At 31.4% G+C, this 144179-nt stretch overlaps 8 protein-coding genes and 1 long non-coding RNA gene across 11 annotated transcripts in view; 4 read left to right on the top strand and 5 right to left on the bottom strand.

Moving 5' to 3' along the window:
- Acadvl (Acyl-CoA dehydrogenase very long chain) overlaps positions 1-707 on the bottom strand; it is a 4337-nt gene extending 3630 nt beyond the window's left edge. Inside the window, exons 1-2 of one of the 2 annotated variants that reach the window (XM_040717321.2) lie at positions 430-707; positions 1-364 (exon numbers count right to left, since the gene is read on the bottom strand). The exon at positions 1-364 is cut by the window's left edge and continues 14 nt beyond it. In XM_040717321.2, the coding sequence (XP_040573255.1) occupies positions 1-316 (316 nt within the window). In that variant the 5' untranslated portion in view covers positions 317-364; positions 430-707. Of the gene's footprint in view, positions 368-429 lie in introns of both variants that reach the window. The other variant, XM_040717322.2, reaches the window with a different exon arrangement.
- Positions 708-5605: 4898 nt separating this feature from the next.
- LOC121122353 (uncharacterized) lies at positions 5606-20449 on the top strand. Its single transcript, XM_040717323.2, has 5 exons — positions 5606-6124; positions 15620-15892; positions 16704-17021; positions 18662-19065; positions 19621-20449. Exons 1-5 carry the CDS (start codon positions 5762-5764, stop codon positions 20153-20155), a joined length of 1893 nt encoding a protein of 630 aa, XP_040573257.1. The 5' UTR covers positions 5606-5761; the 3' UTR covers positions 20156-20449.
- A 544-nt stretch (positions 20450-20993) lies between these two features.
- LOC121123250 (15-hydroxyprostaglandin dehydrogenase [NAD(+)]) lies at positions 20994-22170 on the bottom strand. The gene is made up of 3 exons (XM_040718378.2): positions 21978-22170; positions 21677-21916; positions 20994-21625 (listed from the first exon to the last, which is right to left on the bottom strand). Exons 1-3 carry the CDS (start codon positions 22050-22052, stop codon positions 21047-21049), a joined length of 894 nt encoding a protein of 297 aa, XP_040574312.1. The 5' UTR covers positions 22053-22170; the 3' UTR covers positions 20994-21046.
- Positions 22171-33456: 11286 nt separating this feature from the next.
- On the bottom strand, positions 33457-60318 carry LOC121123027 (uncharacterized). The gene is made up of 4 exons (XM_040718103.2): positions 60166-60318; positions 49542-49767; positions 46255-46375; positions 33457-34193 (listed from the first exon to the last, which is right to left on the bottom strand). The coding sequence occupies exons 2-4, from the start codon at positions 49757-49759 to the stop codon at positions 34149-34151; spliced, it is 384 nt and encodes a 127-aa protein (XP_040574037.1). The 5' UTR covers positions 49760-49767; positions 60166-60318; the 3' UTR covers positions 33457-34148.
- A 13032-nt stretch (positions 60319-73350) lies between these two features.
- Fer2LCH (Ferritin 2 light chain homologue) lies at positions 73351-74658 on the bottom strand. The gene is made up of 4 exons (XM_040718341.2): positions 74389-74658; positions 74164-74307; positions 73720-73884; positions 73351-73665 (listed from the first exon to the last, which is right to left on the bottom strand). The coding sequence occupies exons 1-4, from the start codon at positions 74641-74643 to the stop codon at positions 73519-73521; spliced, it is 711 nt and encodes a 236-aa protein (XP_040574275.1). The 5' UTR covers positions 74644-74658; the 3' UTR covers positions 73351-73518.
- Positions 74659-88660: 14002 nt separating this feature from the next.
- LOC121123122 (cadherin-related tumor suppressor-like) lies at positions 88661-103529 on the top strand. Its single transcript, XM_040718234.2, is given in 9 exon segments — positions 88661-88945; positions 89016-93801; positions 93804-94021; positions 94083-94518; positions 94588-95700; positions 95781-101034; positions 101106-101899; positions 101965-102230; positions 102232-103529. Coding segments are annotated over 9 exon segments (14103 nt in total). The 5' UTR covers positions 88661-88855; the 3' UTR covers positions 103378-103529.
- A 925-nt stretch (positions 103530-104454) lies between these two features.
- Positions 104455-106521, bottom strand: LOC121123124 (vesicular integral-membrane protein VIP36). The gene is given in 7 exon segments (XM_040718235.2): positions 104455-105303; positions 105366-105467; positions 105523-105601; positions 105603-105686; positions 105758-105955; positions 106032-106147; positions 106204-106521. Coding segments are annotated over 7 exon segments (981 nt in total). The 5' UTR covers positions 106328-106521; the 3' UTR covers positions 104455-105025.
- Positions 106522-107685: 1164 nt separating this feature from the next.
- Positions 107686-109136, top strand: DCTN6-p27 (dynactin subunit 6). 2 transcript variants are annotated; one of them, XM_071890541.1, is made up of 3 exons: positions 107686-108061; positions 108527-108804; positions 108994-109136. In XM_071890541.1, exons 1-3 carry the CDS (start codon positions 107807-107809, stop codon positions 109013-109015), a joined length of 555 nt encoding a protein of 184 aa, XP_071746642.1. In that variant the 5' UTR covers positions 107686-107806; the 3' UTR covers positions 109016-109136. The 2 variants fall into 2 exon arrangements, with proteins under 2 accessions (XP_071746642.1, XP_071746643.1); XM_071890542.1 differs by having other exon boundaries at positions 108966-109136.
- A 2656-nt stretch (positions 109137-111792) lies between these two features.
- LOC139906206 (uncharacterized) lies at positions 111793-115411 on the top strand. Its single transcript, XR_011781569.1, has 2 exons — positions 111793-111872; positions 113226-115411. It is a non-coding gene; the product is annotated as an uncharacterized lncRNA (long non-coding RNA).
- The last annotated feature ends 28768 nt before the right edge of the window (positions 115412-144179 follow it).

Below are 144179 nucleotides of genomic sequence, written 5' to 3'. Positions count from 1 at the left end.
CAGGAACTGTTTCCAACTTATCATTGAGAAGGGGATCATTGGACTCTGTCACGAACTTTTCTGTAATAGGAACAAGCATTTCCAAATTTTCCTTTTGCTCAGCAGTGAGTGCATCCGGATAAGGAAAGACCTGAGTGGGTTGAATCATGCCTCGGAAAACATTCTGAACAAAAGACTCTGAGTTCACGACCTTCTTGGAAGGCTTCTTTTTCTTGGATACAGCGCTGGCTGCTGGAGCTGCCTTAGCTGAAAGACCCCGAGTTAGGCACTGGAGGGTTGTGGTTTTACGAATCATAAGTGCACCATTCATCATCATGAACACAAGCAAGGATAATGTCAACTTATCAGGCAAGATAAGTACGTTCTACTAATTTGTGGAACAATAAAAAAAATTATCTGTGTTATTATGAAAGGTTTTGTTGACGTCACTTTTATTTCGTATGTAGTAGAAAGTGTAGCAAAGCGACCTCTTCTAACGACTATCCCATAGAAAAAGTATAAATTATAATTTATACAATCCAGCCCTTATGTAAAATGTAGCATTGATTCTAAAAGACAAAACCCATCTAAAGTATAAATACTACAAATTAAAATAAATCCACACAAAATAAGTACGCTTCAAAAATGCTACTTAAAAAAACAGCAAAGATGGAGCAACTACCTCTTATGTACTTGCTGTTTTAGACACATGTAGGAAGGATTGAATTGAAAATCTTATGTAATTTTGACATATTGTATTTTGACAAGACACCTTATAATGATCTATTTACGCTATTTATTGGCCGTTGTTTTTTTAAAGAAAAGGATGTTTTTATAAATATTTGAATGCATTTAGTGCTCTAACAAATGAAGTGTGCATTTTTTATGGTCATGTATGAAGACAGGTTCTCAAGTTCTTACATAATCATTACAATATATGTTAATAAGTTATAAAATTAGAAAAATAGTATGTAGTGCGTCATCTGAATGGAAAATGTACGCAGAACAATGGCATCTATCTGCTGTAGTTATTCTCTAACTTCATTTGTATAATAATTTATAACTATGTTACTAATGGAATATAGATAAATTATGAAAGATTTTATATTAAAACAGTGAAATAAAAGTATTTACAAGGTCATATAAAAAGTCAGGCTAAGGACATTCCTTAAAATATAAATCTGATTATACTCTTCCCGTGTTTATGAAACATATGATTACAAGACACTTCATAAATACAAGTCTGTATCAAATAACTTTTTTTATGATATAAAAATATAATTAAATTATGGAAATGCTGAGGTATTGTTTCGTTTGTTCACGGGAACCTTTTTATTAATTTAAACTTATTTTAGTATGTGGACTATTAATGACTGATTGACCTTTGGCATAAAAATTATAGATTTTGAGGAAATTCAAGGCAAAGTCCATTTATAAATAGTAACTACATATTATGTGTGCAGATTTTATAAATTAGAAATAAAATCGAATAATTAATAGATTTCTAATATCTTCAAAAATATATAGAGAAAAGTTTAATTGGTCTTCCTTTAGTTTCGTCTATGCTTATGAATTGAATATAGAATACTGAAATGAATAGAGCATATTAACTCACATCATAATTGATGGAGACGCTATTTTGGGGGCTCAAAGTTGATACTTTTACTACATAAAAATTGACAAATTTCCAATAAATCTTGATAATACTCCATCAAATGGCTTTATGAATAAAAAAGACTAAACTCCATCATGAAATACTACTTGATACCAATTAAAGAAAAACACTGAATCAAAGTAATATGTACTCATAATCCCTAAAAATGGCTAGATTTGTACAATTTTTTTTTGGGGATCAATTAAGGGAGAGAAAAGTATGATAATTAGAGAAAATATATTATATTCCTTCCATTGATGATAGTTATTGTTATAAAACTTGGCTGTTTAGGGACCCAAAATGGATGGCATAAAAATAGTGACGTCACGTGAAAAGACTCTATATGGAACGCGCTCTTTTTAGTACTTGACGGGAGTGCAAAATAATTACCTCATATTTATAGGATAAATACCGTAAATTAAAACTGTAACAACCTATATCTCATCCACTTGAAAAAATAACAATTTCCTTAAATACAATGTTTAACTATTACAAAAGTATCATTTCAATTTTATATAATATGTATTATATAAATTTTTAATTTAGCCCAATTTTTATAGTGAAACATTATATTAATACAATATACGTATTACACAACAATAGTCAATACTCAATATATATCCATATCAATTTCTGCAAATGAGCGAGAGTTAATCAATTTCCTATCAAAATATCATACTTGTCAAACAATAATAAGTTATTTATTACTAATAACTTAATAACCACTTATTCAGAACTTCTTTCCTGGGGTTCACTGTAAAATTATTGTTGTAAAAAAGTTGCGGACAAAATCCTTGTGATAATATCGTTGCATGATAAAATCGTGTTGTAACATGTACATGCTCATTGTGAGACAAAATTATTTTGAGCAATATTATTGCGAAGTAAAATCTTTATAATTAATATGATTGTAAGTACTTTCATTGGAAGACAATAATATCGTGTACAACTTCGTTGCATTTATATTATATTTGGACAATAAAACTATTGAATGACGAAGAAACATGCCTTGAAAGACTCAATTTAATATCTCATAACATACCCCGGCTCACTGGTTGTGCAAGGGAACTCCTAAGTCGCTAGGTAGGTCAAATTCTACCGCTGAGGCTTCTCTGAGCATGAAACATCCCTTTTAATAGCCTATAATACACCCCGGCCCACGGATATTACAAGGGGATCCTTGATGCTCAGAGAAGCGGAGGTGGAAGAATTGAACCTGCTTAATTCACCTATACTACCCGTGAGCCTACCTGTATTTTGAGATGTTAAAAAGGGTTCATTGATGCACATGAAAGAGGCCTAGTAGTTTTTATTTGCACAACCTGTTGGCCGAAGCGTATTGAATGAGTCCTTGATACTTAGCAACGCGGCCGCACTGGATTTAAAACTACCTTGGGCACCGAACTTTACCTTAACTAAAAATTTGTTTCTCGAGCAGTTTTAATAGTCAAGTTCTTGCACATAAGAAGAGGAAAAGTATTTCTTCAACGGCAATTTTTTTTACAAAAGATTGAATTAATTGTGAGTAAGTTCCATTTTATATTCAGTGTTAAAGTGTATATTCTGCATTATATATGTGTTATATTAAAAATATGTAATAGATACACATTCTGTGTGTCGGAGGAAAGAATAGGTTTGGCTACTAATAATGATTAAGATATATTTTCTAATAATAAATATGTAACAACATTGACTATTTACAACCGACTGGACAAAACACCATGACTCGAGTAGTATACACAGTACACACACATAGTGACATATTTGCATATTAATGTTTCCACACTTTCTATTTCAAAAATTAATTATTTTTTGAAATGGGTAATATATGTTGTGTTAAAGAACATTTACTTTATTAATATAAGAAAATTATATTGCACTTTTGCCAAAATTAGCCAAAAATATCTTCAAGAAATGCTATTTTTGCATCCTAATTTTTTAAGCATATATCATTACATAATGTTGTTACATAATTTATTTAAAAAGTTTTTATGTTTCCTACAATGATTACTTTTTACCCTTTGTTTTCTATGAATGGTTTGAGTTAAGAGTTTTACGTTTCATAGAACTTGTATTCATCTTGCTTCAAATACATATTCAACGATAGTTTCTACATATTTTATACCTTATTTAGCCAAAATTTTAAGGGTTTCTTCAACATCTGGAAAGGTTCATTAAACAACCCTCTGTTCCTTTATTGTAGGAAACTTAAATCTCCCTTTTCACTTCGCGTCATTCCTTATACGTGCGTCATTGCCCATTTCATTTGTGTGGATAGTATATCAGTACAACTATAGTCTACACAAACTATAGGTATACGTAAAATATATAGGGTACAAAGACGCGTATTCATCGTACATCGATATCATCAGTGTTCTCTGTCATTATAATAATAATAATAATAGCTGTCAGAGCTAGTTGAATGTGAAGGGAAATAAAAGAAGCGTAAAGAGAAAAGAAGAGTCTCAGAGAGAGTTGAGCCAGTACCACAAGGAGTCCAGGAACTTACAAAAGACTCCCGTGAGGATGTCATAATGGAGAATTTTCTATATGGAATCAATAATTATGTGTATTCGACCTTCACTTCTCTCATAGCCTTCAATTATTATATTGGAGACACTTTAGTAAGCTCCTTACTCTATTGTGTTCAAGTTGTGACATCCGTGTTTACTGCCATTGCTGACGCATGTGTCGTCTTGATTCAAGATCTAGATGTCTTCCTATCAGAGCTATTTGAATATGTTCTCACCATTAAGCAATCCCTCGCGGAACTAGGCGATAACTTAGAGTTCAAATCTCCAATTTCTCCCATTATTGATCATAACGTTGTATTATTCAATGCCATCACTTCCATTGTATCTGACTTTTTCTATGGTATTGGACATAATATTCTCGACTCATTGTCCCTCATACCCAATACATTTCACTTTATGACAGTCTTTATCCAATCGCTATATAGTATATGTTGCCGAAAAGAAGTTCTTCTGGGTGCTCTGATTTCATTTCTCATTGGATATGTTCTATTGAAATCCCTGTTTCAAATAAGGAGACGCGTTCCATCTCAAGTACTGGAACAATTTACATCCTTTCTCTCATTGGCCATCTATTCTATAATTCTTCGTGGAGGCTCTTGCACACTGAGTATTATTCGTTGCATTCTCAGAGCGGCTGTACTTACTCTACACCATATCCATCTCCCAAGTTTTCATTATGCAGCTACGGATCCCATTGAACTTGAAGAGAGTTCGAAAAGGCAGCAGTTGAGGAGTATGCTTGATGATATAACAGGTAGGGAGGATGTTCAAGTTCTCCTGGAACAGTTGGAACGAGAGGATAAACTATGTGTTGTATGCCAAGATCAGGAAAAATGTATGGTTATTATGCCTTGTAGGCATCTATGTATTTGCCAAAGGTGTAAGGAACTCTTACTCCAAGGAACGAGGTCTTGTCCCATTTGTAGAAAAAAAATTGGACACACCATTAAAGCCTATTTCTAAGTCAATCAAATTATGCCAGTCATTTTATATTATTTATAGACTTTTCTTGAAGCTTCATAGCCTCAAACCATTGCTATTAGGTTATCAAATTTTTGTTTATTTTTGTATATCTTTTTCATAAAAAATTTTCGTGTTGAACATTTTCCAGAAACTAAGTATTATGTAGTCGTATTAATGAATCTAAAATTTCATAAAGTTCAATTTACAGTTCATAGCATAATATATTGAAAAACTAAATTTATTATTAAAAGATTGCATAAGCATCTAACATTTAGAGTCTTTTATTATAGTTTGAATGGTGGGAGAGGACAGAGGGGCGATTAGTTGTTGCTTTGGTTACCAATTAATAATATAAACGAATACATTCATGTGGACGTATACAATTAATATTTAATGAGCATAAAGGTTGCTTTCATACCTGTCATGTTACAGAATAGTAGGGTTCACAAGAGACTCTCCTTGAAAAAAAAAACATAGTTGCATTTAAAAATAGTTATGGAATGGGTTTCTAAATCAATTGTTCCTTGCTTCTATAGCTTAATTCTAATTTATCCTGTTAGAGAATTTATTATTAAATTATAATTAAATATTGATATCTCATAACTTAGTGAAGATAATTACAGATACGTAAATGAAGTTCACAACCCACTTGTGCATAATCCTGTCTTTACCATCCTCATGGAACTTTGCCAAAATTACAAAAATTATAGTACAATTTATTACTCTAGAAAATGGAACAGTGGTCCCTAAAATAACAAAACGATTGGTTGAAGTACAAGATGAGCATAGTCAAGGCTTTAAATCCTCACATATTGCTGGACTATTTCTGGCAATTTTCTTTGTACTCGGTATATTTAGCAATTTCATTCTAATTTCAGCAATTGCATCTAGTGTAATACTAAAAAGACTACCGTTTAATGTGATCATAATGAATTTGGGAATCATAGGTCTAATTGAAATTGTAGTAAATTTTACTTCATCATTCGTGTATCAGGTAATATTTTGTTAATTATGATGAATAATTTGAAATGTATTCCTATTTGAATAATTATTTGACATAAAATTATAAAAATCAAAAAATGAATTCCAAAAGATATTAAATACCCTATAAACCTGCGTTAGATCAAATAATTATATGAAGAATTGTTGCGTGATCAGTTAATAATAAACTTACGAACACTGTTGTAACCATAGAAATTATGAACTGTTTTATTTAAAAGAGAGTATCTTATGGAATATTTTATTCAATACTTGACAAGATCTCAAATTTTAAACAAAAAGAGGAAGTCCAATTTTTGTCGAAAAATTAAAATTACTCAGTGGCATCATTTTCTTGAGATATAAACTTTGAGCTTGTACTTTTCCCATTTCATTATGTTTTTCGTTATAATTATCGTTTAAAATTCTATTGAGTTTGGCCGGGGTACTTATGCTGTACATCAGCAGAGAAGACGTCAAAATGACTCTTCTGCTGACAAAGTTTTTATTGCGAAGATTGTTAAATATCTACTCGAGATGGGACTAGCTATTGTTGGGATATTTATGCTATAATAATCAAATTAAAGAAAAATCATCTTTCTATTTTGCTTGATTTAAAAAATATATATAAGTATAAGTGGTTCATACAGCGGTACACAACAGTTGACGCAATCTTGCGCAACATCAGCGTTTTTAAACAATTTATACTTAGCGATGTAATTACTGTTTTTTTTAGCTTCGCCCGTTTTTTTTGGAATTGCAAATTTGAAGAATGATTTTTTTTTCCCTTAGCAGTTGTCATTGTTATTTAATTCCTGAGTTGTGAACCTCCTTCGTAAATAGATTCAATTATATTCCAAACCTAATTGAACATTCATGTGCGCTCATAAAAGACGAAGCGTAACCCTGAGGATTTGCTGTGAAGTTATAATTGTAAGTCCTTGTTGGACTCAGAGTAAAATTCGGGATCAACATTGGAGTTATTCTTCCCAATGTCCTTGTTTTTTTCCTTCTCCCCCTCCTCCCTTGTCACGGATGATTATAGATGATCTCCTCTAAAACATTCACCAAATTGTCAGGGGTTTGATGTTCGTTTTTTTAACATACTCATTATAAACAAGATTTTCCTCTTTATCTAATAGTGCTGGATTGGTCTAAACAACCCAAAAAAAAAAAAAAAACTGTAGTCCAATCAGTCTGGCCCTAATAATATTTGTCAGTCCTAGGACCGGTCCTTATTGTTCTTTTATGGAAATTACAACAGCTGAAATATTAGTCACTACTAACTACATCATTTGAGTTGCTGAAGTTTCATCTTAATCGATAACCTCTATCAAAGAGACAATATACCTGAAATTATAAGTTGGAAGTGTGTGACTAGAACGGATCTAACAATCATTGATTATTTTCTTAGTTCTAATCAAGGTTAATAGAAATACAAGGTCAGATCTTCATGTAATCGGGGTTGCTGGAATTTTCAATCTGATATATTGCACTGACTACTAGGTAAAACAGGCAGATTTTAACAAAACACACAACCACTAATAAGCTTATGACGTCAGTATTACTAGAATTTTCAATTTAATGTATCGTAACGACTCCTGGGAAGAAACACAGATTTTGGCAATACATACCACTCATCTACTATGACGTCAATATTAAAAGCGTAGTGCTAGTGAAACATCAGTCGCACACGCGTTATTTAGTTAACTTAGTATTTCTAATTACAAAAATCGCACTGATAAAAAAAAGAATAAAAAGGGGGGGGGCAGGGGAAGACTGATTATGTAATCATTCCTAGGACTGAAGTAACACCGCTATCCAAGGTTGTACTTCTTGAACTGCTAGTACCGGAACCGATAAAGTCGAACAGACACCTGAACTGAGACGCAATATATTGCTTATCAATATATTCTTCTGTTCCTATATAGAATATTTAAGGAAAAAATAATATATATATAACAAAAGAAAATTAGCTTTAATAAATAAGTAAATTTTCTGAGTTTTTTATAATTCAATTTCAGCGTTTTCCAATGATTTTTTACTTGGTAAATTGGTAAAAACAAGTAGGTAAGGGATTCCAAGCCCCCCTACAGGCCCCCACTTTGAAAAATGAAAACCATTGTCTTCAGCAACCTTAGTTTTCGGGCCCCTGCTGGAACTTGGGGGACTACGTATAAGGTAGCTGCGGTCCTGTTTGTATCTAATCATTTCCTGGGCCCAAATTTCCTAACGACGCCCCTTGTTTTAAGTGTCTGTATAAAAAAAACCCGAGACCGAAGACAAGAACTGAGACTGATAATGATTAACCGAGACCAAGACGAAAACGTTGAGATGAAAGAACCGAGTCTGGGACCAACCGAACGGCTGAACCCGAACCGGGCACAACCTTGCTACTACTTATATGTATCTGTTGTTGCTACTAGTGATGCTTATCCGGTGTATATTTTAGCTCATTCCTTGTTCATTTCCGTCTCCTCCTCTGGCATGCCCAAAATTGCTTGTAGCTGATTTAATGAAACGTTATGGGATCTAAGCTCCTGTCCTCCAAAACATTCTTCAAATTTTCAAGTTTACCATGATGATTTTTGGTTTCTTTTTTAACATGCGGAAAATATACGCGATTTTCATCACAAGTTGTAACTTACAACATGGGGGGGGAGGGTGCAATTGGGGCCGTGTCCCTCCCCCAAAACGATGATTGTGCCCCATAAACTGAGATATAAACAAAACCAAATTTAAATTTTATTATTTAAACTGCAGAATTTTGCCCACATTCGAAATTATTGTATTTAAGTATGTCTGCCTTTGTTATTGTGAGACTTATGCGAAACGGATCCACAGAGGCAAAATTCCAATTAGGTTAGGGATAATGATAATGATTAATAACAAAGGTTAGGGCTGGTTTTAGCATGAACAGGGCTGGAGAAAAAATTTGGGGGCTCTTTTCCTTCTCCCCTTATTTAAAATTTAATATCGTTGTTTTTTTAAATAAAAAAATATCACTTGACCTTTCTCTCAGGACCTTATTTAAGAGAAGAAATTTCAAATTTATTTTTCAATCAGGTACGGTGCCTAATGGAATTACATGATCCACAGGAGCTGCAGTACCCTAAAGCCGCCCCTGTGCTCATTAATCTTTTATTTGCAAATGTGCCTCATCCAGATTTACGACTTCTGGCTGTAATAATAACATAAATGTTAACTTAACAAAAATGAAGTTGGATTAAGACTAACCCGATTTAAAAAAAATCCTTTCTTTACATGCAAAATCTGGTCTCGAATCTACTCTTTAGTCTTGTGTTAAAAATTTATTGAAAATATGGAATAATTTTAATGACTTTCATAAATCTATTTATTAATACAACAAGATTGAAAACTGTCGTGTCTTGACGTGGATAGTTATCCGAAGGTTGTTTGAAAAGTCCAGGCAAAGTCTGAGAGATAGCACTAATGGCGCGTATCGAGATTATGTTTAGTAAAAGTATCTCTTGGAACACACACCAGCTTTCAACCAGACCGGTCTATTTCTGTCTGTTTGGCAAAACGCCTCCGGAGACTAAAAAGAAACTTGATAAACATTATAAGGACTCTGCACCTTCTATTAGTACTAATAAGTACTTTCAAAATTTTCGGAGTGTCCATATGGGCACGAGTTAACGTTCTGGAACCCTCTTTCTCGAACTTTGCACGTACTTTCGAAAAATCCATTCAGCTATTCAGGAAAAATTAATTCTGAAAAAAAATTTCAAAAAATAAAAATTCTAATATGAAATTATTTGGAAAAAAAATTTCAAAATTTATAGCAATTCACAAACAATTAAATTTTTGCAACGACATTTAAAAAAATATAGTTTTTGCTCTGCTGCATAATTTGCCTTAATGCCCTTTTTTTAAAAAAGAAAGTGGAATCTTTAAAAAAAATAATTTACCGCTATTCTCGCGAATTTTTTTCCCATCCTGCCAAAAGTAATAATAATAAAAAGTAGTCATTCCTTTTTTTTTGGGGGGGGGGGCTACAGCCCCTTAGGCCCACCCCCTGTAGACGCCCTTGATTACTGATCTACATGATAGCTTTTCCTGTCTCTTGATTTGAAATTCGATCTCGAGGTTTCGATTCCAGCCTAGTATGGTAGAAAAAATATCGATCTTACATTGTTTTGGAATTTTATTCGTTGTATGGACAGCTAAACTTATAAAACATTCTATTCAGAAAATAACATCATAGGGATAATCAGGACAGATTGTTACACTTGTTATATTTGAAATGGCTGTTCATAATGATTTATATATTATCAATAACAGGTAAGGTGTTTGAATGAGTAAAATAAACCACACAATTTGAAGGCATATTCTACGTCTAGGAAGAATAATCACATTCTAAGTAAAATAATATTTATTTATAACTAATTGACGATAGAAAGATTCATTTATATAATTTATTGAATCAAAACAGTAATGAGGAAAAGGTAGAAAATTAAATAATTGTTGATGAATGAGAAGAATACACTTAGATACGTATTACTTTTGCACTTATGGAGCAATGCAAATGAAAACAATCTTAGTTACGATTTTAAGAGAAGTATCCATCTTATTCATTAAGACTCTTACAGCAACAATTTTAAGCTCTGTGTCTCCGGCTAGTGATAATTTACTAACTCCGACTAGGTGGAGTTAAACATCCTCCATCAAAAATATTCGAATCCAACTCCACACCACGGACTAAGTCATCTTGCATTTTTGACTCTTTTTTAGAGCGAGTTCTATCTCAACGATTTTATAACTGGATTGTACAAACTTATAAAAAAAAATTTGAATTATGGACCCAAGTCCAACTCGAGTCGCAGGTGTTGAGTCCAATTGGTTCAACTTCCGATATCATTTAAACACCATTGAGTTTGGTTGAGTATAGGAAGATAGTATAGGAATTCATATGTTATTCCCTGTTATTTATGAATAAATTCATTAACATAATTAATAATAAATTACTCGTCATTGAATCTATTGACAAACGTTATAATTATCGTGACGCAAACACCTCAAAAAGACAAAATAAGTATAGTCTTGAATTAATAATGAAATAATCTAAGTATTTTAATTTAACTTATTTATTATTTATAAATAATATTATTATTTAGATGATAAATCAAATCAAAAAACAAATCGAAAACAAATGATTATTTAAAAATATTATTTTCAGAATGATCGAATTTAGATTTATATACTCGTATAATGGGCATGAGAGTTTGTTTACAAAACGATAGGGAATGCTGCAAAATAGTACCTACATATGAATAATGATTATAAAAAAGATAGATAAAAAAAATTGATATTGTCTTTTCGTAAGTTGCTACCCGAAAATGATGTTTTTTTATTTTCCAAAGCTCTGATCATTAATTTTATATCTTGAAGATAGAAAAAATTAAGTATAAAGTACTCAGTAGGGTGTGAAAGGCAAATATCACTGTTGATTTGCTGTGGAGTTATAAGTTTATATCTTTGGACATCTGAGTAACTTCTGCATTTATCATTGCTGGTTATAGAGTGGGGTTTGTGTTGCAGGGGCGTCCGTGGGATTGTATATATATATATGTATCTTCTTATTTTTATTTTTTTTTGGTTTTTTGGTTTCTTGGTTTTTTGATTTAAAAAAAAATCAAAATATTAAATTTCTTTAAAAAAAAATTTATAAATTTCAAAAAACAACAAATACTCATAAAACATTAAATATTTTGGAAGAAATTTCAAAAATCCGCAGCTGTTCCAAATTTTTTAAATTTTTTGGGAAAAAATTTAAAAAATTAATTTCAAATATTCAATTTTCTCGAGATCAAATTCAAAAAATCCATAACTACCTGGGGGTCTACGGCTAGGTGGATGGGACACATAAAATTAAAATTTTTGGAGAAAAATGGGAAAATTCAACTAAAGTTTTGAAAAAACAATTTCGAATATTAAATTTTCTAGTGAAAAGCAAAAAAAAAATTTAATTTGAGGGGAAGGTACGGCCCCTCCATCCCACCCCCTGTGGACACCCCTGTATTGCTTGCCTTCATTTCATACTCATAGCAGCTACTCGCAGCTAATTCAATGAAACGTCGTGAAAGCTAAGCTGCTCTTTCCCCAAACATTTTCAAATTGTTAGGATGACCTCGTAAATTTTCTGTTTCTTTTATTGTTTGTATGCTGGCATTATTTTGAACTATGATTATTTAATGTTAGCGGTTAAACCCGTCATGGCTTGGAGTTCTTAGGCGTCTACGTAATAAAGTACAAATTATTTAAACAATATTGTTAATATTTACGTGTTGACAATTAAATGTTTACAAAACATTCATTCCACTTGGTGATCAATAATTCCATCTATTTCTTAGCACTTAGTTAGGACCATCTTTTTGGATTGATCATATTCATCATACTAAAGACTTTCTCTGCATTAAAATTGACAATTGGAGTATTTTTGTATACAAGGTTTTCCCTTGTCGAGAGTTCCTTTAGTTTCATGCAAGCAAGGTTCTTTTGAAATATTTCTTTTAACTTGGTATTGAACGGCTCTTCCTTCAAATCTTGCGGCAGATTTCCTAGAATGGTACGGCAGTTAAGGAGAGGCAATCTTCCCTCAAGTATATTTATTGGCAAAGATATTTGTCGAACATTTTTTTGAATAATTAAGATTTCTTCTTGTATTTAATCATCATTAATTCTTTCTTGTGCTCTTTTGGTTGCCGTCAAATCTTCATTAGGGATGTTTAAATATTCCCTGAAGATGTCGAAGTGATCGTAGTAGTACTCCACTGCTTTTAACAAAGTTCCCTATCTTGTTATGATTGGTTATGGAGAGAGAGGAATTTCGTCCAGAATTCAAAAACATCTTTTCACATTAGAAATTAGTTCGTTCGTTGGAGGAAACTTTTGTTGAACCATATCTGCAACCCTGTGTAATCCATGAGCAATACATGTAATGTGAATAAATTCTGGGAAATTTGTTCAAAGATCTTCTCCAGCTTTGAGAAAATATGAGTCGGCATCAGTGGTGAAAACATTAAATCTGCTCGGCACAAAACATTCTCCAATAATTTATAAACTGAGGTAAAGAAGATGTTCTTTACATTTTTCGCATTTCCAATCTCAATATCAATCAAGTTGATAGGTCTCCCACATAAATGTCCTTCCAAAGGACGAATCCAAAATGTCATTATTGACCTCAACTAATGATCTCTTGTCTCATATAATGCAACGAAAATATCATTTTCTTCCACCTCTTCTTTTATTCTATTCTAAACTCCTTAAAATACTTCTCTAACCAAGTTGTTAACGCTACATCGACTTGGAGTAGTTTTTCCACTATATTTTTTAATAAACTTGGAGAAATTGGGATGATCTAAAATGTTTAAAGGGATCTTACCCGGCCGATATGCCGTTAAATTCTCCTTTGTCTCCTTGAATCGTGTGTTTCTTGAAGACTTTTAAGTTGTTGATGTGATGGGAGGTTTCGGAGTGGCGGATTACTTGACATAAGTAGCGAGATTGTCAGAAGAAACTTTAAAAAACTGCAAAACATAATCTATTTTCCAAGTCATAGTCTCACACATTTTGTATAATCTCTTTCAACCAATCAAATTCTCTCTTTAAACACGATTCCAACAACACTAATTATATGCAAGGATGGGCATACGAGTGAGTGCGAGACATATGGACTACGAATTAAAGTTTATTTAAAAAAATCAGATAGCTATGATGTTATGGTCTTGGAGTATAGAATATAACGTTATTCCGCTATCGAAATGAAAATCTTCTATATTTCAAATAACACTAGAAGAGTTAATATAAAAAGTAGTTGAAATTAGCAAATTCAGAAAAACTGGATTTACTTCGTGAAACTCATAAAAAAGCTTTTATATTTCTATATCATATGCATATCAACTAGCAAAGGAGCACCCGGCATTGCTCGGATAAATGAGTGAGAGGAACATCACATCGACAATGGTCAATGTTACTTCCTCTTAATATTTGAACCATAGAGATTAAAATACACAAGGTTAATTGAAAAACAAGGCTAGAACATCGTGTAATCGGGCTTTTTAGAATTTTCAATCTGATGTATAGTATCGACTGCTGGGCAAAACAGGGGAATTTGACAAAACCCGCAACCAATCATAGTCTATGACGTCACTATGACTATTGTATCGTAGCGACATAAAGAAAGAAATATATTTCTTTCTCTATGCGTACCGACTGCTGGGCAAGAAAAACAGATTTTGACAAAGCACGCAACCACTCATCTACTATGACTTCAATATTAAAAGCGTGGTGGAAATCAAACATCAGTCGTACAAGCGCTGTAGTATAACCTTGTAACATACATAGAGTGATGATGTGAAAAATTAGTTGACGCCGTCAAAAAACACTAAATAGTTGACAAAATCATACGAATTGTAATAGTTAGACATGCTAAAAACATCGAAGGCGCTTCAAATACACTAGTTTTGTTAAATGTTTATTGTAACAATTATAATCTATTACAATAATTATATAAAATTAAAGATATCAATAGGTTAATAAAGTATTATTGAACAGAGTATTTATGAAGTGTATTGATATTTTATGGTATGTAACTTTGCACACTTTCTACAAAATGAGATTATAAGGTTTAGAGAAGATAAAAAAGAAGAGAGAATAAGACAAAGGATTTTTGACAATAATATTAAGTTGAGTGAACGACAGTTCAACTTGAATATATTTTCTTCTCTAAATGGTCACTCTGAAAATATTGAAACCACTTATAAACTGTTCTAATCGAAGTTGCAGAGTCCTTATAATGTTTATCAAGCTGTTTTTTAGTCTCTTGAGGCGTTTTCTCTTTCATAAAGTAATGTTTAGTCAACACACAAAATTATTTTCCTCCAATTTTTTTGAAAATCACTCCACTTCCTCGCTTCCAACGAATGCCAAACAGAAAGAAATTGACCGATCTTATCCGTGTGTTCTTTCAAGTGATGCTACTAACTAAACATAACCTTGATACGCAACAGTAGTGCCATCTCTCGGGCTTTGCACGGACTTTTCAAACGACCCTCTTTCAATAAATTAACAAAAAATGAATATTTTTAGAAGTCTAATAAATTCCTGATTTTTGATCACATTGATAAAAGTCATAGTTTGTTGTAAACTGCATAATGATAAAAAAGAGTTTCTTAAAAAGTTAATATTTTAAAAATTATTGAAAAATAGAATTGTATATTGATTTAGTTATCAAAGATATTTGATGATAGTATATTAAATTTTGCTTGGGTTATAAATGTCCTTTTGATGTGTCTTGGGGTAAAATTAATTAGAAGCACACAATCTCAGTCCTAAGGCAAACATTTGTTTTATAGTGGTATTATAGTTATTTTTTTGTGCCAAACAAGACATGCTTTGGAAATTGAGACAAATCCATGTGGAACTGAATGTCTCTACTCTAATGTGTACATGACCCATTAATTATTATTTATGTAATTGTATATTCCAGCTCACTGAACCATGGCATTTTGGAATCACCCCCTGCTGGATCAACACTGCCTTTATGGAATTTACTCCGATAATATATACCATTTTTCTTGTTATTTTGATATTGGATAGAATGATTGCTCTACGCAGTCCATCATCCTACAAGAAAAATGTAAATGCTCGAAAATATCGAGTGCTCATTTTATTTGTTTGGATCTTAGCCATTGGAATTGTATCTCCAGTAGCTTCGGGATTGATTACATCTTTACCTTTTCCATTTCGATACAGTTGTCAGGTAAGCAAAAACAATGAAACATATCCCAAGGGCAGCCATATGTTTTAGGACAGCAACACTCGCGCTTTCATTCTGCTTTCATATGATTGTAATCTCTAAAGTGAATTACAAATTCACAAAATTGTATGTCATTATCAAAATACTTTTGTCTACAAAAAAATAAAAACAACCAATATGACATTAAAAGGTCTTCAGAGTGACCAAAAAGGCACTCAATGACACCATACAGAAGTTCAAGAAGACCAACATTATAGAGAATAGGCCAGAATTTGCAAAAGGCTAACGGTTGGGTTCCATATGAATCGGCTGCATGGGACGATCTCGAAAAGGAAAATTGTCTATCATGCCAATGTGGGTTGCAGCCGTTGGAGACTATCGGTTTTTGCTAGTAGTATTGTATCAGTCCTTCATTATTCGGTCCAATCCAGTCTTAGGAATGGTCCTATCATCCCTTGGGGTCAGCCTTAAGACCGTCGACCCTTTGGACTGTCAGTACTAGAATTGATTTAAAAAATAACAATAAATATAGTTTAGTGACGTCATGAACGACCAACCTTTATAAATTTTTGACTTTTATCAGGTCTGAACTTGACGGGACTGTAGTCTACAGTCCTAAATTAGAATCGACACAAGACTAATTGTGAGTGAAGATCTGGATTTATATTAATCTTATATTGTTCTTTCAATTGATAATTAATACAATTTTTGGTCCCAACCCAACAGAGCGCATTGTTTGTGACTGGAAGTGCCCTACTAAAACAAATGTCGGACCCTGAAATTTAAATGTTCTTATTAAAAATTCTCTTTACAGATTGTAGATAAAAATTCGATGATTTTTGGTTTAAGCGTTGGAATATCCATATACCTCCTCTCATGGATATCTATTGGGATTTTTTCCTTACTTATATGTATTTACATAAATCATGAAAGGAAATTAGATCGAAAGTTTCAACAAAGGGATCGCTTTGGTGGAAACAAAAAATATTCTTCCCACACGGCGTTTTTATTTGCGAACGCACATCTTTGGAATGAGATCCGTTACATTTTCATCATTATGGCCATACTAGGAATTTACATCCTGTTTCTTTGTCCATACATCATACTTACAAAGTTTGATCAAATTTTAAAAGTAAATCCCTCTCTTATAACTTATGGAGCAAGAAATATTCTTTGTTCAATTCTGTCTTTTATTTCAATACCATTCCACCAATAAAACCCTCGAGTATGTAAAAAAATCGAAATGAAAAAACAAAAGAAATTGTGTAATGAATATCTTAAAGAATTAAAATAACTTTATTTATTAAGTATTATTCTAATGACATTAAATTTATAGGTCAACCCATAAAATATTATAGTTATTTGAGACATTCATTACACAATTGTTTTAATTCGATTTTTTCTTTCATTTAATAACTATTCTACTCTAAAATATTGCCCTTAGTTGGTCCAAAAAAAGGAAGATCAAAAAATTAATTCATGTTCCATGTATAAAAATGGCTGGCTTTTAATGTGAGCAGAGCCTAGGAAAGCATTAATGTGCGAGTCCCTATTCTTTTCTTTCAATTTTTAAATTTGAAGTTAATTTCGATTTTTTTTAATTTAAAATAAATTTCGATTTTGTTTATATAAATAATAGGTGTAGTTAAATGAAGTCAATTATTTTTAATGGATTCTTTTTTTGTTTATTATTTTTAATGTTTATCTCCTTGACATTCAAAACAGTGTTTATAAGACGGTTAAACACGACCATTTCCATTATTCAATCCACATTTTCGACAATTGGCCTTCCTGAGCGTGGTGAATATTTGACATCAAAAGTAACAAAACAGACTGAACGAAATCAAAATACCGCATAATTGTCTGTTATAGTATCAGAACCTTAAATAATATTAACATATTTAGCAACCTGACTTCCTCTCACCCTTTTCAAAGAAAAGCTGTAAAATATGGAGTAATTTATCTTTGCTTGTGTCTATCTTTGGCCTTTGCTCAAACAATACTTAGTCAAACAATCAGAAAACTGGTTAAAAAAAAATTATAACGAAATCTTATCTTTCATTACCCGATTTCACTTATACAACGTAAGATACACATTTTCTTTCGAAAAAAAAAAAAAAAAAAATTCTTCTTACAACACATATTAATTTCAAATCCTCGTTTTATGTCTTAGTTATTTTTAGATGACCTTTTTTTTAAATACATTTTAAATTTTAATGGCCTCTATTTGTTATATTAAAGTGCTAGGCTTAAGGCATATAATACTATAAACCTGTAAGCCAAGGCTCATTAAATCCCCCTATAAATGAGGTAGAATAACTGAGAAATTATTATAATGACAAAACTTAAGTTCAAAAGGCTATATCTCAATTATTTGTCATATTTTTATGGAAAAAGCAAAATATCCCTAATAAAGAGGCATGTCATAAGCTTTATATTAGAATTAAATAATTTCATAAAAATTCTGATTTATGAAATTAACAGACCTGATTTTTTATATAAGTATAAGTTTGACTACATATTTAAATGTAATAAATACTTTTTTTTTCTTTAAAAATATGAAAATTGGCCTTTAGAACTTATGTTTTGTCATTATAGTAATTTCTCAGTTCTTCTATCTCATTTGTAGCGGGCGTGATTGAGCCTTCATTTACAGGTTTCTAGTATTATTATATACTTAAGGCAAGTGTCACTAATGCCCCCTAAAACTATATCTCTGTCTAAAGCACTACTTTATCTTAGTCTACTAATGTCAAACTATCATGATTTTAGGGCTATGGTTCTGGCTATAACTTCGAATTCTATAAAAATATAACCCTTCCTCAATATAAAACCACTTTTGACACAGATGACGATGGAAAGAATATTTCTGAAAGGGTGTCTATAAAAAGGGATCCATTGTATATACCCGAGGCGAATGATGACTTTCTAGGACCTCATGACACGGTTTTGGTTTGGATGCGATACTTTCATTTTAGTTTCCTACCGTTTGTTATTTTCGTATTACATAGAGAATTGAAGAACAAGACATTTTCTCTTTTTCGATGTTGTTTATTTTGCCGCCCAAATTCAGTAGAGAACAAGGATTCACCCAGACCTGTTTCGGCATACATCCGACAAAGACGAAAAGAATTAATCAAGAAACAAAAGCGATTTAAGAATTCGACTAATTATAGGTAATAGATTTAATATAAATTTAATTTAATTATCTGTCAAATGGATTTACTTCATAATTAGACGCAAACATATATGAATAGTATTAATTAATCCTTCAGAATAAATAATATGGGGCGCGTTAACACAGAGAAAATCTTCCACAAAAATCAAAAAATGGAAAACTTATCATATTTTTTTAGGGCCCAGTAATATGTATTGGTCCATTTAAATTTATGGAATAAATTAATAAGCTCAAGATTATTAATTATACTTTAAAACCCTCATTTCATTTATAAGACTTACTTGGACCCCGATATGATCTTTCAAATGATAATATATCAATTTCACGTTTTTTAATTCTGACAATGAGTTTTTGCTACTCTAAACGCAATTTGCAAAGTCTCAAAATGATTAATTAGAATATTTGTTGATAGAAATGAAAAATAATTAGCTGAAGAATACAAAGGTAAACTAGACATAATTTTGAAAAAAATCATTGTTTGTGTGTTGATTTACATCGTTTTATCTTAATGTTAATAAACTTTCACTATTACTCATTTAAACTATTATTTCAGTGTTCCTGTTCTATTTGTAACATCCGAAGGACTCTATCTCCGGATTCTCGACGAAAACTACTCTGGATTCTCAGAACATAAAAGCGTATTAGAACGAAGTCTAGAATCTAAATCTCAATGGACCGTCGATCCAGAATTTATAACTGACCTATGTGATCTATATCCTAACTTTCCACAAACCTTATGTGTTGAAAAAAAAAATGCTATTGTTGCAGAAGATATCTTGGAATTGGAAGAAAGGGTGGCCGATCATATCCCTCTTATCAGCATCCGTGAAGATACGCCTTCACCTTCACCTCCACCACAAGAGAGGAAAGTGCAGTTTCAGTCTAAAATCGAAGAATTTTCTGATATAGAGATCATCAAGGGTACAGAAGAGGAGGACAACATGTATCCCTATGAGGGTGTCAGTGATTTTGAAGTCACCCCAAAAGTTCTTAAGAAAGTTAAGAAGAAACGTAAAAAAACAAGCAAGAAAGTTAAGGTTGAATTAAAGCCAATTAATTCATCTTCGAAAAAGAAATGGAATTATTGATAATGGCAGTGGCGTTACTAGAAAAAATAGCATTTTGTATGAACAACTGTAAATTTTTGAAATTTTTGTTTCTAAAAAAATCAATTTTTCGTTAACAACTATAGAATTTTGTGTATTTTTTTTCTCAAAAATTAAAAAATATGCAGATAATTGAATATTTGAAAATATTTTTCATTTTTTTGTGAACAGCTGTGGATTTTTGATATTTTTTTCCAAAAATTTAATTTTTGAAATGGTTTGTGAATTTTAGAATTTTTTTCCTCAAAAAATTCAACACCCCAAAAAAAAAAAAAATATATATGTACGGTATATATAATCTAATCCTGCGGGGACACCCCTGGATTTTTGAACATTTTTTATATTAAAAGAATAATTTTTTATCCACTAGGGGGCAGTAAGGGTATAATAAATTAATCTATAACTATGTTCTTAACCTCCATGAATTGACCCTTTTTATTGAATTCACAAATTCTGCTAATTGAAGAACATATTACATACGTCACGAGGAAAAATGATAAAGTGACGCTATAGATGACATTTCAAAAGGAACATCTGAAGTACAAAATATCTTTTATAACCCTCAAAAGATGGACTAAAATTGATAACGTGGTAGGAGTTTCTTTTATAAAAATTGAACAGAAAGACATTAACGAATGAACCCCTGAATTTTTTCGAAAATGAACGGATAAAGTGTGAACGGGTTCCATTTTGATCATACAATATGAAATATTTTTGTGAATATTATTAAAATAAATTGTTTATCCTTGATGAGAAAATGAATGATGAATTTGTGAAAAAAGCTACTAAATGGAACTGCCAAATGTGAAGTTTTAGGCTATTTTCAGTTGTTACCTACTTTATTTCTATAATTATATATAAAACATTTGATTATTATAATAAAAAACATTTTATAAGGAATATAATTATTTCAAAGAAAAATGCAAATATACCAAAGTTCATAAGAATAAAAAATGCTTGATAGCCAGGACTATATACTTCCATTTTGGGAACTAATTTTTTCATAAAATTAGCTCCAAGGACCAACCAAACAATGAAATTCCAGTTATAGATGGGCATGGTAAAAAAAGGAGAATCTGTTGTCACAACAAGGGCTTTACCATTATACACATCCGCATTTTCATATAATAGGTCAAATGCCTCAACGACACGTTCAACAGACAGTATTTGACCTCCAAGTCGACTTACTTCCTTTTTGATATCCGGAGTATTTGCCAAGTCCGTGTCAACAAAAAAGGGACAAAGAACACTGGATTTGATCCCTGAATTCTTTGATGCAACTCCCAAGGCACGAGTCAAGGTGACAACGCCACGTTTGGATACAAAGTAATTGTTTCCCATTATTTTGTCATTTGGAACGAGGCCAGCCATGGATCCAATATTGATTATGAGCCCACTATCCGCAGATTGCATTTCTTTATGGGCAATCTCCACTCCATTCATCACTCCATACTAAAATAAATGAAGACATAATCCCTTCTATAATATATACTGCTATATTACAAGATTAATGTCTAGGCAACTAGCATGATTTCCATTGACTCCAGCATTATTCACCAAAACATTCACATTCTTGCCAAAAATCCTTTGGGTTTCCTTCCATAATCTCTCAAAATCATCCTTGGATCGAACATCACATTGAACAAAAATTACCTTATCTTTACCAAAGACTTCTTGAAACTCCTTCAAGGTTTGGTGACCATCCTCTTCCGACACATCCGATAATGCCACAAAACAACCTCTCTAAATAAACGGTAACGAATTCATACTATATTAAAAAAAGGGAGCTTGTTTTTATACAGACCTTCAATAATGTTTGAGCAAATCCTTTCCCCAATCCTTTGGCAGAGCCAGTGATGATGACAACAGACTCGCTCATGGCAAAATATATTTAATCAACATTGTTTTTATCGAATTGTTTTTTATCATCTTTTCCTTATCAGCAATTGAATATGAAATCTTATTTGACTTTTTCTCAAGAGAAGTACCTAATCTCTGATAACATTTCAAATATATGCATAAGTGTGTGTAAGATGTGTTTAAAGGGCAGCGATTTAAATCGTGTGCCCTGGGTTTTTTTGTGTTAAACTTCGTAATCAGTAACTGTGAGTTATGCATGGATATCAAAACAATAATATTTCAGTCTTTAACAAAAAGAAATTAGTTATAAGAAAAAATAGACATTCTAAAAATGTAAATGTATTGGAGAACCACTGAAACACAGTCTCTCAAGCTCATATTTTGCACAAATTAATTATATATCAGAGGAAAGCTTTCCTCTATACTCTGTTTTCACAATTCGAAAAATAAATATCATACCCCCTAAAAATAAGCAACCCTATTAATTAATTTCTACAGTCCAGTTTGTACTGCATATATAGAGCCCTAAAGTCTGCATAGACTAATGAAATAAGATGGGGTATTTCGTTATGTATGCACAATATTTTTTCAATGTCTTACTTAGTCCATAACAAAGTATTTTTTTGAGCTGGTATGTAACAAAAAAAAAAAAAAAATCTTAGATCCAAAGGGATATGTATAATTTAGAAATATATTGAAAATATTTATAAAAAGGAGGAAGTTGAGCATTAAATAAGCTTTAAAATTTACTTATAGTTCTAATACCCACAAAAAAGGATGTCAAAATCAGGCTCTATACTGATAAACTTAATTTAAGGGATTCAAAGTTAATTTTATTGTAAATATTGCCACAAAAAGGCTTTAACTTAAAAAAAAAAAAAGCCACACTCATGCTTTTAAAAACGTGTCATTATTTTTTTTTTTTTTGTTGAAATCATTGATAAAACTTTTTAAAATGTTTTATATTCCTTGATCTCTATATTTATCGATTTTTAGAGTTTCTAGAAAATTTATTTGGCCATTTTCTAGGAAATTGACATTGAATTTTGTAATATTTAATGTTGTGTCCGTTTTATTTTATGACTCCAGTCCTGTCCAGTTCAGTCTCGGTACGGTCCAGTTAAGATCTGCATATCGGTTAAAGACTTATAAAGTTTGGTCTTTGATGACGTCACTCAACTTTATTCCCTCGTTTTTCGTCAGTTCTAGTACAGACAGCTGGAAGGACAGACGGTCCGAAGGACAGATATAAGCAGTCCTAAGACTGGAAAGACCGAAGAAATAAGGAGTGACTCAACCCTAAAAATATTCCGCATAAAATACACTCTCCTTGCTTGACTCTATGAATTGTGTATCCACCTTCAAGATATCTAGTAAGTTTTTTAATATGAAGTCAATAAATAAATAAAATATTTTGAGGTGTCTATTTAGTACATTGAAAACGAATCCTTCTGGAATTGTTTACTCAAGATATGAAATATCCTAGGAATTTAATTGTAAATAGAATACAAGTTATTTTTCAATGAGTTATTTATGAACATTTTTGAAAAATGAAAAAAAAAAAAACTTGGAGTATATTGAGTTAAAAGTTTCTTATCTCAAGAGGATCCAAAATGTAAATACTAAATATCGAAGTATTTTATTTATGTAGCATACTAAAATGGGTATTTTTTATTAATTTAAAACTAATTTATTTTAGTTTTGGGTAGAAACAATTATGATAAAAGTTTGTAATTTATTGTGAATTGAGCATCGAGAGATCCAAGGCGTCCGTAGGATTATGTTTTGAGGAAGGCATGGTTTTTGGAATTTTTTTAAAAAGAAATTTCAAAGAATTTTTTTTGTTCAAAAAAAAATTGAAAATCCATAGTTACTCACAAAAAATTAAGTTTTTAGTCAAAAAATTTCAAAAATCTGCAGCAATTCACAAATAATTAATTATTTTGCAGAATAAATTCAAAAATTAAATTTTTAATTTTTGAAAATAAAATGTTATTCACAAAAAATTAAATTGTTCTAAAAAATATTTTAAATATTAATTTTTTTGCTTTGCTACTTAATTTGCCCGAAGGACGAAAATATTTTGTAATAAAAACAGTAATTTATTTATTTGGGGGGTACAGCCCCTCCAGCCCATATATATTGTATATGAAGGAACTAAGATGTCTAGATATTAATGTTGTTCGGTATAGTGGTACTTCAGTGGTACCTAGTCAAGTACACATTTAAAACGGTACTATAATAACCAGATAATATATTTGAACCGTACTTGTAGCTCCATTACTTCATCAAAAATAGGGCCGTAACCCTACAAATTTCTGACCCATCCTCCACCACCCAAAACAGAATTGTTTCCCTATGGCCCTGAATTATATTTTTGTTATATACAGTACGGTATAAAAAGACCAAAATCATTGATAGCGAAATAACACTTGTATTTATACAAAGGGGGGAACTAAAAACTTGCAATAGCAGTTAATTACAATTTCATACCCCTTATTTTATTTTTAATTACGAGGTTTCAAACGACAGGTGAAACAAAAATATACAAGTTTTACTTTTATCCAATGTCTCTAAGTCTAAAAATGTCGAAACAACAAAAAATAAAACGTGTGTGCGATCTCCTCCGCGCCAGTGTTAGTGACGAGAAGGCTGTACGGACCTTTGGCATCTCCATCCGTACTGCCTACAACATCAAGAAAATCCAAAGCTTATACAATAACAATATGACTTACTTCTGGTCTGTCTCCATGTGGCCCTCCTCCAGATCTGACCTCAAACCCCTGGACTTTGCAGTTTGGAGTGTATTGAAGGAGAATATCAGCCGCAAATCTAATCCAAATTTGGATCCGCTCTGAGCTGCCATCATGACTGCAAAGTATGTCATGGACACGAACATATTATAATGAACCATTTCTAAACATAGTATTTAGACATCTCATAGGTTAGGAGTAGTTTTTCGTAATTTAGTTATACTATTACAAGTTTCGGCTTCCCACTCAGTATCTATACCTATTTTCAAGAATATTACTCTAGCATAAATGGAAGCTTTTGATAATTACTGTAGATTTGATCTTAGTTGTATACAAATTATCATGTATGTATAGTAATTGATTTCTTTATTTCCACTATACAATCAAAACCTTCATATGCGAGTTTAATTCGTTACTGGACCAAGATAGTCATTAAAAAAAAAAAAAAAACTCGAAAGTCAAACTATTTACACCGTTGCGTTTGAAGCAGCTCTCGTCTCCCAGCCACTTGATACGTCATGGCTGTTCCATAATATAGATATTTTGATAAGTAAACTAAGTAATAAGTTGTACCATACTTATATGTACTTCGTTTTCAAAAGGACAGAAACACAATTTCATGTTGATCCCTCGTCGTATATATACCTATAAATTTGGAGTTTTATTTTTTAGAAATGCAAACAAATAGTTACGCTTTTAATAAATACTAATAAGCAATGTCAGTAACGAATAAAACACTATGTAGGATTTTAATACCTGAGAAAATATATATAAGAGTATATGACAATTATAGTCTGGGAGTACTTAAAAGGTAAATAGCAGTTGGTATGATTAACTTATTTGGCTAGCCACCATATGATTTCGTGCCTTTTTTCTGTTTTTTTTTGACAGAAAGGTTTGCGTTGTGATCCAATGAAGGTAAACACGTGATCTATATTGATACTTTTAATAGAAGCCCAATAGAAAATAAATCTCAATTTCTTGGCCAAAAAATCAGAAATATTGATTTAAAACTCAGACGAAAACTTTTCACAGATGATGTTACTTTATCTTTTACTCTCATATCTAATTTTCCCCTTCCTTTGCAGAATTGCTAATTCAATAATAATAGTGAATTTCATGGAGACTGTGTAATTAGTTCTAATGTAATATTCAACACCCCTAGCAGAATAAAAAAAGGCGGACAAAGAATGATTCACTACTTTTGTCTATAGTTTTGATTCTAAGAATTGAATGCAGGCCATACAAGAAACAATACTAAAAAAGAGAGTCAACTAATAATAAAATGGGGTCGGTGTAAAGCTGTAAAAACACTGACAAACTAAACTTGGGTTTCGGTCTGGAAATCCTACACCGGTCTCAGACCGTTATATCTTTTGTTGGAGCGAACTAATTCGGTCCAACAAAAAAGCTCGGTCTGGAACGGTCTCATATACAAATTCGGTCTAAAGGGAAAATTATGTATAGTTCGGTCCCAAAAAAAATTGGTTTATACCAATTTTATGGATAAATTGTTTATAACCTGACATCATATGTTTTTTCAAGTATAATGACGTGATACGAAGTCTAAATAGAGATAGCTCGAATAAATCTTGATTCCCCCATCTCTTATATGTATACAGTATTTGTTCTAGAACTTATCGTGTACTTGAGAGATGGAAAAAAAAATGAATCACAATCGATGTAAAACAACAAAACAATTGGTCTCTCATAATATATGAGACCGAATCCAAATTGGTCTACAAAGTGAAATAGACCGCGGTTTGGACCAAAAAATGGGTCTAGAAAAAAAAATCGATGCTGGACCGAGTCTCAACACTAGTATAATATGTTGGCTTAAGCCGATATTGTACTGCGTTTTATTTGCTTATAATTCGTAATATGTAACTGAAACGATTTCCGGGACTACATTTACTTCCGAGATAGGATAAGATGAAAATCAAAGCACGCATTGAGTTTATTAACGAGGTAATGTTTAATTTTATGTCCTTAGAAAAATCAAGAGATTAACTCCTTGATAAGGGGAAAAACGTTTATGTAGGATAGCAAAGAAACTGTAAAATGTTAGGATGATTTATATTGTTTTACAAGATGTGAAATAAAAAGAAATCTCTACTTTTTGTGTCCTAAAAACCAAAATAAATACATTATTGCTTCCATTAGACTATCTAGGTCACGCTGTATTTGTAATGGGAGTTGCATTCCTTATTACCCAAGCATACATCATATGTATATGCTAATTGTAATTATTGCAGGTATAATAATATAATTATACATAAATATACATTATTTCTGAATGCATTTTTAACAGCATTTATAGCATAAAATATAGAGGTAAGAATTTTTATTTTAAAGGAAGACGAGCACAACGATCTATCAAAGAACGAACATAATTTCAGAAAAGAAGAGCAGTTATCAACCGTTTATATTTTTCTAATAATTAAAATGATTTTTATTTTTATCGACAAAATGGCTATCCTTATCACAGTACCTTTTTAACACCCAGTCCTTAACACCCTCTTCCTAGTCTGTCAATCGTAATACACGAGGAAAACCAGGTAATAGGGAGACAGTTTTGTAATACTTAATGGACAAGTAAGTATACATATATCCAAGGTGAGACCAGTGTTGATTTTGTTTCGAGATTGGCTACAGGGACGGTTATGAGGGGACACTTGGTCAATTGCCCCTAGCCCTGCCTTCGATAGGTGCAAAGCATATCATTGAATCAAAACATGTAGATTGGAAGTAAATAAATCATTTGGTCATTTCTTATTTTCTTAACTTTGCAAGATTGTTTTTATGTTGGCATATTACATATATATGTATAAAAGTACTTTGCATTAGATCAATTTTAATTTATTCAAAAAGTAAAACTTAAACGGACGCCCATCCCCCCCCTTCCCAAAGAAACATTTTGGTCACGCCCCTGCCTATTTATTTATTATCTGTTAGGAGGAAAAAGGAGGGGTTCTTTTTTTGCTCAAATCCCAATGTGAGTACCTCTCTGGGGAGTTTAGTTAACCCAACGTTAGATTAAAACAAGCATTTGAGGAATTTTATTTGTCTTTAGTAAAGGATAAATGACACTACTATAAGCATCAGTGACATAATTTAATAAATTGTACTATTATATTTTATATCTGAGAACTCAGCCATAACCTAAAATAGTAGCTGTGAAAAGAACATTCAATTTTGGAAGATAGATTATTCCTAAATAATACAAAAAAAAAAAAAAATCAAACTAAACGCCTCACTCCCTTTCCCATCCCGTTACCTTTATTATAACACGCCATTCCGCCTTCCGCCAATAAAAAAAACATAAAAAAGTCCCCAAATCAGTTTGTAGTTAGCCATAATTGTTGAGCTGTGTTCACAGCTTAACTTGATCTAAATTTAACACTGATTAAAGGAAGAGAAGAAGAAAAATTGACTGATGACAACAAAAAACGCTGTATATTTTTCTGTGAGAGAGGTTCCATTTCCTTTTTTCATAGGCATTATAGTAGTAGATCAAACGTTTAAAAAAACACGAAACGAACTTTTTAGCTTGAATAAATTAATGGTCTTACTGATATCTAATTCCCCACGTAAGATGTCGTTTTTATGATATTACAGATGACGTTACCTTACTATTTTTGCCACTTTACGCCGTATACAACTTTTTCTTCCTTTAATTCAGTTAAAAGGTTGCAAGGAGGCTTCCGAATTACCGGGCCGTGCAAAATTATTTACCGATGATGTAAATATACTTTTTAAGAGGTTTTGTGGCAACCAATCTGATTGTTTCGTATTTTTACTGTAAAAATAAACAAAAATCCTTCCTGTGAGAGCGTAACAACTTCCACACGTGAGACCATGTCCAATCAGGAAACAAAGAGGATCGAAATTGCAGCCCTCCTCCGAGTGGGAGTGCCTCATAACAACATTAAGGAACAGGTTGGGGCCTCGTTGAAGACAATTTACAACGTTTCCAAGCACTTGGAGGCTGGAGGTGATCTCAAGCATTCCCCTGGGTCTGGCAGGAAGCCCACTGCCTCAACAAGGCAAGTAAAGGCAGTGTTCAAGAGGACTCCCAACAGGTCCATTGCCGACATGGCCAGAAAGATGGGAACGTCGACATCAACTGTTTCAAGGGAGGAAAGTCCCTGAGGCGTACTGAACGCCCTCTGCTAACTGAACGTCAGCGAGAAGTCAGACTTGAGCGTGCCAAGAAAATCTTGAATGATATCAAGAGCTCATCTGGACGCATCATCATTTTTTCAGATGAGAAAACTTTTACGGTCGATCCTGTTTTCAACAGGCAAAATGACCGTGTTGTGAGCTTTGGAGATGTTTGGAGATCCAACGGGAAGGCCATGAAGCCGGTATGGTTTCCCACTGGCTCAGATTAACAGCGGAGGATTATGTGAAGATTCTGGCGTCCAAGGTCCTTCCGTGGATCAAATCCATAGTCGGCAACTCTCCTTGGGTATTTCAACAAGATGGAGCACCCGCTTACGCTTCCAAAAAAGCTCAGGAGTGGCTCAAGGACAACATGAACTTTTGGCCAAGGACTACTGGCCCCCTCAGAGCCCAGATCTGAACCCACTAGACTTCCCTATCTAGGCGCACGTGGAGACCAAGGCCTGCAAAAAACGACAAAAGAACATAAATACCTTAAAGGCTGCTGTCAACAAGGCCTGGGCCTCCATGGACGCCGATTAAATCCAGCAAGTCTGTGGCAGCTTTAGACGTCGCCTGACTAATATCATTGAGTCAAATGGTGGCTTCATTGATTAAATTTGATCACAGACTATTTTATTATTCTAAAAATGTATGAATAACTTGTTTCTCAAGTCATTCAAATGTCATTATTGTCCACGATATATTCTGAACAAAAATCGGTAAATAATTCTGCACGGCCCGGTAGTTATGATCCCAAAGTTGATAACTCTGTAGAGAAAAGCGCGTGCAAGGATAAGGGGGAGGGGGGGGGGAGAAAGACTTATGGTATCATTGTTTAAAATACTGATGTGATTATCATGTGCCTGCTTTATTATGATTTTTGAGGGTATAACGAAAGGATTTATTACCAAAATGTTTAATGAAGATATATTACGTTTAATTGACTTAAACGTTTTTTATCCGTTACAGTAGATTTGAAAACGTCACATTCCATGAAATTGTAATTCATTATTAACTATATTCTCAGAATAATAACTAATGAAATGACAATGTAGAGTATTATGAAATATATTTGAAGTTCCAAGTTTAAAAAGAAGGCTTAAATTAAATATAATCTACAAACTAAAAAATAAACCATCATACATTTATGTTAAATATACAAAATTAAACAATTAGAATCATATAACTAATAACAATAAATTATAAATACAGAATATTGAAATAATAGATTAATCCAAATAATATTTTCTTGTTCTGACATGAATTCAGTTAAATATGTCATAACTTTAAGTTGCTAAACAAAAGCCAGACGTGGAGTTTAATAAGAAAGATCGTCACCCCTTTTTTCCTAATGTGGAAGTTGCAATATACAATTGTGCACATGATAGATATATCTCAACGGATGAGATTGTTTTTGCCTTTTATGAGTTTTTTGAACACCTTTTCTTGGGGCTTATCAACCATAGCTAATCAGTAAGTGATAAAAAAGTAATATTTATTGACTATGTAATATTGGAAAACCTAATGATCATACCCAAGTCTTTAAGTGAAGAAATTAATGTCAGAAAAACTAGTTGCGAACCATCCAAAGCTACTACTCCCGTTGTTGTGACCATTTAAGCACTTGTTTTTTCTATTTAATGAGTTGTGTATCATAATTCTTCATAATTTTAACTAAAATAGAATCATATTTTATGATTAGATTTAAAAAAAAATGAATACTTACTCTTAGATGGTACAAAATTCAGAGTTCCATTTCGTAATTTGGTGTGGATGACTCTAAACAGGCTGTTTATCTTAACTTCACAATTTACAATGGAGGTATTTCTATAAATGACATCATTAACAACATCCCCCCATTAATTAATGATGGCTTCTCGAGAAGGGAAGAATTTACCCGTGTATTTCTCCATAAATTTTTTGAACGTAGGATGATGAACAATGGATAAGGTTATATTACATACAATAAGCATACTTGTGAGATCAAAGTTAAAGTCTGACTTGATGTATTCATCGTTAATTTGATTTTGTAGATGAATATCCATACTCTTGTTATGGGATGAGGATGAGTGGCGTGTAATTCTAGACAGGGGACTAAAGGTACATTTATATCGATAAATCCGACAAACCATCTGTTTTCATCCGGTAAGTATTTTTCAAATTCCTAGGCCTCCATTTTCAGAAACCCAGGCAGAAGGCGACGTTATTTTAGGCATTTTATTCAGTTCTCTATCGACTATCAGCATCTAATATTATATTAATTTTGAATAACAAAGGCAAGAATGATAACGTTCTTGATAGAAGAAGATGTATATTATTTAACTAATGATGCCATAAGTATTTCTTCTCTTCTCCTCGCACGCTTTTGTATTCTTACCAAAATTATCACCCTTAGACTTATGGTCCTATGGAGTAATATATAACGCTCCTAGCGGACAAGAAACGTGTTACTACCTTGTACAATTATTGATCACGTGTTCTTCGTTTTCTCCACTTCGTTTATAGTTTTGGGATTGATAAATAATAAATACAAATAAAAAGCACTCTTTAAAACTTTGATCATAATTAATTCCAGAATTAATTTTTCAATAACTCAGAAATTAATGAAATATACAGAAAGTATATGATAACCTAATGATAGAAAGTGGAGTAAAAAAATTATATGGTTATTTCAGTCTCTGGAACTAACCAAGTGGGAATATTACATTCATGTTGTCATACAACATATATCTTATTAGAATCCGGGATTCCATTTTGAAAAAAACAACAACAACAATTATCCTAATTATGTACATACATTGTTATCCAATCCTGGAACCTCGAGAACCCATGAAAAAATCCCTAGTCCATTTTTAAACCATTTAATTTGTAGTTATTTATTAGCTTTACATGATATAAGTATATATATTAATCCTCTTAATTTGATATATGATCTATATAAAACTAAAATATCCTTAGAAACTAATTGTGACAATATACATTTCCTACCAATGACTTTCTCAATATTGTTGTTCCCATATTGCTTTAGGAAAACAATTATTATTCTGGATGTTATAATTAATTTACCTTTCAAAAACTATCGTAATACCGTTTGCTAAAAATATATTACTTTATGTTTTTGGATAAAATAACGCTCGAGTCTGAGCAATGATCAACAATTCCTATTACAGATCTTTTGGAACTAAACATAGGAATATTCTAGAAGCACTTTATTTTTAGGTGACTGTATTATGTAGCCTTTAATATTTAACAGCAATGGAGTGGTTAGCCTAGCCGGGTATTTTTTTTATGATAAAAGTTGTTTGTATATTTAAAAAACAGGAAAAATCAACATAGTAGCCCTGATAAATAGAATAATGTTTTTAAGGAGAGGAAATAGGTTTTAATGAAATTTGATTATAGATCAGCTACGAGGAACTGTGACGTGGCAGAAGGGAGAAGGAAATAAACAAGGACATGGGAAAGAATTACTCCGATGCAGATCCTCAATTCTACTCTGAATCCAACAAGTACTTATGATTATAACTCTCCGTTTTTACGGAGCACATATGAATGATTATGAATTTGAATGTAGTAGAAAATGAGGTTCACCATTCAGGAGTTAAATAATAATGACAACATCTTAGGAAAAGAAAATTAATTCCTCATATTGAATGGCTAAATATTTCATTTATTTCGGTCCACAGTTTTAGATTGCAGTCTGGACAGCTTCAGGGAAATAATTTGAATTCAACCAATCAACATTCAGAGAACTAAAAATGGACAAGAGTAAAAAATCAATAGCTCATAAAAAATATCTAGAGTGTTAATTTCATGTTAGTGATTTTTAAAAAATCCTACATTTTTATCAAAAATGCTGTTTTGATATATTTTGAAAAGTTTTTGGATCTCAAGCACCTATACGGAAATTTTCATCACGATACTTATATTCGGTTCTAAATAAACCCCAGTTTCTCTCTTCACGACAGTTTTACTTAAAAATAAAAATAAAACAATTCTTTATAAGAAAGGAAAATGTCTCACATCTCGTAATATGGAATTTGAATTTGTACGTAAAGATTTAATTGAGTACGAAATCGTAGAAATATTCAATAAATAATATAAACTGTTCAGTTTATTATACTCCGTTTACATTTTGTAAGTCTGTGGAGGTGATTCAATATACACCTATACAATTCCCTCGATCTATGGCCCTGGCACATACTAGTGTTGAGACTCGGTCCAAGACCGAAGTTTTTTTATGTTTGGTCGAGTGTCATTTTAAACTGTGGTGCCTTGATATTTTACGCACTGGCTCAAAAAAGTTTGGGAAACGTTGATCTGAATTAAAAGTTCTAAACTTTTTTATAACTAAATGAGATATTTTTTTAAAGTACTCGCCCCGTCCCAAATTCCCAGAGGCTTGTATAACTCGTGTCCCAGAGACTTTGAAAAGCCGATATATAACTACGTATCTATATAATAAAATAGCATATAAAAGGCAACACATAAAAACTCAGCACATCCAAATAAACAAGCCTTTATTAAGTCATATTAATTCAAACAAACAAACAAGCAAACAGAAGATGTGAAAAAACCTAAGAAAGATTTTCATTTCTATCAATATTTATTTTCTACAATGGCAAACAATGTAAGGACTACAATAAAATAAGGTGGGTATTTAGGGCCGTAATTAAAAAAAAATATACATAATTGCGGATTTTTTAATTTTGAATGATAATCATTTTCTTTTTTTGTTTTTCACTTGCCAGCTTTTTAATTAATTATAATTTGTATTCCTTAATCTTTCAAAAAAAAAAAAAAAAAAAAAATGAAGAAAAAAAAGAGCAAAAAAAAAAAACAATTGGTTAAAGAACATTTAAAAAACACTTGGGTTCAGACAGTTTTTACTTTTTTTCTGAGTCCTTGACAAGCTCTCTAAGGGTACCATAAAACATGTATGTATTTTAGAAAGTCAAGAAAGAGAGAATTAAAACAGAAACATAGAGATAAATGATCTATGATTACACTAAAAACTCCATTGTAAATTGCAGTTTAGGTTAGAGATATAAAATTAAAAAGAAAAACGTTAAGAAATATGACAAATAAACCAAAAATATATAATATAAATATAACTATAAAAAGGTAGCCTCTTAGATATTTCTTACTTTATCTTCTTTTTTCTTAATTCTTGCAGCCTATATCTTTTTCTTAAATCAATATAATTTTGAAGTACATCTGTGATATGCTCCAGCTTCCATCTGCAAATAAAATTTATAACAACATCAGTCATTTTAATTATCTATAATTCATTTTGATCTATTAAAATTACTTTTTTATTACGTATTGACAATGGGGGGTTTTAGGAGGGGTAAGTTCGGGTACATTGACCGAACGTCATACTTTCTCTGTCTATCTCGAAATTGGAGACATCAACAGCAGATAGTTGAAGTTTAATTATTGCAACTTTTTAATATTAAGGAGATAAATTTACAAAGCAAATAATATATTTTTGGAGTAGGTGGAGAGTGATATCGACTCAATCGAGCAAAATTGCTCGAATATTTTATGCATATTTGCTCTTGTTTTGGTTTTTGTTAAATGTTTGTATGTGCGTTACGAATTTTGTATGTTGAGGGATTTTATTTAGTTGTTTTTGATCTGTAATATATGTATAATGATGAGGTAGGTTTTTTTTGGAGAGGGATAATTATAAGCTAAAATGTTTATCTATGTTATTTTTTATACGTGATCCTTCTTTCTTTCTTTATTTTTTATGTAATTAATGCCTATAAAATGAAAACTTCAATTAAAGAAAAGAAAAAAACAACTTAGGAGTGGCTAGCTGGGACCACTCAAAACAATGTATTGACAGAAAAGAAAAGAAAAAAAAAACCTACTACTGGCAATATTGAAGGCCAACAAATTTGAAGTGGTGGTTGGAATCAAGTCGCTTCCAACAAGGGGGGAGTAAGAACTTTGAACATTGAGATACCCCATATGTCAGTCGAACCAAATAGGATATCAGTCGTAAAATTTGATGTAATTTAAATAAAACTTTTATTACTTTGCACAAACGACAGCAGTTGGTGTCAAACATTGTGTATATTTAATTAAATAAGTGTCTTTCCCACAAAAATTATGTTTTTTTATAAATAAAAAAAAAGGTTATCCAAAAGTTTAAAAGTTTCCTGTCCGACTCTCGATGACACCCTCTCCTCTTGTTATTAATAAATTATATACAGATATTCAGATAGTGTCAGCTTAATATAAAAGACGGTCTTGTACCGGTTTCGTACCATTTAAGAATTCTAATTTAAACTTGCATCAATATATCACGATCTTACGTCACTAACACATAAATTTACAATGTATTTTGTTATTAGCAAACTCGGTGAGTTTGCTTCACTTCCCCCTAATCAAAGTTCTGAACGTGGATTGGGCGAATTCCAATTTATTTCAGGTAAAGGTTTCGAGATACAATACAGGTAATGATGTGATATATAATGTTTTTGTAATGAGTGATAAGGATCTTCTTATACATCAAAACAACACATGTAAAATGATATGTTTTTCTATCAAACATGCATGCAATAGGTAATGACTAAATTATTCGACAAATAGTTAAATGCTCTGTTTTTACATACTTACTTAATATGCAGGAAATATAAATACATTATTTACTAAAGACTTAATTAAAAACCGCATCCCAGTGTGTGTAAAATAATATTCATAATTTTAGTTGGAGGCCTTTCTAATTATAGAAGGATGTTATTATTTACTTTTCATATTCGCTATTAATTTCATATCACTGCTCAACTTACAATTAATATGCTAATGGATCATTTTTACGTAACGTCAACATTATTGATGTCCACCATTCCACGATCAAGTTTTTTTCTTCGTAGACATTAAGAAAATAGTAAAGTATTGAATGCCAAATAGGATCAACACATACTCGTAAAAGGACTTATACCTTACTGTTTATAAACTTTGTATCTCCCTATTACCTAATTTTATTTTATATATGACCCTAATATCTATTTAAAACATTGTTACCTGCCATTCTTTAATTACACATTTCAAAAAAAAAATCTGTGTTAATTTTTTTCTTATAAATAGACATTGTCCAATTTAGTTATTCTATTTGGCCGCCATTGGCCTCATTGATGGCGATGTACATCTTGCAAAAAGAGTTGCAAGTATGGAAAATGAAATTTGGGTCCATGGCAGCCCACTCCTTGTCAACAGAGACCTTCATGGCTTCAAAGTTCGATGTGCATTGATATCCGGACAGTACGGTGCCCACATTCTCTTGTTTAAGAAAATCATTGTTGCCTCCAACGGAATTGTTACTACCATGTTTGGTTACTGGAGGGTTAAAGGCTCATAGTAGCCATTAGATCTACGTTTTTAAGGCCAACCTGCTCCCCTGGGTCCAAGCAATTTCCCCGATGGCAACATCATCTTTCAGCAAGATGGTGCCCATGGCTCACGCAGCGAAAATTACTCAGACCTTCTATGCTAAGGACTTTCACACAACTTTTGAAATTTTTTAACACGACTGTGTATTTAAGTTGCAAATTTCCTACCCGGTATATGCACTTGGAGCTATAACATAGGATAGTACATTTTGATATTCCTGCATACTATCTTCCTATTTATGTTGGTCATATTAAGAGCTTTAATTTGATACCAAACATGACTAGGTTCAAGGAAAAAATGGAATAATCAGTCATTCAAATGATTTCAGTTAAGGGAAAAACAATGAAAAACTGACTCCGTTATTAAAGGAATATTGCTTCCCAAAGAACTAATTTACACAGAAAAATAGTTTTTATGGAATAACTCTTGCTTAATATAAAGTATAATATTTTACTAGTAAACAAATTTAGCAAAAAAATAGGTATCCAACACACTTATATTTATTTTGGTATTATTTTTCCATACTTGTTCGACTAAAGCTATAAACAAAAAGTGCATACCCCCATGGGGCCAGTTTACTGAACAACACAAGTCTTAATATAACAGAAGAAAAACTCAGTGTTGCTCATAAATTTTCCTAAAAAGGGGCAATTGTAACTACGGGTACATATATAGTGTGGTTCGGTCCATATCTAGGAATTGGGGAATTTTTTTTCTTTATTTTTGCTCGAGATTATTTTGTTCATGTATACAGTCAATTCTGGTCTACCAATTACCTGATGTAAGAGTGACTTAAAAAACTTCAAAGGACTGTTGAGTACAAAAAAAAAAAAAAAAAAATTGGAGTAACCGTCTATAGCCTTATAGACAGAGATTAAAATAATATGAAACACCGGTTTGTTTAAAAAAGAAACCAAAAATTAGTTAGGTCACCAAAACAATTCGAAGAATATTTGAGAGAAAAGCAGCTTAGCTGTTATGACGTTTAATTAAATTAGCCTCAATTAGCTACAAGATTAAGAAAATAAGAACAACCCCCACACAGTATTTTGCAATGATATAGAAAGGAGTTAGAGCGATGTCGATCCTCAATTCTAACTTCTAATCCGAGTCTATCATGGACTTAAACTTATAACTCCTCAACCATATACTATTGAAAACCTGTAAGCAAAGGCTCAAGCGAGCCGCAATAAATGGGATAGAAGAACTGGTAATTTGCCAGAATTGTATAACATTTGTTCAAAAGGCCATTTGTCATATTTTTATGGAAAAAAAGTATGTATTACTTTTAAATAGAAAAAAACATATACCTATATTAAAAAAATCAAGCTTTGAAATTCATAGATTAAAGTCTTAATGCAATTACTTAATTCCAATATCATGGCTATCACAGGCCTCTTTTTAGATATAGGTATACATTTAAATAATTGAATTTAATAAATGTGTTTTTTTGACAAATAGTTGACAAATGACTTATGAACTTATGTTATGTAATTTTTCCGTTCTTCTACACGATTTGTAGTGGGTGTGCTGGAGCCTTCATTTACAGATTTCTAGTATTATATGCCTCAACAAATCCCCAAAATTACTTTTCGTTTTTCATGCGCAGTAATTATTTTTATTTCTTCAAAGATCTGTCTTTAAAAAAAAAAAAGTTTGCAATTACAAATGAGCGCGATTGTCAAATTTTATATTCTGTCAACCTCTACTTATTGACCAGTGAATTATAAAACATGAGTGTATAGACAGAGTCAATACAGCTTCTCCCAAAGATTCTTCAAATTGTCAGTGTAAGCACATGAATTTTCGTTTTTTTTAACATACATGATTTTCATATTATGTAAATCTATATGTTGCACATAAATGTATGTTTTCCCCCGTATTCTATATCTGAGAAAGAATGAAATCCTATGACTAGAGATGGTTTTTTCTCTAAACGTGCAAGGAGAAGGCAGGAGAAAGGCATATGATCCTACTGAATTAAGAACCTTGTTAATATTAGCTACATTATTAATGATTTTGAAGGAATAAAATGAATTACATCTATAAAGAGGAGAACCTTTTACATTAAAAAAAAAATGGTATATTTAGTTTTAAATTAATATGTTATATATTTTAGAAAGAGACAATAATTCTTCTTTTAGTGTGAGATGTTAATACACACACAACTTATTAAATTATATATATATATATATATAAAAGAGCACACGTATCAACCTTTTTTTCTTTCATATCAATATACGTAATTTTTTCTTTACACAAATCCCTTCCTTTCCTATGTCATAATTTTTTCATAACAAAAATGTCAACTTTAGTGTATAAATTAGAAAAAGAAAAATGGTTGTCGCAGTTGTTCACTCTTCTTTTTTGTTGATTTTGAATGGGTAGTCGTGTTGTTAACTTCTCCCTCTAAAACTAGAATTATCGCATATCTTTTGTGTAAATTGATTTAAAAATGCATAATAAATTACATAAATATAGTTTTATAATTATATTTTATAACCATGGTACAAAATATATTACCATATTTTTGCTCCCCCTTTCCACAAGCTCTTTTTCCCTAAAAAAAATGTCAACTCTACCAATGACTGATGTTAATTATTTTATTAATATTTTTAATTTTTCTAAAATACCAAACCTGGTTTAAGAGGTCACCTGCACTAAGTAAGCTGCTTGATAGTAACTTGAATGTATTATAACAAGTTAAAGACTCAAAAATTAGAAAAATTTTAAAGCCGTTTTCACTCCCACATATTTTTATTTTCTGCCATTTTTATGGCAAACTTTTGAAGCAAAAGTTGGTAATTTAACAATTTTATACACTTTTAATTCATTATGTACCCTTCCATTCTGAATGATGGCTTCAATACGAGGACGGAAAGAAGGACAGCTGGCCTTGATGAAGTCCGAAGACAAGTTGTTCCACTTCTCCGTGATCACTGCCTTCAGGACATCCACATTCGGGTGAAAAGTTTTATTTGTGTTGTCCTCCAAGACACACCAAATATCAAAATCCAGGGGGTTCATGTCGGGTGAGGATGGATGCAAGAAGTCTACCGGCCAGAGGGCATCCATGTTCTCCCTGCAGAAATACTGCACCTTCTTGGACGTGTGTGCTATGGCGCCGTCTTGGGTAAACACATAGTTGTGCTCGGGAACATGTTCTTCAACCATGGCAAGAGTACCTGAAGACCATTTATTAGGCGTCTGTGTTGACTTTGTCGTTGGTCTTGAAGATTTAGGGAGGAATCTTGCTGCTATCGGACGCCACGATGCCAAGAACCATGACCTGAACTGGATGTTTGGTCATGAAGGCTCCCTTAACCTGAGTTCTTGATTCAGCCAAGAGCTATCATTTTTCCTGATCAGAAGAGCGTCCACTGTGAAGATCTTTTTGCAAGGAGGAGATCACAAGACAATCATCAAATTTTAGTTATTATATTTTCTTTTGAATGGCGCCAAATACAAAATTGTCAGACTTTTAGAACTGAGGCTAAAAGGCCCCGAGAGGATTCTAATTTTTGAGCCCTCGCCCTGTACATAAGTACATCTACATATTTTATAACCCGGTATTAGAATAATATAATGAAGAATTATTGTAAATAGGGTTTAGGTAGATGGAGAAATCAAGTCCCTAATATGAATAACGACCTTCTTAAGAAGAATGTTAAAAATATGATCATAAATCTTATTGTACTCGAATTTTGCTTTGTGTCTTGTTGGATTCATATCTTGTAGGGTTTTATTGTTCTTATAGTTATTTCAAACATAATTAAGAATTTATGTATGTAAGTTGAATGGGGAAGCAGTTTATTTCTTCTTTGGGGATCACTTTATTAAGGATAACTTAATAATAGCACCAGTATTTAAAGTGGAAAAGTCTAAAAAATATGTGAGTTGTAAAAATACATATTATAGCAAGGAAAAAAGAAAAAAAAATTCTTAAAATAAATTAAGAAACGTAATTTAGGTAATTGACTAAGATAATTCAAATTACACACAAAAATACATATGAATTTTATCTAAAAAAGTTTGTTTTTTCATGAGTTTGCATTATTAACAAACATTATGGAATAATATAAAAAAATTAAGAGGGAATGCAAAATTAAATATCATAAATAAGTTTTTTTATGGCTATACGTAAAACAATTGTTAAAATTAATAAAACTTTAACCCTCTCAAAAAAAAAAACAAAAAAACACACAATGCCCCTAAAAAACGAACCAACTACTCAACCTATATTATGAGTGAGTAACTAAGTCTAATTTTTTCCCTGTTAAGTCTGACGTGATCTTTTCTGGACCAGAATTCAGCGAAATTTTCACTGACAGAATTTCAGATCTTAAATCAGAAATTTTCTTTATTAAACAAAAGTTAACTTTTTATTGCTAAAAAAATGACGTAGGACCTGATAAAGACTGATTTTTACTGCAAGACCGGTCCAAACCAAAGTTAGACCGAATTAATCAAAATTACAACTGTTTTAGACTGGTTTTATATTACCAAATCGAAATCTTACGCAGACCTGAGCTTAATTAAATCCTGTAGCGCTATGTATTGTTCTTGGTAAATTCATCAATCATCTCTTTGTACAAGTGAGTTTTTGTCTTTTTCAAATATCAGCAATAAAAAGTATTATAAATTTTATTTTTCTCACTTAAAAGCAGTCATAAATAGACCATTTGTACATAGACTTAAAAAAAAGAAAAAGATGGTTTAATGAAATTTGCATATATTATGACATAGTCCAGAAAATGATTCCTTTTCGGAACACAGCAATAGCCAACTAATATAAATTTACATCATATTTTTTTGTCAGTTGTCTACTTTCTACATATTTTTTGTAGTTGCCTACTTTCTACGTATTTTCCTTTTAATTGTGTTTTAATGATTGATTAGTTTGAACTCGAATTATCTCTTGTTAAGCTAGGAGTAATGCTCTACTATTAAATGATTGATAATTTCACATGTGGGAATAATTGGTCTGGACTGTGACTATTATGTGTGTGTGTGGAGAGGGGATGCTAACTCCCTATATGACCAAAATATTGTTGTCAAATTTGTCAAAAGGACAACGTTTTTTATCTGTTTTGAAATTAACAATTTACATTAAAAAAAAGGTTATTCGTTAAATTTGTCTTTTCTAAAAATTATTCGTCAAATTTGGCTTTTCTAAAAAAATAGGCATACAAAAATAAAGATTTATCAAGCTTCCTTAATAGAATTGAATTGTCTAATTACAACTGAACTGGTAATTTTTCTTCTTTTTTTTTAGTAGAAAGGCTGTAAGATAAAATAAAGATACTGCAGTATCGGACCATCTAATTCAATGAAATTGAATAATAACTTTTACTTAAATCCATCTAAAGAAGCTTGGTACCCAAAATGAATCTCAAATATATGAATAGATTAGATGTCCGTAAGGAAATTTTCTTACGGAAACACTATATTTTGCAAAAATAATCATTTTAAAATCTTTCCAAAAATATCAAAGTTAATATTTTTTCCCCTTTCTAATAATATAAAAATTCATATATTCATGTCATATTTTACTTCAAAAACCATCTGTATCCTAATAGTTTTTGTTAATTCTCAAGAAATTTATCGAGAATATTTTGTCTTTACTCTCGTGCATAAAATGATTTTAATCAAATAACGGTATTATCTGAAGAAAATAATGATTAAAGAAAAGAAGTATGATGATCAAAGGGTAAAGGAAGTGAAAGTTTTTAAATAATTGTGCTTAATTTAAAAAAAAAATCTAACAAGTTCAAGAAAGTCTTCAAAAATAGAAATCTGAAAAATAATGAGACATAATTTCGTATGATTTACAAGAAGTTAAAGCCCCCTGTACTTTTGAAATAGGCTCCATTGCGACTGTAAAACGTGAACATATAGTAAACAAATAAATTGGGTGAATTTTTTGTGCAGCGAAAATAATCTTTCGCCAAATTTACAACTAGTTCTTTATAATAAATAACATTAATAAAATACCATGTTATGTGATAGGTTATTTTGTCAGGCTGTAAAAATTTGAGAAACCTTTCGATCCAAAGCAATACACCAACTGGGGAAAACCGTTTGTTAACTTAAAGATATTTCCTGGGCTGTGCATATACTTTTTTCCCTGCAAGATGTCACGTTTGAGAAACAACAGATGACATCATTTAATCATTTTCTTTCGTGACGGTCTATACAATTTTTTCTTCTTTTTGTAGAATTTCTCTTGTTAATTCCATTAAAAGGATTAATTCAAGGAGATTGGGTAGTATTAGAGTAAGATTCAAGTATACTCCACTGCCCTAGCGGACAAAAAATTATCTACTTTGACAAATTTATTTAAACAAATATTGCTCATCATATATTTGGGTTGCCCCTTGACTTATGGAATACATTTTAGAAGAGGAAATACACAATTTTATGATTAAAAAAGAAAAAAAATTTGTTTTTTGTTCATTCTTCAATAGATCGGTGTAGGGTTAACATCTTGCTCTGAAAGAAGAATTCTCGCCTATCTCTGGTGTAATATAAAAACAAAAAAAACATACTAAAATAAATATTTACGAGTATGATTATACATATGAATATAATTATAAATTTTTCTCCACTACTGTTATTTTAAATATAGAAAGTTAATTCCTTAATGGGACACAGTAATTCATATTCTTTCCTCCCACTATATATCTGGAATAAAGACGGCATTTTTCCTTTTCCCAAATGAATCCTTTTTCTTACTATATGTCAAAGTAAAAAAGGGGCCTTAATATATTGTGTCTAACATTTTTAAACTACAAAACTGCAAAATTCTGAAATATGGGTTTTCCTCACATTGTTTTAATTACAAATTTTAGACAAAAATTATGCTTAAAAAACTCGATAATTACCACAAAAATGTATATAAATAATAATTAAACATTAACAACTGTAAGTGTATATAAGAAAAGGAAAATAAATTGAGTCGTGGTTACACTTTATACTTAGATGTTATCTCCCTAATAATGTAAGAATAATGATCAGAGGATTTAGAAAATAATATAAAAAAGGCTGTTCAGGTATCCAGCAACAACTATTAGAAAAAATCTTGTAATCTAATACATGTTTAGGATTTCAAGCCTAACTATAAGTATGACTTCCACCGTCTACCAAAATGCCATCCCAACATAAAGTTTTGTTGCAATTCATCAGGATTTTGTACTGTTTGTGTTCAAAGATGCAAAAATAAAGAGTTTTACTATAATTTAACTTAAAACATTTAGCAACACCAATACAAATCAATTTAATGCAGTGTATTTATGTATGGGATAATCCGGAATTGATGAAGCTATGAAAACATTTTCTACCTATTGATGAATAAAGATGATTCATCATGGATATAAATCCCTAATTGAGTACTTAAAAAAAAACAATTACTGAAAAACTGATGAGGGAACTCTCTTTCTACCTACAATTTATAATAATCTATGAAAAGGCTTGTTGCTATTTATAAGCTATGAAAGCTTTGAACATGGATTTGAAAGTAAATTTTTACTCATATTTATGCAATTCATAAGCTATTATTTAAAATATAAGAAAGACTGCACATTTTAAATGCTTAGAACGTAGGTATATAAATGTGTTACTTTAATGTTCGTTTGAAGGAAATTAAATTATGGTTGCATAAAATATACAAAATAATTTTGTGCCTAAAACGTTCTTTGGGATGTGTTTGTGCATGTACAAAATTAATTTGTTTTGTCAAGGACTCGAGGGATTTAGTCTATCCTTGCTATTGATATGTAGATAGTTTTGTAATAATATGATTAATTCCATAAAGTGCATATCATTGAGAATGAAATATATATACTTTGCATAACTGAGCCATTGACTTTACCTGACAAAAAGAGTATGTTCAAGGAATGACGTCACATTTCTTTTTGAACAGATATCTAGAAGACCTGTTGCAACAAATTTCAGAGTGGAGAGGAAGATTCATTATTCCTGCAACCTATATTCATTCAGTGCTGCTTCAACGTATTGGAGCGAGAAAATGTTGCTTAATCCGCAAGTTAATAGTGGGGATACATTTTATCCTCCCTCATGGTTGCAACAGCCCTGTTTAGTAAACAATTATCATTCTCTCCACTCAAAACCTCTACCTTCAAAAAGAAACTGAAAAAATATTACTAAAAAATTACATTACAGGGTTGTTCTAAAATAGTGAAACACTTAGTTTTTAATGCACTCTAAATCTATTACGAGTAATTTTTTGATGTTGCAAGAATAAAAAAATAAACATTTTTGCAGCAATTTTGTTTCAATACATAAAATTTCATTCAATCAAACCTATAACAATAACATCGAAATGTTAGAAAATGGCTCCTCTAGCAAGAGCATCATCAAGTCCTTCAATGTGAGGCGGGCCTTAATTTGGCAGACTAATACAATTTTTGAGGAGACTGGAAAAACTTCATGAAGTCCTGGCCAAGGAAGAAAACCAAAACGTCTGACCCAAAGGCTGACTAAGGCTATAGTGGCCAAGATCATGGGGAATTCCGCTCGATTCCCGAATCAAATGGCTCAATAGTACCAGATGTTCAAAAGTACGGTCATAACAGTAATCAAAGAGAGCCTTGATATAAAGCCTTAGAAGTACTTCCCTCTGAGGCCATTAAGGTCAAGAGAAAGGTCAGACCGGAACACTTCCTTGATTGATATGCAACATATCCTGATGTTATTGTGATATTCGCTAATGAGAACTTTTTTGAAACAGAAAAAAACAACAACTCCTAAAATGAAATAATCTTGGCAAGGAATCTCTCCAGTATCTCTATTGGGATTATGAACCCAAAAATTAGCCTCAATCATGGCGTAGGATGTAGTTGCATCAATTGGGAAGAAATTAACCTTTTTTCCGTATACCCGATGGTGTAAAAAACAATAAGGACAAAAAAATCGGCACTTAAAGAGCAAAGTACTTTTAAGGATCCAAGAAGAATACATATACCTATAAGGACACCTATATCTGCTTCCAACAAGATGGGGTGCCCACCCATTATTCCAAAATATTTCAGGAATTATGTCTCTCCAATTTTGCCCCTTTTGGTCAATATACTTCTCTGGATTTTGTAATGTAGGGGATGATTGATCCAATGCTGCATCAAGGGCGGGCTAATGGTTTTTCCCATTTTTGTGTAGAAGAAGGAAAAGCTCAATGTTCCCATCAAACTTCTGTATAAGAAAATTTCGGAACCCCTTTTTTTCACTCTAGACGGATCTCCGTGCCATTGCACCCCTAAGATTCAGGCCGTCCGGAGAGACAACTTTTCAAACTTTAAAGACCTCAACATCTCTATAAGCGAACTCCTTGGACTACTCTATCTGGGCACGTCTGGAGGAGAGGGTGAGTGCTATTCCTCACAGGAGTGCCCAGTCTCTAGAGGCATCTATCAAATGAAAGGGACAATGATCGAGTTTGACTACATAGTCAAGGTCAGCAAGGGACTTAGGCCTCGTATTGAGACAATTATTAAAACTGAGGGATCACATATTGATTAAACGTTTTGCCGAACACTATTTTCAGAGGATTTTGTGATATAAATAACCTCACAAAACATCTTGTTTAAATTTTAATCTTAAAAAATAGAAAAAATAGTAATTTGTACCATTAGATAAGATCACCCCTGTATATACGGGTATACATTTATTGTATACATGTTTGGATCTTTTCGATCCACTCACGTCTACTTTGAGTCTAACAAATACTACCAGTTATAAATCCCGAGTTAATTATCATTGTTACGCCCGGTCTTTCATGCGTAGACGTACAAGTAATTACTTTATACTATAATGTTGTCAACTAGAAAAAGCCGCTCCCGCTGTCTAGGGCATATTTTATACACGTTTAAGAATATATCTCACCTTCATCATTTGTAAAAGATTCTCCAGTTGGTAGATGTGCTTCTCTTCACACGAAATTTCATCTCTTCCCCGATTACTATCCTGAGTATCCAATTGTGCATTCAAAAAATCCTCAAAGGATCTGAAGAGAGTAATAAAATGAGAAAAAGGTAAACAAAAAAAAAAAAAAAAAAAAAGAGAGGGGGGATTGCATGCTAATTGTATCTTAGATCTTAATTAACTTTTCTCAAAATATACTTAAAGTTAGATATGTATGTATATTTGGACAAAGACGTACAAATGAAAATGAAATTAATTTGCCATAATATTGACGCTCACACGAAGGTGTAAATTATATTATGTCACACTAATGACGTATTCTTCATAACTTTTATATGTATATCGATTCATATAAATATATTTTTTTTGAGGTGTATGAAACATGATTTCTGGAAGTTATAAAGGGATCTGTTTTTTTCTTCTCTACTCAGATCATTATTGATCATGTAATAGTATACATATAGAGTGATACATTTGTTACAAATAATTACTTAGAGATTAATGAAGCTTACATATAAATACACACTTTTGTATTGCTTGTGTAAATAGCTATTAACAAACTAATGCAAAATATTGATTAAAAATTAAGATAAATATTTTTAATTGATACTATATAGTTCAATTTAAAATTTCCAAAAGTTGAGTTTCCACATCTATCGGACGTGTATAAGAAAAAAACATGTTTGTGAATAAAAACTTGATTTCAAAGTACTCTGCATGGACTATAACCATCCTTAAAGATGAGCCAAAATAAATTAAATTGTAGAAATGACCATTTTTTAGTTGATATTTTATACTTGAATTCTTAAAATTGGTTAAATAACAACATATCCATAACTCAAGACCTATCATATTTGATACACGAGTTTTAGAATTCTTGATTTGAACGGTGTAATAATATTTTGGCTCAAAAACTTCATGAATTTAGTCACACATATATACAATCACTAGATCATAAAAAATAAAAAAAGATTGGTTTTCCTCACATTTTTTTCTTCCAAATTTTAACAATTATTTTTGATAAAAATTTTAATTTTAAAAACTTTACAGAAAAAACTCATTACTTAATGGGGATATCGTTTATTATGTAATAAGAACTGTAAGTGTATAATGTATGTATATAGAGGTGTGCGCGTCTAAAACTGAACACTCCTTTAAATTTTACACCATGCACATATTCGTGACTTTATTGAGTTGAAACCAGTTTATACTTCGAGGCAAGGGTCTTGACTATTTATAAACAAAATTCCAGCAAAATCCGGGGAAAAACTCCCACTAAAATTGCCAAGGTTCTGAACTGCAGCCGTACCACTGTTTACAGCGTGGTAGCCAAAGGGACTCCTTAGGTGACCACAAGATCTAAATCAAGGCCTCGAAGGTCGGGCGAAATGGTTGCTGCCTTAAAAAAGTCTGTCGAGGACAAGAGAGGCAAGATCGCCGTCAGCAGAAAGACCATGGACCGGCTAGTTAAGAAAGATCTTGGCCTTAAGGTCTACAAGAGAACCCCTCGTCAAGCCCTCAAGCCATAAAATTTAAATGAGTGTTCAGTTTTAGCTGCGCACACCTGTATAAGAAAAAGGATATATGACTCAATTAGGGGGAAAATAGGGAAACAAAATGACGTCAATAGACTTCAATATACTGAGATTTGAATACTTTGAATTTGAAACTTCAACAAGATGTAATTTATTAATTAACAATTGAATTTCAACAAAATTAATAACGTATGCCTGAGCTCTCTTAATAATTAATGTAGCCACCCATAGGAGCAATGATGGTCTTCCATGTAGCCTTCCAGGCGAGAGTGGAAGACCTCTTCACCCACTGCAGATGTAGTTCTCTGTCATGACGTCCCAGTGCTGGCTGACAGTGGCTTTGCGGACCTCGGTGTTTGGATGACAGACACTGCAGGCCTTCCGCTCGACATGCACCCAAAAGGTGTAGTCGAGGAGATTGACATCAGTGCTGTAGGGGTGTCGAAAGTGTCAAAAAAATGTTCAAAATAACTTATAAAGACTCATTCAAAAGAGTCTTGTAATCGAGGAGATGGGTTTCTTTCAACGCTGATCTCAAAAGAAGTCTCTCCACTCTCACAAGGCTCTTTTCACCCACTTTTTTGATAACTCTCTGTACAGGCTGGTCTGAAACCCAAAATCTCTTGCATGAACCCTCGAGGACTTGAAGGGATTGACCTAGGGGGTTTTCTTTAAGTCCTCCGGGTCCAGTTTGGAATTTTTCTTTCCGAAGAGAGAAAATTTCGTTATTTAAAATTAACTAATAATAAATCAAATTCTTGACAAATTGTTAATTTCATGAGACTCTTTTTAAATTAATTTCTCTCAATATGTATTTTCATTTATGTTTTTTTTTTATAATTGTAAGATTAAATTACTGTTACCATTTGCGTCGGTTTTATGGGCAGACATTGGGTAAATTTAGATTGATTTTACAAAATGGAAGTACGCTTTGTTGATATTTGTAAGAAAATTAACGTTATTTAATTTTATTTAAGAAATTTTATTCACATAATTTTTTTTCTTCAAAAAAAAAAAATTAAAATCTCTTTAAAAAAATTTCTTCAAAATGTATTTTATATCAAAAACCCAAAGTATTCTGTTAAAATATTAAAACCAAAAAGAAAAAGAGCCTCGCATTTCATGAATCCGTGAGTGCTGTAGGGAGGCGAACGGGAGAAAACTTGCCCCCTGAGATTTGTTGTAAGGCCCAAAATGTCCCTCTCCCAAATTTAACAAATTGAATAAAGCAAAAAAAAATAAAAAAAATAAAAAAAGGAAAGAATTGTAGTGTAAAAATTATAACTGAAAATATTTTCTTTAAAAAAAAAAAGAGTCGAAATTAAATTCAAATTTAATAGCCTTGCGATAGATCCCTCTCACGGTAAACCAGTTTTTATTAATTAATTGATATTATAAATGTGATAGTTAAAAAAACAAACTTTTCAGTGGTTGAATAAGAATTAAAAAAGAATATACGTAAAGCATATAATTATTTTTAGTTTAATTAAGCCTAAGAACTCAAATAGTTTTTCTCCTATTATATTTTAAGCTTAGAAACGTCAACACTTTTTGTTTTGAAAATATATTTTGAATGTCTTCACTTGTCGAAACAAAATATAAACAAAAAAAAACTTTACTTCTTTCAATTCTCAAGAGTCCAACCCTTTATAATTTCATTCAGTAATTAATTACAAAAAAAAAAAAAAGAAGAAGATATTTATGTAAATATACCCGGCGGTTTTGAGACTCGGGCTCAATAACTGTCGTTTCTCATTAGGATCACTTCTTTTACCCCAGGAAGGTGTAAAATTGACAGATCTTTTCAATAGGATTTTCGATAAATCTGATTCAACCCCTGGTGTTGAAATGACACCACCAATGATGCATAAACTGAAGAGACAAAATAGTGTGAGACGAGGAAGCATTTGAATGTTCTTGAATAAGTCCATGGCTTTGTCTAAAAAGATAAAGGAAATATAAGATATACATGATCCATGTGACCTTTCAATAAATAACACTGTGCAACAGGATTTGTGCCTGCCGGCTAACATCCACATTTAGCATTTTTAATTAAGCCACAAAACGAGATAATGACCATTGAAATTTACAATTGCTGTAGGTTTTGGACTTCAATGTCTTTTTTTTTAAAATTACATTTTTAGAGTATAATTTCACCTAGAAAGTCATCTTTCTAGGTGAAATAACGTTACATATAGATAAAAATTGAAGGAAATACTAATAACAATTGATAAAAAACATTTCAGCATTCAAAAAATAAAGTAAGTGTGAATTATGTTATCTGGAATACATATACTTCCTATAAAATATCTCTAATTATACTAAAATTGAGTAAAATGAATAAGCATATTTTTTCACATTTTATTCAATTCCTTTATATTATATAGCTTAAAATAAAGAAAAAAACCTTTTCTCGTTAATTAAGTCGATTTCTTTAGAAGCCACAAGAAGATCAATCACAATTTACATATGTTTCAAATGCAACGTATTTGATAAGTATTGATTGATTAGATGTAAGTATTCTAGTCAACTTATTTATATTTAATTTCTGAACTTTTCAAAAACCCTTCTTTTTTTCTTATTTATTAAATATTCCATAGAAAAATTAAAGTTAATCTAAAAAAACAATCAAAATCGAACTTTTTTGATGGGTTGTCTTTTTAAGTTGTCAAATGAGGTTTAGTCTTTGGTTTAAAAGATTATTTAAAGGCCAAACCTACTTCTGTTGAATAATTTAATGGTCATTTTTGTGTTTTACAGCTTAAATGTGAATTTTAGCTGGTGGGTATTCCATTACATAAATTTTGCTGAATAATATAATAATTTCAATTTATTCTAGTAAATGCAGATGTTATCATCGAATAAGTTAATAGTTATTTACTTATTTTAAAATCTTAATTAGAATTAATGGACCTTAATATACAAGGGGAACCCTAAATATTGAAAAATGAATAGGCATATATCACTTTTTTATTTTATATAATTTAAAATTCCAATTTTTGTATCAATACTACTAAGTATCTTATCAATCAGTGACAAAAAGATAATCGAAAATGTGTGTTTTTTTGGGTCTATTTTTGCAGAAATTACAGCCTTGAGTCTGTTAAAGAAGGCATCGCAGGAGGAACAGGTCACTTCAATGGAAATGTTTCTCCATTTCTTCATTAAGAAGGTTTTCAGTGCATCCAAATTTGGATGCCTTATTGTAGTTCCTGTCATACAAAATGGATCGGATTAAAAATCCAGACTAGATATAATCCGAAAATTGCATCTCCAAAAGCTAGAGAGGTGAGTCTTGCAATATTTGTCATATTAAATGTGTGAGAGGCAAAACCATCTTGTTGATAGGTATAAGTATTTTACCCGAAATGGGAATTGGACCATAACTACAAACTTTTTCTGGGACAGTGTTCAAGTACTAAATGCTTTTAATTTTGATCATCAAGGTCATAAAAATAAGTTTGAGTGACTTATTGTATCTGAAGATGGCACTCCAAGCAATCCATGACTCTGGTTTTGGTTTATGTTGAATGATATCAGGCTTGGATATTGAACGGAAAAACGAACAGTGTTCACTCTTTCCGTTCATTTTTTGAACGAATGAACGACGAACGGAAAACAAAAAAAATGAACGGGGAAAAAATATGAACCGCGTTCATTTTGACGTTTATTTTCTTCGAACAAATAGCAGATTATAATTTTTAGCCAATAAAAATTGAAAAAACCCCCAGCATTCGGGGTACAATTGTGGGTTTGTGAGGGGCTCTTAGTAGTTACATAAGTATCGGCGATGGGTTGCATCTCGTTTTGGGGACCTGTCGATAACCAAAACACACCCAACATTTGGGTTGTTTCTTCAAGTGGTGGTAAAATGCATCCTATTTTGGGACCAGGTGATACTTGAAAACAGGCCCAACATTCGGGGTACAAAATGACAATTCAAAAAGTCTATGATGCCCCGTTTCCTCATAAATCTATACGAAATGGTTTTATAGGAAATTGTTTTTATACGAAAATGTTATATACGAATTGTGCATATACGAATATGTTTAATACGAGTTAGTTAGATTAAGTTACTCATTTGTGGGACTCAGGCAAAGCCAGTTGAAAAATCAAAAAAGGGCGAATGGATAACGTTTGACGCTTCTCCCTATTCCTGCTTCTTGTATTTAAATTTAATTTATATGGTATTGTGATCAATCATGGAATTGAATAGGGTCAATCCGAATCTATTTGGCGCCCTATGCAAAATATTAGCCAATAATGTGTATATTTAATATTATACTGTTACACAAAGCTGAATATATTAATTGCCTTGGACATTATTGTATTCTGAGATATATAAATACCTTTAATAATGTAATAAATAATTTAAAAAAATAACATCCATAGCCAATGCAAAATTGAACTATATACAAAACGAAAACTGTAGACAAGTGTTACAAAATAAAAATATTACAACTGCACGAATATATGGATAGTGTAACCTGTTGATACGGTCAACCTTTCCAGTAAATAAGGTAACTCAGAAAAAAATAGGTCGGTTCAGCTATTTTTTAAAGTAGGGAGGTTGTTGAACATAAATTGAAGGTTGTCTTGAATTAAAGTAATTAAATTTTAAAATCGAAATTCGCGAAAAAAATCACTAAAAACTATTTTGCACTAATTTTGAAACAAAAAAAAAAGAAGTTAATAGCCTTTATTGGAATTGTAGAAGTTACAAAGACAATGGAATATGTAGTTCCATTAATATTTGTTCCCAAAACATACTTCTTAATCTTGCTAAAGGTGAAATACGAATTGGGCATCTTCTGAAGCAAACACAGTACATCATTGGAATTATTCAATGAAGTAATAGACGCGTTTCACTCCTCCAATCAACTCAATAATTTGTCACATATCCAATTAAGGTTGTTTTTAGATCAAGAAGATACTTTTTACCCTTATTTAAATCATAAGAAGGTTCCAATTTCACTGCTTATGTATATTGAGAGGTCAAATAAAGTTAAGATTGTTGATGGAAATCATAGCGTCATAGCTTATTTAAAAGGTAGAAAGACGATAATGTAGACAACAAAAGAAAATTGAGGAATTGATTCATTCTAATGTCTTTTATACCAATAAGTTAAAATTTGCGAATTTTGCTCTTCACCATGAATATATACAATGGACATTGTTTTCAAGTGCTATGTGTGAAGTAAAATTATACGAGGATTTTTAAACTGATTGAATCAGAAAACGTCTAATTTCATGATTAAAAAGTCCTTCTTTTAATGTGCAAGAAATTAGAAAACGATAAAGACATAGTGATCCTGGAGCAAATAGAAGAGTAAATAAATTGTCAAATGTATCTTGAATTCATTGCATGTGTCTAAATCCAAAAATTCTTAAATTTAATACTATAATTGTATTTATAATATTGATGCAAATAAATGTGCATTTCATTTCTGTATTCAGGGTGAAATATTATTTTTACTGAACTAAATTATTGAATTGATTATTTAATCTGATGAATTTGTCCTTCCAAAATAAAGTATCAACTTCAGTTTGTGTTTGTACAAAATAATTATGTAATAAGTTTCTTTCAAATAACTAATTAATATGAAATGTTATTCTTCAATTGATATTTCAATACTAATTTGATTAATTCATTAAGTCAAATTAGTCAGATGGATTTGGAGTCGCATAACTCAAATGTAGGGATTCAATGCCAAGATCAAAAAATATTATTACAAACAATAAATAAAGAATAACAGATTATTAGATGTTTTTTTTTATTTTTAATAAGACTGTTTATGTTGATTAATTATCTTAGGGACTGAAAATTTGTATTTAATTTCTAGCGTATGGTCTAAATAGTTTCTTGAGGTTGGATTTATAATATTTAGAGATAGCGGCTCTAAATCTGGAGGTATTTTAATATTTGCAACTCCAAATCATAGATAAAGATACATATTTTTTGTGTTCTAAACCGACTCCGAGAGTAAATAACTCATCAGTCCTAATTATTACTTCGTGGGAATTAGATGTAACGAAATGGAATAATTGCTTAAAGTACCATGTGGTGTTGAGAAAAAAATTACAACTACGACAAACATCGATTCCTAGATCCACGTATAAATACCCTACTGAAACTCAATTTCTGCCAATTTGTTTGTCATGAGATTAAGGAAATTAGATTAGGAATTATTCGAAATATTTATTGTATCATATGTCATGCCTATGGCGAAACAATCAGGCTAAGTATTTATATTTTAGTATCAAAATTTTGATGATTTATAGAACCCATTATTGTCCGATTCGAACTGGAAAGTTTCATTCCTCTACAATCGCTCCAAACAACCATAACATTCATTTATAACTTTGGCCCTCTATCATTTATTTTATAAATTATGGGGAGTAGTTTGTCCGGGGGTAGGAACCCTATTCCAGAACAAAGGAGCACTCTCATGAATAGGTTAATGAATATGAAAATTATGTTTAAAAAACAAAACGACTCAAAAAGTGGATGAACAAATAATTTTTTTATATTATTAAACTAAAAATAATTTAATACTAAGTCCCTAAAAAAATTTAAAAACAAGTATTCAAATAAAATGAGTATTTGCCAAACTTACACCTACTTTTTTTTGACCTTTTAAAGTATGGAAAGTATATGAAGATATTTTGATGAAACACTCACACTTATCTTATGAGTAAAGCAAAGTTTATCTGTATGTCTGAAAAACAGTCAAAGGCTGCAATGCCAGAAGTATATCATAAACATATTTTTATCTAAGAAATAAGAAGTTGCATTAATGTTTTTGTTTGCTTTTGTTAGTGAGCGCTGTAGAGGCTAAAGTACAAATCAGTCATCACATCAAAAAAAAAAATTCCCCTCAAACTCTTCTTTTTCTTTCATTCTTGACGAGAAAATACGTCATTTAAATTCATATAAGTATTGAGTAGTTACGTGCGAGTGTACTCATGAAAAAAGGAAAGTAACACTAAGTATTTCTTTAGGGGTTATCTTTTGTATTATTAAATCAAAATGAACCTATGAATTTTTTTTTAAATTTTAAATTTTTTGAATAGAAATCCAAAAGTTAATATTTTTTGAATAGAAAAAATATTTTTTTGAATAGAAATCCAAAAGTTAATATTTTTTGGAAAAAAACTATAAAATATTAAATTTTTTCGAATATTTTTTTCTAAAATCTACAGCTATTATAAAAAAATTAAATTTTTAGGAAATAATTTCAAAATTCTTTAGCTATTCACAAAAAATTTCAAAAATCTTTAGCTAATCACAAGAAAATTAAAAATCTGTAGCTATTCACAAAAAATTTCAAAAATCTTCAGCTATTCACAAAAAATTTCAAAAATCTTTAGCTATTTTCAAAAAATTAAGTTATTTATTTATTATGTCTAGTAAAAAACAAAAATTCCTTAATGGAGGGGTGGGGGTGGGCTATAGCCATTCCATTCTACCTTCTACAGACACCCCTAAGTTATGAACCACTTTTTAAATATTATTTCAAAATCTCAAGTACCCCAAGGGGCAAACCTACTCCCATTAGAGAACCACTGTATTAGCCGACTCTGAGCAATGTAAGGAACTGACTCTAGTTTATAAATAGGATCCAATTGAAACAAGCACAAACTGATTCAAATTCCTAACATAATTCGAAACGAAGCTTACATGAACAGGAATGTACACAAATCAACTTGTAAATTGATAATGAATTTATCAATAAAAATGTTGTAGATGATATTAAACAATGTTCGTTCCTACCTATTATATAACCAGGAATTTAAAAAAAAATAGTATGTTTGAAAAGTGAATTTGCCATGGCCTCAATCCCTGTAAAAAAAAAAGCAATGTGTTTCTAATGAGTGATCAAAATACAATCGAATTTTGTTAAGTTGACTTTTTTTCAAGGAGCCCAGGGTATTAATAAATGTATTATAATTTGGAATTCATTAAGCAGACATACGGTTAATATTAAATCAACTTTAATTCGTTTCAGGTTATTAGACCTAAAAAGTATCAAAAACAAAATAGTTGCTATGAGTTATCAAAATTAGTGTTCTAACAGTCTTATTTAGGACCAAGGACTGCATTGTAGTACGGTCCATCTTGTTGCTCCTTAAAGAAGGTAAAATCGATTCTCGTGACGTCCTAAAGGGTGTTTTTCGGTTCTTTTTTATTATTATTCCGTTTTATAATAAATACGTATTATATAACTAAGTAAAAAAAAATATTATGATCCGATTAAATGGCATTATACCTAATGAAAAGAGCGGGGTTTTTTTTGCAGAATATGTAAAATGCTCTTAATTCATATCTCAAATGATATATAACTAAATGTACCATCAACATATTTTGAAAAAAAATCAAAGGGCCGACATTTAAGGATCGGTAACAAGGACTGAGAGTCCTGGGACCATTCCAAAGAACTAACACTCCTAAGGACCGATAAGACCTGTTCTAAGACTGGAATGGACTGACACAACACTAATTAAAATACAATCGATTTTTTAAGGATGTTTAAAAAGTACATACTTTTTTTTTTTTTCATCCAAGAGCCAGTTAATTAATCCTCATTCCAAAATTACTCTTAAAAATATAATCCAAATAATTTTTACATGTTTACTATTTCCCCTCAATGTAAAATTTGCATATTTACAAAAAAGAGAAGGCTTGGATCATCATAGATTTAATAACAATTTCAAGTTACCCATACATTTTCCGTAACCAGTGAACCCTATCTAATGGAATGATATCCAAGGATCTATTTTCGTCTTACATAATATGCAAGAAAGGTTATTTAAGCCACCTCTTTCATTCATTAGTAATGAGTAGAGTAAATAAATACCCTTGTCATGATCCAAAATAGAACTGGCAATAAATTAGAAATATTTTGTATTTAAAACAAGGGAGTTGTATGTAGATGTAAGCCTTTCATTTATCAAAATCATCATCGGATTAGAGAGACAAGATTAATTGCTGATATGCATGGGCTACATATGTACAATATAAGACACTCTATGAAATTTATAGATCAAAAAAGTATCATAAATTATCTTAATTTAAGAAAAATTGTATTAATATTTATGAGATAGAAATGCTTTTAATAAATACACTTTTTTGATCACATCAATAATATAATTATTGAAGGTGCTGTGTTGAGTGATTTATGTAGCTGGATGTTGCTTTTTTGATAATAATTAAAGTAAGGGGTTATAGATTGCTCAAGAAGAAAACAAAACAATATTAAGTACTGATGGATTTTAATAAAAATGAAAAAGAATTTCTCCGTTTTTTCATCCCCATATGATACTTTTACAAAATGGTTACATATACCTAGAATATATCCAAAGAAAAATTATAGAGGCTTTTACACAACAGAAGCAAGCAAATTGATCTAAAATATAGGGGAAAAATTGGTATATTACCCAAAGGAACACTTTTCAAAAATGCCGAGTTCCATTACTTGATTATTAATAAAAGATATAATAAAACGAGTAATGGTTTAAAGGTTTATCGTGGTTGTATCGTGAAATATCTATTGACTTATCAATATTTGAAATAAACAAAATGAGAAATAACATCGTTTGATGAATTTTTAATAAATTACAAGAACATTTCAATAATGTTCTACATAACATATGGCTATAGATATAATCCATTTTGCGCAAGACTAGTGAGTTAATCAAGTAAAGATTGTTTGAATACTGCCATTTCTAAATATATTCGATGCAATCCCCAGATATATATAAAAAATATTTTTCCAAAATAATAAAAGATCATCAAAATATAATGTTTTCTAAAAAAGTCAACTCGACAATATTAAAAACTGATTGATTCAAAATTATTCGATTATCGTTAGTGACCTTTATAGGATTTTTGGTTGTGGAGGGAATACTTTTGGAGCACTTTTGACAAAATATTTTTTCAGAACCATATTTTTTGAATGATTTTCTTTTATAAACCTTTTTTTTTTGAGAAAATATTTCTTTTATTGATTCCCCGAAGTTCATGGACATCGTGCTTAGAAGAAATTATTCTCTTAAACTCATTGTGCGTAAGTTCACGCCCAGGTGATTTCTAGAAAAAGAAATAAGCTTTATCTAAATGGACTTCACACAAGATTTCTATGTTAGTTGGAGTAATTGTTATACTATGATGTTTATTTATACTTAATAAGTGCAACTCCATCTAACCAATTAAAGGAAAATTTAAAAAAATATATACATTTTTTTTCTTAAATGACCGAAAAGACATGACAATTTGTTATTTCTAGTGTAAAAAAAATACAGTAGAAATTTTTTTGGATAAAAAACGCCTTCTTTTACACAATTTTGGAGACAAAACTTTTGTCAGGGGGAAGGGTGTAACACGAAACTAGGACGCTTAAAATATTTGATTTTTTATTAAGATAATGTAACATTGCTAAAAAAAAAACAATTGAATCTTTTAAAACAGCCACTTCTTGTAATTTATAGCCACTGATTTGTACAATTAATCAAAGTAATAAGAATATTAAAGGATCTATAAGAAACTTTCACTACTAATAAAGATTCAATAGCTTTACAAATCTTTTGGAATTCAGTCTTAAGGGAATTTTCTAAATCGAATTGCCCGATATTTTGGTCAAGATTGAAATTTTTTGTTATAATATTTTTTTTTATCCTGCATAAAGTTAGTTAGATATAATTTTTTCCCCTTCAAATTTGATTTCTAAAAAAAAGTCGAGAGGAATATAAACTTAAAATTATAGCGGTCTTGGATTTCCATACCAAAGAACAACATTATACGTATGTCACAATAGTGGCTTTCGTTCTGAGACTGTTATTTTTATAACCAGTGGCGTCACTATCTTCTTGGAGGTAACTTGGCCCCTAAAAGTTTCTGAAGCCTTCCCCCCCCTCACTTTTTCTTATCATTTGTTAGGTTAAGTAAAAAGTCCTGACTATTTTTTTTGCTGGATGTCTCACGATTAATACATTGTATAAAATAACAACTCACTAAATTTATGCTTAAATTTAGCGTAAACTTTAAAAAAATACATTTAGAGTTTTGTGTTTGGTGAAGCCAATTATGTGGTACAGCGTTCCAAAATGGAAGTAAAAAAAAGATACATTCTACAGTATTACTACAACCAAGGTGAAAAGGCGGAGTTTGACGGATAAAAAAAAGCGTTTTATTTACACAATATAGCATCGAAGGCAGCAGCAAAGCGGTGGTTCCAACGATTCCATTCTGGTAATATGGATGTCATAAATGTTGACAAAATAATAGAAATTGTAGAATTAGATGTGAGCACTTATTCAATTGCCCAGGAACTGAAGATTTACCAGACACCCGTTCGGAACCACCTAAATCGGATAATCCTAACTGTGTTAATTTTCATGTCAAAATAAAGCGAAAAAATTCTCATAACTTTTTACTTCACCCATTATTTATAAAACATTTAAATTAATGGTGATTATCATTTTGTAAATGTGTTAAATGATGAAAGCCAGCGACGACGCCTTTGATTATGACTATAACTAATTCGGTCCAATTATGATCTGGACCAGTTTCATATAATGTTTAGGAGAGAAGCAGCTGAGCTGTCATGGCGTTTTATTAAATTAGTTGGGAGCAGCTATGAAATGAACGAAATAAAAACGAATCCCACTCCGAATCTACTATTGACGTAGACAAGAAGGAATCCGATGTTGTTCCTCACTTTTACTCAATTAGATCACGTCATGTTCTTTTAAAAAAATTACTCTGAAAAACTGACGTTTTTATATCAAATCTTTTTTTTTTTTTTTTGTATATAGAAAAGGAAAATCCGATCTCGGACCGAGTCTCAACACTGATATATATATATGTTGATTTGGTCGTATATCGATGCAAAAGGAAAAGAGGAAAAGCTACTATGGATACAGCAATAATTCAAATATGATTCTACTAATATATGTACATATTCAAATTCCATGAGAAAATATTACTTTTTGTAGGAAAATGGTTTGAAATGCAAATGATTGTGAGGATTTTCATTTTTATGTCCCCCTCTTTTGTCTATGTTTTTAGCGAGAATTTGTTATTTTAAAAAATAATCAAAAAGTATGGCAAAGGATGTATTATTCTTTAAATAGATTGAAAGGATCAAAAATTAGTCATCTATTCATTCTTACTATGCTTGAAACAAAGTTTTATCTCTTTAAAAGTAAATACATATTTTTATTTATAAAAACACATTGACAAACAATAATTAATTATTATTAAAATATAAAGGGATTTTGTGTCAATATAATGAAGGAGTACTCCAAGGAATATTCTAATATAAAAGTTTATAATTACCCTATATGATATGCGATGTGAAGGATTTCTCGAATCGTTATGAAGTATTATATTGTCTAAATAATTATATATATAGAGAGAGAGTATCTTTCGGGTGAAATGGTTCTAGTATGTAGATCGGTGTCTCCGAGGGCGAGCATCCCTCACACATTTACTTTTCATGAAAGTTTTTTTCTTCCTTTTTCTTAAACCCATAGATACGCACACATCATAAGAGAAGACGGAGAGAAAAAAATTATAAGTAAAAGAACAATCGAATAAAATATTACGTTTATGGGTACAATGCAGAATTAGAGTGTTCTTGGTATTTCATTACGTCATTCATAATGAATTATATGTTATATAGTACAAATGCCGCAAATTAATTTATCACCTTCCATTTATATTAATATACACAGGGTGGGGATTTTAAATCCGGAATTTTTTTTAAGGCTAACGTATATTGCAATTTATTTCCCAAAACTAATTAAGTAGTTCAGGATTTTTTTGCTCTTACATAACAGGGTCCAAGGTGAGGTCAATCACTCAAACCAACAACCTCCAGCTTCAACCAGAGCCTCCAACCTAGCTCTGAACCTGGCAAAGGCCTCGATGGGGAACTCATTGTCCATATTGGCCACAAGTAATTTGCCCAAAAGATAAAAATATTGGTTTTTCCGGAATGAATCAAGTTCCAATTACGAGATTTCAACAAATTTCACATATTTTAAAAGTATAGCAGGACACTGGATCAGTTAACATCCATTTAAGTTTTCTTCGTAGCATATTTATCTAGGGAGTTATTTGTGTCCTTGGGTAAGCGCCCGACACGGAGGCACACAATAATGGGCGCACAGCGTTCTTATTTGTGAGCATCTGAATGATTTTGTAATTTTTCTTAGATCAATTTTATCAGCTGAATCTGATGAGCACGCTTTCATAAACATAGACCTCAGGTTGCCAAGATATTTAGGTCTAAAACTTGTTCCAGATATAAATTCCCCTATACAAATGATTAAATAGGCAAAATAAAGGAAATAGGTGGGTTATAAAAAGCATATATATCTACATTTTAGCTTTAAATGTTTTCTTATTATATTTATTCAGTCGACTAGTGGCGATGGTTGAAGCCCATAACCATGGATGAAAAAATATGATAATATAAGAATGACTAAGGAGTAATGTAGTTACAATCTAAAAATGATTTTTTTTATTTTAAAAAGCTTCATGATTTAGTATTTTAAGTATAAATTAATTAATAATACGTGAAAGTCGAAGAGTACCACTGATGATTCTTTAGTAGTTATAAGTATAAACGAAAATAATACTATAATTGAAGAGCAACTTACAAAAAGCCGTAGTTGCTGCCTGAATAAATTGTTGTTGTTTTTTCTAAAGCTGTTATCTGTATTCTTTCATTCTTGAGGAGAGAACATATACAATAAAGTGTTACCTTGAATGACGGCGAGACACGCTTAGGAGTTATAAGTGTAAGTCCTTGTTGGACTCGATTGAGGATCAACCTCAATCAGGGTAACCACGTTCTGCTTCGTTGATCTTGTGAACGTACGAAAGACGAATACTTGATCTGTCCAGAGTGCAGCAACAATCCATAAAAGCCAAGCTCTTAATAGTAGTGATATTGGGAACCCGAAAACGAGATTTCTTTTCAAGACAAAGTCTTGAAGGTGCCCCATGCACACACTCCAAAGAATCTAGCCCTGGAGGGAAATCTGACAGGAAATCTTTGTTTTTTCAAAGTGAAAAGAGAGAAAATGACACTACCGGACAACAGAGATTTCAAGGAGAAATTTCAGCCCATTCTTATAAAAAAAAAAAATTACTGAATTCTTACAAGGCTCTCAAGTTGCTGTACAGTCACTACAGGACTTAGTCATCAAAACATAAAATATTTGGAACAAAGAATAAAAAATCTAAACGATAGAGAAATAATTATAATCATTATTATGAATGAAGTATGCTGCAAGAAATTCAAGTTTCTTTTATACAAAATTTATATATTTTTCATCTCAAAGAACAGTTTGTGGGTATACAGGAGGGGAATTTTACGGCATAGAACATGAAAAGGATACACTAACCAAGACTTTACTCTATGTAATGATCAAGAACTTAATTAACAAATATGACGACACACCTGTTGGTTTTGAGCCAGTTGCATCACTCCTTGATGGATATTCAGCAAACAGAAAATTCTACACTCAAGAGCTATACAAAAGCACTTTGGATACGGATATAGTCCATTGTTGTGATAGTATGAAAAAGTTATTTCTGTTATTTGATTCAGTGCATAGTCAACAACTTCTTGGTAAAAAAGTTTTTGAAATATCGTTCGTTTGATGGTGAAGATATTATTTCTGAATTTATCAATGTAAAAAAATCATATCATCTCTTGCAAACAAAGCCTGTGAAGTATGCATACAAATTGAATGACAAAGTTCTTAACCTTTACCTGATTGAAAAAAAAAACACGTCTAGCTATCAAGTGTCTTGTTCAATAAAAGTACCATTTATGGTCTTTTTGAAGCTTATTAGGACCCAATGGAATTTATTCTAAGTTAAATCTTCCACTACAGGCCTAAGAAAGAAATCTCCTAGTCGTGAACCCATAACACCGTTTAATTTTGAACAAAAAAATGTTTTTGCAAAAAAAGTATCAATTGGTTGGAAAATTTCGGATAAGGTAAAAAAATTGAAATCTGAGAAGAAATGAGCACTATGATATTAATTAGGCCTTGAAATATATAGGTATTTATTTAATAATAACTCATGGTATTATTTATAATTTCTTAATATGTGGTGAATTTAAGTCCGTAGCTAGAGGTCCATTGATCAATAATTTTTCATACTTGTAACTAATTTAAATTTGATTTAATAAAAATTAAGATAAAATGAGTGATATTTGGACGTATTTATACTAATCAGTTGCTTTAGTAGTGTTCCCCCTAAATGTACAGATTATATTTTGGTTTAAGTCCATATATATACAGGACTCATAGGTTTATCCTAGTTGTATAAGAATACAACTATCCTTGCACATATACTCATTTTACTTCCATAACTATATGCCCTTATAGATACGACTGTAAAACAAAAAACATTATTTCGATTGAGAACCTGTTTATTCTTGGGGGAATACCGTAACTTCAGGGGGATAATTAGGGGACTTTACTCTCCCAGTACGATGCTTACCCTCCCCCCCCAAATGGAAGTATAAATATCTAAATTTTATTCTACAAAAAATTCAGAGTTTTGACTACATTCTAAATTATTGTCCTTAACCATAGTTTTGGTAAAATGTTATATACAGATCATTATAATAATAATGGAAACGTTTACTAAGTATTTTTTTTTTTATGTAAAAAACCACAGCTGTTGAAAAAAATTTAGTTTTTTTCTAAAAACATTTCAAAATAAAATTTCAAATATTACTCTTTATGGAGAAAATTTTCAAAAATCCATAGCTATTCACAAAAACTTATATTTTTGGAAACAAAATACATTAAATTTCAAATATTAAATTTTCTAATAAAATGATTTTACCCCTACAGCACACCCCCTCCGGACTCATCCACATCTCAAGCCGACGAACATACACACTTTGCTTTAACAATATAGATATTTACTATCCTTTTCTTTTTTTATAATGATGTGTTAAGTTTTAGATACACATGGACCTCTTGGGGGCTATGGGTCTGGCGCCACTGGTGCAAAGTTGACTAACTGTATCAAAGAAATTAATTTTTTCCCCTCCCAATGATATAAAAAGCAGCTGATGTTAACAAGGGCCTTAATTCAGTTATACCTTGAGTTTACTTACTTTTTCTCGTGCTCTACAAAAATCCCATCCTTAACTATACCATAATAGAACTCCAATTTCAAAAAATGATATAGCGTGTATGTTTTTACATTAAAGACTTTATTTTTATGGGAAGCATTTACCATTAAATTAACATACAATCTCTTAAACCAACTATAACATGGTGAACTCTAATTTTAACATCCTTTTTGTGGATGTAATAAAAAGGGTTAATGTCACAATCTATTAACTTGTCTTTATATTCAAAACTATGGCTTTTTTTCAATGAATGTATAATTTTTGCATTCCCTTTAGATTCTATAGTAACTTTTTTTTGTTTTTTCGTACTTAGAAGGCAATTTATCTCATTTAACAAGATTTAGAGAAGTAATTAAATATTTTTTGAATCTTGTAGTATGTTCATAGAATCTGTTTGTTTTTTAGATTTTTTTTTATTTAGATCTTTCAAAGCGACATTTTTTACTATATTATGTATATGTTGTACTTTCTTACTTTGTTAATCTCTTTTTATGTCATCTAAAGCAAAAGTAGACAAAATGTGGATCTACTTCAATTTACTATACATAGGGATGTAATTTTTGTAGAGAAAAATAACAGTTAAGTTTTAAACGGTTGTTGTTATCGCTCCTTTTGCTTTTTTGCCCATTCATTAATATATTGTCGTGATATAACTTTTCGCTCCCTATTTTTGATGCTAATTGTTTTGAAATAATATGTATGTATTTGTAGTAACCGTATTTAGACATAGAAGGTGACACCCCTGATCGGAAGAGGGGGCAGAGGGAGTGAGGTATTTAATAGAAGAAGATATATAATAACTAAGTGTGTTTACTTTAATTTCATTTACTAAGTCTCGTAAAGGCCCGAGCACAACATATTTAACTATAATATTTTTCCTACATAAATGCAATTTTTTTAAATATTCTTTATATATATAAATAAACCGGAGCAATTGCTTAACAAGTACACAAATAAATATTATAGTTTTCCGGGCTAGAATTTCAACTAATATTCTAAAAATCAATCTTAAAAAACAAAACAAAGCAAACATGCAAATTAACAATTAAGATAAATATTTTTTTTAAATTTCTTAACGCCCTTTTTAAAATATTTATACGATTACGTGAAGTCGATGAAAGGTACTATCAATTTTATTTAGTCAATTTTTTACTTAAGATGTTGATTGAATATCCCAAATAATTATTTTCCTCAGATGTCGACTGAATATTTAAAATAATATTATCTTCAGATGTCGACTGAATATCTAAAGTAATTTTGTTTTGTAAAAATCGACTCATCCATAAAGTTAATTTGAGATCAAACAGGGCATTTAAAAAAAGTAAAAAAATAAATTAATGAATACCTACTTTCCAAGAGTACAAAAGCATTTGTCTCTACTATTGGGAAGAAACTTTTATATATTCATTGTGCTTTCATTTGTAATGTGAACGTAATTAGATAGTTTTTATATCTATTGAACTTTATTTCAATACTTTCTCTGAATGAAATGAATCATTTATACACATGATAAATAGTAATTGAAACATTAAGGAACCTTTTTTAATAATATGCTATCGCCATTTGTAAGAAGAGATACCTGATTTGGAGACAAGTTTATTATTTTATTATTAAATGCAAATTTCTAAAATCATATAGATATAATTTAGGATAATTATTGAAGCAATGTAGAAAGGTGATGTACCCCGATATTTCATCTTGAACAATTTAATTTTGCCTTTCCCTTACACATTAGACCTTAGCAACGTCTTAACTGAGAGGTAAATCTGATAATATGGATGTCATTGTCAGCGCCTCTCGAAAATAGATGGATACTAAGTGTCTTTGTCTCAGTGCTCCATACTTAAATAGGTTCTATTTATGATGGATTTTTATTATAAATAAGGCAGATATAGATTTGTTCTAGCTTTTATGAGTCGACAGATTTGAACAGCAGACGTAATACTGACTAAACTAAATATAAACCACAACCCTTTTCTTAATATAATTGTCCCTCCATAAACAGCTGTTATTACATTCAAGAGATTAACCACTGTTATGTCCTCGTTTTAATTACATAGAAACGCTATCAGTAACTTTTAGGTTTACATACTTCTTTTCAACTCTATTATAGTATTAGGAAATGGAATATCTTTGAAACTGTTGTTGGTTAAGTAATGGACCTTTTATTTTTCCATAAAACCCTTTTGACAACATTCGTATTATGTGGAGGATATAGAATCATCGGGGTATGTTCTGTCAAGTTTTGGTTTTCGTCATTAAGTCAACAATTGAACAACACTCTCACTTATTGAGTAACGTGGTCTCCCAGTAAATAATGTATTCTTTTCTTTTTTATAAAATATTAAGTTAAGTAACAAACAATTCGTTCTTAAATTTAATTAATTAATCTATTACCTTTATAATTACCCGGTATGTGTGTGTGAGTGTATGTGTTCAAATTACAAGAAGAAGAACTCAGTTAAATATTAATCTGTTTTTTGTACATAAAATCAAGAATGTTATTATTTTTTACCATAAATAAAACATTTATTTAAATCAGCTAAACACTAATATAAAGGTAGACTAGTACTTAGGGCCCTAAAGCTTTTTTCATGGAAAATGGGTCAAACGGTGTGAGTAAAAAGTCCGTGTTGTAGAGAAAGTTGTTGCATATGTTTTTAAATATTTCGTCCGTAGTCAAATGGATTTTCTACTTCATGTTGCAAATCCCATTGAAAAAAGTTTGGATTTGAAGGAGCAGCAACTTTTGGTGTGTAAGATAAAAAATTTCAAATCCAAAAAAAGTCAATGGTTCAAGGGTTTAGAGTTGATCTTTGAAAGACTGTAGATGGATATTTGGTTCCTCCATTGTATCTTGTTCTACATAAAGAGTCACGCCATGTACTTAGCATGTTCAATTAGTCAGAAAGTATTTAATTATTTTAATAATTAGGGGTGTGAATACCTCTTTAATATATATATCAGGATTAGTCTACAAATTACTTTCCCATCCACTGCATTATCAAGATCTGGGCCCGTGACTATTTACTGCTTGCAGATCTCAAAAGAATGCTTGGCGGAAAAAAAAATTGGAGATAATGATTAGGTAATCGCCAAAACGGAAGCTTATTTTGAGACTAAAGATCAATCGTGCTACAAAAATGGCATCAGAAAATGGTAATGGTATCGCCGTCAAAGGTAACTAAAAGATGGTTCATCTAAACATTCGCAAGCTGAGAAAGAGAAGTAAAACACTGCTTTGACTATATTTCTTAACCGATTTTATTAAGATTTTCACAAAAATCAAGATAATAACATAAATTTGACATTAAATTAATTAAATTGCCGTTAGCTCAAACCAAACGTTCACACCATTCCTCGAAACGTTCCACTGCCTTCTTGACCGTCTCACTGGGTAAAGTCAAGAATACCCTTTTTTATTCCAGCTCTCAGAGATTTTTTGGTACTGTGGGGACCTTATTTGGAAACCACTTCAACAGTAACCCAGAAAAAATAGTCTAAAAGGCTCAGTTCCGGCGAGTTAAGAGGCCAAGAACTCGGCGGACGTACTTTGCATTATCAGAATCAAGACAATCGAGTTTTCTTTTTCTGATGTGACAATGTGCCCCGTCTTGCTACCAGATCGGTTCATGATGTTGCAGATCCCGTGAAAGACTTTGGTGGGCAAAATTATAGTGTAGACCTTGGGTTGATCTTCAGGCCCTACTTGAAGATGAAGGACGGCATAAAATAAGCTTTGCTACTAACAAGTCCAATAACCATAACTTGCTGTAGATACTTGGCCTTCAAGATCCTAGGGACATTATAAGGAATTTTTGCCAACCATCTATGGTTCATGGAGTTATTCTTTTGGGGTTGACAAAAAAATTTATCATCTGAGAAGAACCAGACAAGATATTTCACGGGTGGTTTCTGTAGTCTTAGCCAAATATTTTCAATGATCCTTTTCAATAATTTTATTATTATCACTAATAGCGCACACCACTTTTTTTTAGAGGCTGCAGGTACTGCAATTTGGAATTCCCTGACCCGATCTGACCCAAATTCAACTTTTGTATCACTAGAATCCATCCAACTCTTTTTATGAAAATATTTATTTCCTGTATGCAATGCAGAAAGAAAAAGGGAACTAGGAAGATGTTAGTTGTGCTAGCATTTTTAAGGGGAATGGTTATTCAATAAGTATTTAGCGTTATGTTCAATTAATTATATATACTTAAACAGCCTATATTATAAAATAATTAAATTTATAATTTACTAGGAAAATACATATTTCCTGGGAATTTCCTGTAGGTGTAGAATCCCGAGAGAAAACGAAATCCCGAGAGATAATCAGTCTTAATTCCTTTTATAGAGAGATCTGGAAATATGTCATAGATATGAAAAGTATTAATCATTTATTTATAGAATGGATTAACTGCCTATAGGTTTGGAGTAGTTGATAGGTACTTTAATAAAAAGTAATTAACCCTTTTAATAATTACATACTTTGTAAATAAAAGAAAATATTTGCATACATACATATCTTATGAAACGTTTTATGAAAATTTCCATTTGTGTGTGACTTTTTATAAATAAAAAAACATAATATTCATAATAAAAACATATTTTGTTTTGAACAAGGAAAATTAATAACCATGGTGATTAAAGACTTGCCATTCGTTTACAAGAGTGGTTTGAAAGCTGTCTTGATCAGGATATGAAAGTAGTATAAATATTGTCACAAGTATTTCAGAATATAGTTCCGAGAGCCTGACACAGAAATTTCATCCTATAATGATATAGAAGGTTTGCCCCCTGAAATGACTTATATCACATAGAACATTGATTTTTTTTTGTCAGCTTGACCCCCCTTGCTGGGTTTGGCCTCCAGACCCCTATGAAAATAGCCTCTGGATGGATTTTTTTAACCATAAGTCCAAAGACTGACAAGTCTTGGTTTTTATTGATATCGTGACATACGGCATTACATTAATGCAAGTTTTCGGTCTTTAAATCGAACAGACTATATGACTTCTGTTTGAACTGGAGGCTGTTGAAAGATCCGAAAAAATGGAAACCCTTGTTATTTCAAAATTGGGATCCAGGAAGAGCTAAAAAAAATGATCAAAATTATTGAAATCGTGATATATTTTTAGATATAGACTCCCCCATCACTGAAAAAGAAATTATTAATTTCATCCAAGATTATGACAAAAAAATTAAAAGCCCTGTACCATCAGGGTTGCCTTTTGAATTTTTCAAAAGGTTTAAAAATTTACTTTCTCCAATCCTTGAAGAAGTGTTCAAGGAAATATTCGGGAAGGGTTTTGTTTCTGACTTCATGAGCACTGGATCCTTAAACTTTAGCCTTCAAGAAGAACAAGTGAAAGTATGACATCAAAAATTACAGACCCATTTCCCTCTTGAATACCTCATATAAAATACTCCGTGGGATATTGAATTGGTAACTTTCCGGATTCTCCGTACAAAGGCTATTTTCAGAGGGGTCTGGAGGCCAGAATCAACAGAGGAGGGTCAGGCTGACAAAAAAATCAATGTTTTAGGTGGCATAAGTAATATCAGGAGGTCAAACATGCTCTACCTTATAGGGTGACATTTTAGTGGAAGGCTCCAATGGTAATACCATGAATTCATCTTTTGAGAGGTAGGAACATTCCAAATTTCATCCATTTTGAGCGTATGGTTGTGGCTTGGCAATCGTGAAAGTGGTTCAAGTCCAGAAATACTCTAAACATGAACAGACACTTTTTTCTTCTTCCTTTTTTTTATCGACAAACTATGGGCTATTGTTGAAAGTATAAAAGGTATCAAATCAGAGAGATAAATTGAATTATAATAATCGTATAATGAATGTCTTAAGGAATAAAAATATGATTTTTTGGTTAAACCATCTAGTTGATGTTACAGGGGCGTTTGGCAGGGGGTTGGCTAAAGAGGCTATAGCACCCCCCCCCCTACTAATTAAGGATTTTTTAATTTTTTCTTTTTACTATCAATTTTTCGACAGGATGTTTTTTTTAAGATTTGTTTTCTTAAAAAAAGGTAATTCTGGCAAATTATGCAACAGAGCAAATTTGATTTTTTTTAAATTTAATTTTATGAGAAAAACTATGGATTTTCGAAATGTTTGTCAACAAAATTTAATATTGAGAGTTTTTTTTAAAATATTTTCCCAAGAAATTCAATTTTTGAATTTATTTTCCAAAAAAATTTAATTTTTTGTGAATAGCTATAAATTTTGACTTTTGTTTTCCAAAAACTTTAATTTGTTCGAATTTCGATTAAAGCTACTTGGGAAAATTGGAGATTTTGTAAGGAAATACCCTATTTAAAAATTCATTTTTTGACGATGTCATCTTTAGGTTCAAAGTTTGAAAGGTGACAAAATTTACTTACTTTGTCAATAAAGATTAAAATAAAGAATCTATCCTTATTTTACACAAATTAATGATTAATTATTATTTTCATCAATAAAAATATAGTTTATTTTTTGTTTTGTTTTTCTAAAGCTACCCTATGGATCAAAAAGAAAGAACAACATTAGAAAATTTTATCTTTTCTATCTGAAAATGTTAAAAAAAATGATGCGTGCTATACGTGGATCATCAAATTTTCCTAACTTTTCTCATTTTTCCTGAATCCAACAATTTTAGAAATAAATCTTTGAAATAGTTTTATGGGTTATTAAAATGTCCATCATAATTAATTTAGTGTACATACCAAAAAATGTCTTTTATAGTATCTAAATTAACTAATAAAGAGTTTTCTTCTTTTTTTTATAACTTGATCGGGATATCCTACCTAAGGATGATCTCGTAGGGCAATGAAATTTTGAATAGTTTATTTTCTTACCATATGATCAACTTTTCTGCACACCCCGTAATCGAAATTCGAAAAAATTCAAAAAATCAAACTTCTCTATTGCACATAACTTGCAATAATAGTCCTGTTTCCATTATGATGCAATATAATACGATTATATTATATTTTTACTTACTTGTATGATTTATAAGTGAGTAGAAGCATAAAAATTAACAAAGGAAAAATACCCTCAATGACGTCACGAGGATAGATTTCCATTCCTTTTAGGACCAACAAGTGGACTGGACAGCGGTCCTCAGTCCTAAATACAACAGTAGTTTCAAGTGATTTTTTCTAGTACAATTTGTACCTATATTTCGGTCCCGTACATAGACTGACTTTTGATTGTTTTCAAATCATAGACCGACTTTATCCCCAAATCTGATATACGAATTGTACACATGACATCAATTTATAAATTTATAAACACAAATGAGGCCCTCAACGATTCATCTATAAAATCGGTCTAGACCATATTTTAAACAAGACCGATTCAGACCAATCTTTTTGTGGGACCGAATATTTTCTTACAGACCTCTCTTGACCGAGTTTTTCGATAAGTCGAAGCAGACCAAACATCGTAAAAGTACTGAATTAGTTAGATCCAATAAAAGTGATAACGGTTTTTGACCGGTCTAGGATTTCCAGACCGAAACCCAAAATAGTGAGTATATTTCAAAAGATTAAGATTTAAAGTAATAACGCTTTTTAATCTATAGACGTACAGCTGACTTTTCCTCCAACTTAATCTCCATTTGAACCTAATGTGTCATATGGCTTTGAAGAAATAATAATCAAATGATAAATTTGTTAAAACATATTCATATTTATTTGTCCCTTGATATTATTCACCATGTTGATTGGAGCATGTATACCTTTACTATTATAAAGTACACAAAAACTTATATAAATTTCAAGAGAATGCATATGACAAAATATAATTTAAAGTTTTGCTTTTAGGGAACACAAATGAGCTTGAGGAAGTTCATTTGTGAGCAAAAAGTATACTTTTTGTTCGTTAACGTAGAAGTTCAACAAACTTTCTATCCTCCTTTTTACCTGCATGCTACATATATAAAACAAAATATTCAGTACACCTAAATAAAACTATATCCTCATTTAAAAGAAACGAGTCTCCGAATAGAATGTCGTTACCTTTATTGCATCACGCAACCTTTCATCTAAAAAGAAACAGGGGAAAGACCCAAAATCAGTTGGTAGTTAAATCATTCTTAACAACTATACAATAATTCTCGATAATTGTTGAGAAATGTTTATATTCAACAAGAGGTAATTCGACTTCAACCAGTCAAAGCTCAGAGCTCTGATAGTGATTAGGAGAAAAGAAATGGAAACATCGACAGAATAAAATACTGTGTAAAGCTTTGTATTAATTAAGTAACTTCGTTATCGAACTCTGTAATATTTCACATATCAATATTAGTTTTAGTGAAAGGAGAGGTTTGTCTTGGGATGAGATGTCTTGTCGTATTTGTAAGGACTCTGTCTGGCAAGAAGACAGTAAGTACATTACTTAAATTCTGGCTTTATCAAGTTCATTTTTTTTTTTTTTTGTTCATTTCCGAAAATTTCCGTTCAGGCGCTCAATGGATAATTTCTGTAGCTCGTTTTTCTTCAACAAAATGACGACCAAATGATCAATTTTTTTTCCACATTTAGTTAGCTATGAAAAACATATTTCCTCGTGAGCTGTCCTTTATGAGCTATGAGTTGAGACCAACAGCATATTTGTAACGAAAAAACTACCCCTAAAAATTAGAAAAGGAAAAAGGGTTCTTGTGTGTGATCTTTCTTCTTTTTTGTTCATTATTTTATCGCTCGTCGTGGTGTTAAATTATCCCACTGAAGTAAATATTATTACTAGAGTTGACTAGGTAGTAATGAAAGAACTACCTTTAAATTTGGAAAAGATGAAAACGGTTGTTGCATGTGGTCTTTCTAAATATACTATATTTTCTATGCACTAATGCTATTTTAAATGTAAAATGTTCTCCTTTTCAAGAAGGTTTCCTACCGCCAAAATCATATAACATGTGAATGATATTAAGAAGGATCTTAATTTATTACTAGCTTTTTTTTCCTCACAAAATGTCAACTCTACTTGTGAGGTACCACAGATGACGTCACTATATAATTATTTTCCGGAATTCACGGAGATTACATAGCTGGCCATACAGGAGTTATCAGTGTACCCAAGAATAAATTGGATAAATCACTCGGAAAAATGATAAAATAACGTCGTCTGTGTTATCTAAAAAGCCACATCTAGCGGAAGGAAAAGTTTTCACATGACCAAGGAAATATCCTCAAGCGAACAGTCACATTTTCCCACTTTGTTTTATACCTAGCTTTGATTCGATCTCAATACATTTTTGATGTTGACGAGTGCTATTTTTGTCATAGAGTAAGTATTTAATCCATTGTATGTAAGCACTTTTAGCTTTTCAATAAATCACAGTAAATTCCGTTATGTTATTTACGGATAGAAAGGATTTATTTTGGTCTTTCCAAATATAAATAAGTGATATTTGCTAAATATAACATAATTTTATAATAAGTAAATATACTTTAGTAAAAAGTAGTTACAAACTACGTCTAAGTGATGAGAAGGTCATGAACTTAATATGTATTTACATGGATTTATCAAATAAATGAAATCCCATGTATTTGGTCTTGTCATTCCGGGCAATTTTTCCAAGGATATTTAATTTCCCTGCTAGATCCCTGATTCTTTCAGTATAGTCCTCAAAAAAGCTCTCTTCCAAGTAGTGAAGTAGCTGTTCATGAAAAAGTATTAAAAATAACGAATAGAAATACACAAAAATACTCACAGGAGGATCGTAGCTTTCACGCTCAGGTTGAGTATTAGAGACATGCTTGTTAGCCGCATGCTTGTACACCAATCGCATATCCTCCATTAATTGTTTCATCATGTCAAGAGAGGCGCTCATAGATAAAACTTCTCCCTGATAATTTGGCATTTGCATTGCAGTAACCTTGAGGTTTTATAAAAATGTAATGAAAACAAAGTCTTGAGAATATTTATTAGCACATGCTCATAAGTAGAATATCTTAAAGTGGAAATCCCTTTAATTTATTTTCCTTTAGACGGCTTATATTTTTTTACCCTTTTAATTTACATCAAACTTTCAATTTCTTTTATATGTACAACAGTCATTGTGAAAAGTAATGGCTGAACTTATTGTAAATTGAAATGGAAAACGATGTCGTTACATCTTAAATAATTTCTTGAAATTTTTTTTTGCATTAAATACCTTCAAATTGGGATCTGCAGATCCTCCACGGCTTAAAACATACTTGAGAATGTCTTTTCCATTATCCCATAGCTTATCAGAGTATCCTTGAATATATTTGTTAAATCCCATTCGATTTACCTCTGCAGAATCGAAATAACTTGCCTATAATACGTGAAAATGGGTTTTATTAATTCAAGACCCAAATAAAAAGGATTCAGTCACAGTTATTTTACATTTACTCACCATGACCAAATATTTGAAACTGTCATTCAAATGTCTGTTGATAAGAACCGAGAGGTTCCTAGTATTTCCTTTGAATCCTCCAAACACTGAGTTACAAATCCCTGATTCCCATTTTGTTCCAGGATTCCCACATTGTACATCAGTGTGAGCACCACAAGAGTCGGGTCCTCCCACACAGCTTGCAACTAAAATTGACAAAAGCAATAATTGTTTGATCATCTTAACTCCACCAAAGATCCCAGAGGAATTAGACATTTAACCTAATCTATATTTTCAACTTCATGTTATCTCTGTTTCTTTCTTGAAAAATGCTTTGTATTGTTGATCTTTATACTTTGTATGTACACACGATATATATATTTACTAAGTCAACAATTAAGTCTCAACTCTGGATGTACAATGTAAGAAAATATTTCTTAACTTTATCTTATCACTAATTGACACACTTGAAGTATTATAACTTGATCATCATGCCAATAATTGATTAGAACAAAGCCCAGCCGGATTAATTTAGAATAGTGTTGTATTAGGGACGTCCACAGGGGGGCTAGAAGGGATGTCGCCCCCCCCCAAAAAAAAATATGCATATATATATAATCCTTTGTAGACTTAAGTCAACTCGAAAGACCCACATGCCCACTGCCAACATGAAAACGATCAGCATAAATATATAGTTAGTACTTAGTACACTAAATATTGGTATCGATGTAAATCGTATGTATTTTTGGCTAACCTGTTCTTGTTTTTTTTTCGGAATTGGTAGTCTGAATTTTTTTTTTTTTTCCTTAACTGCTGTGGTTATTATTTAACTCCTGCTGAGTAGTGAACTTCCTTTCCTACTACATTCAATTATATTCATAACCCGATTGAACATTCGTGTGTGATCATAAGAGACGGAGAGTCTCATTGAGGATTTGTTGCGGAGTTATTATTGCAAGTCCTTGTTGTACTCAGAGTGGAATTGAGGATCGAAATCGGAGGAATTCTTACCAACGTCCTTGTTTATTTCCTTCTCGCCCTCAACCTTTTTCACAGCTGATTATAGCCGATCTATTGAAACGTCATGACAGCTAAACTGCTCTTCTTCAATACATTTTTCAAATTGTCATGGTTACCATGTTCATTTAAGTTTTGTGTTTTTTAACATGCACAAAATATAGACAATTTTCTTTACTATAAATTAGAATGACGCCATTTTTTTATTTATCAAATTATAATTAACTATAGCTGGTTCATTTTCTGCATATATTGCAATAATTATAACGGGTGGCCCATCTAGAGGTTGCATTTTGAACTACAGCTTTTTTGACGTCTGACAGCTGTAGTAACATTTGCATTCTGTCTAATATTTTGTAAAAAATTCTGGGTTACGAAATAGTTAAGTTTACGCTCGAAAAAAATTGGGAAATACTGAAGACTTACTTCCAAAATGGAGAGTCTTCAAACGAAACTGCAAGAAAATTACGTCGGTCAAAATAAAGCACCTTCCAGGCAGTTTGTGGATAAATTTGTGAAGTGTGTGCACGAAACTGGTTTGTTAATGGATAAACCAACGCGTTTCCATGTTCGTCCAGTGCCATCAATCGAAAACATTGCTGCTGTGGCCAAAAGCGAAAAAAACGAGAAAACGAGCAAGGAGCTGCCGTTACGGTCAATGGTGAGTGCTATCGGGACATGTTGGAAGATTTTTTGTGTCCCCAATTGGAAAAGGAAGACATCGACGACATTTGGTTCCAACAGGATAGCGCTACGTGCCACACAGCCAACGTTACAGTGGATATTTTGCGCACTGTCTTCGAGAATCGCATCATAAGCCGAAACGGCAACGTCAACTGGCCACCTCGTAGCTACAATTTGACTTCATTGGACTATTTTTTGTGAGGAACCGTCAAAGATCAATATTACGCCAACCATCCAGAGACGGTTGACGATTTAAAATACGAAATTGGAGTCGCCATTGCAGCTATTGAAGCTCACACAATGGAAAATATATTGAAAAATTGGGTCAACAGAATGGACTACTGTAGGGCCAGCGACGGCGGCCATATTAATAAAGTGGTGTTCCATTATAAACCGGAATGTTGAGGCTTTCAAATAAATAAAAAATTATTGAAAAATATTCTTATCCGTCTTTTTTTATAGCGATATCAAAAAAAAAAAGTTTCGTGGGCCACTCTTTATAATGAAATGTTCTGAAAATTGTATATACAAATTAGAATGTTGGAGTCTAAAAAATTTATGTACTAAATACATCGTTTTGTGGCATTTCTTTCTAAAAATTGGCGTTTAATGAAAAAAAGAGAAAAAAATTACGGATGTACCGATACCAAATTTTCAGCCAATTCGGTTTCCTCTCCGATGCCATCTTTAATGACCATTTTAAAGCCGATTCCGATTTCTTATTATGCATAAAGGAATTTGAATAACAAATAACAAAATTGTTTACTTTTTTATTAATGACTAATAGGAAAAAAATTCATAAATTTATCAATCATAATTAGTTGTTTATCAATTTAAATTTTTGAAAAGTTAATTACTCTCCGTACTCAAATTTCTATTAGTTTTTGGTTGGTTCATATTAGGGGATTAGACACTCCTCATTTGTTAAATATTTAAGTCAGTCTCCTCGGCCTCTGATCTAACTTCAATTGCCTCACAACTCATAGGCAATAAAATAAAGTTTGTAAAACAAATTGCAACAAACTTTATTTTATCTGTGGGTTCAAATATTCAATTGAAAGTCCATTTTTTTGTACTTGAAAGGAACCAAACTACAATTTTCATAAATTTATTTTTTTATATATAACTTTTTTGATTTTGCATAAATTTAGAGACGCCTGTCAAATTTTTAATTTAAACCTCAAATCCTTATCTAGTCTCTTTGATCTCTAAAATAAAGTTATTGTGTTTTGGATATAGAATATGACCCCTTATATGACCTTCCCTTCCCCCCCCCAAAAATGGCATCCCTGTCTTAGCCTGACCAGGTTTTCACCCCTGTACCCATATTCTGTCAAAAAGTGTGAAATTTTGTATTCAACTCAAAAGAAAAATAGCGTAAAATTTATTATTTTATCAATTAGCAAAAATGTGACCTTGATAAAAAAAAATATATATATATATTAGAGTAGATTTGTATAAAATATGACCTTAACACGTGCGATATTTTTTTTCTTGTGGCAATTTGAACATTGTTTCTAAAGCTGTTTTCATTGCTATTTCATTCTTGAAGAGGAACGTCTAAGTATTAAATAATCCCTATTACGTGTATTCATGAAAGATGGAAAGTAATTCTGAGGATTATTTTTATTTATTTCAACCTCCAGCTATAAATAAAGCCTATAAATGTCGACTTATATTTAATGCTTATATATTATAAATTATTATTCTTCATAAAAGTGAATCATCTAAAATCCAAATATCAAAATTTTTAAAATAACTTGACAGTGAAAAGTAAAAAAAAACTTAATAAAGTAAACCACAAATGTAAAATATATATATATACTAGCTAGGGATTACACGGCCTTGCTTGGCCTAAGGAGGGATAGAGAAATCACATTGACAATGGTCAAATTAACCATTGAGAAATTTAAAAAAATATTCAAAAAATTACTAATAATTATAATATGAATATTTTGTTATTGTCGAAAAAGATCCTGATAACTCTAATTCTATTTCTCTTGGATTCTTCAGACTATATTAATCCGGTTAAGTATGGTTATTGTCAACGTCTCATCAAATCAATCAAAATTCCTAAGTGTAAGTAATCATCTACCATCTTAAGACTTGGGTAGATGAACTCTTTTTTGGATAAAGGAAACAGGACACATTTATTAACATTTATAGGCATTCTCCAAGTAACATTCCAGTTAATAAATTTGGTATAGACATAACTGACAAAGTTTAAATCAGAACAGATGATTTTCGTATCATCCGCGATTAAAAATGTATCTTCTGAAAAATTGTCCACTACGTCGTTGATGTAAATGTCAAAGAGCGTAGGCCAAAACACATTGCAAAACAAATGAAGTAACGTCACGAGACTCATTAGTTGAGGAGTTAAAGGTAAAGGTCCTTATTAGACTCAGTTTATAATTGAAAATCGAAAAATGAGTAATTTCTGCCTATGTCTTTTCTTGATACGGAGTAAGTCCTGTGTTGTTGTTTTCTTCTTTTATCTCTCAGCTGCTCACTGCTAATTTAATTAAACGTCATGACAGCTAAGCTGTTCTCATCTCAAACATGTTTCTTTTTGTCTGGGTTACAATTTGAACTTTTAGTTCCCCTGACCGAAAATGCTTACGATTTACAATTCAAATTATGAGTGTATCAACTCCCCCATTCCACGCTTTAAGCCAATAGGCTTGTCGCTGCCCTAGATAGAGGCAAAAAAAATTAAAAAAAGTAGTGAAACGCACCTGTTAGATTGAGTAGATGCGTGGTTCTTGTAACTGGGTCCACAGATGAGGTCATTATATCATTTTTTACTATTTTCTTTTATGCCGTATGCAACTTTTAGCAGAATTCACTTTGTTAATAGGGTGAATTCATGAAGGCTGCATAGTTAGTTATGAAGTCATATTCAACACTAAGAAAAACTCGCTATTAATACTCCCTTCTACAAATGTTAGCCACGTAGTTTTCGTTTTGTCACTTGATTTATAGCTCTGGATAAAGGTAGCCAAAAGGGGTGTCAGCACCTTGTAGAAGAAATTGATTCACTCACATTTGCACCATTTCAAAATGAAAAACTAAGTGAAATTTTGATATATTATCTATTCAAAGAACAGAGCTACAATATTTTCCAACTCTGACTTGAGAAAAACAAAAGCAAAAATAACAATGTAAATGAAATCTTGGCTTAAAACTATTCAAATTAATATCAGGACTAGGTTTGGCAATTCAACAATACTCAAAAATTTGAATATTAAACATTATATGTATAGATTGCCATAAAGAAACTCTAAAGTAAGAGACAACAAATTTATCATGTTTTTACCTTTTTTTATCTCGCAACCTTTCTTCCAAAAAGGAACAGAAAAAAGGCCTACACTTTAGTAATGTTATTGTTCAATAATTGTTACATTTACGAATCTTTAATTATTTTTTTTCGTATCAAATCTAGTTTTCGAGAATTTTCCATTTTATTTTTTTAAGAATTTTTACTCTTTATAATCAAATATCCAAATTATGAGGAAGACAAAAATCCGTAATCCACATGGAAAACTTTCAAAAGAACTCCATATTCTATTTTCCTCCCATTTTGACAAAACCCCAGAGATTCCTTTAAGGAACCCATCGAGGACTATTTTTAGAATGAGGCGGCCAAGGGCCATGATGAATTTCAGAACCTTTTTTTTTAACTTGGTTTTCTTTTAATATTTGCACTTTTGTAGAAAATAAAACCCTTTTTTCAAATGACTTTTTTAATTTTTAATAATATTTATCATACTACTGACAAACCTGGCCTAACGACATCTTATTTTAAGCGTGTTGCCGTTCTAGAATGGCCTTGAACCCATGGTCACTGTAGAAGCCACATTACTAACCAATCGTTTAGAAATAGTGTCAAATAGACTTTTTGTATGTATTTTACAGGACATTTGCAAACATTCAGACATATATACTAGACGTAGTAGCCGGCATTGCTTGGAGTTATTAGGAGTCAATGACCTTGGTTTAATATTATAGATTTGCTTTATTAATCTAGAATATAACTTCCCAACAAATCTTAAGTGTTACTTGTTGTTTTTCATGAACACACTCACACGTAGTTACACAATACTTAATTACTCTCTCCATAAGAATGAAATTATAATAATAAAAGCTTGAGAAAATAAAAAAATATGCTGAGGTTGCCAAGCACAACAAAGCTTGCACGCTAAAAATGCTTAAAACTTGCATCTTTAAACATATGTACTCCTCTTTTTCGTTTTAATATCAGGCGATGAGTTTGACTACACATGCCCCTTATAAATGAGTTCTCCACATACAGACAGACAAAAATAGAAACTTTAATTTATTAATATAGATATTTGCAAGGTTTTATAAATTTATGTGCTGAATCATACTTAATTTAGTGGATCAATCCTTTGAATTGAACGTCTTATAATGATATTAAACGACTCTAACATAAATTGATGCATAATGGGGAGTTTTACAATGTCTAAGAGAAGATATTCCCTTTTCAATTAATATGACAACGGATACCTTGGGAATAGGAACGGGGAATCCAATAAATCATTTATAATTTCCATGGTATTTGAGGATTACTTATCTCTTCAAAACTTCCGCTATCAATTAGAATAATCTCCAATAACAACAGTGAGCAATGTGTATTTACTTTCAAATGTATTTTTTTATTAGTTAAAGTTGTAAAACTTGGTTAAATGAATTGATAGTATATACGCGTGATAATTCCATTGTAATTAAATTACTCTAACTGTAATTACCTGAATAAAAGCTAACAATTTCTTTTTTTTAAATTACCACAACATAATTTTTATGAGTTGCAGGTTATAATATATTTGTAGGGAACAGGCCACCTACCCCCTGGCCTTTAACCCCCGTTCAACTACCCCTCGTCCTTTAACCCCCGTTCAACTATCCCTCTGTACCCTTTACACCGGCCCCCTCCTTTTCTGGTATGTACAGTTAGTACATGATAGAGGGCCAAAATAATAAATGTTATGGTTGTTTGGAGCGGTTGTTGAGCAATAAATCATTCAAGTTCTAATTGAAAAGTAATTATGAGTTCTATAAATCATCAAAATTTAAATACTAAAATAAATAAAAATTTCAATTAAAATAGATATTTAGCCTGATTGTTTTGCCATAGGCATGACATATAAGGCACAATAAATATTTTGAATATTCCTATTCCAATTTTCTTAAACCATGACAAAAAATTGCCAAAACATTGAGTTTTCGTTGGTTATTTATACTATGAATTTAGGGATAGATTATATTGATGGAGTATACACATGGTGTTATAATAAATGTCTGAGGTTGGATTTTCGGATAACTCCTTACATACGGTGAAGTAGAGGCATGCATATCCAAAATAAATAGGTTAATTATATCAAATTTTTAATATATGTGTTTCAACATCACAAAAATCAAATAGAATCATCCAAAATCTTCTCAAGTAATATCAACGGTATATTTGTTATGGAAAGATTCAAAATACTGAATGAGATGCATATAATTATTATCCCGTATTTGATGAGATATATTAAATCTTCATATTACGAATATTGGAAGAGACGTATATCCTAGAATATCCGTCTTTTTACCCCCTATTATTAGTCGTTTCCACTCCTGCAGCTTACAGCACGGCGTTGAGCCTGTCAATAAATAGCAACTATACGACCAAACATTCAACCTTTTAATAACAATAAAAACGTAATTATTAATTTAACTAAGGAGTTACTTAATATTTAACTTAATGACGTAAATATCAGTAATACGTATTATTATTAATCAATATATCTCATCAAATACCAGATAATAATTATATGCATCTATGTCAGTTTTTTTAATCTTTTCATGACAAATATACCGTTGATATATTGGGGGGGTGTTAAAGGGTCCAGGGGGTAGTTGTTTGGGGGTGAAAGGTCTGGTGGTAGTTTGTTGCGGTGTAGGTAGCCTGTTCCCAATATTGTTATTCAATAATTGTTGAGAATTGTTCGCAATTTAATAAGTTATAATTCAAAATTTAACCAATGTACGTTCAAGACATTGATATGGAGAAACGAATAATACAAAATAAGCATCTAACAACAAATACTGTGCAAATATTTGTGCTAGAAAGGTAATGCCGTCTTTTGTTTATATTTTAAACCTTGATTCGTCATTGTTAAATAATCGTATCCTTTATTGTATCTTACAGCCTTTCCTCCAAAATAAAAAACAGGGAAAATAAGGTCAAAATCAGTTTATACCCATAACTAATAGAACATGAGTAAACTAATAAAACATCAATATCTGGAAGATGTACTAAGTTATCAATATAAACAAATAAGTAAACAAAATACTAATAAATACAAGACGGCGTCACTATCTTCGGGTATGTACACAAAATACTAATAAGTAAACAACCCAACGTCTTATTTTTTCCAAGTATGAACTTATTGTCAAAGGTGTGTCCTCAGGGGGAGGGTTGGAGGATTTGTAGCCCTAAAAAAAATTGAGGAATTTTTTTTATTACTATAAATTTTTTTACAAAAAAATTTATGTTTTTTTTTTCGAAAAATTTAACTTTTTGGGAATTGCTAAGCATTTTGAAATGTTTTTCAAAAATAATTAATTTTCTGTGAATAGCTATGGGTTTTTTGATTATTTTTTTTGGAAAAATTAATTTTTGAATTTTTTTTCCACAAAATTTAATTCTCTGTGAATAGCTATGATTTTTAGATTTTTTTTCAAAAATTTAATTTTTTGTAAATAAGTATAGATTTTTGAATTTTTTTTCAAATTTTCCCATATTCAAAAACCAAGCCCCCTCAAAATTAAATCTTGCGGACGCCCCTGTTATTCAATTATAATTGTTGGGGTTTTTTTATAGCTTAACATGAGTTCTTTCAAGATAACGTTAAAAACACTGATAAGGGAGAAAGAAGCGGAAAAATCAACAGGTGACATCAAAATGGAGAAGGAGATAAATTAAAATCTTAATAAAATAGATATCACGGTGTCACCTCGCTAACACAAAAATACCCAATGCACTTTGTTGTCTTCTGCCATTTCCCTCGTCTCGCTTGATACGGCATGGCTATTTCATAATTTATTCCTTTTTGATAAATAAACAAAGTCCTAATTTATTCCATACTTATGCTCCGTTTCCAAAAGAACAGGAATACAATTTCTTATTGATCCCTTGTAGTTTATATAATATATATAGTGCTTGTTTTATTGGCCACCTACCCCCCGACCAACTACACCTGTACCCTTTACCCCCCCTCCCCTATCATTATTATTGAGAAGTACAGTTAGTAAATGATAGAGGGCCAAAGTAATAAATGAATGTTATGGTTGTTTGGAGTGGTTGTAGAGCAATAAAATTTTCAAGTTCGAATCGGAAAGTAATTATAAGTTCTATTAATCATCAAAATTTTAATACAAAAATGCCAAAATAAATAGGTATATAATTTTTATATATGTATTTCAACATTACAAAAGTCAAACAGAATCGTCCCAAATCTTTTCAAGTAGTATCCACGGCATATTTGTAATGGAAAGTTTCAAATTACTGACGTATATGCATATCATTTTTGATGATAACTTATACTTGGTAAATTCATATGAATTTTGTAAAATTATAAGATTATAATATATGGTGTACCTGAAATTTTGTCCCAACATCACAGGGTGTTTTAAGCAACTATTCCATATTTTTAAATCTAATTCCCCTGAATTAATCATTAGGGCTGATGAGTTAAATCACGGAGTTGGTTTGCAACACAGAAAATATGCATATTTATCATTGATTTGGAGTCGTAAATTTTAAAAATACCTGTAGATTTAGAGCTGATATCTCTAAATATGATAAATCTAACCTCAAGAAACTATTGGAATCGTACTCGAGAAATTAAATTTAACTTTTTAGTACCTGAAATAATAAATCAATTTAAACATGTTTATTTAAATTACACACATCTAATAATAAATTATTCTTAATTTATAGTTTTTAATAATATTTTGTGATCTTGTTTTTGAATCCCTAAATTTCAATTATGAGACTTTAAATCCATTTGACTAATTGTGCAAATATACTGACTTAATGAATTAATCACATTAGTATTGAAATATCAATTGAAGAATAACATTTTATATTAATTAGTTACTTAATTGAAACTTACTACATAATTATTTTGTACAAACACAAACTGAAGTTGATACTTTATTTTTGAAGGACAAATTCATCAGTTTAAATAATCAATTCAATAATTTAGTTCAGTAAAAATAATATTTCACCCTGAATACAGAAATGAAATCCACATTTACTTGCATCAATATTATAAATACAATTATAGTATTAAATTTAAGAATTTTTGGATTTAGACACATGCAATGAATTCAAGATACATTTGACAATTTATTTACTCTTCTACATATTTGCTCCAGGATCACTATGTCTTTATCGTTTTCTAATTTCTTGCACATTAAAAGAAGGACTTTTTAACTATGAAAGTAGACGTTTTCTAAGCTATTAATTCAATCAATTTAAAAATCATCGTATAATTTTACTACGCACATAGCACTTAAAAACAAGGACCATTGTATATATTAGTCTTCCTCCACCCTTATTGATGGTGAAGACCAAAATTTGCAAATTATAACTTATTGGTATACAAGACCTTAGAATGAATCAATTCCTCAATTTTCTTTTTTTTTTCCACATTATCGTCTTTCTACCTTTCAAATAAGCTATGACGTTATGAATTCCATCAACAATCTTAAATATATTTGACCTCCCAATATACATAAGCAGTGAAATTGGAACCTTCTTATGATTTAAACAAGGATAAAAAGTATGCTCTTGCTCTAAAAAAACCCCTTAATTGGATATGTGACAAATTATTGAGTTGATTGGAGGAGTGAAACGCGTCTATTACTTCATTGAATAATTCCAATGATATACTGTGTTTGATTCAGAAGATGCCCAATTCGTATTTCACCTTTAGCAAGATTAAGAAGTGTGTTTTGGGAACAAATATTAATGGAACTACATATTCCATTGTCTTTGTAACTTTTGCAATTCTAATAAATGCTACTAACTCTTTGTTTGCAAAATTAGTGCAAAATAGTTTTTTGTGATTTTTTTCGCGAATTTCGATTTGATAATTTAATTATTTTAATTCAAGTCAACCTCCAATTTATTTTCAACAGCCTCCCTCCTTTAAAAAATAGCTGAACCGACCTATTTTTTCTGAGTTACCTTATTTAATGGAAAGGTTGACCGTATCAACGGTATACACTATACATATATTACGAAATGTATATTTGTAATTAATTTTAAAAACGGTGAAGAAATAATATGATGGTGATAGTCTGAGAGTACATAAGGGATGGTTGTAGGGCTATTAACCCCTGTCCTTTAACCCCCCGATCAGTTACCTCCTTTTATTCCCAAAGATTTTGCCCCTCAGGCCATCTACCCCCTTACATTTTGCCCCTTGTACAACAAATAGCATGCATACATTCAATCTGTGAACAACCACACAAACGTAATTATTCATTTAGCTTAATTACATAAGTATCAGTTATGTATCGGACTTCTCTTGACCTGATCACTTGTCACCTCTTGAAAGTTAAAGAGGAGTTGAAATTAACTATACATTTATTTATAATTTATTAACTGTTATTATAATAATTAATAATATAATAATAAATGTATAATTAAATATATATAATAGTTGCCAGAGGTGGGAACTTGGACATGACTTGATATTTTACGTGGGATTGCAGTATAATGATTTTGTTCTTACTCTGATTAATGCGGTGTCGTAAGCTGCAGGAGGGGAAAAGACATTCCAAAATCCTTGGAAGCTATTAGTTAAATATACATATAAATGATTAGACACCTAGTAGAATTCAAGTGTGGGCTCATTACATTTGTGAATAAGGACTTTGAAGAAGAACCTATCTATCAAGAAATCCTATCGTTTTACATGTCATGGACTAATAAAAAAAAAGCAAACTAAAAAAGATAAATGTAGTTCCATCAATATTTGTACCCGAGACACACTCCTTAACCTTGCTAAAGGTGAAATACGAATTGAGTATCTTTAGAAGCAAGACACAGGAAATTATTAACAAATATATGCGTTTCACTCCTCCGATCAACTGAATAATTTATGAGATATCCAATTAAGATTGTTTTTAGAGCAAAATCTCACTTTTTATTCTTATCTAAATCACAACAAGCTTCCAGTTTTACTTGTGTATATTATAAATTAATACAATAGTCAATTAATACTTAGGACCTTCAAGTTTTCTAATCATAGGGGGGTAAAAAGACGGATATTCTAGGTTATACGTCTCTTCTAATATTCATAATATTAAGATTTAATATATCTCATCAAATACAAGATAATAATTATATGCATCTCATTCAGTATTTTGAATCTTTCATAACAAATATACCGTTGATATTACTTGAGAAGATTTTGGATCCTATTTGATTTTTGTGATGTTGAAACACATATACTAAAAATTAGATATAATTAACCTATTTATTTTGGATATACATTACTCTACTTCACCGTATTTAAGGAGTTATCCGAAAATCCAACCTCAGACATTTATTATAACATCATGTGTATACTCGATCAATATAATCTATCCCTAAATTCATAGTATAAATAACCTACGAAAAATCAATATTTTGGCAATTTTTGGTCATGGTTTAAGAATATTGGAATAAGAATATTCAAAATGGCAAAGCAATCAGGCTAAGTATCTATTTTAATTGAAATTTTTATCGATTTTAGTATTTAAATTTTGATGATTTATAGAACTCATAATTACTTTTCAATTGGAACTTGAATGTTTTATTGCTCAACAACCGCTCCAAACAACCCTAACATTCATTTATTACTTTGGCCCTCTATCAATTACTAACTGCACTTCTCAATAATAAAAATAAAAAAGGAGGGAAGGAGGTCGGGTAAAGGTTACAGGGGTATATTTGGTGGGGGGTGAAAGGACGAGGGGTAGGTGGAATGCTCTCATAAGAGAGATATGGGAGTTAGTATTACTGACTTATTTGGGTAATTACCAGATGATTTCGGGCCAATTTCGGTTTCTTTTTGGATGAAAGGTTGCGTGTTAGAATAAAGGTAAACATGTGAGATACATAGTAAATATTTTATTAAATAAAAACTTCTCAACCTAATAAACTGGCCGTTGTGATATGAATTTAAAAATTAACTTTCTTCAATCTGTTGAAATCCTCTTATACATAGATCCATTTTACAAATAAATTGTAGACGTTTGTCCCCTTAGTATGCATCATTAAAATCAGAGCGCTGCTAGCTAAAAGTACCTACGGTTCACTCAAATATTATCTAGAAATCAGCATCTTTTGCTGATTTATTCTGAATGAATTGATCATTTTTAATCAATTATTAATATTATCGGTACTATCGCAACTTAGAGAAGCATTTTTTTATTTTATTTTAGCGGGTAAAAATATAATATTTAGTCTCACCAGACGCCATAGTCCATATTTTAAATCGCTGCTTAAGGTCACACAAAAAAGGAGGAAATGAAAAGACCAAAGGCTCAACGAATAACATAGAATATTAGATAGAGCACCTAATCCAATGGAAAGAGAAAATTTATTCACACTCTTAAATGAGAGGGAATTTCGTAGTTCATACCTATTGAGTCGCTTTACGACCCATTCTTACAATATCTTTCGGACCCATGTCACTTTTATTTCAAAATTTATGGCAGGATTTGAAACACAATTATTTTATGAATGGAATAATAAATAAATTCATTTCATCAAGAAAAAAAATTATAATTCCCATACATCACACCTTCCTCTATTTATATTAATTCCTACATTTGTTAATTAATTAAACTCTATAATTGTACTCCCAATAAAGTACAATTAATTTATGTTTTAAATTGTAAATGATTTATACCTAGCTCTATTATTTTTGTACGAAAGTTTTAAAGATTATATAATCCCGCAACCTCTTGTCTCATATTCATCTACTAATATAATAAATGGTATTACAATCCAAATTTGTAAGCTTAACCTCATTATTCTTCGATTAATATAAATACACTACATACATATATTAGTTTATTAAAATATCATTATAATAAATATGATATCGTCATATGTATTTCCCTCTCTCTCTCTCTTTTTTTTGCTTCAGTCATGATCTCATTTATGTATTCTATAGAATATTTTTGTTTATGAGAAATTTTTTTCATATATTTTTCATTTTTTAAGAATCATCTCCCAAAGTGGAGAGATAATAATAACATTGCTACACGGAGATTTGAAAAATATGTAATATTTCTACCTGGGTTTTTTTCTTCCTTTTCTTGGTAGCTTGTCTGCATCTTACCCAAAACGCCCATCAGCAGGTTGGGGAGGAATAATAATAATAATAAAAAAATAATAATATCAAGGTAAAAACCATCATTCCATCCTCCTCTGGAATGTGCTCTGCCTTGCAAGTTTTTGGGGCTTTCCTCGCACGCCTCAGGAAAAAAATAAATCTTAAAAATGAAGAAACAAACCATTGGTATAGGTTCCTTCTCCTCGCTCACCCTTTTTTGAGCATTTATTTTAATGAGGAAGGAAAGAAAGTTCAATTTATTATTATAGGTGATTCAAAATACTATGTGACTAGTTTGATTTGTTTTGGTGCAAAAAAAAAAAATAATAATAATGAATTGGAGTCTCGTTCCAGCTCAAGGATCATGATACAACCACATCATGGGATTCACTAAACTGAAAAGGATAACTTCCATTGAGCTACAGCTCATTCAAATCCTTTTACAATTGCTTTACTTTGCAGCAGCACAGGTTCGTGTTTTTGATATCAATATTATTATTGTGAGCACAATTTTAATCAAGGACCCATTTAACTTTACAGGTACCTATTTTCAATCCCGATTCTGTTGTATTAGAGTTTTCTGAAGGAGCAGTCATTGGTACGAAAAAATTACTCGACACGGCAAAAACCAATGATGGCTCCGATATCATATCCTATGGAATTTTAAATGAAAACTCTGGAAGCTTTCGTCTTCAAGAGACTCGTTCATTGACACATCCTCATAAAATCAATTATTTGTATTTAGAAACTACAAAGAAGTTGGACAGAGAAAAAGTTTCCTCATATCACTTTAATATATCAGGGGAATCAAATCTTGGTCGAAGAGGATTTCTTGATTTGAGAGTGAACCTTTTAGATATTAATGATAATCCTCCAGTTTTTGAAAAGAATGAATACTCCTTATCCGTTAATGAAAGTATTGGTAACGGAGTGGAGTTGATTTCTGTGCGAGCAGTTGACGCTGACTCAGATAAAAATGGTTACGTTTCCTACAGTTTGTCCAAAGAGTTTGGAACTCACTTCTCTTTGGACAGAGACACCGGACTCATCAAAACAAAGTCTGGTTTATCATGTTCCTCTAAAAAATGTGATCTTCCGTGTCTTGAAACAAAAATTTGCAATATCCTTGTCTATGCCAAAGACTCTGGAACACCTCAGCAAAGCTCACAAACCGTTGTCAAGATCCGTTTAGTTCATCCAGCGAATGACCACACTCCTAAAATTAGTTTTAGATATTTACCAGATCAAACTTTACCTTATGCGACACTCGATGCAAGAGCATCAGCAAATACATCCGTTGCAGCTATCACAGTGACAGATCAGGATCAAGGTCGTCATGGAGAGACAATGGTTGAGTTTCTCAAAGGAAATGAAAGACATTTCTTTACTCTTGAGTCATACGGAGGTAGTTTGTACGTCGTGCGTGTGTCAGAAGGGGCAAAATTATTAGAGAGTCCCTCAAAAATTTATAACCTCACTGTAAAAGCCTCAGATAAAGGAGATCCACCCAAATATTCTCTCAGAAATCTTATTATTAAAATCAACGAAATCAACGACTATGAACCAGTGTTTTCCTCATCTGAATATAAAGCTTCTATTCAAGAAAATGCTCCCTTTGGTTCTTCAGTGATTATACTCTCAGCAACAGATAAGGATAGTAAAATCGTTCAATATTCTTTTTCTGAAGATAACGACTCGTTTTTTATTCATCCAAAGTCTGGACTCGTTACAACAAAGCGTAAAATAGATAGAGAGGCCAAGTCCAGGTTCAACTTACAAGTGCTTGCTCGAGATGGAGGCGTTGCTTACAAAGAAACTTCAGCTACACTCGATATATCTATTACAGATGTAAACGATCAAATTCCTACTTTTAAACTAGAAAAGTTTATTGCAAATGTATCTGAGAATGTACCTTTTGGTACATCTGTACTCCAAGTTATTGCACTAGACGGAGATCAAGGCTCAAACGGAACAATTCGCTACAAATTAAAAGGTACGCAGGATTTTTCCATCAATCATGAGAGTGGAGAAATTTTGACGAAAACGAACATGGATGCAGAACAATCTAAGGAGTACAAGTTCACGGTTATCGCTCAAGACCAAGGGTCAATTCATTCCCTCTCTTCAACTGCATCTGTGATTGTTCACGTTCTAAATATGAATGATAATGATCCCTTATTTTATCCATGGGAATACATTTTCGATTTAGGTGAAGATGTTGAATTACAGTTAATGGCTAATGATCCAGATAAAGACTCGAATCTTACTTTTAGTTGGGAAGGGAACGCTCCTACAGGATTCGAATTGAATGCATCAAACGGCATTGTGAGAAAAAAGTCAAGCAATAATAATATCCGATTACCTTCCTCTAATTCCTTTTACGTAACTGTAACGGATAGTGATGGACGAAAGTCTCTAAAAACAGCAAGAATTAGGTTCAAAGGAGAAAGATCCGATGCATCTAAAATTGTACTTCAAACTACATATGAATTTGAATTACTGGAAGATTCTACAATAGACCGAATAAATATACGTGAACTGGGAAAAGTTGGTGCAAAAGTTCCTGGAGCAAAATTTTCAATCATTGACGGCGATGCTAATTCATTCTTCAGCATTAAAGACAAGACCGGAGTTATATCGACAACAAAGAAGATTGATCGAGAAATGATAGATTTCTTTCATTTAAAAATTTTAGTTGAGAAGGGAGAAGATTCATTTGGATTCATTTTTGCAAATATTACTATTTTGGATGTAAATGACAATGCTCCTCAGATCCTAGAGGATTTGCCTATTGTCACTAAAGTAGAGCGTCACTCTCCAGTAGGCCACTATATCCATCGAATAAATGCTCAAGACAAAGATATAGGAGATAATGGAAAGTTATTTTTCGAGTTAAGATCTGGATCCTATGATGGACTATTCATTATTCAGCCTCATAGTGGGATTTTAAGCCTGAATAAAACATTGGATAATTATGTAAAAGAATTTAAAGATATTAAAGTTTCTATAACTGACTTAGGCAATCCTAGGAACGAAATATCTGTTGACATCACAGTGCAAGTTCTCGATACTAACGACCATGCGCCTATATTTGATTTTCACCATTATGAAATTTCTGTGTCAGAATCTACTTTCGTAAATACCAGGATAATATCACTTACTGCCCTGGATTTGGATCCTTATGACAAAATTACTTATTCAATTGTTGATGGAAATGATGACAAATTTGGTATTTTTCCGGACGGGGAATTGTATTTGAAGGATTCTTTGGATAGAGAGGATGTTGCATACTATTCGGTTACAGTTGAGGCGTCTGATAATGGCATAGGAGCACGATCATCAAGTGCAACTGTGGTGATTTATGTGACTGACGAAAATGACAATGCACCCATTTTCGAAAAAAAAAACTACGTTTACTATCTGCATGAGAATGAGAACGATGAAACTGTCGTGGGCCGTGTCACTGCATCAGATAGAGATATTGATCGTAATGCTGAACTGGAATATATGTTTGTAACCACGTCTCCAGAGTACTTTCATATCGACAGTGTCTCTGGTTTTATATCCTCCAATAAAAGAATTGACAGAGAAGCTCTTATAAAAGAAACGGGTCAGGACTTTTTTCAATTTGATGTTCAAGTTCGGGATAATGGAATTACACGATTATTTGATAAAACTTCGGTGAGTGTTATAATCATTGATCGAAATGATAATGCTCCAAAATTTAGTGAAAAAATTTACGAGGTTCAAGTGTCTGAAAATGCCAAAATTGGTTCAGAAATAATATCTGTTCATGCAGAAGACATCGATAAAAATGAAAATGGATTTGTAATCTATAGCATAATCGATAACGATCGTGAATTATTTGAAATCGATTCAAAGAGTGGTACAATCCGGCTCACATCTATTCTGGATCGAGAAAAAAGAGACAAACATATTTTAAAAATACTTGGAACTGATATGGGAAATCCATCTTTATCATCAACAACGACCGTCTATATCCAAGTCAAAGATGAAAATGACAATTTCCCCATTTTTGCTCAAAGGAATATGACTATATCACTCTCTGAGTCAACCAAGATTGGAGAAGAGGTCTATAGATTCAAGGCACATGATGCTGATAGTGGTGATAATGCTCGTATAAGATATTCCCTGAGTGGAGGAAATCACCGTAATGTATTTCATCTAGACACGTACTCAGGAGTTTTAACACTCAGTGGAGAATTGGACTATGAATCTCGTAAAGAATATAGACTTACTATTGGTGCCTCAGATATGGGTATTCCTTCACACAATGGAGCTTCTTCAGTAATTGTTCAAGTTTTAGATGCTAATGATAACGCTCCATCATTTCCTTCATCGGCTATTCTAATACCGGTTAAGGAAGGAATAGCTATCGGATCTCAAATTCATAAAATTGATGCTATTGATCCGGACTCTAGAGACAATGGAAAATTCACTTTTGCATTTGTGCCTCCTTCTTCCATTTTTCAAATCAATCAATTCACTGGAGTAATCACTACAAAAGAAGAACTTGATCGTGAGTATAAGGAAACATATACTTTAACTGTGGCGGCTACAGACTTAGGAAAACCCTCACATACTTCAAAAAAAGTGATAACCGTTAAATTAGACGACATAAATGACAATGCTCCAAAAATAACATCCTTAAATACAGCTCTAATTTTACCCGAAACTCGTCAAGGCTCTTTGATAACACAAGTCAGAGCTGAAGATAAGGATGCGGCTCTGAATGGACTAATAACTTATGAGCTACAAGAAAAGAACGATTACTTAACTCTAGAAAGACATACTGGAAAGCTAATTTTAGCCCAAGTATTTCCTGAATTTATGAAAGATACTCTACTGACAGTTGTAGCTCGTGATGAGGCAGTGAGGTCTTCAAGAAAATCCTCCACTGGCACCATCGTTGTGATTGTAGGTAGGAATTCTCCTGGTCCCAATTTTGAGCAAGATATTTATATAGCATCCATCAAAGAAAACAGTCCCACAGGAACACCAATCGGGACTGTTGCTTTGAGTTCAGGTTCTAATGATAAAATTGAGTATTATGTCGTTGGATCTGAAAGTCAGAAAGGGAAGGAAAGAGACTTAATTACTGTTGATAAGACCTCGGGTCAAGTTAGAACAACACGGAAACTAGATCGGGAAGCTGAAGGTGATACCATCAATATATCTATTGTTGCAATTATTGGTCAAGATCTCATGTCTAGATGTAAAATGATAGTGACTCTTCTCGATGAAAACGATTCCCCTCCAGAATTTGATGAATCCACCGACATTATTATCTCGGAAGATTTTTGTCAGGGCATGACTTAGGCTTTATTCGAGCTATTGATCCGGATAAAGACTCCCATATTACTTATGAATTGGATAAATCGACGCAAGACTATTTATCTATTAATCAATTAACTGGTAGACTCACATTAACTAAAAGTGTGGATAGAGAGAAAAAGTCTTCCCTGGAAGTTTTAGTCACAGCTTCAGATGGAAAACATACTTCAGAATGGAAAAAGAACATACAAGTAAAAAAAGTTTTTTTCTTTTAAAAAATCATGTTTTATATTTCTGTGATATCTTTCTTAGGTTCTGGACGTAAACGATAATCCTCCTGTGTTTGTCAGTACTCATTTTTCATTTGATATTTTGGAAACATCAGAAAGAGGAACAATTATTGGCCGTATTGAGGCACATGATTCAGATGAAGGAAAAAATGGAAATTTAGTTTATCGCCTTATATCCGAGTGGGGTTCCAGTACGTTTACTCTAGATCCAACCTCTGGTGTTCTTTCTCTATCTGGACAACTTGATCATGAAGAAATTCAGCATTACATACTTGAAGTATCAGCTAGTGATGGAGGTGATCCCATTCTCACAACAACAGTAACCGTTTATGTTAACGTCAAAGATGTCAATGATAATCCACCAGAAATTGAAAAAGTTTTATACGAAGTTAACATAAAGGAAGATTCAGCAATTGGTTCTCCTGTTGTTCAAATCATGGCCTCTGACCGAGATTCACGTAAGTTGTTTACCTTTTTTAATTACAATCATTTGAATTAACATGAAAAATAATTTTATTTACTTTCAGGCAAAAACACGGATATAGTGTTTTCATTAGATGATAGTGTTCAGGACACTTTTAAAGTATATTCAAATGGAACCATCACAACCAAAACACTTTTGGATCGTGAAAAAGTGTCTTTTTATACATTTACAGTTCGAGTAAAAGACTCCCCTGACTTTGGATTGACGGCAACGACTGTTGTTCAAATAACAGTTGTAGATGTTAACGACGAACCCCCTATATTTAATAATCGGGCAAATGATGGAGTCATTCCTGGATATGTATTTGAAAACTCTCCTCCCAATACTCCAATTATTACTCTAGAGACTGAAGATAAAGATGAAGGAAAAAATTCCGAGATTCGCTATTATTTGGACGATTCTCATCTGGGTAAATTTAGTGTTGGAAGAATTGACGGGGTTCTGAGAACAGGTATACCACTAGATAGGGAAGAAAAGGAGTATTACATGTTATCAGTAACTGCTGTTGATGGAGGAATCCCTTCATTATCCTCCAAAGTGGATATACTTATTCATGTCAAAGATATTAACGATAATGGTCCAGTTATTAATCCAAAACATTATAGTGCCTCAGTCATGGAAAACGCTTCCATTGGAATGGAAATAGTATCAACTTCAGCAACAGACAAAGACTCAGAGATGTTTGGTCGTTTACGCTATAGTATAATATCAGGAGACTCCAGCGGGGACTTTGCAATTGGTGAATATTCAGGAATTTTGAGAGTGAACAAAAAATTAGATTACGAAAGAAAAAATAGTTATGAATTAACTATTCAGGCTGAAGATGGCGGCGACTCGGGTGGCTCTACCAAATATGATACAGCCTCAGTCACGATTGTTATATTGGATACGAATGATAATGCTCCCCTATTTATGCATTCACCATATATGGCTCGTATCATCGAGAATGCAATCAATACTCATGATCCTATTTTTAAAATAGAGGCCAAAGATAAGGATGATCCTCCATTTAATTCAATAGAATATAATCTGAGAAATACACACAATGACTTATTTTCCATTAATTCTCTTAGTGGTGAGATTTTTGTTCAACGAAACGTTGATAGAGAAGAAAACGATCCAATTATGATACTTGAAGTCATAGCCATGGACTCAGGTAATAAGATTTAATATACAATTTATACCTAGATAGCTACATATTTTAATATTTATTCATTGTTATATTTTATTTTTAAGGTTCTCCACGTTTAACAGGCACAGGGACCTTGTCTGTGGTCATTGATGACGTGAATGACAATCCTCCGGAATTTGAAAATAGCATATATCATTTTTATACTCCTGAAAATGAGGCCATTGGAAGTACAGTAGCTCAAGTATTAGCGTTTGATCTTGATATTGGACTAAATGCCAAAATAGTTTATTCCATCGAAGATTCTTCCCAAACGTTCTCTATTAATCCAAATGAAGGTACCATTACCACGAACATTGTTTTAGATAGAGAAAAAGTTTCAGAGTATTACTTCAGAGTTACTGCAACAGATAGCTCTCCCTTTATATCTCTGAGCAGTCAAGCTGAAGTTAAAGTATTTGTTGAAGATATAAACGATAACAAGCCTGTGATTCATATCGGAAATACAACCGATTTTTTTATACCTCCAACTCTACAACCCGGAAATTTTGTCCTTGGGATATTTGCCACTGATGAAGACAAAGGAGATAATGGAAAGTTGTCGTATCGAATTGTAGGAAAAGATGGGAAATACTTTTCTATTGATAGAAACAACGGTGTCGTAACAGCCTCCAATAATTTCAAACCAAAATTTTCGTACGAATTAACTATTGTAGCTTCTGATAACGGGCCTCCATTAAACCGTTTAACTTCTTCCCAAAAAATGTTCGTCTACCTCGCTGAAGATTTAAGTGTTCCTGTTTTTAATCAATATGATGAAACTTCTCTAGATATTCCTGAGGATACTCCTATTGGATCAGTAATTTGGAGTGCAGCCGCATCTCCCACTAAAGGTGAAGTTGAAAGTGTACACTATGGTGTAGCGGGAGGAAATGTTGGGTTCGTGTTTAGTATTAATGCATCTACTGGTGATTTATTCATTCAGTCTGCTCTCGATTATGAGTCAGTAAAATCATATAAACTTTGGATTAAATCTTTCTATGAAACCAGACCCCTTTTCTTCAACGCTTATCAAGTACAAATCAAAATCCTTGATACAAACGACAATGCACCTAAATTCGAGAAGATTTTGAATAAAATATCCATCCCTGAGGGAATATTTCCTCCCTTTGATGTCACGGAAATAAACGCCATAGATAGGGATACAGGTCTAAATGGAGACGTTTCCTATAGTCTCTTAGATTCATCTAATAATTCCTTATTCACGATTGATTCTTATTCTGGAACTATTCGATGTACTAGAGAATTGGATAGAGAAGAAAATGATAGATACGCCATTCAGGTTATAGCGTCTGATAAAGGAACCCCAGCTCTTTCAAGCACGGCTACAATTCTCTTAACAGTAGAAGATGTCAATGACAATGCTCCAAAGTTCAGTCGGCTTTATTCAGTTAATTTAACAGAAAATATTCGACCAGGAACTGTGATTTTGACGGTTGAAACGGATGATAAAGACTCTCCGCCCAATTCTAACGTATCATACTCTTTTATATCAAACCCTGATAATATTTTCAAAATCGATCCCTTTTCGGGAGAGATATCAGTTATTGGACATATTGACAGAGAACTACAAGATGAATTCGCACTAAGAGTCCAAGCTACAGACGGAGCCTGGAAGTTAGAAACAATTGTGACTGTTACAATTCAAGATGAAAATGACAACGTACCCATCTTTGACCAGGATGTTTACAATTTTATATATCCACAAAGATTAAATGAAACAAAGATTAAAGATAGTTTCGTTGGAAAGGTTAATGCACTAGACCGTGATGCATCCGGAGGCAATTCAGTCCTATCTTATAGCTTGGCTCATGTATCAGATTATTTCAAAATTGAGAGTGGTTCTGGGAAAATTTCAACAAAGAAACTTTTAAACTACAAAGGCTCAAACGATGGATATGTTGCTGATAATTCCTATAAAATACGTGTCCTTGCTACTGATGCTGGAACACCACCAATGAGTAGTGAATGCCAAGTTGTGATCACATTAATTGATGGTAACAATCATGCCCCAAAATTTAAATCTTCAAGGAAAGAAGCAATTGCAATACCATCCAATATTCCTGACAATTCAGTTGTTTATCGATTAGAAGCCACAGACAAGGATTCAACATCAAGACTTAATTTCCAAATAGTTAACAAAAATCCTCTGTTCTCATTAGATTCGTCCACAGGAGAAATAAAAGTTCACTCAGGAAATTTAATAATAGGCACAGAATTCAATCTTCATGTTTCTGTTGACGATGGAAGAGATATAAAGGATTTCCAAGACCTGCAGTTTATAATAACTGGTGATAACCTCTTTAGTCCAGAGTTTCTTTCCCCAGCTACAAGAATATACATTCGAGAAGACGAGGCTGTTGGAAACACGATTGTGACCCTAACTGCCGATGATGAAGATGAAGGCATTAATGGAGTTATCGAATATGAAATAATTAAAGGGGATCTTGAAGGTACATTTTCAATTAATCCATCTAATGGAAAAATAACCGTGAAAAAAAGTCTCGACTATGAGAAAGTACCCGTTTATAATATTCTCGTTAGAGCAAAGGACATGGGATTCAATTCTAAATCTGCTACGGCTAGTGTTAAAATCATTCTTCATGACGTCGATGATAACCAAATTTATTTTGACAAGGATCATTATGAAGCCTTTTTGATGGAAAATTCAGATCCTGGAACTGTTGTAACTCAAATAATTGCAATAGATCAGGATTCTCCAAAGCATTCACAAATACAATATTCTATATCTTCTGCTAATCTTAATTTTAGAATTGATCCAGATAGTGGAATCGTCCAATCCAAAACAACATTCGATTTTGAAGAAATTCCATTTGAAGAATTTGAGGTATCTGCTAATTCCTCCAATTACATTGCTCGAACGACACTGCGTGTAAACATCAAAGGAGAAAATGAGTTTTACCCTAAATTTAAACAGCCTGTATTTCAATTCGCCATATCTGAAACAAGTCATCTGGGAAGTTCCATCGGACAAGTTGAAGCAGATGACTATGATGCCGGAGAAGATGGAATAGTCTACTATTATTTTGTTGGAGCTAGTAATGCAGCTGGATTTCAAATAGATCCTGAGAGTGGAATCATTTCTGTTCAAAAGAAATTAGATCGTGAATCACAAAATCGCTATGTCCTGACGGTTCTTGCTAAAAATCATGGCAGTATACTCGGAAACGATACTGATGAAGCTCAAATTATTATTCAAGTGCAAGATGGTAACGATCCTCCTGTCTTTAGTATGGAATTATATTCAGCAGAAGTAAGCGAGGATGCAAGTCTTGGAACAAGAGTGTTGTCGGTGTCTGCAGTTGATAAGGATGTAAGACCAAGAAATAGTCACTTTAGTTACAGTCTGACAAGCTCCTCTCCATTCTCTATTGGATCAAGTTCGGGAGTCATTTCCGTGGCTGGGAAATTGGATCGTGAAACGTCCTCTTTATACAATCTTACTGTTCAAGCCGTTGACAATGGATCACCTCCTGCAACCGGAACAACAGTCGTACGTGTCTTTATCAGTGATGTGAACGACTCGCCTCCTGTTTTAGATGAACGTATTGGGCATATTAAAGAAAATAGTCCACCTAACTCATTCGTCATGCAACTTTCTGCTTCAGATCCAGATTTACCCCCAAACTCTGGCCCTTTCCGATTTATTTTAAGAGAAAATCCTTACATTACTTTGGAATCAAACTCTGGGATCATTCGAACTAAAAGTGCAATGGACAGAGAAAAAATTCCATCAATCACGGCTTTTATAGAAGTTGAAGATTCAGGTCGTCCTCCATTAAGTGCAGAATATCAAGTTGAAATTCAAATCAGTGATGAAAATGATAATCCATCAAGTCCACGTAATTTAGACATAATAGTAACAAGTTACGAAGGAACTTTTCCTGGAGGTATTATTGCTCCAATTCAGCCTTCAGATCCTGACATTGTGGGTAACTATCAATGTAAGCTCCTACGAGGTCCTGATAAAATATTTTATTTGAATGAGAATTGTAATGTTTCTGCCGGGCGAATTCAAAATGGAAGAGAATATGAACTTACGGTAGAAGTAAATGATGGTCGCCATCCAGATGTAAAAGTTCATGCAAATTTAATATTTCAAAGTTTTAGTTTGTCAGCAGTTCAAGAATCTGTTGTAGTACGTTTTTACAATCGATCTTCGTCAGACGTATTAGACTTCTTCAATGGAATTAAAAGAGGCAAATCTCATAATCTTGAGCTCATTAGCATATCAAAGTCTGTTGGGGATGAAGAATTTGATGCGTTTATTATAAGCAAATCAGGAGATGAAGTTCATGGACATCACCAAACAAAAAGTTACTTGCAATCCATAGGCCAATTTGATGGCATTAGTCTAAATTTTGATCCTTGCTCTAATAACCCGTGTCTTCACTTTGGACAATGTTCCTCACGTAAAATATTTGTCAATCACTCCACCTCTATTGTTGAGTCCTCAGATACCATATTTAACTCTCCTTTACTTCTACAAGATGTACGTTGTATTTGTACTCCAGAGTACGCGGGAAGTCGTTGCCAAATTCAAAAAAATCCATGCAACCCTAACCCATGTTTAGAGGGAGGTAACTGCGTTGTGAGATCTGAGTCCTCATTTCAGTGTCTTTGTCCACCTTTGAGAGGTGGTGATTTATGTGAAACGACTCAAACAGATGTTTGTTCACCAAATCCTTGCTTTAATGGCGGTTCATGCCAAAAAGGAAGTCGTGATAGTTTCTTTTGTAGATGCCGACCAGGTTATCAAGGTGATCGCTGTGAAAGAGCTGTAGATTCATGTCTCAGAAATCCTTGCCTAAATGGAGGAGTTTGTATATCTCAAAAACCAGATTATAGATGTAGATGTCCGGATAACTTTTATGGAAATCGGTGTGAACTTTCAACATTTGGGTTCGATGAACTTTCTTTTGCTGCCTTTCCACCTTTAGACTCAAATACCAATGACATTTCCATCACTTTTGCAACGACAAAGGCTAATTCGCTGCTCGTTTATAATCACGGAGAAGTTTCTGGTGGAAGATCTGACTTTTTAGCTCTAGAGTTAGTGAGAGGAAGGCCTAAATTCTCTTGGGGAGCTGCAAGAACTGCAGTTACAATACTTGAATTACCAAGGAAAATTAACAATGGAAGGTGGTATAAAGTTACAGCTACGAGGAACAACAGAGTTGCATCTTTGAGTATTGAAGATTGCACTGAATCAGCAGAATACTGTAAGCTTTGTCAACAAGACGATTCTAGGTGTTTCAGTAAAGATCTAGGAGAAGCAGGGTAAGTTATTTTAACCTTACTTAATTTTAAAATATTTTTAAATTATTATTCAAAAAATTTTAAACTTTTAGGACTTTGGTGTTTGGAAACAATCCCATGTACTTAGGAGGACTTCAATCAGAAATTCCGTTTCTTGAACGTCCCGGCCAACTCTCCTCAGATGATTTTGTTGGCTGCATTAAAACTCTCACCATTAATGGAAATGAAAAAGATTTCCAAAAGGATGCTCTGAACACAAGTAGAATATCATCAACATGTAATTTTGATAATCCTTGTCACAAAGGGAATGAATGTGGAGAAACTGGTACATGTCTCCCTCTTTGGTCTCGGCATCAATGTTCATGCGGAACGGAAGAAATTAAATCCATAGATTGTGACGCATCATTCGCTCCATTTACACTTATGGAAGAAAATCAGATTGATTTCATTCCTACCCAGAAATTTCGTCGATCTAGAAGTTTGCACTCATTATATTCCCATTTAAACAAATGGAATGATGAACCTTCCCTTCAAAACCATGAAGAATATACTTTATCTGCTTTATCTTTGACTTTCCGTTCATTACAAGACAATGCAGTCTTATTAACATCAAAAGATATCACTGGTATATCTAAAATACTTATTATCAATGGTATTTTAGTGTATCAATCGTCTGGAGTCGGACTTCCGGAAATTAACATGACAAGTGGGCATCAAGTAAACGATGGATTGTGGCATTCCTTGAAACTGGACTCAAATGACAAGGTCCTCAATCTGTTTTTAGACAATGCTAAAGTGGGATACGATATTGAGTTTGCATCTGCTCATAAATTTCTTGATAGAAATATAGAAAAAATTAGCTTAGGGTTCAAAGACTCTGATAAAGGTATTTTTAAATCGAAGTTATATGAGAATAAAATTGCTGATTTTGTAATTGTTTGCTTATTTTAGGTTTTAGAGGATGTATGACTAATTTTACAATCAACCAAGAGCTGCAGACTCCTTTTCCAACATCAGCCCAGGAAAAATTGTTATTTAAGGTTCAATCTCCACTTAGTAAGACCTTATCTAATGGTTGTGACTTAAATGTGCTAGAATCGACTCGGGAATCTCAAGCGATTGATATTGGTGTTGCTTTAGTCATCGCATTTTTTTGTGATATTATTTACTTGTTTCGGCTGCTCCTGTTTGGCATTCCGCATCAGAAAATGGTTGAATAAAAACTCAATTATAGGTAATAAGCCACGTAGCCAGGTTAGTGCTGGAGCTGAATTTAATAGTGGCGAAAATCATCAACAGTTGCCTCCATCTACAGTCAGAGGCTCCGGTGTTGGAGGCAATGACCATGAGGTAGCAAGCGATGTCATGATGCTTAAATCTGTCGGAAACAAACCGGACATAATTGAAGCAGATGACATTATTCTTCATCCCAGATCAACTCATATTCACGACCCAAATCCATCTTCATTTTATGATCGCATACCTGAACATTATGATCTGGATAACGCTAGTTCAATTGCTCCGTCAGATATTGATGTAGCATATCATTATAAAGCTTATAGAAGTGGGCGAAAATCATCTCTCCCATTTAAGAAGAAAAGAGGATTCCCTAGCAATATAACCAATACTCCATTAGCTAGATTGAGTCCGAGTAGTGAAATATCTCACAACACACCTCGAATTCTTACATTAGGAGATTTAAGTGGCAAGTCATTACCCCCTGGTCTTGTTGATAGAGGCCTCAGTAGTCCACTAAGTAACATGAGTCGTAGCTCGGGAAAACGTACTTTAACTAGTGAAAACGTTGCAAGGTTTAACGGTGCTAAAAATTCATCTACACTAGTAAATACAATGGACATGGTTGTAGGAAGTGAGGATCCCAGAAAAAAAACAAATAAGACTCCAACTAGCACGAATGTACGATCTTCATCTAGTTCCAGTTCAGAAGACGGCGACAATGATGACGATTCATTCACTTGTTCTGAATATGACTACGATGAAATCAATCATCCCTCTGCTAATAAAGACACTAGACCACTTGTAACAGGTGGAACAAACAGTACGCTTGCATTCAGTAAACTCATGGGTTTAGAACCTGAGAATAACGGGTATTTTCGTGACGCATCCGATGAAGATGATGATGAGGACGAACATTTTCCTAGATCCCGTCCATCTTCAAGAGGAGTGCGCTCATGGGAAAGTTTACTAAGTTGGACTCCTGATTATGAATCCTTTTCAGGGGTCTTTAGAGACATTGCTGAACTTCCCCACAACCATTGTTCCTTATTAATCGATGGAGATTGTGATCGACCAAATCCTTTAGGAGAAAGAGCAGGAAATAATACAGAAGAAGAATATATTTAAAAACCTTATATTTTTGTTACCAATTTCATATTTAGTGCCATTTATGCTTATTTTAAGCATTTATTTTATAAATTGTATACTGTTAACTGTGTTATTCGTATTATATTACTTATTATCCCTTAGGTATGTTAAAAATATTTCAATGCTAAATAATATTCAATGACTCAAAAAACATTGAAATAAAATTACACAAATATTATACCTATCGCATAACAACATTGATCATTCTTCGTGGCCTGTCGGCTTTACTACACACGTATGCATAACTCAAGCAGTATAATAATGACACGTTTCTCTTGAAAATTTAGGCCAATAGAGCTCTCGAGCTTTAAACAAAAAATGTCATCATAGGTGTAATATATCAAATCGTATGAAAACACACTTCCGGTTCACAAACGCTTATTTTAATCAACCTAACGATCCATTTAGTTTTTGTTAAAAAACTAAAATTCAAAATTAAATATATAATTTATTCTACAGTTGAATAATACTGGCTATTTTTTTATTCTCAGTGATATCTTTTACCGAGTTACATTACCACATGAGTTAATTTCTCTAGGTATTGTTTAAACAATAAATGATATTTATAAGAAGACATTTGTTGGAATCAGTCCAAAAAATCCTTTTTAAAGACAAAAATAATTGCACTTAACCCTCGTGAGCAGAGTTTATACGATCTGACGAAAAATTAAGTATAACGTAGGCTTACGAATAAGTATAACAAGTTTCAAATTCTAGGTAATTTGAGAACTTCTTATGAGAATTTTTTTATAAATATTTCCATACAATATCTCACAAAAGTAAAGAATGTTAATTAATAGTATATTCATGTAAATTTAGCCCATTGCTGCCACACGCACCGAATTCTGTACGTTAATTTGAATAAATTTAATGATAGAAAAAAAAAATATATTCCCACCCGATATAATCCCTATAAGTTCATTCAGATTAAAACCCTGTATACGAGTATACACAGGGGTGTGCCCAGGATTATATATATTACTGATTAATTTTTTGATAAAATTTAAACTCACGAGTCACAACGTAACAATATCGACTTTAAATAATGAATAAAAATTGTCCTTATAAAAGACATAACTACTTATATTCACAGCACTTATCAAATGACAATACAAACAGAAGAAAAATATTAAGAGAACAAACATAGTGATAGTAGTTAAAAGAACAAAAATAATTGAATGGAATGCAAAAATGAAAAAAAAAAAAAAAAAAAATCCAGGAAAACTATTGCATTGATAAACACTTCAAAGTAAGATGTTTTTACTTCTCGATACAGTTATCAAATTTTAAGAAATATACAATCAATGTTAGTGGTTGTTGTAGTTGAAGTAATAATTAGAATGTGAATACATATAATGTACTAGAGACGATATTGAACCTAACATTGAATAAACCTAATTATTCATAACAAATTAATCAGAACGATTTTAAAAAGATAGCAGCAACAACGGATATATAAATAATTACGAAGATAATCATCAATTGATATGATGCAACATACAATTATATCAATTGTTTTTAAGTAAAAAAAAGGAGTAAGAAGGATATTTATGAGCCTTTGACACGATTTAAAGCCTCAAAAAGTAATTGTCTAAATATGAAATTGCTATTATTCCTAGTATATATCTTAGTAAAATCTTTTACTAGAGTTATCCTGCTGCTTTTGATAAATCATAATTCCAATCACAACACAAGCGAAGCAACCTAAAAGTCCAAGTAGCAGAACAAAAAATATTTTGAGTCCTGACATGGAAGACGGCTTTGGATCATCCACATGATCTCTGGGAGAAGTAAAATACGTTGATGATGGGTTAATTTTTGATCTATCTTCTCCAGCACGCTCGGTAGGGACTTCAAGTTCATACAATCTCATTGCAATAATATCATGATTGTCACTTAATTCACCTAAAGAAACACAAAGCGTTTAGAGAAATAAAGGAACTAAGGTGGTACACTCTTTCATTTACCTGTTGTAGCTGATGCACCAATGTAATAGCCAGTAGGTAATTTGACTCCATCAACAGAAAAGCAATCCGTCCAGCTTCCGTCATTCGCAAGATCATGAGAAACTACATAAAATGATTAATATAATATATATGTATATATAAAATTGGAAGAGCCAACCTGTTAGAACGTCATTTTCGTATCGGATAGCTAAACGTGTTTCATGTTCTTTATTCCTAAATTTAACTTCACATCCCCCCTATCGTTGTATGAGTTCCGTCCCTATCATGATCATAGTGAAGTGACCCATTGTTGATCATGGCAGACAAATAGGGGTGATCATGCTGCATGTATTATTAAAAAAATACAATATTAATATAAGATACAAAAAACGAGGATGAATCAATAATCCTACATTATGAGGCCCATTATGATTACTGTATGTATCAGCAATGACAGCCAGTCCAGAAAAATAATCACGGGATCCAAAAACAGGGCCTCCTTGCATTCTATCCTTGGTGTACCAAATAGCAAATCCATCCCCAAAAAGGTCTTTCACTGTACCCGTCACTTTGAACGTAACGTGAAGTTCCCAATTTTGACTCATCAAGGGCTTTAATCATCAAAGAAGTGGAGAGGGAGAGATAGAAAAGGTGCAAATGGGATCTTTGAATTTCTCTCCTACTTACCACTGTGTTCCAAATGATGCCCGTGTTACTTTGTGTATCCGGCGTGAGTCGAATGTGATTGGATGTGATCATTGTGGAGCCTGCAAAGTCCCAGTTTGGGATTCCAAAGCCGGAACCTAATCACTTGAAAAGTGTGAGACGGAGTGTTGGAAATAATAGAGACGGATCTTACTCTGATAGGGTTTGATGAGGGAATGCTCTCTTCTCAGGTATTCGTGCTCGTTCCATTCCGCTGTGGAGCAAGCCGTGATAAGGAGAAGCACCAAAAGAGCATTCATTTCACGATTTCGTCTCATATCCACTTACAACCAATGATTTAGGATCCTAATCAAGAACCACGACGTTATCTTAACTCAAGTAAGGACCCCCAATGGAATGAATGATTAATCAATGACTGTGAGGCTGATTCAGTAGAGTCACGACAAAAACAGCTTCACTTCACAAAACTTCACAACTCACTTCCACCTTCATTCACAGCTCGAGCAGAAGCTAAGAATTAAGTTAGAAACTCTGAAATGAATATGGAACGCGCACTTTTTTTGTTCTTGACGGGTGTGCAAAATAATTTTCTCTTATAAATATAGTTTATTACTTTAACACCTCACATCCTACCCGTTTCAAAAAATAATTGATTTTTTTTTAAAATAGAAAGTTGGAACCATCAAATAATTATAATTTCAATGCCGTATAATATGTATTATATAGATATTTTTAATTCAGCCTAATTTTTATATTAAAACTCATATATTATTGTTATGTATTTAATATGTCCTTTCTGGTTTTTATCTTCTTGTATATTTGTCTATGTATTATAAGTACTGAGTTTTACGTATTATAAATAGTGTCGTCTTTTGTAAATATATTAGAGTATAATTAGAAGACACAGTGTTACATTATTCCTCCACGTGAATTCTTCTCCTCATGTCTCTTGGTCATCCTGGATCTCTCCTATTATAAGTAAGCTTGCGTCTCTCCCTCGTCAAGACGCAACAATTATGTACACACAATATACACGATTATTACACAATATGTATCCAAGCCCATTCCTGCGAATGTGCGAGAGCCAATCCATTCCCTATCTAACCTTTTATGCTTCAAAAACGGATTGCAGTAATAACTACTTATTTTACAATTTTTTTCTAAATTCCATCAAAGTTCTTCAATAACCAAGCTCAAAAGTTGTTTCTAAAAAAAAGCCAATTCTAGACGAATAAAAAAATAAAAGTGCTCATTTTTTGTTCCAAAATTTGGATTGAATAGTGAATTAGTACAATTTTATCTTCAGTGTAAATTGTACATAAAGGTGTTTCATAATTATAAAATTGGTTTAAATTAAATATACATAATACATATTCGATGTCATTGAAATGATAATTGTTTAATGGTTAAACTTTTTTTCTTTTTCCAATTAAGTTATTTTTTGAAATGTGTAAGATATGAGGTGTAGAAATTTCAATTTCCGTAATTTACTTTATTAATATAAGAAAATTATTTTGCATTTGAGTCAAAATAAGTGCACGCGAAAAGAAGATATCGCTCCGTCGGTATTGATTTGAATGTTCCCATAGGAAGTAATGCAACCTAGAGGGCGCCACCGGTCTCAATCCCTCTTCACTTTCGCCCCCTAGTGGATGAGGCACCGTACAGCTAGCTAATAAGAGGTTGTGTTATTGTTCGTGACGTCATTTAATGTTGTCGGTTCCCACCCCTTGCAGGTGCCCGCTCTAATCACTAATCAGTCATCATTGACTCTGGATCTCTCCACTCTCGTCACGATGAGTTCGAATAGCAATGGAAATCTGAAACTATCAGCGAAAGCGATCGTCTGCTGTGAGAGTGAACTAAAAGGAGACATCACCATTGGAACACGAACCATCGTTCACCCCAAGGCTTGCATATGGGCTATTGATGGACCCATCATCATTGGGGAAAATAACATCATTGAGGAAGGTGCTAAGATCATTAATGAAAATGAGTGCAATGTGGAGAACACACCAGTCATGATCATTGGGTCCAACAATGTCTTTGAGGTGAGAGGCAGAAATCAAACAAAATGTCTTGTGATATAGAAATAATAATTAGAATTCATATCTTTATTCATTCTTGCTAAAACATTCAATTATAAAAATCATTCATTGTTTTGGAAAATCGAGTTCTAGTCGTTAATTAATTTTATTAATAAGTTTATTCCAACTTAAAACCTAGAAGTGTAAAGATCTCCTTATTTAATTTCCAAATCTTGGCATCTCTACAATTGGTGGCAGCGTTGTCGAAAATTGGATTCTACAAATGAAGAGATCTTTACATTTCCGGGTTATAAGTGGTAGTGCATTTAGTATATAAATTAAATGACTACTTCAACTCGCTTTAACAAAAGAATTAATGATTTTGACAATATAAAAATATAATTTGAAAACAACTATAGTTATTAATTATTATTATATATTACATGCATATTTTGCACTTTTTCTTATATATTTATTATTGCTAATTAGGTGGATTCAGAGACGCGAGCACTCAAAATCGGCGACTCCAATGTGATAGAACCCAAATCCTTTGTTGGTAGAAATACGGTTCTGAGTAATGGTTGTATTGTGGGTGCAGGTGTGTCCATTACCACCGAAGAAACCCTTCTTGATAATACGGTTCTTTACGGCTCTGAAGTAAAGCGTCGTATTCAAGGGGATAGGCCCGCATTACAAACTCTACAAATTGAATTCCTCTCTAAAGTCCTACCAAACTATCATCATTTGAAAAAGCCCACAGTACCTAAGTAGTAGTTCATAGATGTTATCAACTGTATCTTGGGATATTTTTCTTTGTTTTGAGGACTATTTTTTAAGTATATAGTTAAATGTTTTTTGTTTCTTATTTTTCCTCTAAAATTTTATATATAAATCACGATTATTGATCTTTTAATACTATATATTTAAGTTAATTTCATCTATTAACTCCGATCCAGTATTTATGTGTATACTGCATAATTTCCATTCATTCTTCTTTATGCCTCACATAATATAATTTAATCTATTTATCAAATGTATTTCATGTGCTGTTAACAGTTTAAATTAATAAAATAAATTTCTACGTTAGGCATAGTAACAACATTGTCATATTTAAAGATAACACTTACAATTAAAGCCTACTCGTCGATATCACTTTTTCGTATGCTAATCTACATAAATGGGAAAAGTTCATTATTCTGGAAGTCGAGTCTCAATTCTTTGCTCACAAGTTCAAGTCCTTCAATACGTTCATCGAGTCCAGCTCAAGTTCTCAGAAAGTAAAATAAATATACAATAATATAAAGAGCATTTTACATAGAATGTAAAATTAAATTATGACTTTCGAGTCCAAGTTTTCAAAAAATGGACATAACTCTAAGTCGAGGGCTCAGTCCCCAACTCTACTAATCTATTGGAAAAATATTAAAATTTATTTTTCATTACTTTCTATAGTTATTCTTCAAAAGAATTCAATTATACCGATGGATATTAATTGCTTTTGAATACCCTATAACTATGTCATTAAGTTATTTTACTTATAAGAAATAATACTAAAGAAAAGATTAAGATACTAAGAATTTTGTCGGGCATCTAGTAAAATTTAAAAAAGTGTGCTCCTATATATCAAATAATGGACTACAGCTAAATGATTTAGAAAATAGTTAAGTGTAATATTTAGTACATAGAATAGAAACCCCATTTCCTTTGATCTTTTTACCTTAATTTTATTTCCAAATTGCGAGCATTTAATTTATTCTCCAAAGGTGTTTTATTAGTATTGTCTCCTAATTATTTTTATAAATATTGATTATTTTAAAATAAAATACTAAGAAGTCTCCCATTTACTTAAGTATTGACTTCATAACTTATAGTATTTAGTTAAAAATATCATCCGTCTTTCTTGGATCGATAAATTTTCCTTAATGAATCATAAATTTATGTATATATATTCAATATAATCAGAGATGGGGATTTGAAGGTTTGATATGAGTTCAAAATCAAAGACTGTAGATTTTACTGGACCATTTTTCATAATCATTCCAATTTTTTAGACTGGACATATATGACTATTCTTAGTACCTTTCATTATTTTTTAAACTCAATTTGAGTCAGATTTAGTAGTACAGTATTAACGATAATGATATGAATTTCACGATTTAACAATTTACTAAATCTATATTGTTTTTTCAAGAAAAACCTTGAAATGACCTCAAAAGAAATCTTGGGATCCAAACTGAGCTTTATAAGACTATTTAAGGACTTGGACATGTTCACTAGGATTTGATACTTAGTATGTAATAGACTTTAAACTATACTTGGATTTGCAATATATATGGACATTCTCCCACCTCTGAATATAACATAACGATCCACATCGTCCATCGATCCAATAAAAATTTCTTAAGCTTTTCATCCTAATAATTTCTATCATTCTTATTTTTATAGATAAAGGCACAGGCATAATCAGTAGTGTCGAAAAGATATTTTACAATTGGATGGAACTCTAGCCATGGATCGAGATTCTAAAGTTGTAATTATTAATTTTTATCCAAGATCAAACTTTTTAAACTATGAATAGGAATTTATCATATGAAAGCAGCAAATAAGTTGTTTTGTATGTTTCAAATACGTTGTTTTTACTCTTAAACCAATAAAAACACTAATAAGGACACTCTAATCCCAAAAAATGATATTAACATCTAGTTTGCTAAGAAATACTTGGTAAAGCCAGTTAGGACGCCCCATTTATAACGGGAGAACAAATTTAATGGCATTAAATGTTCTGATCTTGAAATGCAGAGCAGCCGTGTACATAATTATATCAGTGAACAAGAAGCCAAGCGCCTTGTCAGCAACTGTTATCGAATTTGAGAACGCCATTTTAATCTTCAAAAAATTAATACACTATGAATTTTATTTTATCATTATATGATTTTAGTAACTTTTATTGTCGCTTTTAAGGATATAGTATGCATAATGTTCTGATGTGTGATATTCATTCTGTACTGAGATAAGTTACTCTTTAAGAAGCCAAGGAAAAAAAAATTACTTATAAATATTGAGTGTATATATTTATTAATATTTTCACTCTCAAAAATGACCTCAACCCCATAAAAAGTAAGTGTAAAAAGGATTAAATAAACGTAAAAAGAAATTGACAAAACACCTTAAATATCCCTAAAAATTATTTTTCTTATTGACTTTTATAATCTAGCTTTTGCATAATTCTTAATTTGCTCAATCAAACCTCAACTATGTATGAGATATATTAGATTTATATTAAAGGCAAATCATTTTCGCTATATCTATGAATATTGCCCCCATCAGAAGATATAAGATTTAACCATAATAAAAATAGCAAAAATGCTTTATAAGTTTAGATGTACGAAGACTCCTTCACCAGGTGATATTTTAGATTTTGTGTATAAGATTTGTTGTATGTATTAAATTTATAATTCTATGTTTTTTGAAAAATTAATAATGTAATGTAAAAAGAAAGTTTTATATTGTATAATTAAGAAAAGTTAAAGAAGAACAAAATTGCACCCAGGTACAAAAAAAATATCAATAAAAAATGATATATTCAATAATCTTCAGATATTATTTTAAAATATAATTAATTATTATTTCAAATTAAACGTTTTCTTAAAGATGAAAAGTGAATTTGGATCAAAATGTTATTTTGGTAAACAATGTATTAAAGAAAACTACCAATTCGGGTTTATTACATTTGATTTTAGGCAATAGATTACTTGAAGTTAAATAATGAAACTTAAAATTCCGTGGTATAGAAAGATGTTGTGTAAAAATGGAAGTAAATATAAATAATTAGCAAGTAAGCATATTATATCTTACAAATCAAGAAAATAGAAGGATATAATCATTCGACAATGTTAGAACTAACTCAATGTGCGTTTGTTTATCCCCCTGGTTGTGAAAATTAGTAATATACGATAAACTGTTGAATGTTATGAACTGAGTATTATATTCAATTGACAGATATCAAGAAAATTACTTATTAGCTATTATTAATATGTAATAACAGTCAACTGGGTTTTATGAGTGTTCAAAATCATAAAAAGAAGCCCTATTGTTACTATTACGTCGTAGGTTGCAATAATGCTTATAGAAAAGGGCTTGAAAACCCAAAATTATTTTGTTTCCCACTTCGTAATATGGAACAAAGATAACTCTGAATCAAGGCTATTAAAAGGGTAAATGAGAATGGGACTATGTGGAAGCCTCAAAATAAGTTTCCCAAGAATGACATTATTATTTGATAATTAGTTGTTTGAAATGCTTCACGCTTTAACAATTTAACCAATCAACGTTTAAAACAATGATATTAGGAAAAATAAGCAGAAAAAAATGACAGCCGGCAATGAAATATTCTGTGCATTTTTATTTAACTGGAGTATACTCTAAAAACTTAAATCGATTTATAGAGTAACGCCTCATGTGAGACTACTGGAATTAGTTAAAAAATCTAAAGTATTTTTGAAATTTGTAAGATATAATTGCCTTTTGTTTGGGTTGTAAGGGGTGTTTTGAATGAAACTTGAACATTACATTTCAAACCTAAAACCGCATAAATATTTTATAAATAATATTTTTCAGATTTTTGATAAGTAAATGTACCTGAGCTAAGTAATTTTTCCTATAAAATTAAAAGGTTGTTCAGTATTCCAATCTATGGACTACAGTAGGACAATTTATTAATGAAGTCAATAAAAATATTTGTTATACTACATATGTGTGATGATAAGAGGAAATGATAATGCAAAAAATAGAAGGATAGGAGAAAGGGTGATTTTTATTTTTTAGCTATTTTTGTTTCATAAGAAAGAAAAAATATTCTTGTAACTATAAATTTTACCACTTTTTCTCAAAAATTTCACAAAAACAGGGTATATTATTATTGCTTATAATCTGTAGTTTAATTTAAATGGATATTTAACAAAGGTTAATACATCAGTGAAGCCGATATAGCCTCTCAAATATGACAAAGGATGAAATTATGTTATAGGAAAGAATTCATATTCATGTTGGTATTATTAGGTTCTTAACCGGCTTATCTAAAATGAAGTTCTTACTATTTAATTATGTTTAATTCTTTGACACTATCATTCTGTTGATTAGTTATATTAATATTATCATTACTTCCCCCTTTTTCATCTTCATTTGTTAGCGATATCTCTGAGATCCGACCTTCAAAACAAGGACATATAGCATTTCGCGATGGGGATGTGGAAGAAGAACAAGGAATTAATAGGTTCCTCGAAAATGGTTGTTCTGGTACCTTTGTATAATTTTGGAAATAAAACTCCTTGTTTTAATTGAATTAGCCACGAAGACGTTTCTTATCGACGAAATCAATGATTAGAAATACCTTCTATTTCTCCATTGAGTCATGAAGCTTATGTGTTAGGACATTTTGCTGCCCTGGATAAGGAAGATCAAATTACAAATTAGTGGACGGAGAGTTTGTCTGACAACTTTTTCTTACCTTTTCGCTATAGGGAGATGTACAGTTCAAAGGCTATATACTCATTATTTAAAGAATCAGTTCAAACATGAACATCATAAATTGACTAGAAATCCATATAATAACCTGTACAATCAAAATATAAATGAAAAGAGAGAAGGTATTAAATATATCTGGAGAACCTGATGAAGGATTATGGTATTTTTGTACCGGGAAGAGTTGCATCTCATTAAGATCTCAAACCCATGCGTTTCTCCAAGCCATTGGAATGGGGAAGTTGTATATAATAAATATAAACAATCATGTTTGGATTAAGGATACGATAAATATTGGAGTAGACAAACTTTCATTCGTCATTGGAAATCTGTGTGTCCCGAGTTGGGTATAATGGGAAGGCGTAGCGATGTTTTTCATATTTGTTATGATCATACATGGTTATTTGTGGTGCATTTGATGAAATTTTTATTCACTTTCTTCCCGAAAATTATTCAAAGTTTTCGTCAGACCGCAGCTTCGGTGTCATTTCAAAAACATACCTTTATCAGCAAAAAATTGATTGTGTTGAAAATTTAGTGGAAGCAGTTGAAAATGCATTTACTAAATGTTGTGTGATATCATTCAAGAAGTGGTATAATTGGAAGACATTTTTAGACAATTATTTCCGTCCTCTAAAAGGAATAAAAATTATCACATATTCACATCGGCTTTTCCTAGAGTTGTACATATTAAAAAAATGGTTCGATAGTACACTAGCTATTCCTATAAATTTCTTAAAACCTGGAATTCCGTACTCTGATTTGCCATTATCTATTCATGAAGAATATATTTTAATAAAAAATAAATTACAGGAGGTCATAATGGAATATCAAATGAATAATGCCGTTCCTTTGGTTTATTTTAATGAAAAAAAAGAAGCTTTTCGTAAAGTCTATAAAAAAACGAATCTAACTTATCCGATACAAAATTAGTTAATATTCCTTATTCTCAAGATATCGATTTTGTGTTTCCATCTACTTCTAACCATAACGATTTCGTTCCTCCGTCAACTTCATCTCCTACAATTTAACCGAAGATAGTCAATCAATTTTATATTTACCAACGAATTATTTGCTACAAGATACTTCCTCATATTCTTTGAGTAATTTATTAGAAGATATGACTTATCATTTCCCGTTGCTTCATTTAAAAAATTTTAATCTACTTATTTTCTATTATAAGGGACATCATTTAACGTTGATAGCACAAATACGGATTTAGCTACTTCTTTAGATCCAGATCGAGAACTTCCCTATGTGATTAAATCACGAGGAATAAAAAAGAAGTGGTTTTTATGTGGTGGATGTAATTTGCACAGTTAATATTTGAAAAGGAGATTAAAAAATGTGGATATTGCACACATTGCATTAAAAAACATTACAAAAAATCGTACAAGAAACTTATTTGTACAAAATACAAGTCATAATCTATACAATGAATTAGAAGATTATTATTGTTTGAAGGTTTTTTGATGTCTACCTTCTGCTTTCATAATAATTGGTTATGGATAAAAACACATTATAAAAGTATATGTTTATATTTATGTTATACTCGTATAATTAATTATGGTTGTTAATAAACCAAATACTGATTTTTGTTTATTATTAAATTTATGAATAATTTTGTTTTAATGTTAATAGATTATCAATATTGAGATGTAAACAAATAAGTTTATTCTGTATTTTAGTCGGAATCAATTTATTTCCATACGCAAAAAGTCGGGAAAAATTGAAAAAAAAATCCAAATTTATTTCTTGCATTTCATTCCACTATATTTAATTTTGTAAATCGAAACTAAACGTCACCACCATTTACTTTTAAAATAAAGCCGAAATTCTTTATTAACTAATAAATGATAATCAAATAATAATTTTTTTCAAGCAAACAGCTAAATCAATTTAATAGGGAATATAATAGTGTATAATAATAAATATTGTTATTATCTAAACTAAATGTACATCTTAATCTATAAAATTGATAACTTTTTCATTTCTAATTATAAGACTGTCTACTTCTAATATTCCAAATCCTTCAACAATGTGATCCTCCCATTTAATTAAAATATACTGCAATTATATGATACTAGTATGATTAACAGTCTCGATATGGTAAGTCAGTAAATTTGTATTTCAAAAAAAGTAAGACATAAAACCAGATGAAATATCCATCATATCCAAAAACAAAATTCATACTTAATTAGAATCTCGTTATATAAGTAAATAAACAAACATTACAAAATTTTATTTTCAACTATTTATATCCAAATTTAATTAAAACCAATGGAAGACTAAAATTATTTAAGAATTTGAACTTCGAAAGCTAAATTATATTTTAGACGTAAGTGATGGCTATACATATTTACAATAGCATGTTATAAAAAACTACACATTTTAAATTATAATTTTTGCAAATTTAATAGACTTAGTTTCACATCTTCAATCAAATAATTTGATTAATGAGAATTCCTTTATTATTACAATATTTATCAGAGATAAAATAAGAATATTAGTTAGTTATAATCCTGGAAGAGAGAATAAACGCGGAATAAATTAGATATTCCTTCTTGTATTACAGCATATTATTTTGAGTCAAAATCATAGGACCCTGGAACATACAGTAGTATGCAAATATTATGAGTCTAAATAATTAAGGCTACTTCAAAACTAATGTTACTCAAGTAGACACTCCTTTCAGAGTCCTTGTCGAAAGCTGAATAGAATTCAGCAGAAGTGGGGAAATGTCCTTATTATGTTAGTCCAGTCCAGAACATATTCTGATCATTTTTTTTTTGAGAACATTTCCTAGTCCATAATTATAATATAAGGTCCATAGAGTTTAGGCTTTTCGTAAGTTCAGTACTATATACTAGCCTACAGATCGCTAGTCTTAGCTATAGAGTCCAAGTCAAGTCTTGAGGCTTTGATTATGAGATCAAGTTGAGTCGCAAGTTTTTAAAACCAGGTGTCCCTCTGGTATTCAATTAATTCACAACATAATGAATAGAAACAAATTAACAAAATTGGACAATGGAATTGAGTTTCAGTGGAGATGAAGTTTTTTCTCTAGTTATTATTTCTAAAGCTTTTTATTCTTCTCACTTAAATAAACACCTCCTATTAAATATGGGAGTACCAATTACCATAGCTTAATATATTCAGTTGGATATTTTCATAATAATTAACCTTAAATATCGGGTGGTAAAGTAGATTAATTGAAATATTTATATAATATAAATTTTAGAGCAATAAATAATGAATATAGAACCATCCTTGGTTTATTTTTTGTAAAAAAAAATTGTATTATCATTTCTTGTTATCATCACACAAATATTCTTGGAATACGATTTGTTATAACCATCCATGCAAGGTTGAGTTATCGGAGTAGTAGAATTATGTACCCAAAAATATCTCAAATATTAAATGTAATTTCTATGAACAAATTATTCTTATCAACTCTTTGGAGGGTCCGCAAAATGCCACTCAAATTAGCCAAAATACAATACACAAAATCACAATAGGTCAATTTTTGGGGGATCAACTGAGATGAAAACAAAACCTTTGTACAACTTCGTTGGCGAAGGTAATAATAACAAACGCAAGGAGGCACAACTATCTTGTATGTATGCAAAAGAACTACTAATAAGTAGAGTTGACATGTTTGCTTTGAAAAAATTACCTTTAAAAATTAGAAAAGGAAAAACGGTCGTTCCGTGTGCATTTTCTACTTATTTGTTCGTTATTTAATCAGACGTCGTGTTGTTAACTTCTGCCTCTGAAATGAGCATTATTGCCTATCTTTACTTTAACTGTTTTAAAAATACGGCATAGGATAAATATGTATTAATTTAAATTTGAGTACAATATTTTACTTGCATTAATGCTATTATGAATGAAGAAGGTTCTCCTCTTTATAACAGTAATTCTTTTTTTCCCCAAAATCGTATAGCATGGAGCTGATATTAACAAAGGTCTTAATTCCAAAATACCATATGCAGTGATGTAAATCGTGTGAATTTTTATAGCTGGCCCATATTTTGGGATTAATCTAAAGAATGAATTTTCTTTTTCTTAGCAGTTCTCATCATTATTTCATTCCTGAGTCGTGAACTTCCTTTCCTAAACCGATTAAATTATATTTAAAACCTGATTGAACATTCATATGTGCTAATTAAAGAACGAGAGAAACCTCAAGGATTTGTTGCAGAGTTATTATTGTAAGTCCTTATTGGACTCATAGTAAAATTGGGGATCGACATCGGAGTAATTTCTATCAATGCCCTATTTATTTCCTTCTCTTCCTCCTCTCTTTTCACAGCTGATTGTAGCTGATCTCCTCAAAACATTCTTCATATTGTCAGGGTTACCATGTTGTTTTTCGGTTTCTATTTTTTAATATGCCTATTATCAGAACATTAGTGCACTCAAGAAATCCTGAGCGTGCTTCCGCTCAGTTACAAATTTTGTGAGTGTTCTCTCACCCCACTCGTTTTTAAAGCAATGAGCGCCCTAAATGAGCGGCGCTCATTTCTTCGCTCGTATTGGAGTATTTGAGTTTGACAACTCTTTATGATTGCAATTAATTTCCTTGAATTTTTTTAAAACCTACTATTTATTTCATAAAAATGAAGAGAAATAAGGTAAAATAATAAATAAGACTTAAAGATCTAAAATTATATTTAAAATCAGGAAAATCCATTAAAGGATTAATCCAATGTTTAATATATTAAATATTGGATATTTGATCATTTGACAAGAGTTATTTTTTTCAGAGTTTTTATTTTTAAACTCTGGTATCTATCCTTAAATAATTGACCACCTTTAGAAAATACTCTCTCAACGGAAGCTGAGGACAGCAGTGTATAAATCACATTTGTGCTTGATTAGATTTAACAGCAATTCTGTCAAATATTCAAATATCTTTAACACATGTAAATAAGATAATAGTAAGTGCAACTGAGTAGTGGTTCTCAAACAGTGTGTCTTGAGGCCAGTTCAGTTCATACGATTTGTGACAATCATAAACTATTAGCAATAGCTTATAATTATCTAAATAATTGGTTTAATTAAAACAGGTGTTTGAAGAAATTTTTCTTTTTCTTTTGGTGTGCCTTGTGCACAAAAAGTTTGGGAACCACTCTCTTAGGGCAAATGTTATTACAAGGTTTCGTGTATTATCATCAAGTTAAGCCTGATATTTAGTTTGAGTTGAACACAGGGCTATTGAGTTTTTGAGCTTATGCTTGCGGAAGAATTTGAGATCTGATGTCAATTTACTAGATAAAAATATAAGAAAATCGTATTTAAGTTTGGAAATTTCATTGTCAAAAAAGAAAGATTTATCTTCCAACGTCATTTCCACACTCGAAGGAGCTGGCGGTATCTCTGAGGGAACTGATGACTGAGTATTCTTAGAGGGCCAGCTACATGAGAGGGAAACTCATCAACTGAAGACAGCAGAGAGCCAAAGATACAGTTTATAAATAAGATTCTACCTTATCTTGAGATATAAATTTCACCGTTTTTCCTTGTAATCTTCAAAATTATTCTTTCACTCTCAAATATTTCGATGTAATCCCATAAGATGCAGAAAACAGAAAAAGTAATACAAATTTATATAAATGAGCGAAAATTCGAGCGATTTTTTCGCTTTTCTAAATTATCGAGCGCGCTCCCGCTCTCGCTCGTTATTCAAAACAATGGACGTACTCCCGTTGAAGAATTTTGAGCGGCGCTAAATTGAGCCCTGCTCACAAATGACTTTTCCATTATACACACGATTTTCATCACTAACCATATGTCTCACTCCCGCCTTCTCCTTGCGCTCTTTTTTCCCTTACAAAAATGTCAACTCTTCTTATAAGTAAAGAACGCTCATGCCCTATTAATAAGAGTACGAATATCTTGCACGTTAGCTACATAACCTTTTCTTAAATGTATGCTCACGAGGACTTTGACAATTTCCACATCCTCACTAAGAACTCCCTAACAAATCCTTAGTGATACTCTCCATCTGTCATGAGCACACGCGCTAATGATTACTTTATATTTAAAAGTTCTCTAAATAAAATTGATTCATAATACTCTTAATAACAGCGTTGGAAAATAAAAAAACCACTCAGATTACCAACAAGAATTTTTTTTACCCACGTTTAGATCATATTTTATACAGTTCTACTAATAATAAAGTATGCATTAATTATAATTTATGATAAAACGTATGATTTATGGAAGGAAGGGTTATGACTGTCGTGAATTGAATTATATGCTAAAAATAATATTTTTGTGTTCTTTTCTTTGTACAATGTAAGCACATTAGACTGGTTCTTAAATTTATATTTGGAAGAAATAGTTGAAAATATCAATGTTAAGAGGTTACATAGAGCATTTGAAGTTTCTAAACATCTACAATTTTACCTGAAAATTGTCAATATAAGAAAATATAGCAACAACCTATGACATATACTTGTGTTATCGCTTATCACTATTGTTAGATCGGTCTAAATAAAACTAAAAAGACTGCAGACCCATCATTCTGGTTCTGATTAATTTTGTCAGTCCAAGGACAGATCCTTATTGGTAACTACAATAGCTGAAATTTTATCATAATTCATAACTTATTTGAATAAGATACCGTAAGTTTAAAGGAGGAGGCGTGTGGGTAGAACGTATAAGAATCAAGTATAAATTGGATCATAATTGAAGGAGACGCCATTTTGGGAAATCAAAGTTGATATTTTTAAAACATTAAATTGACAAATTTTCCATAAACTTTAATAAAACTCCATCAAATGGCTTTATGAATAAAAAAAAACTAAATTCTGCAAAAAAATTGCGAATTTCGATTTGGGAATTTTTCCCAATTGATTGATATAGTGTGAAGATTCCAAGAAAATTAGAATTATTATCAGGATCATTTTGGACAACAACGAAACATTTATATAATAATAATTATTATATTAAAAATTAAGTTTTCGGGAAAAAAATCCAAAATCCACAGCTGTTGACAAAAAATTAATTATAAATTTTTTTTGAAAAAAATAGCTATTCATAGAAAATTAAATAAACTTTTTAAATATAACATTTTTTCTAGTAAAAACAAAAATTCCTTAATTTGGGGAAGGGCCATAGCCCTTCCAGTCCTTCCCTGAGTTATATACCACATGTAAAATGTTATTTCAAAATCTCTAGTACCTCTTGGAGTACCTCCAAGTATCCCAAGGGAACCGCGTACCCCCTTTGAGAACCACTGCTCTAAACAATGGTGAATATGACTCAAACTTAATATTCTATTATTTTTTTCTTCCAAAAGGAACATTTTTTGGACAAATTTAAGAACCACTCTAATATATGAGCATACACTTCACCAACCATTTCAACATAATATGTACATTGTACAATAATTCAACGTTTTTACAGCTCATAAAGTGGAATGCAATCCATTAAAGACGTAAGGTCAAAAATCCTATTTAGGGTAGCTGAATAAAGAGTATTCAATTATAATTCTGCGAAATAATGTTTGATGAAATATACATAAATTTTTACTTGAGTCAATCTATGGTACTTCCTACTTTAATTTATAATTTCGTCAAATCATCTAAGTAATTCTACTTAAATTCTGTTAAAGAAATGTCAATTCCTGGTATAACTATAAGCGTATGGTCAACGCTCAACACACAAAAACCCTCGATTTTCCAATCAATTGATAATTAATATGATTCTTTTATTTATATTCGATATTAAACACTTTAAGGACGTTACTTTTATTGTATATTGCAACTTTTCCATTGAGAAGAAACAAAAACTAGATTGGGCACTTGGTGTAATGCAAATCTCCACCTATGGCCATTTTTTTAAAATTTCTTCTCTATGTTACAGCCAAAAATGTACGGGATTGAACACGAATTTAACGATATATTTTGCATTCATACTTTAATATGTGTTATATATGCATTGCGTGCCACAAAGTGCAAATAAATCTAACATTAATTTTTAACAATATGCATTTTATTCCAAACTTACTTATAATAATAATCATTTGCTCTAGACGTGATGACAATATTCATTTGTTGTAGTGATAATGTCAGCATGCTGAGTCAGCACCATTTCTTTGTTTACTAGAGGATTTCATCTCTGTATCTCAAAGTGATGGTCGATATTGCAATTTTAACATTTTGTGTTACTTTGACCTTAAGTCTTGACCATGGATTTTTTTGCTGTATGTAGCATCTTAATTAAACCTAGATGATAACACCAATTTGAGTTCTTTACCTTAACATCTTCCAAAGTGATTGCCAATTATGTATTTTTAACGTTTTGTGCTACTTTGACCTTCTTTCTACGACCTCTCACAATTTAATGGCCTCTTACATTGACCATTTTTAATCTTCGCAACAAGTTATATCAAATTCGAACGGTAACTTTTGCCGTAATCCTGGTGATTAACAGGAAAACAATCTAATAAACAAACAGAGGGAAAAAAACATAAGAAGTGCCAAAATGGCGCGTGTTTTTTTAGAAAAGAAAAAAAATATATATTATTTAGTCTTATGATCTTTATTTTATTTTTTCCTCCGTCTAGAATCTACAATCGTTCAAATCTAGAAAAAATAACTTAAGGGGATATACATTAAGGGGCTTGGTTATGCAATTTTTTTTTTTGAAAAATAATCCGAAAATTAAATTTTTGGGAAAAAAGCTCATATTCCTTAATTAGCCCTTGATTATCAGCCTGCAGACGCCTCCTGTCCAGTTACCGGTTGAAACATTTTTCCGGAATGAGGGAAGGAGTCTCCTACATTGAGAACTGATCACTGTTTCTCTGATCAACAAACCTTTTCAATATGAAGTATATCAACAGGAGCGTCTGCAGGGTGAGAGAGGGACGTTAAAAATTGTACTTTTTTCGTGACGTCATAAATGTATGAACCCTAATGCCATACTATAAATAAATTTGGTCTTAGACCGAGTTTCAACATTTGTAAGGAGGTTATTTTAATATGTGAAAATATCACATTTTAAGCATACTGAACCAGAAAACACTGTTCTCTCGTAATTGGATTTCAGTGATGTATTTTAGAGGCAGTCTAACTTACATACAAATAACATATGAATGCAAAAATAGATAATCAAGTTCAATGCACTATGCATCCTTTAAAGCCACTCCCCTCAACACTTACGTACTATAAATTATCGAACAAAAGACATAAACCAAACAAAAATAGTGATCAAATGAAAAACATATCAATTGCTCAAAAGTTACGTATTCTATATCTTATTTGTCTATTTGAAACATCATACTTTGCTGTATATAATTCATAGGTATGACTGTTGTTCAGTATACCGGTGCTGTAGTCTTACAGGGGGCAATGCTGCAATCAAAACAATACTAAACTAAATTGATATTAGAAACGGTAATTGCCAATAAAAAGTTCTGGAATAGACGTAAATTCCCGATTTTTGAGTTATATAATTACATTCGATAAAATAAAACTAGAATGAAAGTTGTATTTTATAACGTATTCAAATTTCCTACCTAGTCTCATACCCAAACCAAAAATCTCCCAAAGTCCCATTGAGTAGTGTTGAGCCGGTCTTTATTTAGGATCGAGGACTGAGGTGGATTCTGGTCCCTCTTTTCGGTCCTTAAAGAAGGTAAAACGTATCTCTTGTGACGTCGTTTTTTCCCACTTTTTAACTATTTTGTTAAAGGCAGAGATGTATAAAATATGTACTAGAAAGTGGGTGCAGCTTTTCTAGTTGGTAATTTTAAAAGATTTTTTTATTTTCCATAACTGATGTCATTATTATTTAATTATTGAGATATGTAATTATAAAAGAATAACTAGTGCGTGTGTGCTCATGAAAGGCAGATAGTAACAATGAAAGTTTGCTCGAGAGTTACGCGTGAAAGTGCTTGTTGGACTCGGAGTTGAATTTAGGGTCAACATCGGAGTAATTCCAACCTAAATGACCTGGCTATAGAAGAAGCAGGATTTGTATTTATTTCCTTACTCTCACAGCTGCTAACAGCTGATTTTATAAAATTCCATGACTGCTCCTCTGCTCTCCTCCAAAACATTCATCAAATTGTCAGGATTACCACCTTCATTTTTGTTTCCTTTTATTTTAACATACCGACATGACATATTTTATGCATCACAGGTTATATAATAGAGTAAATTATATCAATAAGAAAATAAATAATGTTTTCATAATTATAATGAAAACATGAATATTTTTTACAAGATTTATGCAATGCTCTTAATACCAGGGGTGTCCGCAGGATCATATATTATTATTTTTTTTTGTTTGGGGGGGGGAGGGGGGCTTGGTTTCTAGAATTTTTAATTATTAAATTCAAAAATACATTTTTTAGGATAAAAATTGTAAAAAAATATTTTAAAATCTTTTTGAAATTTCTTTAATGTTAAATTTTCTAGTAAAAAGCAAAAATTCCTTAATATGGGGGTAGGGTACAGCCCCTCCGGCCCAACACCTGCAGATGCCCCTGAATACATACTTCATATTTTGTTTAATAAACCACCGACATTTTTAGTGAAAATTCAAAGGACCGGTTCCAAGAACTGACATTCATAAAGACCGAATGTCGTAAGGATCGAAAAGACCGTTCCTAAGACTAGACTGGAACGAATAACTAAGGACTGAAACAAATTCATCGGAATGGGGCAGGAATGTTTTTTTACAAATATTAAAAATAGTTTGTAAACAAAGCGACAGAGAGTGGCGCTATCTTGCGGCAAAGTAATATAACTCCCTGAATGATATAATTTATTAAAAAATATAGAGGGGCTGGTGCGTTTACAGGATTATATATTTTTTGATTCTTTGAAATTTGGATATAAAACAATCAAAATTTAAAATTTTCGAGATTTTTTCAAAAAATCCATAGCTATTCTCAGCTGTTAACAAAAATTTAATTTTTCGGGTTTATTTTTTGAAGAAATACATTTTTTAGAAATTTGGATTTTTTTTTTTTTTTTTTGGGGGGGGGATGGCTTCAACGCCTTGAGTCCTCCCACTGCGGACGCCCCTATATAGACCTATCACACCGCACTGTGGATAAAATATGTTTTTATTTTGCTCACACTCTATGGCCATTAACAAAATTGTTGTCTTTAATTTTTTATTAGAAAAAGTAACAAAGTCCCGATACTAATTTTGAGAATACCAGAACCCGTACGGAAATATTAATATTGTAACAACACTAAATGTATGTAATATTAGCTTTTTCTAACTAAACAACATAGCTGAATTAGAATAAGTATGTACTATCCATCTATATACATGTCATAACAGCAATATCCCGTTTATCAGGTGTGGCTCTATATACCTACATATATCATTCCATCATCACTTTCATTAAACGGCTATTATGTTTTTGTTTTTGTAATATGCAATTACAGGTGTTTTTTTAAAGTTTGAGGGGATATTATGTCTAACGATGTAAAACTAGTGTGTTGTCATGATACCAATATTTGTTCAGAACCGGTACAAAAGTGACTTTGGTACTTATTCGATAAAAACAGGGTTCTCAAGTCTCACGCGATTGGATGGAAATTCAATAATATTCAATCAATCCCTTTTGCATTTATCACGCATTTGTTTCATCAATCAAGAAAGTTCAAAATTACATGATTTACAACCACAATTTTGTGTCATAAAGGCCTCAAAACAAGCCACAAGTGCTATTTAAAAGTTGTTGCTCCATGCATTATTTTTCATTTATCAAAACTTATTCAAAAACTTGAAAGACGAGTTGAGCCCTACTAAAAATTATAAAAACAAAAATATCGTTAATGGAAATTCACATGTAGTATGTGTATTTGTAATATGTGTATTTTTGTGTTAGGGAAGTAATGTCGAGTTAAGGGAATAGGGGAGGGAGTTACGTAATTTGTAGGACAACTTGTTCTTGATGTCTTGTCACTGCAATTACTGGAGTTCCAACCTCTAAATGTAGTACCGGTATACCGTACAGCACTTGTAAGAACTCACATCAATCAATTCTAAATTATATATTGATGTTTATCTATAAAGTCATAATATAATGTTACACACGCTCAATTAAACACCAGTAGGGAATAGTTTATAGTTAAAAACGTCGCTCAATGTCGATCTTTTGACCTCCAATATTAGTTTTTTGTTGTCCCACTTATGAATTCGAGACATAATTCAATTTGTTAGATGAATAGGAACTCCTGGGGTAAAGAGGTTGTGGAGATTACCTCATTTCAAGTATATAATATCAGAATAGAATACGTTTTCACTTGATATGACTGTGAGGGAGTTGCTGAAAAAGACGGTCACCCCCCTTGAAGCTACACTCATACTTTTTTTTTTTTTTGGGGATTGAGTGTAATGTTGACCCTTCATAAAGGGATCAATTATTATACGTTCTAGCTATCAATTCGTATTTTCTTTGTTTTTATAATATTCAATCCTAGCTATAAGTGAAGAATAGATTTAAAGATAGCTAGGACCGTAGAATGTTGAAAAAGATCGGACCGATAAAAAAAAAAAAGACTGAAAGGGGGGAAAAAGAAGACTGATTAGACAATCAGTTTTAGGATTGATCCAGCACCATCTATGGATATTATTCTGCGTTTACTTATAAACAGTAAAGTTGTATAATTCCTTAATAAAGGATTTAAAATCGGTCCCTTCTACGTTATCGGTCCTAGTAAAAACGTTACATATTTAAAAACCCCTTTTTATACAGGCTACCCGGAAATAAGCTTAAATGACTTTGATCCTTATTTACGACATCTGTTATTTTATTATCTTGCCTGCTTCCACCCCCCCTCCTAATCAGTGCTCTGAATGTTGATTGGTTGAATTTGAATTAGCTCTTACTAAGCTCGAACAATTCCGGACAATTATTACTAATGAATAATCATTATATTTCTGGAAAGAGTTGGCTAACTACCAATAGATTTTTGACCTTTTTCTGTTCCTTTTTGGATGAAAGACTGGAAGATGCAATAAAGTTAACTACGTGTCAAATGTAGTAAAATCGTATCGGTCCTTGATATGAAACTTAAAATCGGTATTTCCCCCAATATTGGCTCTTGTATAACTTATCTTATTTTAAAACACACTCTTATGGTATAATTATCAATCACACATATTAAATTAAAGTACCTGCGTTAGTTGACGAATTGAATTATGTTTCTAAAATCTCAAGTATCTTTCATGTACGATAATAGTCGTCCACTATTCTTAATTAAGGTTTCATTTCCGTATTTATCATTCTTATAAGCATTGAATGTTAATAACTCCACATCACTAACACTAAGTAAATAGTGTATTTTGATGACAACCGTCGAGGTTTCTGCTTCTCTTCCCCTAATTGGTGTTTTGAAAGTTCACTGGTTGAATTAGAATAAACGTTTTTTTATGTTTTGAACAATTCTCAACAATAATTGAATACTAATTCTATAGTTGGATATAGCTACCAGTGGATTTTGAACCATCTTTCTGTTTCTTTTTGCATGAAAGATTGCGGGACACAATAACGGAAAAACCTTTCTAAAATACTTAAAGTTGATTGATGATGACGTCAATGCCTCATATCCATGTTATCAAAGTCATTTCGAAAAGATTGTTTCATGAGATGTCTTACGCGTCTTTACATGATATTACCTTAGCAACCTAAAAAATTAGTATTTAGCTGTCAAATTCTCTGCGTCTTTTTCTTAACATTGTTTGGCTGAACTGGAATAAGCTCTAAAACAAGTCCCAAGGGTCAAAATGGACCCAAAATATACCCAAAGTTAAGAAGATGAATTGGCTAGATACCCACTGATTTTGGGCATTGGACATTTTTACCGTTTGATTTCGGAGGAAAGGTTGTGATACACATGAGAGATATATCGGGTCCCATACATCCCTAAATACTATGTAGTATATTGTATATATTATAAGTAACTAAGTAAGACATAACTTAAACCTTATAGTTAAGCCAGTAGAAAGGTATAATTTATGGAGTAGGTAGATTGAACATTTAACATACATAATAATGCTTAGTAAGTAGCAATTACGCTAATATATATATTTTTAAGAGGTGCCTATCATTATTTTATTATTACATGTACCTATATATGTAGACATAAGAGTCTTTGTATATTTCCTAAAAATATTTATATACATTTATTCTATAGTTGTAGTAAATATACCTTTTGACAAGAAAAATTATGGCTTATTTTATATATATATACATGTACATGATACTTACTATAAAAGGCTCACCTAACTTAACTGGGCGTAACTAAGAGTATGCTTGCTAGCTACGAGTATAACTTAATTGATTATCGTAATTAAATTTAAAAGGTTCTTTACTGTATAAAATAATCATAAAGACCTTAGCGGGAGTGATTCTTACCTGCTGTTGGGGGGATTATACATACAATGTTCATACATAGCTACATATACACAAAATCATAAAAATGTACGTCTATTTGTATTTTATAAATATATAATCATTATTATCTGTCAATGTTATTTGTGAAAATGATGATAATTCATCCACTCCCTTATTAAATATTATTTTATTAGAATCCTTGAAATATCCATCCTTGTCACTTAATTGGTCAATTAAATGCCAATATTATAATTAATCATATCCATTATCTTAGTAACATAAAACCGTATTATTTTGTCAGCTATGGAAGTTTCTGCTTCTGAACGTTGATTTGTTCAATTCGAATTAGCTCTTGTTATGCCGTGAATACGGCGTTAATAAATAAGGAATCAGTGCAAAAAACATAAACAAATTTCAACTACTACCTACATTTTTTGATTTTGATGTTTGCCTTGCTATTTTCTTGTTGCTTATTCTTGTTTTAATAACATTTGGTATCACCATCGAGGTAGCACAGATGATGTAACTTAATTGCTGTTATTGTGAAGTATGCGAGAAAAAAAAATATATCCACATGATTAACCTTTTGAATGCTGTGGAGATTTGTTAGTTAGTTTTATAGTCATTCATGATACTCTCAACACCCTCGTAGTGAGGACAAAAAAGTATTCAAGTAGACAACTAAAATTGGTCAAAAAATTAATAACGTGGTCTTCGTGTTGCTACTTAGTTTAGCTTAGGCCCTGTGATAAAAGATGTATTCTGAAAACGATAAAAAAATAGCAAAGAAATAAAACACTAAACAAACGCCATTCAAAGTTTCTGTTGATATAAGGCGTTAAAAAAATGAGCAGAATGGATGAACGGCGCTCATTTCTACTCGATCTGCAAGCCTGTTAATTTCTAACTCTAGATGGTTTTCCTTGGAGGTCAGTTATCCAATTTAAATAAATGATCCCTTTATGAAGGGTCAATATTAATTCCCCTCCCCCCAAAAAAAGCACGTGCGTTGCTCTAAGGGGGGGGGGCGACCTTCTTTTAAACATCTCCCTCACAGTCACATCAAGTGTGAAAACGTATTCTATTCTGATATTATTTCTAGCTACACACCTCCTACTTTTAACTTATGCTGTCTTGTCTCTTGAAAGAGTTTATGATGAACATCTGAAAGGACGTAGAATGTAACCAATAAGGTCTGGTCGTAGGACTGACAAATTTTTATTTGGACCGGACTGATAGGAATGCAGTTTTTTTAATTTTTTTAGACCGACCCAACACTATCCAAAGATGAAGAGTGTTTTTTTTTTTTAGTCAATAGAATTGCACTTTTTATTTTCCTTTTCCCTAAGTAATTGTATTCATATTATCTACTTTGTACAATACATGTACGATACATATACTCTCATTATAAACATGTAGGCACAAAAGTTTCACTTTGGCTTCATGGTGAGGCATTGTTAACCATAATTGGCACAGTTTGAAGAAATAATATTATCATTACTATTACAGAGGGAGGAGGTGGCAACGTGGCTGTTTTTACCACTTAATGCACGTACCATTCGTCTTAAATCTATTTTAAGATATTTTGCAAATACATGCATATATAAGTTAAATATATTGCTAGTACAAAAGACCCTGGAGAGAACCTTAATTAATTATTCTTTTAATTCTCTGACTTGGTGTTCTTTATTCCTATTTAAAATGAGAACGTTTTTATCTACATTTCCAATAGCTATTGGTGATGAAAATTGACTTAATTTTAAGAAATACAGTGTTTGAAATCCATACAATAATACATTTTCTATGTTGGTTTGGTAATATCGTTTAAGGATACGTTACAATCGGACACAAAATACGTCTCGTGGATCAATCTTTAGAAAATGACTTTGATAAACATGGACATGACCTGGCGACGTCATCATAAATCATCTATGAGTTTCCTGTACACGTTGTTACCTTTATTGTATCCCACAACCTTTATTACAAAAATAGACAGAAAAAAAGGCCCGAAATCCGTTGGCAGTTAGCCAATTTTTTTCAACAATAGAATTAGTATTTGATAATTGTTGAGAAGTGTTCAGAACTGAAAATAACGGTTATTCTAATTCAACGAGTGAACTTTCAAAACACTGATTAAGGGAAAAGATGCAGAAACCTCGACGGTTGTCATCAAAATAAATTGTACATTTAGTGTACCTGAGGTAACAGATCGGTGAGTCCAATGCTTATAGGAATAATAAATTCTATAATTAAGCCTGAATTAAAAGTAATTTCTGACTATTCTGGTGTATGAAAGATACTTGAGATTTTACAAAAAATAATTCAGTTCGTAAACTAAAGCAGATAATTAAATTTAATATGTGTTATAATGATACCATATAGAGGGTTTTTTAAAATATGGGACGTTATTCAAGATCCGATGACGGGGGTTAGAGAGATTTTAAGTATCATATTATGGACTGATACAACTTTGTAACATATGTCACGTCGTTATTTTTATTGTATCAGAAAAAAAATATGGTCCGAAATCATTTGGTAGTTAGCACCAACATCGGAATTTATTTTCAAGTATTTTTTTGGTAAACTATGTAATAGTGACCAAAAACTTCTTTTTTTTTTTTGAAGGAGAGGGGTTTGTTGGACTTTTTTTTTTTTTGACAATTTTGACTAAAAAGTTTTTAATTTTTTTATAAATGACAAATTTGACAAATCATTTTTTTATAAAAAGACTAAATTTGTACGTATAACATTTTTTTTTTGAAGAGACTAAATTTGAAGGAATACAAGTTCTGGCGCACTCATTAAGTACACATAATTTCTTCCTTTTTATTATTATTATAGCACTTCACTTCATAGATTATTTTCCAAAATAAAAAAGTTACTACATAAGGATAATAATCATAATAAAAAAGGATATTAAATGCGTGTTAAATTGTGCGTAAGCACTTCAGTGAACCTACCTTATGAATTGTTTAAAAAAATTTTTTTTTTTTTTGTTTTCACTAACAAGTCTTAATTCAAATTAAAACCATCAACCGTCATAACACTGTAAGGAGAAAAGAAACAGAAAAATCAACAGCAGACAACAAAATACCTTGTAAATTTGTGTGTTAGTGAGGTAACGCCGTGTCTATGCAACAAATAAACATAATAGTCTTAAATTCGAGTAAAATTATTCAATCTCGAGTTTTTGAGTTCTGGATTGAGTCGATTTTGTCCCATAGCAACTCTTCTTTTCATAAGAAAGGTCTTATTTATTTATTTATTTCAACAGTCCCTTTGAGTGATAATAAAAATTTGAATAATGATCATCACTCGAATGTTTCGATTTGTTTTGATTATTCGAGTTTAAGTAAAGTCGAATTTTCCTTAAAAATATTTAGTGACAGTTTGCTTAATTATGGGAAAATTGTCATACTTTGTTACTAAAACCGATTTTTTTTTCAAGTTCGACTAATACTCGAATCCAACATTAAGATATACAAGTATAATAAAAAAATATTAAAAAGGTAACGCAATATTTAATATATAATCGCGCAACCTCTTACAATGAGAGCTGTGATTAAATCTGTCAAACTAATCTTTTCTTTTGTTATTTTATATATTAACATTTTTTCTAATCTCATTGTACATCCAAAATCACCCAACTTCTTTTCATGAGCTTAGTATATTTTTTTTTGTCTGTAATAAAGAATAAGTGTGTGACTTTTATTAATATTTGGTATTTAATCTTAGGTGAATCTACAGCTATTATTACTTTTTCAACACTCCCTCATACAATTTTATCTCCATGACCTCTAGTTAGAATGGAATTTGACCCTTTTAGTAGATTGGATAATAAATTTATACACAAATGAACCGAAAAGATTTAAAAATTTTTTTATTATCTTTTAATACAGATGAAATAATTACATATTGAAGAAAAAAAAATAGAGATTCTGGAGAAAATATATAATTAATCAGTTGTAAACAGAGCTCTTGTTAAATTCACAGATTATAATTTGAGTTCAGATTCTCAAGGGCACTTATAAGGGGTTCACTCCTGGGATTTATCGGGGCTTTACAGCTACACATAATTCCTGGATAATATTTATTTTCCTGGGAATTCCAGGATTGAATTATTTAATAATATTAGCTTCATTTAACAATTTAGGTTTATACACATACCAATTTGACTTTTAGCCCATGATAATTTTAGCAATGTGAATTAAAGGAGGCTGCGTAGTTACTAATAGAGTAAGATTCAAGTATTCTCCACCCACTAACTGACAAAAAGTTGCTACATAGCTAATTGATCGTGTGTATTTGTCGAGTTCCTTGACTTACAGAAGGGATTTTTGTAGAAAAAACACAGTTTAGAATTAAAAAAAAAAAAAAAACGGTTGGCGAGTGTGCTCCTTCTTTTTATTTGCTCATTTTTTAATAGGTCGTCATGGTGTAAGCATCTCCCTTTGAAATAAGAATTATCGCCTATCTTTGTTGTAAATTGTTTTTAAAATGCATAATAGAATAAAAAACATGTGAATTTAGATGTATATTTTCTCTACAGTAATGCTATTTAAATGTACAAGGTTATCTTTTTCATACTAGTATTTCATCCACTCCCCCCTCTCCCCTCCCCCATCATATAACAAACAGCTGATATTAATAAGGGTTTTAATTCATTATTACTATATGTATTGCTCCCCGCATTCTCTTTTAGCTCTTTTTTTTCTTGCAAAGTTATTAACTCTACTTACATATATTAGTTTCTATGCAAAGCAACTAAGAGTGGAGCTTCTTGCAGCAAAATAAATCAAATCCCTGAATGATTATTTATTTAATAGAAAATATAGATGTAGTTGCTCACCTATTTTTTAATTAACTAGTTTGAACTAAAGGACTCAAGTTTTATAAAATTTCTACTTGAGTCCTTTAGTTTTAAACAACCAGCTACAGACTTTCACAACACCTTGTGGATAATATATATATTTTTAGTATGTTCATGCCCTATCATACAAGCCCAGCTACACCAAAAAATAGATATTTTATCACTGTTATCATGAGTCGCATCGGGTTACCTAATTCCAAAAGACGGACTGGCAGGCTTTTAAATGAACAACCATCCAACTATTATTGATAATTAGATTAAACATTTTTGAGCATTTTTTTTGCGTACAAAAAGAAAAAAAGAGCACTAACATTTTGAAAAATTAGCATCAAAAATTTCAGAATTGAGCAATTTGTGTTTAACGAAAACTGCACGTTTAAAAGGATAATTGAAAGTTATTAGTGGTTTTTTTATATTTATCATAATTTATTGATAAATTTTGTTCTAAAATATAAATTACAAATCAAGATTTTAGAAAGACTTTCTTGAGTAAACTTTTGCATTTGATCAGTCCTGGTAGTTTTAAACATAATAAAAACCGTTCAAAGTCCACATTTGTAGTATAATCAAATTTGAAGTTACTAAGATTTTCAGGAGTCTTATTAGACGAAAGCATCTCGTCATCAACCTTCTGTATAAATAAAATATCAGAATTTCTAGGAATTATAGAAGTTCTCTGAATCTCTGAAGTATTCTTCTTTTTTACAAAATAAAAAATGATCTTTTTTCGGCTTCAGAAAGAATATTCAGAGAATCATTTTAATTCTATTCAAACGAACATTTTTTTATCCAAAAAGATCAAAATGAGCTATTTTCTGTGCGACTTCTCATAAATAAAACTAATAAAAACGTATTATTTCTTCAGTAAAAAAATGAATAATTAAATTTATTATTTACTAACGAGACCTAAATATTTTCTGGCATCCCACTTACAGACAATTTTCGTCGAAAGAAGAAGCCCTAATACTTATGCCCAATTTAATAAATAGACACGATGTATTTATATAGTGTTTTTTTTAAATTTTCAGTGATTGAAGGAATGTCGTTATTGATTGATTATTATAACTTATTGATTACAATCCATCATAACAGTCTGAATAATAAATATGTCCCTACATGATATTCATTCACTACAGGAAGTGTTCGGTCTACGAGATACTTGGTACTTTATCCGTTTTTAATTTGGATGATGTCCAAGGATTTCTAGTAGTGATGGGATGATTAATCGGAATCAAAGAATCAGGTGTTTTTTTCTGGAATCGGTATCGGGAAAATAAGGTTTAATTTGCCATTCTGATTCTTATTTATTGCTGGTATTTAACTATTTATTAGTTTTCTAGGTTATGAATTAAAAAATAGGGCCCTCCAAAATTAAGGAATTTTTGCTTAAAAAAAAAAATTAATATTTGAAATTTAATTAAATTTTTTTCAAAAAAAATTACCTTCTGGAATAACTATGTATTCTTTTAATTTTTGTCGGAAAAATTTAATATTACAATTTTTTTTTCAAAAAATTTTATATAAGAAAAATAATTTTTGAATTTTTTTTTTTTGAGAAGAGTTGGGGATTTTTGAAAGGCTTTTTCTAAAAGAATTAACTTTGTGTGAATAATTGTAGATTTTTGAAAAAAATTAAACATCAAATTTTTTTTTTCAAAAAAAAAAAAAAAAAAAAATTTAAAAAACCAATCCCCGCCCCCTTAAAATATAATCTTGTGGATGGTCCTGATATCAAAATTATATTTTTATACCATTATTTAAAATATCAAAGAATCAGAATCGGTAGTTTTAATAGAATCACATCCAAATCGGGATTTTTTAAAAATCGTCCCATCCATAAATTCTAGGTAACTTTAATGCTTTAGTGCAATGCTTCTCAACCTTCATACAAATACAATAGTTTGTGTTATTTATTTTCGTAAAAAATCTACAAAATTTAATTAATATTTTGTGTTTTTATGGCAAAGGCAAAAAGTATTGAACAAAAAAAATATTTATTCACCAACTAAAGGAACGATATTTAAATATCCTAAATTGCTATCTACATATATCTAATAAGTACAATTATATCATCATGACTAAAAAGTGATAAGAAAATGAAAGGGATATAATTTAGTGTGCTCTGTGAGTGTTTTGAATGTGAAATTTGATATCCCAACACAATAATAATAAAAAAATTAGAAAAAAGAAAATTAATTTCCGAGTCACTGATTTTTACTTCACAATCATACACACAAAAAAAGTAGAATACAAATTTGTGAAATGTAACAATCAAATAAATTAATATATATTAATGTAACTATAATATCATGGCTCAATGAAAATTTGAATACTAGTCCATATAGTTTTTTTCTTATTTAGAGTATTATTTATTCATTCAATATCTTGGCTTACGAGCAACTTCCGTGTTGAAAAAAGTGCTCGTCAACTAGGGTGACTAAAAAAGAGGACTTAGAGCTCTAGATCTGTGTTGGTTTAAGGGTGGTGGGGGGAATGTAAAAACTAATAAAGTTGGACTGGAGAGGTCTATCAAGTAATTATCAATTACCTGCAGACGCCCCTGTTGTTAAAACGAGATGAATATAATTGGTTACTCTGTTGTAAACGAAAACTGACTCCAAATATGATTTTTAAGCATAAATTGTCTAACAGTCTAAGGTAATTCAGTCGTATCAATTTGCAGTGATGAATAGCATATGTCTGCCTTTATAGAAAAGGAAAATGAAGGCGGTAATCCTGACAATTTGATGAATATTTTGGAGGAGAGCAGAGGAGGGGTCATGAAATTTTATCAGATCAGCTGCACTGTGCTGTGAGAGTAAGGAAATAAACCCAAATCCCACTTCTTCTATAGCAAGGCTGGAATTACTCCGATGTCGATCCTTAATTCAACTCCGAGTCCAACAAGCCCTTTCACTCATAACTCCCAACCAAACTTTCATTGTTACTATCCGTCTTTCATGAGCACACACGCTAATTATTATCAGATGCTCCCTTGATATTAGTTTTTGAAAGTAAAAAAACCCGTTCATTTTTGTAAAACTTCTGTTTTAACTTATCAGTAACTAAATGGCTATTGCATAAAATTCGTTTTATTTCCCAATGTTTCCTGATCCTAAGGCTGAAGCAATATCTCTATGCAAATAATGATTATATTTTATTAAGTATGTATGTTAAAAGGTGACAAAGTTTAATGAGCATAATGGATCGTTTAATGGAGTTATAATTAAAAAATAATGTATTGTTAATTGTCTAGTATCTCACAAAAACATACTTACAATATTTAAACATACGCAATTATTTTTCGTCAAAAAGAAATACGAGTACTCTTTTATGAATATATCAAAATGTGATCTTTATTTTTAATTAGGGATATATCAAATCGTTAATTGTATTATATCACACAACCTTGCATACAAAAAGATACGAAATCCCCAAAATCAGTTGGTAGTTAGCCTAGCTGGGTTCGATTATTCCCAACTATGCATGGAATTACTATTCAATAATTGCTGAGGAGTGTCCACAGCTTAACAAAAGATAGTTATAGTTCAACCATTCATTTTTAGTTTTTAAGTTAATGCCGAGATATAACTCTCAATCTTTTTTCAATAGAAGGAAAGAAAAAGGGCCAAAATCAGTTTGTAGCTACCGTTTTTATGAAAATCAAAACTATATTACTGAAGTTACTATGAACCATAGACTTTTGTATAGTGAACCACTTTGTAGAGTTTGAGAGGGTTTTATCATCTTTCCGTCGTAGTGTTCATCAAAATTGATAGACGGATTACAATATCCTATACAGGGCCCTCTGCAGGATTATTTTTTCGAATTTTTGGAAAAAATTTTCCTCCATCTAAGGATTGATCAGAGAACATTTTTTTTTAAACGAGATCCTTTTTTTTTCCTATTAAAATTTTACCATTTTTTTTCCTATTAAAATTTTACCATTTTTTCTTTATCAATACGAGTACATTTTGGAGGTTGGGGGGCTGCATCCCCTCCAGACTCCTTCCTGCAGACCCCCCTGCTATACATATATCTATCCAAGTGTGTGACTTGCCAGATTCGGAACTAGAACTCGAAATTCCCGTTGCACTCTGGACTTGATCTTATATTAAATGTATAAAATGTTAGCAAGTCCATTGCCCTGGGAGGAAGTACAAGTTTCAATTTCTTCGTCATTTAATTTCTTTTTTGATTATGACATCGAAAAAAAAATGGATATGGATGCTATCATTTTATTTTGATCTATTAAATTGGGCATTTATAATGTATTTAATTATTTATAAAAATTGTCAAAAGTTATTTATTTTCTTTCAAAAAATAATATACATTGGGTAGGGAAGGATTAAATGACGTCATAATTCAGATAAGATTAAAACTAGCACAACTTTTAGACAATATATTTTATTACCTATATATTGGTGTATTGATATAATTCCCTCACCCGGAGACACAATATAAAAGTAGACACAAAACAGATTTATTCCTCAAAGGACAAAAATATTATATTGACGTCATATCATGACGTCTACACAATCTAATATAATTGCCAAAGTTAAATGAATGTATAATTATGATGCACAATATGCATTGCATTTTGACAAATTTATTTTTTATATTTATGTATTTCTTAAATGATCCTTAGCAATTTTATTTCTCTTTCTTTTTCCATATTATTTTTACTACTAAAGTCTTTACCATAAAAAAATTATAATTAAATTTATTCATAAAGCGTTCCATCCTTTTAGTACGTACGCACAACCAATTCAACCATTTTCCCCCTTCTCCTGTCATATGGTATATTGTTATTATTATCGTGGCCCATTGATTATTCAAATTATCTTATATGTATATACATTGCAATTAAACACAGGCTATTTAACAATTTTATTTAACATTAATTTTATATGATGTGGAATGTTTTTTAAAAAGATTTTGCTAAGGGGTTTATGTATTTATTTTTTATTTGGAGGGTCCTTTTTGGCAAAGTCTCATTGATGGGGCTGAATGATTATATTTAAATATGTATTTGGGATTTTGTACACGTTTCAACTTGTACTGGTAGCAAATTGTTCAAGTTGCAATCGTTATTTATATAGTATCTTTTTACTATTTTTCTTAAAAAGTAATTAAGAAGTCTATTTAATTAAAGACATTGGATTATTTTCGCGGTTATTAAATATTCTAAATTTTTGAATTCCACCGCTATCATTAGAAAAAAATACTACTAAAATTTTCCACCTGATATTGCAACGGGCCTGTTGATAAGTATAGAGTGACGTCGCTACAGCCTTGAGTGCCCCTAAAAGTTTTTTTTAATAACCTGTATATATACTAGAGTTTGTGTGGCCTTCTTGGGTGCCATCAGCCGTCAGCTCTAGGACACTGAAATTTTCCATGGGCGCCTCTTTTAAACCTGATCAAGTAAAGACGTGAAGTCAGATTTTGGGTGAGGGGTCATATAATTTGGTCTTATTTTATTCCCGAAACACAAAAATTGTTTTTTAGGACCCATGGAGACTAGATAGGGGGTTGAGTTATAAATCAAAGAGTGACTGGCTTCTTAAAAACCAGCTATACAAAAGAGGACGTTTTTAAATGCATTCCAAGTCAAAAATTTAAAGGAAAATGCCTTTTTGGTTTGTCACAAAACTATGCATTTGGACATATAATTCTAACTTTTAGCATAACATTAGGTTTCTGTTTCTCTTGAGAATGGCAATAAATACTATTACCAACTTTTTGTAAAATTAGAACAAAATAGTTTTTTTCAATTTTCTTCACAAATTTTTAATTCTAAATTTAGACAATTTTTTTGATTATTGATTGTTAGTATGTTATTTGAATTTATAACGCATTTAAAAATTTATTTCAGATAATATACAGGCGCTAAATTATAATGCTCTACCTGCCTGAAGGGGTCTAAACATTAAGAAGAAATAAGATTGAGCCTTAACAATGTGATTTCCCGCTCCCTCCTTGACCCGAGCAACAATGGGTAACCCTTTGCTAGTATATATACAAAATAAGCCCAATTATATAAGTAACTATGTAACAGCGTTGATAATTTTTAGGGCTAAGGCCCCCAAATAATGGATGTTAGCGACGTCCCTGGTGATATATAATACAATTTCATTGCTAATAGCTGACTTATATATATATTCAAATATCTCAAACTATTACTTAATTCTGTCATTTTATTTTGATCAATCAAAATAAATTACTTGCTATGTATTTAAATTTAATAAAACTGGGCATTTGAACTTAATAATTTGTAAGAGAATATGCACTTATAACTTAATAATTTAGCTTTAAAAAGTTGAAAATTGCATCATATTTTAATATCAAGACCATTTATAGGGCAAATATCCTCCTCGCAATTCCTCTTTAAATTCTTCATCTCATTTGTTCGTTGTAACTTGTACAATTTGTTTATACAAGTTATAATTTGTACACGACTTATACAGTTATAAGTTTTCAATAGAGGGAAATGAAATGAATTGCACCTATTAATATTTGGTAACTAAGCCAGATATTTTAGTAACCGCGAGTAACTTTAAGCTATATAACCTTAATTACAAAAATGCCTTCAAATGTGTAGGATAACGCAATTAAGTTACTGATAAGTGATAAATAGATGTGTATTAAATATGCCATAGAAAGCTGGAGTGTCTTTTTCTAGTTGCCAATATGAACAAGCTTTTTTATTTTCTAAAGTTAGTATCAAGGCAACACCTAAGTATAACTTAATAACTAGTGTGTGCTCATTAAAGACGGATAGTAACAATGAAGGTTTTCTAGGGAGCTAAAAAGTGCAAGTCATTGTTGGACTTGGAGTAGAATTGAGGATTAATATCGGAGTAATTCCAGGCCGATGTATCCTTCCTATATACGTAGTGGGATTTGTGTTTATTTCCTTCCCCTTTCGGCTGTTTTCAGCGGATCTAATCAAAATTTGTGAAAATTAAGCTGCTTTCCTCCGGAAAAATTCTTCAATTGGTCAGGAATACCACGTTCATTTTTGGTTTCTTTCATTTTTACATACAGGCAGTACATATGTATTTTATGCGCATGACTAAAGATGAGCATAGACACCACAATAGGAAAAGGAATTATCTCCTCATTTTTTGAATGAAAATAACAATACAAAAGTTGCCTGATTAAGTTACTGTCAATACTATGACGTCATTCTACTAAAACTGTCCCATTTAGATTGGTTACAGAGACTTAGGTGATGAATAAAAGTGTAGGAAAAAGTCAACTTATAATCAGATCCGAAGTTAGTTTTCGAAACAAATTATGACGTCACAACAAACTATGAACTTCTTCGTTTACTCAGTCGTTTCTCTAGTGCATAAGTACACACACAAAAGGAAAAAATATTCAAAAATACACATTAATACTGTTAGATAGATGTATGACGAATACCCGAGAATAAATGAGGATCCGCATGCTTCCTTAAAATTTTACCCGCTTTTGCAGGTAATATACAAGATTATTTTCATTGAAAATTCGGGTACGATTTAATGGGTATGGTTATTACAAGGATCTATCCCTAATGTACACATAATGTATAGTATTTATAATAAAAAGGTTTGGTGATGTATGAAGGATATTAAATTACAATGTTAATTTTTTTGAGGAAGAGTAGTTATAAGTTATAACGTTTATGTGCTCCGTGGTAACAATTTAATCAAGGATATTATAATACAAGGTAATTGAATGCATGAATTCATCATACGTAGTAAGTACACCTTACACCTGGTAACAATATATATTTAGGGGCAGTTAGCCCTTTTTTTAACCTTATTTTTTCAAGGAGGAAAAAATTAACCGTTGTTGTAAGTACATATTATATATAAAATTTCTAAAATAAGTCGGTTTAACAAAAAAGAACGAATGCAAAAATATTTTATATGGAGTTAACCTTTCAGGGGTCAAAGTTACTCACATAGTGTTGTTATAGGTACCTACCTACCTAGGTAGGTTTTATGTATTTTTTTTCTTTTTCAAATGAGGATGTCAGGGGTTTCCTTTCTACATACTTCATGTTATTGCATATTGGCCGTACAGTCCCTTTTGTCCATAAGGTTTCGTAAATATATAAAATACAATTTCCGTCTTTTTTCTATTTACTCAGACCCTCCCCAAAATGGGTAAATTCGAAAAAAGAACAATTTTTTTAATAGTTTAACTTTATACTTAGGCTCTATAATCGAAAACAATAAAAAAAAGTACGGGGTAATCACAAAATCTCTCCTGTCAGAGACATAGAGATGAAAACATAGAGTGATGATGTGAAAAAAAGTTGAAGCCGTCGTAGTTGAACAAAACATTCAAATTGTATTAGTAATAAATCGGTATTTTAACAACACAGAGGGCGCTTCAAATATTTTGATGTTCGATCCTCACTGTATTTTAAACTAGATTATATTTTCTTTATAGAACACTTTAGTTTTTATAAAATATAGAATGATTTCATAGAATATCTAAAGTATTGATGTATAAATAACGGAGTTTATGTTTTTGCCTCTATTTGTCTCCAGGATTACGGCAAAATTTACGGATAGATTTTGGTGTAATTTGGTATGAAGATTATAAATGATCACAGTAACTGGCTATGAAATTTTGATAAGTAAAGTTCAAAGGTGAAGATCATGGTAGCAAATAATGTTAAAAATACATCCTCCACCATAACTTTAAAATATTTTTAGGTACAGAGCTCAAATTGGTTTCCTTATTTAGGTTTAATAAAGATGCTTCATATAGACAAAAAGCCAATTGCGGAAAAATGACTATCCCCAGTGCCCTTTTAGTTTCCATTGTTTTTAGTCAACTAATTATATGCTTCAAAAAATTTGCCTTACTATTGTTCAACGCAAGTACTCTATTCATTTTATACTTATACATGGTTGGAATATATGTATATTACAAAACACAGAAGATTAATGGAGCTTATAGTCATAATTAAAGCCTACAGTTGCATTTCCCTCGTGTTAGTTTAATGGATTTTTATTCCTTTGGCCAATAAATATATCTATTATGCAATAAAAAGTATAGAATCTCAACCAGTTTTACCAAATTTTTTTATATATGCAGACTCACTTGTAAGTGCATACGCATATTAATTACCACAGGAATGACGTTATTACATAAAATAAATTGCTTATCAAATGATATTGCATATAATATTTTCGGGGAAGTTAACTCAATGATATTGGAAGCTTTGTCATTAAAAAGAATGCAACAAAAGATGTTGCTAAACGCTTGTTATCATTCTCCATGAGTTAGGAATTCTAGTTTAAAACTAGGGATGTTTCATATTAAATAAATAATGTATAGGCTGTTATGATCCAACATCTTTTTTAAAAAGGACCTGATCAAGTGACTAATGATGACTCACTAAAGGTAAATTCTGAAGTTGTCTTAAAAATACAGTCAGTCGCTTTTTTTTTTAGGGGGGACTAAGGAGCTTGTGTTTGATGTCAAATATATATTGCCAAAGAATGGTTTGACATAATATTGAATAAAATTAAACTAGTAGCAATTTAGCTCCTGAGTTTTTATGGATGCTAATTTTGACAATTTGAAGAATTCTTATTTCTCCACGGATAATGATGCTAGAGAGCTGAAAATAAAAAAACTTAAATACGGAAGTTGGGTTTATTCAGTGCATGGGCAATGGGGGACGTTACCTATCTGATAGGATTTTTAAAACTTTGTAGAACACAACTTTAAGTGTGTTCTATGTTTATGATACAAATATAAAACATTACTGTTTTATAAAACTTGTTTTATTGCCTTTTATCAAAAGGAAGTTTTGTAGTCACATCCTATATGAAAGCCAAGTATTAGCTTAAGTCACAGGGCCGTAGTCACTGGAGGACGAGGGCCTCCAATGTTTTTATTTCTTTCACACTTGTAGCATTTTTCAGTCTACTTATGTTGAGTCGTCTATAGTCACTGTATTAAGAAAACCATGATTATACCACTAAATCATCAATCTACTCTAAAAGTATTATGAGATTCCCTCGTATTTTAATTAATCCCATCATTTGAATCAACGGATCTGGGACTGCACTGACTTAAAGTACAAACAAATATGTCGTTAATTTTAATTTGAAGAGTTGAAATACCTGAGTAGTGGCTTTTTAGATAATTAAATGCACATAAAAAGTGCCCTCACTCCAAAGGAATATAATTTGTACAGGTGTCAGTTGAAATGTCAGATACATTGAATTGCAGTATCATTGATTGTGTCGAGTGTAATTAAAACGAAAGGTACTATATACTAAACAATAATATAACAATTAAATTTTGATATTGGTAGATCAACCTTTGACTTTTATAATTATAGTCAAGCCTGTATTCATCGGTCTGCAATGGCAACATAAAAGTGACTTCTTAGTGCAAGCGACCTTTCAAACCAGGTTTCCTATTCTAGAACATTTCAAAAGTGAACGAATACAATACGGGATACAATTTACAGGGGATAAAACTCATTCACAAATAGAGAGGCAGGAAAGGACAAACATTTGGGGGAGAGGGGATTTTATTTATATGCATATATAAATCATTTAATTTATTATTTTGTCAAGGGCCTATTAGTCAAAACATGTTTTTTTTTTAAAATTTGTACTCGACATTCTAGTTAAGTTAAATAAAGTGACCGTTAAAATCAGGTAAATCTATTAACCTATGTTGTAGCTATGTAATAAATTGTGTGACCGCTGGTACGGATTACAGGGGCACGCTTAATATAGTTAATTTATGTTATGAAATTCTTTTATGGGAAATGAATAGTTTAACAGTATTTGATAATTGTTATCTTACACATGATATAACTGAGAATGCACAATTTTATCTCTCGCCCAATATCCAATAAATAAGTTGTAAGAATCAGCGGAGGGTCGAGACATACTTATGGCACGACTCATACTTGTGTTTGTATTTTGAAAACTTGAAACTAAAAAAAAAATAGAAAAAAAAAATTACGTCTCGACTTGATCTAAGTATCAAAGCCTTGTGTCTAGACTTTTCCTAAGACTCGTAGCTCAACTTGGACTCGAAAGTTATTTTATTCATCACTAAAAGAAAAGCCTTTGCACTTGAAATAAACTCAAAACAAATATGAGGACTCCATAAAAATATTCAAGAACTCAAACTGAACTCGGTGAAAATATTCAATAACTTGAACTTATAAGAAAATAACTGAGGTCTAACTTGGGCTTCCAGTGTAAGTCCTTTTTTACCACCTCTGTTAATAAGTCAAAATAAAAAGATAGCAACAATTAGTAGGATTGTTAATTAATTAAAATGTCTGGTACTATATACTCGTATTACGGATGTAATTAAATAAGACGTAATAA

This window comes from Lepeophtheirus salmonis, chromosome 8, assembly GCF_016086655.4.
Source record: "Lepeophtheirus salmonis chromosome 8, UVic_Lsal_1.4, whole genome shotgun sequence".
NCBI lineage: Eukaryota > Metazoa > Arthropoda > Copepoda > Siphonostomatoida > Caligidae > Lepeophtheirus > Lepeophtheirus salmonis.
Note: the sequence above shows the minus strand (reverse complement) of the source record. Positions and strands in the feature narration are given on the sequence as shown.

What these genes read in the sequence shown, in the direction of transcription:
- LOC121122353 (XM_040717323.2), top strand. Translation starts at nt 5,762, where the DNA reads ATGAAGTTCACAACCCACTTGTGCATAATCCTGTCTTTACCATCCTCA. An exon ending in CATTTCGATACAGTTGTCAG is followed by an intron (nt 15,893 to 16,703) that starts GTAAGCAAAAAC and finishes TTCTCTTTACAG; the next exon opens with ATTGTAGATAAAAATTCGAT. An exon ending in AAGAATTCGACTAATTATAG is followed by an intron (nt 19,066 to 19,620) that starts GTAATAGATTTA and finishes CTATTATTTCAG; the next exon opens with TGTTCCTGTTCTATTTGTAA.
- LOC121123250 (XM_040718378.2), bottom strand. Translation starts at nt 22,052, where the DNA reads ATGAGCGAGTCTGTTGTCATCATCACTGGCTCTGCCAAAGGATTGGGG. An exon ending in TTGCTCAAACATTATTGAAG is followed by an intron (nt 21,917 to 21,977) that starts GTCTGTATAAAA and finishes CCGTTTATTTAG; the next exon opens with AGAGGTTGTTTTGTGGCATT. An exon ending in GTTGCCTAGACATTAATCTT is followed by an intron (nt 21,626 to 21,676) that starts GTAATATAGCAG and finishes CATTTATTTTAG; the next exon opens with TATGGAGTGATGAATGGAGT.
- LOC121123027 (XM_040718103.2), bottom strand. Translation starts at nt 49,759, where the DNA reads ATGGACTTATTCAAGAACATTCAAATGCTTCCTCGTCTCACACTATTT. An exon ending in CCGAGTCTCAAAACCGCCGG is followed by an intron (nt 46,376 to 49,541) that starts GTATATTTACAT and finishes TACTCTCTTCAG; the next exon opens with ATCCTTTGAGGATTTTTTGA. An exon ending in ATCTTTTACAAATGATGAAG is followed by an intron (nt 34,194 to 46,254) that starts GTGAGATATATT and finishes TTTTATTTGCAG; the next exon opens with ATGGAAGCTGGAGCATATCA.
- Fer2LCH (XM_040718341.2), bottom strand. Translation starts at nt 74,643, where the DNA reads ATGTCTAATTCCTCTGGGATCTTTGGTGGAGTTAAGATGATCAAACAA. An exon ending in GTTTCAAATATTTGGTCATG is followed by an intron (nt 74,308 to 74,388) that starts GTGAGTAAATGT and finishes CACGTATTATAG; the next exon opens with GCAAGTTATTTCGATTCTGC. An exon ending in CTGCAGATCCCAATTTGAAG is followed by an intron (nt 73,885 to 74,163) that starts GTATTTAATGCA and finishes TAAAACCTCAAG; the next exon opens with GTTACTGCAATGCAAATGCC.
- DCTN6-p27 (XM_071890541.1), top strand. Translation starts at nt 107,807, where the DNA reads ATGAGTTCGAATAGCAATGGAAATCTGAAACTATCAGCGAAAGCGATC. An exon ending in GGTCCAACAATGTCTTTGAG is followed by an intron (nt 108,062 to 108,526) that starts GTGAGAGGCAGA and finishes ATTGCTAATTAG; the next exon opens with GTGGATTCAGAGACGCGAGC. An exon ending in AAAAAGCCCACAGTACCTAA is followed by an intron (nt 108,805 to 108,993) that starts GTAGTAGTTCAT and finishes ACTCCGATCCAG; the next exon opens with TATTTATGTGTATACTGCAT.